Source organism: Rhinoraja longicauda, chromosome 20, assembly GCF_053455715.1.
Source record: "Rhinoraja longicauda isolate Sanriku21f chromosome 20, sRhiLon1.1, whole genome shotgun sequence".
NCBI lineage: Eukaryota > Metazoa > Chordata > Chondrichthyes > Rajiformes > Arhynchobatidae > Rhinoraja > Rhinoraja longicauda.
In genome coordinates this window covers 37,832,690-37,976,868 of record NC_135972.1, presented here as the reverse complement: position 1 = coordinate 37,976,868, position 144,179 = coordinate 37,832,690, and the positions used below count along the sequence as shown (strand labels likewise).

Genomic DNA, 144,179 nt, shown 5'->3' with positions numbered 1-144,179 from the left:
CACCATTCACCCCGACCTTCCCCCTTTCGATGCAAGGCGGTGAGTCCTCAGCATTTGCCTTGCCTTTGTACCCCTCACACACACCTCGAGGCGTTGAGCTCTTTGTCCATCGTGGCGTTGAGCTCTTTGTCTATTGATTCCTCCTCCAGGCCTTTTTCTCTGGCAAGGAGTCCTCGACTCCCAGTGATGACCCCTTCTCCCGTCTCCAACATTCCTCCTCCTCACGGACTACTGACCTTTTCACTGGACCTTTTTATTTCCAACTGCCACTATGGCATCAACCGTCTTGACCTTCACTCCCCTTACCTCTCCAATCTCACCCCTTCTGAACCCACAGCCCTCCACTCACTCAGCAACTATCCTGTTTATTGCAGGAGGGCAGCACAGTGGTGTAGCGGTAGAGTTGCTGCCTTACAGCGAATGCAGCGCCGGGGACTCAGGTTCGATCCTGGCTATGGGCGTCGTCTGTACGGAGTTTGTACGTTCTCCCCGTGACCCGCGTGGGTTTTCTCCGAGATCTTCGGTTTCCTCCCACACTCCAAAGACAATAGACAATAGGTGCAGGAGTAGGCCATTCAGCCCTTCAAGCCAGCACCGCCATTCAATGCGATCATGGCTGATCACTCTCAATCAGTACCCCGTTCCTGCCTTCTCCCCATACCCCCTCACTCCGCTATCCTTAAGAGCTCTATCCAGCTCTCTCTTGAAAGCATCCAACGAACTGGCCTCCACTGCCTTCTGAGGCAGAGAATTCCACACCTTCACCACTCTCTGACTGAAAAAGTTCTTCCTCATCTCCGTTCTAAATGGCCTACCCCTTATTCTTAAACTGTGGCCCCTTGTTCTGGACTCCCCCAACATTGGGAACATGTTTCCTGCCTCTAATGTGTCCAATCCCCTAATTATCTTATATGTTTCAATAAGATCCCCCCTCATCCTTCTAAATTCCAGTGTATACAAGCCTAATTGCTCCAGCCTTTCCACATACGACAGTCCCGCCATTCCGGGAATTAACCTAGTGAACCTACGCTGCACGCCCTCAGACGTACAGGTATGTAGGTTAATTGACTGGGTAAATGTAAAAATTGTCCCTAGTGGGTGTAGGATAGTGTTAATGTGCGGGGATCGCTGGGCGGCGCGGACTCGTTGGGCCGAAGGGCCTGTTTCCGCGCTGTATATCTAAATCTAAATCTAACATTGTTACTGGCAAGGATGGGGTCCAGCAGACTGACTGAAAGGTTTCAGTTCAAGAACTGGGCGTTCAAAGCTTCCTGGTGGGGGATGGAGGTGTAAAGCGAGTGGACGTCGATGGTAAAAACAAAGGACGTCGATGGTAAATAAAATACTCGTGCTGAGGCCAAGCACCAGATCTCGGACACCTCCTCATACCTACCCTTGACCATAGACTAACATCAGGCCATCATCACCCAGACCATTACCAATCTCATCACCTCTGGTGATCTCTCCGTCACAGCCTACAACCTTATGGTTCCCCCAACTCTACAGTGCCAGCTTCGAACTTCTTCCCAAAATCCCTCTCTCCTTCCACCTACATTAATTCCTCAGGCTTCACAATTTGCACCTCTTCTCTCCTTATCTCACACCTTTTGTCTTTTCATCTCTGGCCTTTGTCCAATCATCTGCCTGTCAAAAAAACCCTCACCTTATCCACTTAACACACACACTAGTTCCCCCACCAGCACTATCAGCCTGAAGAAGGGTCCTGACCCGAAATGTCACCTATCCATGTTTTCCAATTATGCTGCCCGACTCGCTGTAGTATTGCAGGAATGCAAGAGACTGCAGGGAGAGACACTAAAAACTGCAGTTGCTGGAATCTTGAGAAAAACATAAAGTGCTAGAGGAAGTCTGTGGGTCAGGCAGCATCTGGATAGGAAATGTACAGGCCCTTCTCTCAGTCTGAAGAAGGATCCAGATCTAAAAAATCACCTATCCATTCAGTCCCCAAAAGGCTGCCTGACCTGTCAGGCAGCAGAGAGTGGTGGACTCCGCCAAGTCCATCATGGGCACAATCCTTCCCTCTATCAAAAGCATCTACATAAGGCACTGCCCCATGAAAGTGGCATCTATCATCAAGGATGTTTGAGATATGCCAAACTTCATTGGTCTTCTGAGGGAATTGGAGTTGTTGTTGTGCTTTCTTGGCTGTAGCATCAATGTGATTCATCCAGTAGACTCTGTTGGTGATATTTCTGCTGAAGAACTTGAAGCTCTTCACCATCTATATTTTGGCAGCATTGATGCTGAGTGCACCACCTTGCTTCCTGAAGTCAACAACTAGCTCCTTCGTCTTGTTGACATTGAGGAGTTGTTGTCTTGAAACCATGTTACTAACTTCTCTATCTCCTTCCTGTACTCCATCTCATTATTGCTCATGATCTGGCCTACTATAGTGGTGTTATCTGCAAACTTGTAAATGGAGATCAGTAAGAATTTGGCCACACTATTATCAGCATATGGGGAATATAACAAGAAGCGGAGAACGAATCCTTGGAGGGCTCTTGCATTGACAACTATCATTGAGGATATATTTATGGTCTTATTTCACTGATTTTGGTCTATTGGTCAGGAAGTTGTGAATCCAGTGACAAAGTGGGTACTAACTCCAAGGTCCAGGAGTTTGGAGATGCGTTTGGTTGGGATTATGGTCTTTAACAAGTCTGTTGTAGGTGTCCTTGTTATCTAAATGTTCCAGTGATTAGTGTAGGGTCAGGGAAATAGCATCAGCCATGTAGTATAAGAAAATAACTGCAGATGCTGGTACAAATCGATTTATTCACAAAATGCTGGAGTAACTCAGCAGGTCAGGCAGCATCTCGGGAGAGAAGGAATGGGTGACGTTTCGGGTCGAGACCCTTCTTCAGACCCTTCAACAGCCATGGACATGTTGCAATGACCAGCAAACTGCAGTGGATCAACGGTGTCTGGACTAAGTTTCAAGATACAAAGCAGGTAATTTAAAACAAAGGTAGGTGGAGATGTCTTCTTACGGAGTCGGTGAATCTCTGGAATTCTCTGCCCCAGAGGGTTATGGAGGATGAATTATTACAAGTATTTAAACATGATGATTACTAGGATGCTTCGACCGTCGGCTGCGGGGGTTTTGATCGCCCCGACTACAGATGGGTTGACTGCCCCGACCGTGGGACGACAAAGAGGAAGGAGATTGAACTTTATTGCCCTCCATCACAGTGAGGAATGTGGAATCCACTGTGGTGGATGTTTATGTTAACTTTTATGTGGTTGTGTGTCTTGTTGCCTTTCACTTAGTATGGGTGTATGGTAACTCAAATTTCACTGTACCTTAATTGGTACATGTGACAATAAACTGACCTTGAAACTATTAACATGCATAATGTCAAAGAACCCAAGAATAGGCCACCTGGTCCACACAAAATCCCTTACTTGCCTAAGACAGAGGTCTGGTTCTTTATCTGTATAGGCTGCTGATTTCTGTTGTGGAGAACCAGGCAATATTGTTGCTTGACATTTTAAGATTCCTGTTGATCATTTTTTCATGAAATTGCTGTCTCCGGATTCAAGAACTGGCATTCTTGGCTCTTCCCTGTGTTCCTCCCAGTTTTCTGGAGCTGTGATACTTCACTCTCAGATTCCTGCAGCCGGTGAAAAATGTTATTAAACACTGCACTGGAAGTCCATATAATTAATGGATATTCTCTCTACATTATTTTAATCACCTCTTCAAAAATGTTTCTTGTTATCTGAAGTATAGCCTAACCTTAAGAGTGATATCCCTGATCTATTGATATTTCCACTGTCTAGTTCCTGTTTGGTTATTCATAATCATTCAGCTCACCTATATTGATCATTAAGTACCTATCCATAGCATTCCCATTTACTAAAACTTTAAATTCCTTGGAGTCAATATCACCAACAATATCCTGGACTACTCATATTGAAGCAACAACCAAGAAACCACACCAACGCCTTTACTTCCTTAGAAGCTTAGAAAGTTCGGCATGTCCCTTACAAGTCTCATCAACTTCCGCAGATGCATCATGGAAAGCATTTTATCAGGATGCATCACAGCTTGGTTTGGGAACAGCTCCATCCAAGAATGCACGAAATTGCAGCGAATTGTGGACGCAGCCCAGACCATCACATAAATGTCATGTAATACATTGTAAATACACTGCACACTGTATGGCTTGATTGTAATAGGTAATAGTGTATTGTTTTTCTGCTGACAGGATAGCACACAACAAAAGCTTTTCACTGTACCTCGGTCAGTTCATGTGCTGTCCAGATGCTACTTCCATGTTGTCTGGTCATCATCAGCATTACTTGCGATGGGTTGTTTTGCATAATCTGGCATCCCAAATCAAACAGGACCTCCCTTACTTCAAATGTGAATAGACAATCACATTGAAGCGACAGCTGAGAAGGCACTCCAATGCCACTACTTCCTCACAAGACTGAAGAAATTTCACATGTCCAATGACTCTTACAAACTTCTTCACATGCATTATAGAAAGCATACTGTTACAGAAACGTAGAAAGTTGGGTTGCATGACAGCATGGTTTGGGACCAGCTGTGTCCAAGTGTGCAAGAAATTGCAAAGAGTAGTAGATGCAGCCCAGTCCCTCACACAGACCCGTGGTTATGAATATTGATGTCTCTAACTTTAAGTATCCCTGGCATTCCCTCTCTCTCTCTATTCCTCCCCCATCCAAATCGCACTAGCTTCTTGTTTTCACCCAACAAACAGTGGCCTGTTTCCTTTATCGTCATTTCTTTTTTGCATATCTTTCATTCATTGTTCTTCGTCTCTAGTCTACATCATCGTCTATCTCTCTCATTTCCCTCATCCCTAACCAGTCTGAAGAAAGGTCTCGACCTGAAACATCACCCATTCTTCTCTCCAGTGACAGAAACAAAAAGCTGGAGTAACTCGGCAGGTCAGGCAGCATCTCTGGAGAGAAGGAATGGGTGACATTTCGGGTGGAGACCCTTCTTCAGAGCTTGTCCCTCTCTAGTCAATCCTTCTACTCCCCACTCCCATTGTCAAAAGGTACACAAGCTTGAAGTAAGCACCATCAGATTCAGGACACAGTTCTTCCCCACTATGATCATTTAATGATTGACCACAATATTTTTCCCTGCCTGGGTTGGGGAGACTAAATCTAGAGGACATAGATTTAGGGGTAATGTAAGAAAATAACTGCAGATGCTGGTACAAATCGAAGGTATTTATTCACAAAATGCTGGAGTAACTCAGCAGGTCAGGCAGCATCTCAGGAGAGAAGGAATGGGTGACGTTTCGGGTCGAGACCCTTCTTCAGACTGATTTAGGGGTAACCTTTCCACGTGCAGGATGGTGGGTGTGTGGGACGAGTTGCCAGAGGAAGTGGCAGAGGTGGGTACAATTACAGTATTTAAAAACATTTATGGAGATCCATGGGGTAGGAAAGGTGCAGAGGGCCTGGGACTGGTGGACTCTCCCTCTCGATATTCGCTTCCAAATGAAGTCGAATGGACAGATATACATGGCAATCAATATAATTAAAGTAGTCTTCATTCGAAAGAAGATTAAAGAAGGTCCAGCACGTCCCCTACCCGGCTATGTTGTGCAGAGCGGCCGCCTGAGGCGCTGGGCGACTCCCTCCGTTGTGGGCCGGGGCGGGGCCTGGAGCATGGGGTGTGTGGGGGGGGGGCTGGGGGAGTGGCCGGTATGGGGGCGGGGCCTGGAGCAGGGCCTGGAGCACGGGGGCAGGGCAGGGGGCAGGGCCGAGGGCGGGATGGGGGCGGGGCCTTGAACAAGTCCTGGAGCACGGGGCCGGGGCCTGGTGCGGAGGAAGGGGCTGGGGGCGGGGCCGGGGACGCGAGGGGGGCGGAGCCTGGTGCTGGGGGCGGGGCCTGGTGCGGGGGAGCTGGGGCGGGTGCGGACCGGGGCCTGGTGCCGGGGGCGGGGCTTGGTGCGGGGGGCGGGGCCGGAGCGGAGCGCGCGCTCGGCCGTTGGCTGCTTGGGGCCGCGCGCCGCCAGTGAGCGGGAACGGCCGCCGCTCGCGCCGCCATGACGTCGGCTCTCGAGAACTACATCAACCGTATCCTTGGCGGCACTGGGACCCTCGGGCACCCCTGCACCATGAGGGACCGGCACCACCGGGACAGGGACAGGGACAGGGACATGGACCGGCACCGTCGGGCAACGGCCGGAGGCAGGGACCGGGCTTAGGGCCGAGGCCGAGGGGGCAGGGCAGGGGCCAGCGTGGGTACCGGCAGCGCTGGTGGTTGAGAGCAGGAACCGGCGGCGAGGGCATCGGCACCGACCGGCGGCAGTGGGGACGGGAGCATCGGCCGGGGCAGGGCAGCGATCGGGGGCGGCTGGGGCCCGATCACCGGCACCGGTGGGGACTGTCGTCCGGGGAAGGGACCAGCGGGACCCGGCAAGGCCTGGCACCGAGGGCCTTGGCTTGTACCAGCGGGGACTCCGAGTGCTTGGACAGCGACCGGGGCCGAGGGTCCGGCGGCGGCGGCCTGGCACACACGCCGGGTCGGGGTCACGGTGAGGGGCTGGGGGTCAGTGTCCGGCACCCTGGGGTCACGGTGAGGGGCTGGGGGTCAGTGTCCGGCACCCTGGGGTCAAGGTGAGGTGTGGGGGTCAGTGACCTCTACCCTGGGGTCACGGTGAGGTGCTGGGGGTCAGTAACCTGCATCCTGGGGTCACGGTGAGGGGCTGGGGGTCAGTGTCCGGCACCCTGGGGTCACGGTGAGGGGCTGGGGGTCAGTGACCTGCATCCTGGGGTCACGGTGAGGGGCTGGGGGTCAGTGTCCGGCACCCTGGGGTCACGGTGAGGGGCTGGGGGTCAGTGACGTGCACCCTGGGGTCATGGTGAGGGGCTGGGGGTCAGTGTCTGGCACCCTGGGGTCACGGTGAGGGGCTGGGGGTCAGTAACCTGCATCCTGGGGTCAAGGTGAGTGAGTTGTCTGTCACATGGACGGTGAGGTACAGGTAAATGAAAATATTGCTTATAGCAGCAGTATCACATGCATGTGGATTCAGACAAACAGATACAAACATAAGATAAACACAAAAAGCTGGAGTAATATAAATTAGTGTGGGGAACTGGAGAGGAAATTGCAGGAACACTGGCTGAAATTTACAAATTGTCATTAAGTACAGGAGAGGCTGGAAGACTGGAGGGTGGCAAGTATTGTGCCTTTATTCAAGAAGGGCTGCATGGAAAAGGCTGGGAACTGTAGGCCAGTGATCAGTAGTTGGAAAGTTACTAGAGAGTATTCTGAGGGGTAGGATATACATGCATTTTGACGGACAAGGGCTGATTAGTGATAGTCAGCGTGGTTTATGTGAGGGGCCGTGTCTCATGAACCAGATTGAGTTTTTGGAGATGTAGGCCTGTAACTAGCGATGTGCCTCATGGTTGGGTGCTGGGCCCGTTACTGTTTGCCATCTATATCAGCGATTTGGATGAGAATGTACATGGCATGATTAGCAAATTTGCAGATGATACAAAAGTAGGTGGTATTGCAGATAGTGAAGATGGTTGTCAAAAATTGCAGCATGATCTTAATCAGTTGGCCAGGTGGACTGAGGAATTGTTGATTGAATTTAATACAGAGAAATGTGAGGTATTGCATTTTGGAAAGTCAAACCGACACAGTAAATGGTAGGACTCTGGAGTCTTGTACAGCAGATGGATCTATGCATGCAGGTACATAATTCCATGAAGGTGGTGTCACTCGTAGATAAGGTGGTCAAAAAAACTTTTGACACAATGGGCTTCATCAGTCAGAGTGATTGAGAATGATCAGCCATGATCACATTGAATGGCGGTGCTGGCTCGAAGGGCTGAATGGCCTACTCCTGCGCCTATTGTCTATTGAGTATAGAAGTTTTTGAGGCCATGTTGCAGTTATATAAGATGTTGGTGAGGCTGCATTTAGAGTATTGTGTTCAGTTCTATTGTATTGTGTGCATTTAGAGTATTGTGTTCACCATGTTATCAAGGAAAGATGTCAAGTTGGAAAGGGTGCAGAGAAGATTTACGAGGATGTTGCCAGGACTCGAGGGTCTAAGCTATAGTGAGGGTTTGAGCAGGCTGATTCTCTATTCCTTGGAGTGCAGGAAAATGAGTGATGATCTTATAGAGGTGTATAAGATCATGAGAGGAATAGATTGGGTAGATGCACAGAGTCTTGCCCAGAGTGGAGGAATTGAGAACCAGAGAACATAGGTTTAAGGTGAGGGGGGGAAAGATATAAGGGCCATTCTTTGTCACGTGTGTGACCAAAAATGTGAAAAATTGTGGAATACATCTCTTCTAATTCTGAAAACATTGCAGGTATTTTGTTTTGTACTGTATATATGACTTGTATGTGTCGAAGTTTATCAAGTGAATTTTTTATATGTTATGCTGACAATGTTTGTTTAGGGTCAGAGGTCAAATATGACTGGTCACGTGTGTGGAAAGAGTGCAGAGAAGATTTACAAGGATGTGGCTAGGATTGAGGGCCTGAGCTATAAGAGCGGTTGGGCAAGCTTGAAAATTATTCCTTGGAGCACAGGAGGCTAAGAGGTAATTTTACAGAGGTGTATAAAATCATGAGAGGAATAAATCGGGTAGATGCACAGAGTCTCTTGCCCAGAGTGGGGGAATTGAGAACCAAACCTAGGTTTAAGGTGAAGGGGGAGAGATATAATAGGAACCTGAAGGACAACCTTTTCACTCAGAGGGTGATGGGTGTATGGAATGAGCTGTCAGAAGAGATCGTTGAGGCAGGTACAACAACATTTAAAGGACACTTGGACAGGTACATGGATAGGAAAGGTTCAGAGGGATATGGGCCAAATGCAAGCAAATGGGACTAGCTTAGATATGGGGGCATCTTGGTCGGCATGAACGGATTGGGCTGAAGGCTGTTTTTCCATGCTGGATGATTCCTTTATTCTATGTGTTGTCTTGTCAATGTAGGATTAGGGTAAAGGTTGTGCAGGTCAGTTGAAGAGCAGGGTAGCTGTAGCCGTTCTGAGGAGCAGGGGTCAGGCTCCTGCATCCTGTGGAGCTTCTCACATTTCCCCCCTCCCCTCTGTTCCATTGAGCATCTGGGGTCAGACCATGCCTCATAGTGGAGGGCTGAGAGTTTGAGAATGGATCACATTCAGTTCCCTGTAGTGGTCCAAAATATATTTGAGTTTGTGAGGGGGATAGAAATGAATGACAGTGGTGTTTGGAGAGATGCATGTTAACAAGATCAATTATGACTTTATGTAACTGCGTTGTTAAAGGCATGGGAATACTTTGCATGTGAAGACAAAGATTTTGAATTGTGTATTAAAGAGAACTGTTGAATGCCAATTAGATGGGGGCAGTTGCTGATAGGGTTGGTTGTGAATGCAGTTGAGTGGTGAATATTGAGATTTTGTTCGAGGTTAGGAGTATGTTTCTCACCTTCTTGATGGCTAACGTATAAATCTGACAATTGAAGTATGTTGACAATTGAATGTTGATTGAACAGAAGAGACAAATCGATTTATCTTAACCAGAGTCTTCAGGTACAGTTGCAGTGGTCACAGCAGATGGAAGAATGATTGTGGTAAGTCAATTCTCAAATTGGAAATCTTATTAATGAATTAGAAAATTATATTCCGGATATGAGAGAATTCAAATTTGGAGAGAACACAAACGATTCCCCTCCCTTTTATGTAGAATTTGTTAGTTGGTAAAAATGCCAATTTTAATCACGGCTTATAAACTGTTTAAATAAAGTCATATACAGTTGTGATTGCGCTGCCATCCAGTAATATAACGCATGTATTTTTGATGGCTTTGTGTCATAAAAGCTACCTCTGGAATTTTGTCATTCGAATAAAGAAATTTAAAAGGAAATGCAACATTTTAGGGATGAGGGGTTTAATAAGCAAAAGAAGGAATATTAACTACCACTGGTCAGTAACCCAGAAACTCAAAAAATAACATGACATTGTCCCAGTAACTGTTCTAGAAATAGAACTCAATTATAAATGAAAAGTTTAAGGATAATTAAACAAAGGAAAAAAAAGTGGTTATGGGTGAAAGGGAATCGAGTAGCTGTTTCAGAGTGGTGTGCAAGAAAATTATGTGAATGTGGAAGAAGCCTTGTTGCTGTCGGGTAGATAAACCCTGATTTGAACCAACACGTTCATACCTCTCAGCAATACAGTTTCCCCAGTCTTGCAAATAAAAACATATTTTGCTTTAATAGGTTGCATGGTGCAGACTGATTAAAAATCAGATATAATTGCCTGAATTTTTCCCCCCCTTCAGTAGATTTGTTGCAGAACATCTTGCAAGTTGTAGATGTAAATTGATTTGCCATTGAACTACATGTGATTGATATTGTATAGTTAATTTCCCTGAAATTGATCATTAAATATTTTAGTATGTAACTTAATGAAAAGGATTTTGTAGCTGCCGAAACCACAAGCTGCTCCTGCACCACTGCCTCCACCTGTTCCCTCCCTTCTGTGATGGCACCTAATTGTCTATCTGCCTCACTACTCACTACAGTTATTTGATGGTTGCTTCTGGCAACACAGTGGCCTAATATTCCATTCCTCTTCATGTGCATGGTTTTTAGGTCTCTGCAGTATGGTCACTGTCATCCCCAGTATCTATCGTGATGCATCAATGTTAGGATTGTTTTCAAAATCGCTGGTGAACAAAATATAAAGCTAAACCAACCAGTAGTATTTTGGGTTGAACACATCCATGTATAAATGTTTGAACTGCTTTTATTTGTTTCACTTTAATGGTAGGGTACGTTAAAGGGGTTTGATCAAACCATCAACCTAATCCTAGATGAAAGTCACGAGCGGGTTTTCAGTTCACAGCAAGGTGTGGAACAAGTAGTACTTGGCTTGTACATAGTGCGAGGAGACAATGTGTAAGTATTTGGAGATTTGTTCATTTTTCCACCAATAAGAACACAAATTAGGAACTGAAAGAGGCCACTGGCCCTACAAGGCTGCCCCACCACGCTGTTTGATCATCCACATTGGTTTCAGCTCCTCTTCTGTGCCCGTTTCGCGTCACCCTTAATTCCCAAAAAATGATCTGCCTCCACCGTAAATCTAATGATCTACCCTCCACAACATAACAGAGCTTTATTTGTCATTCGGTACCGAGGTACCGAACGAAACTACATAGCAGTCATACAAAAAAAGAACACAAGACACATAACCCCAACACAAACGTCCATCACAGTGACTCCAAACACCCCCTCACTGTGATGGAGGCAACAAAACTTCCACTCTCTTCCCCACGCCCACGGACAGACAGCTCGTCCCCGACCGACCCGCACAGTCCCCGCAAGGGGATGGAAGTCCCCGCGGCCGAATCGCACCGGGTGCTGAAACGTCTCGCGGCCGAGCCGGGCGATGAAAGGCCCCGCGATCAAGCCTTGCGCAGCTAAGTCCCGTGGCCGAGCCGCACCGGGCGATGTTAAGTCCCGCGGCCGAGCCGCACCACCGATGAAAAGTCCCGCGGCCGAGCTGCACCGGGCGATGTAAAGTCCCGCGGCCGAGCCGCACCAGGCGATGTTAGGCCCCGCAGCTGAGCTGCACCGGGCACTGTTAAGTCCAGCGGCCGAGCCGCACCAGCGATGTAAAGTCCCGCGGCCGAGCCGCACCGGGCACTGTTAAGTCCAGCGGCCAAGCCGCACCGGGCGATGTAAAGTCCAGCGGCCAAGCCGCACCGGGCGATGTAAAGTCCAGCGGCCAAGCCACACCGGGCGATGTAAGGTCCAGCGGCCGAGCCGCACCGGGCGATGTTAGGCCCCGCAGCCGAGCAGCACCCCGCGCCGTGAGGAAGAGAAAAGTTTCCCCCACACCACCACCCCCCACACATACACAACCAAACAAAATACAAAAACCACCCCAACACCGACACACAACAACAACAAAAAAAGGAAAAAAGACGAACAGACCGCTAGCGAGCCGCAGCCGTTAGGCGCCGCCACTTCCGTTCCTTGTGGGGTAGACAGATCTAGAGATTCATCACCCACTGTGGCAAGAAATTTCTACACATCGCTATTTTAAATTACTGCTCCTTTGTAATTATGTAATTACATTTCCTATGTAGATGTCCTGATAGGCTCATTTCTGACTTTATATTATTCATATTTTTGTATATTAAATTAACTATATGATATTTAACAATATATTTGGTGCTTTATTCTTTTGCTAAAAATTAATTTGGACTGCGAGAGAAAATCAACTATTAATTACTAAAGTGCAATGGCCGTTGTACATTTTTTTTCTTTTGGTATGGTACTAACTGCTGATCAGCAATCAAAGTACAAAATAATTTGTCATCCAAGAAGGCCACAGGTCCTTGGTTCCACCATGTTTGTGCCAGCCATCAAGTACCTAAATCTACCAATCCTATTTTCCAGTACTTGATTTGTCACCATCTGTGTCCTGGTGTTCCTGCCCAAGGAGTGAAGAAAAAAACGTTTACCAGATTTTAACCAGCTTTTGAGTGGAAAAAATTATTTCTCAGAACCCCTCCAAATCCTACTCCTTACCTATTAGCATATTCCCCCTGTTTATTGACATCTTTGCTGTTTATGTTTATGGACATCTTTGCTGACAGCTCTGCTGAAGGAAAGGTTTCTTACTTCATAAGTGATCGGAGCAGAATTAGGCCATTCGGCCCATCAAGTCTACTCCGCCATTCAATCATAGGTATCACAAAATGCTGAAGTAACTCAGCGGGTCAGGCAGCATCTCTGGAGAGAAGAAATGGGTGATGTTTCGGGTTGAGACCTTTCTTCAGACTCTCGAAGAGAGGAGGAGAACTTCAAAGTAGACATAACTTGAGGAGAAATCGCAGTGGAGCGGCAAGTTATGTACGAAAATAACTGCAGATGCTGGAACAAATTGAAGGTATCACAAAATGCTTGAGTAACTCAGCGTGTCAAGCAGCATCTCTGGAGAGAAGGATTGGGTGATTTTTCGGGTCGATACCCAGTATCTGCCATTCAATCATGGTTGATCTATCTTTCCCTCTCAACCTCATTCTCTTGCCTTCTCCCTATAACCCCTGACACCTGTACTAATCAAGAATCTATCAAAAAAGCCTCATCCTAATTATTCATATGTAAAGTGAAGAGTACTGGCTAGTCACTGGCATCCAACCAGAAGAAGCCTCCTTTATTGCTTTGCTTTGTCTTTGGCATCCAGTCAACCTACTATCCATATTAGTATCTTCCCTCTGATACCATGTGCTCTCGTCTTCTTTTGCAGCCTCACGTGTAGCACCTTATCATAGACCTTCTGAAAATCCAGCGAAACAACATCTGCTGACTCCTTTGTCTATCCTGCTATTTACTTCGTCAAAGAATTCCAACAGGTTTGTCAGCCAAGATCTCCCTTTCACAAAACCATGCTGACTTCAACCACTTCCTATTTTATCATGAGCTTCTAAGGAGTCCGAAACCTCATCCTTTATAATGGACTCTAAAATCTTACCAACTACTGAAGTCGGGCTAACCGCCTATAATTTCCCCTCTTCTGCTTTGCTCCCTTCTTGAACAGTGGAGTAATATTTGCAATTTCCCAATTGTCTGGAACCACTCCTGACTAGTGATTATTGAAAGATCACTCCACAATCTCAAAAGCCACCTTTTTCAGAACCCTGGGGTGCAGACCATCTGGTCCATGTGACTTATTCACCTTCAGACCTTTCAGCTTCCCAAGCACCTTCTCCAGGGTACTCCTTCATCAACCCCTGACTCTTGAATTTCATGCGTATGGCTGGTATCTTCCACTGTGAAGATTGATACAAAACACCTTTTCAATTCCTCTGCCATTTCTATATTCCCCATTATCACTTCTCCAGCATCATTTTCCAGCGATCCAATGTCCACCCTTGCCTCTTTCTTACTTGTATATATATATATATATATATCTGAAGAAACTTTTGCTATCTTTTATATTATTGGCTAGCTTACTTTCATATTTCATCTTTTATGCCTTTTAAACTGACTTTTTAGTTACCTTCTGTTTTTTTAAAAGCTTCCCAATTCTCTAGTTTCCCATTAATCTTTGCAATGTTATCTGCCTTCTCTTTCAGTTTAATGCTGTCTTTGACTTCCCTGGTCAGCCACGGTCACCTCATTCTCGCCTTAGAATCTTTTCTCCTCTTTGGAATGAAAAGATGCATCTTTTGAATTATTCCCAGAAATTCCTGCGTTGCTGTTCCACCATAATTTCTGCTGGGGCCCCTTTCTAATCAACTCTAGCTGGCTCCTCCCTCATGCCTCTGTAGTCACCTTTGCTGAGCTGTAGTATCGACACATCCAATTTCTCCCTCTCAAATTGCAGGTTGAATTTTATCAGATTATGGTCACTACCTCCTAATGGTTCCTTTACCTTAAGCTCCCTAATCAAATCTGCTTCATTACACAACACCAAATCCAGAATTGCCTTTTCCCTTGTTGGCTCCACTACAAGCTGCTCTGAGAAACTATCTTGGAGGCACTCTACAAATTCCTGCTCTTGGGGTCCAGTACCAGCCTGATTTTCCCAATCAATCTGCATTTTGAGATCATGCCTGACCACCGTAGCATTATCTTTCTTGCATGTCAATTGTATATCCTGATGTAATTTGCCCCCTATATTCTGGCTACTGTTTGGGGCCAGTAAATAACTTCCACCAGGGTCCTTTTACTCTTCCAGTTTCTTTGTTCTACCCACAAGGCTTCTTACTTCTGATCCTATATCACCCCCTGCACTGATTTCGCTACTGGTCATAGGGTACCATCACCCTCTGCCTTTTATCTCCAAGCCAATCTGGATCCAAATTGTCCTGAATACAATGTGCCAAAATGCATGGAATTACGCGGACTCTTATCTTTTGGACCAGTCTCTCACATGGGAACTTGTCAAAGGCTGCACCAAAATCCATGCTGATCATTTCAAGTACATTGCCCACATTGACACAGCTAGTGTCTAGGAATGAATTTCTGAAAAATTCAATCAAATTGGTCAAACAGCATCTGGTGATGAATCAGAGTATCGACCGATTGATCAAATGTTGCCAGCACAACAACCTGGCTCTCAATATCAGTAAGACCAATGAACTGATTGTGGACTTTGGAAGAGGAAGGATGAGGACCCACAATCCTGTTTATATCAACAGGATGATGGTAGAGAGAGTCAAAAACTTCAAATATCTGGGCGTGCATATTTCTGAAGATCTTTCCTGGACCCAGCACACTGTTGCAATTATAAATAAAGCACATCAATGCCTCTACTTCCGGAGAAGATTAAGGAGATTTGATATGTCAAAGAGGATTCTCTTGAACTTCTACAGGTGTACAGTAGAGAGCATATTGACTGGTTGCATCACGGCCTGGTTCAGCAACTTGAATGTCCAGGACCGGGAAAGACAGCAAAAAGTTGTGACCACTGCCCAGTCCATCACCGGTTCTAACCTCCCCACCATCGAAGGGATTTAGCAGGGTTGCTGCCTCAAAAAGACAGCCAGTATCACCAGAGACCCACACCATCTTGGCCACACACGCATTTCACCACTGCCATTGGGAAGAAGGTACAGGAGCCTGAAAACTGTAATGTCTAGGTTCAGGAACAGCTTCTTCCCTACAGCTTCAGGCTATTAAACACTACTCTGAACTACAATAGATTATTATTATTATTATTGCACAACTATTGTTTGTTTTTTGAGTATGTGTATATATGTGTGTGTGTACTTGTGAGTATGTGTATATATACACTGAACTTTTTTTTCTTGTTTATCATATTGTTTACAGTGTACTATGTTTACATATTCTGTTGTGCTACAGCAAGTAAGAATTTCATTGTTCTATCTGGGACAAATGACAATAAAACATTATTGACTCTTGACCCTTAACAAAACAACTGTCTATCCTTAATTAATCTTGTCTGACATTTGTTTGTCAATAATTTCCCTACTATTAATGCCAGACTTTAGGGTCTATGATTACTTGCTTTATCACCGCTATCCTCCTTGAATAAAGGTAACACCTTTGATGCAATCCTGTCATGTGGCATGTCTTCTGTGGAAAGAGAAGATTTGAAGTTTCTACTGGAATTCCAGTAATCTCCTTTCCCTCCCATAGTACCTCATCAGGATCTGGTAATTTATCCACCTTTAAACCTATCATATGCTTTAAGAAAAAAAATCCAGGTCTCAAAGTCCCTTGACATCAGGATTCTTTGGACTTGTTGGCCTTGCATTTATTGTAATGGGAGTGTGTTGGCCCTGCTCTCTCACTAATCCATTTTTGTAATGATCCCCATTGGTTGCATGTAGACTTGCCTGTATGTAGTTGCTCCCAGTCTACTTTTGTCTGCCCCTGAATTATATTGAAGTCAACGTTCCCTCAGTTAATGTCTATGCTTGTCCTTCTCCATAACCAAGTTGAAATTTACAGAATTATGGTCAGTATCTTAAATGGCTTTCCACTGACCCCCTTTAATTGCCCAACTACATCGCAAAGACTAGATCCAGTCCTGCATTTGTCCATGTACTGGCTCAAAATCTGGGAATAAAGTTAGAAATTCCTTTTAAACAATTATTATTGTGTATTGGGTGCAGCAAAGCAATGTTTGAAGCTTTAACTTGGAGTTTATCTGCTCCAAATAATTGATAGATAAGCAACTACTCTAAATTGTTTGGAAAGTGTTTTTTTATTCCTTCCCCCTCCAATAATAGTTCCAGGTTTAACTTGGATGAATTGAATTAAAATTTACCTTGTGTCTCTCGTTTAAAAATTAAGATTATAACTACTTGTATCTTGTACATCTTTATTGCAGGGCAGTGATTGGTGAAATAGATGAAGAAACAGATTCTGCTTTGGATCTGGGAAATATCAGAGCTGAACCTTTAAATTCTGTGGTCCATTGAAAGATGTGAGAACTTTGTGAGTGCATAGATAGCTGTGAGGACAACTGGAACTGATGCTTTCACAATTGTGCACCATCCTCGAGGATATTTGTAGTTCTGAAGGAAGAAAAGCTATTTCATACCTGAACATTTTTATGTCTTTGTAGTTTGAATATTTACATAAATATTTCTTATGTATTGAGTTCTTGCTGACCAATTGAAAATAAACTTACTGAAATTTTAACTTGAATGCATCACTGATCAATTATAGTTTTTTATTTTACATTGTCTTAATCTATTTGAATTATAGTTCAATTAAAACTTAATTAACTAATGTTTACAAAGTGACAAATGTTGACAAACACACCTAGTTCCCAAATTTATAAATACATCAAGAAAATGTAATTCTTTGCATAACCTATTACGTTAATACTCTGCCCCGTCCCAGTACACACTTTCACACGTCACCCTGCTCATCTCCCATCCCCAAGTCCCATTAATCTTCCCTCATTCAACTCCTCCCTGTTCCCTTCCATTCATGTCAACTCCTCTGGCTTTACATTTCACATATTTTCTTTCCTTATCATTCTTTTGTTTTTTCACCTCTAACCTTTGTCACTTACTTCACCCATCTGCCAATGATCCCCTCCCCTCCCTCATCTGTAGTCCACCTATTTATTACCTGTCGTGCTTTACCCCATCCACACTCTCTTTTAAAACTTTCTACGCTGTACTCCATCAGTCTGAATAAGGGCCCTGATCTGAAACGTCATCTTGTGGCGAGTCCAGAAGCGGGTGAGTGTTGAAGATGGAGTTTATTTGCATAGGCAAAAACCCCGTAACAAACGCAATACTCACAACTATAGACAACCAATGAATGCGTCCTCACTGGACGGAGTTTAACACTAGACTGACTCTCCCGCTCTCTCACACCTTGTGACCTCGCCAGCCAATCCGAGGGTTCGAACTCTCCCGGCCAATCCCTATGTCCCTACATGACCCCCCCAGAACCCTCGGTACCGTACCTCACGGGCGCCCGGACCGCCCGACCTGAACGCGTATGGAGAGGGGAGGCCGGTACCGCCAGCGACGAAGGAGGCGGGGAGCCTGCAAGTGTAGGCGATGGGGGCGCGGCTGGAGGGGGCAGAGGAAACAGCCGTGGGCAGCGGATGCCCGAGCGGTGGGAGAAGAGGCGCAGCTGGGGAAACAGGTGGGTCGGCCAGAGGTCGGCCCCGGCGAGGAGGTTGAGCCACCAGCACGGGACGATCCTGGTCCAAGTAGGCTGGTTTCAGCCTGGAGACAGACGAGCTCCTGACGGGTGCCCACTTGTAAAGTGAAGGTGACCGTCCCCCTTTTCAGCACCTGGAACGGGCCCTGGTAGACCGGCTGCAGAGGGGGGCGGTGGGAATCCCGCCGGAGGAAAACAAACTTGCAGTCCTGCAAGTCCGCCGGTACGTGCACTGCGGTACTCCCGTGGCAGGAGGCTGGGACTGGGGCCAGGGAACCTACCCGCGCCCGAAGAGAAGCCAAAACTGACGGGACGGACGACGGCAGGGGGGAAGATAAGGGAAGAATGTCACCCGGCACCCGCAGGGGCGAGCCGTAGACGAGTTCCGCTGAGGAAGTACCCAGATCAGACTTAGGGGCCGTGCGAATGGCGAGGAGGACCCAAGGCAGCTGGTCGGCCCAGTCAGGGCCGGTCAGGCGGGCACAGAGGGACGCCTTCAGCTGTCGGTGGAAGCGCTCTACCATCCCGTTAGCTTGGGGATGATAGGCGGTGGTCTGCTGCAAGCGGGACCCATACAGCTGCGTAAGCGCGACCCACAGGGACGAGGTGAACTGGGCGCCTCGGTCGGTAGTGATGATGGCCGGGATGCCGAAACGGGCAACCCAATGTAATGCCAGGGTCCGTGCACAGGAGGCCGCCGAGGTGTCCGACAACAGAAAAGCCTCCGGCCAACAAGTAAAACGGTCGACCACTGTCAGGAGATGAGTGTAGCCCCTAGAGCAGGGCAATGGACCAACCAAATCCACGTGAATGTGGAAAAAACAGACGGGCGGAACCACGACATTCTGGTACGGGGGCTGGACGTGGCGGTGGACCTTGGAGGTCTGGCACGGGACACAGGCGCAGGCCCAGGCGGCCACCTGCTTCCGCAGGCAGTGCCAGACAAATCGGGCCGAGGTCGCCCGAATGGATGGGTGTGCCAGGCCGTGAATGGCCTCAAAAACCTTACGCCGTAGGGTGGTCGGCACAACCGGGCGGGGGCGGGGAAGGGAAACATCACACCAAAGTGTGGTACTTGTGGGGCTGCATGCCACCTGGGCCAACCGTAACCCTGAGGCGGTGGGGGCGTACGCTGAGGCAATGTCTTCCAGGCGCTGAGCCTCCGCTAGCTCCCGAAAATCCACCTCAGCCCCCACCGCAGCAACAGAGGAAATGGCCGGGCAGGACAGGGCGTCAGCAACGGCGTTAAGCCTACCTGCGATGTGGCGAACATCCGTGGTGAACTCTGAAATGAGGGTGAGGTGCCGTTGCTGGCATGGATCCGAGACCTTAGAAAAAGCAAACGTGAGGGGCTTGTGATCCGTATAGGCGAGGGCCAGCTTGACCGCGTCAAAGGCCGCCTCGGCAGTCGTGGTCCAAACCAACTCAACGGGATTACCCGCGAGGCATTGAAAAAGGGGGCGCATGATCCGAGCTGCCGCAGGCACGAACCGGTGATAAAAATTCAGGACCACGGCCTGATCCTCCACCCGTCCAAATGCCAGTTCGGCCTGTCCTCGGTGGATTTCCTGGGTCACCGGGTCACACCGGCCGGTGCCACTCCATTGCCCGCCAAGGTGGATGCCGTCCGCTCTTTTCCCCGCCCTACCACCATCAAGGGCTTGCAGGAATTCGTGGGCATGGTGAATTTTTATCACCGTTTCGTGCCTGCGGCAGCTCGGATCATGCGCCCCCTTTTCCAATGCCTCGCGGGTAATCCCGCTGAGTTGGTTTGGACCACGGCTGCCGAGGCGGCCTTTGACGCGGTCAAGCTGGCCCTCGCCAACGCCACCATGCTCGTGCACTCCCGCTCCTCGGCCCCCACGGCCCTGACGGTGGATGCCTCAGCCGTGGCGGTGGGTGGGGTCTTAGAGCAACAGGTCGTTGGTCACTGGCAGCCTCTGGCATTTTTCAGCCGGCAGCTTACTTGGCCTGAGCTGAACTACAGTGCTTTCGACAGGGAGCTCCTGGCCCTCTATTTAGCTGTCCGTCATTTTCGCTATTTTTTGGGGGGCTGAGTTTTTGTTGCCTATACGGATCACAAGCCCCTCACGTTTGCTTTTTCTAAGGTCTCGGATCCATGGTCGGCCCGCCAGCAACGGCACCTCACCCTCATTTCAGAGTTCACCACAGATGTTCGTCACATCGCGAGTAGGCTTAACGCCGTTGCTGACGTCCTGTCCTGCCCGGCCATTTCCTCTGTTGCTGCGGTGGGGGCTGAGGTGGATTTTCGGGAGCTAGCGGAGGTTCAGTGCCTGGAAGACATTGCCTCAGCGTACGCCCCCACCGCCTCAGGGTTGCGGTTGGCCCAGGTGGTATACCTGTACGAACCACAGGTGCGGCTGATGGGCCCAGAACGGGGGCAGGTGAACGTCGACTGCTTTGGGCTGCCCACTGTTCACTTCTTCCTGAGACATCTTCTTGTGATCGTCGATCACGTCGGGGTCACCAATGTGGCGAGTCCAGAAGCGGGTGAGTGTTGAAGACGGAGTTTATTTGCATGGGCAAAAACCCCGTAACAAACGCAATACGCACAACTATAGACAACCAACGAATGCGTCCTCACCGGATAGAGTTTAACACTAGACTGACTCTCTTTCCCGCTCTCTCACACCTTGTGACCTCGCCAGCCAATCCGAGGGTTCGAACTCTCCCGGCCAATCCCTATGTCCCTACAATCTGTCCATTCCCTCCACGGGTGCTGCCTGATCTATGGAGTGCTCAAAATCCCAGCATTTGCAGTCTCCACCTTTGTGTTTTGTACTGTTCGAGCAATCATTTTGGAAAATGAGATGTGCCACCATATCCTGACTGTACTCGAAATACTCATCCACCAATGGTTAAATTGTTGCTTAATTAGAAATTGTTGGAAACATTCAGCATGTCAGGAGGCATCTGTGGGAAGAGAAAGTTAAAGTTTCAGGTTGGATATTTTCAATTTCTTCCTGATTGAGATATTAGAGGTTAGGCATTGGTCAAACAATTTTTGTTGGGACACAAGTCTAAGGCATGTGCAATAGCCTTGCAGCCTCTAGCACAGTGATATAATCTAACAGATGGCAGTGCCTAGAGGGATATTGCTGTAAGGTCTTTGCTCATATATGGTGCTGTTTTCATCTGTGACTCAAGGGCCCACCTTTTTGAATGCTGAGAATGGAAGTGATGTTATAATGATAGAGTGGCAATCAGTATCCACTGAAGGGAACACTTGAAAGAAGTGCTTAACCAGGATTCTGTCCTTGGCATAAGTGACCTTGTCTTCACCCACAGCAAGCTCTCCATTCCAGCCTCTCTGTCACCCTGCCCAACAAGAAGAGAAAGGAAGAGGCCTTGAGCATTGCTTATGTTTTAAAGCTTTGTAGAGTGAAACTGCAGCCACCAATTCACAACTTCATCTTCAATATCCGGGAAGAGAAAAACATGCCAGGGGACCTTGGTGACCAACTTGAAAAAAGGAGACAAATCTGACTGCAAATGAAATGACGACTACCTTTGCTGTAGCCGTAGCAGCGAAAGTAATTACCAGGATCCTCTGTAGTCACTCCTTCCTTAACAATGCTTGTTAAATACATTGCTCTGTAAGGCAGCAACTCTACCGCTGCGCCACTAAGCCGCCCAAGTTGTTCTCTCCTCAGAGGCCAATGAAATACAGAGGTCAGTGTGCAAGGGAAAATAAGTTGAAATACAGGAAAAAGTGGCATTTGAACTGATCCTGTTGCCGAGGTCAAAAGAAAATTTGTGATTGCATTGGAAAGTTTGAATTTGTGAGAAACAAAACATGAATTTGTTTAGTACAATGAGTACAATTGATTTATGATCAGTCAGGAACCAATAATATCAATCATTGACATTGATTTATCGACTATTCAGGAAAGAATAATAAGAGAAACCGTCTTCAATTCTGATCGTATCATATGGCGTTTACTTTGTGAATTCACTAAAACCCACTTAATGAATGCAGAAAGACGAGTTCAAATCATTAACAAAGATTTTTTTTTGTTAGAATACAAAACTCTTAATATTGTTTCAACATTGTGGCATTAGTAGATGGTTAGTAGTGGAGAATTGGAGGTAGTTGCTGCGTTGGGCACTAACGCAACTCATTGTTAGCATTCCTGGAATATGGAAATAGTCGGGGGGGGGAGGGGGGAGGAGAAATACCTAAGCCATAAAATTAGTATGGATGGACTAACAAAGGAGAGAAGGAAGACGCGTTGTTGGTGAGTGCCTGATAAATCTTCATACAGTAACCCTTACAGAGAGGAATAATTACTTCTAAAATGGGTATATCCACTCCAGCCAGCTACATCTTGTAGGCACCAGAAGTTTAGTACAATGAGTTTTCCATAGGATCCATGTACAAGAACTGTTGATCTTAATTGAACTAGTTTAATTTCACAAGTTTAATTTTGTAGATTTTTCTTTCCATGAAAATATATTGCATAAGGCCCAGAAAAAAGCAACAATTTATAGATCATCTTTTAGAATAGTAAGCATAACATCTAAATAGCAAAATGTCATATGAACATCTATGGAAAATCCTAATTAAAATTCTATCTCCAGTTGATGATAGTTATTTTACTTGGGTGAATGGAAGCTGCATTTTAAACACCCAAATTTATAAGGAGTTGAGGTTAAAAATAACAGCCTTGTCTGGTTTGTTTATTATAGTATTATTGCTTGGTAGTGCATGCTCATGAAATTTAACCATGCATAAAAGGAATTTCTTGCATCCGAAAGTATACATCAATATTTATTATTGAAACTTGTGGAATGCAATGTATTTGTGCTACATGTACCAAAACAAGTACAGTCTTGGCACTCTTTCACAAGTAAACCAGCATACAATACTGTGTAACAAACGAATGGACATCACACCAGGTACGATTTTTATATAGTATTATTTACAGTAATTTCAGAATATGAATACAATGCATTTTGACTAAATGTTCCTACCTGGTTAATTTTCATCCTTATTCAGATAGTTAAATAATAGTTTTTGGTGTTTATTTCAAGTAAGATTTTACTGAATTGTGTGTAAAAAAAATTCTCTGTACTTAAGTACGTGACATTATTGAGCTTGTTTGAACTAAACTGTCAGCATTGTCTAAGTAATTTATAAAAATAGATCCTGTATAGTAACTTTACATAAATACTCCTGAGCAAAAATAATTGCAGAAATATAAACTTCCAAGTTTTGCGATCAATTAACATGGATTGTAACAACAAACTTTATTTGGATAAATACACATTATTCCGATGTGAAAAGATGTGATAAATACAACTGTTCTGTGGCGAAAGTTCATATTATTTTTAATGTACAATACAATTCAAATCATGTAATTTTTCTTCAGAACCTCCAGGTATTGTTCTGTGGCTGTAGCTACAGGATCCTGAACTTGGTTAGTGCTTGCCAAGGAGCAAGCAGCAGATCCCAGAGGTGAGATACGAGAACATGCACTGTCCAAATCGGCATTGGCTAGAACACAAATTATAGTAATTAGTTTAACTGAACCTGCTCTTGAAAGTGTCCCTCCAGTAATTCTAGCGTCAACTACCCTTACTCATCCAATATTCTCAAAGCAACTTTATAACAGTTTTTAATCTAATTGTTTGGATGATTGCTGTACTTTTGTAAATTCCCCCTTCTTACATTTCAGCATCTCTGGTGTTTTCCAAGCTCGTTTACATTCACTCTGACAGAATTCTAAAGTTCTGTTACTGTACTATCTCTTCAGAAGATCCTGCCTATGGATCCTAGCACACTTTCAGACAGTAAAAGGCTAACTTCATCCATTTTTCCTTATTTGTCTGACATATTTGAAACTACATAGGCACTTATAGGCACTCCCCGACTTACGTAATAGGCAAGTTAGGTAAACCCACACTTATGTACACAATTCACAATAGGTGGTAGCCTGAATGACCTGTGTTACTGCAATAGGAGGATGGCGAGGGCTTCCTGCACACTTCATAAATATAAAAGCGTTGCCCGGGCTTGAGACTTTTCAAGTTTTGGTCACTGTCGGCACGAAACTGGCAAGACGAGTGAGAACGAGGGAGGCAGTGGAGAACAACAACTGGCTGAGTCCCTGACATCTTCTACAAGGTGCACGAGTGAGCCCTTCTTCACCAGCTGCCGCACCCGTCGGTTGACATGGCTGTTGATGCGGCTCACGTGGTTGGTAGTCCCTGACCGACGGAGCTTTCTTCACTGTGGGGCTCCTTCACCTTTCACCAGCTGCTGTTTCTTCCTGTGGCCTTCGCTTTGTCTATTCTGTCACTCCCCCTTCCACCACCGCCTCCTCCCCTTCTCCTCCCTGCAGTCGCTGCCATAATCCAAGGTGGAAGATGTTGGCAACTCTGAGGGAAAAGGAGGAGGAGGGAGAAGATAAAGTGATGGCTGACAGGACGTTGTGGCAGCTGGTGAGGGTGAGGGAGCCCCACTGTGACCAAGCGCATCCTGTCGGTGGCGGACTAAAGAAAGAGCTGCCGGCCATGAGCTACAACTTGAGCCGCAACAACGGCCATGACAGTGCAGCAGCTGGTGAAGATGGGCTCGCTGGTACAGACCAGTCGTATTGGCGCCTAGTTTTAAGGTGAAATTACACAAATTGCTGGAGTAACTCAGCAGACTGAATCAGTCTAAAGAAGGCTCACGACCTGAAACGTCCCCATACCATGTTCTCCAGAGATGATGCATGACCCGCTGAGTTACTTCAGCATTTTGTGTATTAATGAGCATCGGCAGTTCTGTTTTTACCTAGTTTTAAGGTGAGTCCATCTTGCGTAAAATCTGATTTACATAAGGGTTTACGGAATCTAATCCTTATGTAAATCAGGGATTGTCTGTAATTTGAAGATAGACACAAAAAGCTGGAGTAACTCAGCGGGTCAGCCGGCATCTCTGGAGAAAAGGAATAGGTGATGTTTTGGGTCAAAACCCTTCTTCAGACCTTCTTCAAACATCACCTATTGCTTTTTGTCTTTGGTTTTAACCAGTATCTGCAGTTCTTTCCTACACTGGGCACGGTGGCGCAGCGGTAGAGTTGGTGCCTTACAGCGAATGCAGCGCCAGAGACCCGGGTTCGATCCCGACTATGGGTGCTGTCTGTACGGAGTTTGTACATTTTCCCTGTGACCTGCGTGAGTTTTCCCCGAGATTTTCTGTTTCCTCCCACACTCCAAAGACATACAGGTTTGTAGGTTAATTGGCTTGGTAAAATTTAAAAATTGTCCCTCATGGGTGTAGGATAGTGTTAATATGCGGGGATCGCAGGTCGGCGCGGACCCGGTGAGCCGAAGGGCCTGTTTCCCTAAACTAAACTAAAAATCGTTGTCTGTAATTTGACTGCACAGGCAATCAGTGAAAATCTATGCTCATCAGAATGGGTAAACACAGGGTTAAGAAAGGCAAATGATGCAGATAATTTTCAAACACAACTTTTAAACAGCTATCTAACCATTGTTAGCGAAGAATGCAGCCAAAATTACACATGTGTACTGGTCCACAACCGATTATCCGGCAACTGGTGGTCTGACACCTCCTCTAATCCAGACAAAATTACGAGCGCACTTGAAATCCCCTACCCTGTAAGTCCCCCCATAAATGTGGTGCCTAGGCTGGGTGAGGCGTCTGATCTTGACGTCATTGGGACTTCCATGGTCCGTAGGTAGGACAAATTTGCCCCCTGCGGCCGGGGCTCTGGAAGTCCGGCCCGGCTGGATCCGGCAGATCTGTTCCCATAGCCAATGGGGGCCGGTATCACGGCCTCTGGTCGGCCTAGGTGGACCATTCTGGTACCATTCAACTCCTCTTGGAGGCAGTGACCTCCATAGTTCTGGCAAATGGATAATCTTGGAACCAAGGGTCCCGGAAAATCAGTGGTGGAGTAGTATTTGTATTCATGATTCACGAATCACACTAATGTATAATATCACAATTGCATAATGTAATAATGCAACAAAAAGCAATTTACGGAAATTATATTTCAATATAGTTACGAGTACGGGTTATACTAATTCAAATACTCTCATTCAATAAACAGAGGTTTCAATTATCAGCAGGCAATTTAAAACTAATCTAGTAATTATTATTAAAAACATTTCTACCTCCCGTCATTTTACCTTGAGCAAGTTCTTTAGTAATACTTTTTTGCAATTCATCCTGCATCTGAAATGATAAGCAGAATAATGTAATTATCGATGCTTTGACAAAAATGAAGTAATGAATTAGAAAGTAACTAAAAATGCACCTGAAACAACAATAGGTTTAGGTTTATTATTGTCAGGTGTACCAAAGTTCAATGAAAAGCTTTGTTTTGGATGCTATCCAAACAGATCAGATATACCATTCATAGATATAATCAATTCAAACTCAAGTACCATAGATAGAGCAAAGGAGACGATACAGAGGGCAGAATATAGTTCTCACTACAGTAGCACATTGTTGTGCATTAGTTCCACAGAAAAAGTCAGTCCACAATGGGATATAGGTGAATCAGACAGGACCTGAACTTATGGAAGGACTGTTCAGAATCCTGACAACAAGGGGGTTGAGGCTATTCCCAAGTCTAGTGGTGTGTGCTTTCAAGCTTCTGTACCTTCTGCCAGACAGGAGCAGGGAGAAGGAATGATCGTGGTGGAACACGTATTTCAGCAGGCTTTACACAGGTTCAATGGTGGGAAGTCTGGTCTCTGTGATGGACTGGGCTGCATCTAAAACTCTGCAATTACTTGTGATCTTGGGCAGCACTGTTCCAAAACCAACCCAACATTATGTGTTCTATGGTGCATCTGCGGAAGTTTGTAAGATTCACTGGCGATGTGCCGAATTTCATCAGTCTCTTCAGGCAGTAGATATGCCTTCTTGGCTGTCCCAATCAACGTGGTTGGTCCACGACAGATCATTGGTAATATTAACGCCAGGGAACTCACAGCTCTTAACCATTTTCACTTCCGGAGGTTTAAAAGGAATGAAGTAAAAGCAATAATATACCATTTCTCTTAGAAGAGAAGTTGGACTATTTAAAAGGTAAGTTTGTTCATGAAGAACCCTCGTACTATTTTGGCACATTAAAAGTGGCTGTGTTTAGCTAATTTCCCCTTGCCTTCAAACTTAAGAATTTACACAAAAATACAAAAACAAAAATCAGTGAAAATCATTTCATTCATTCATTTGAAAAAGATATGCGATATGACAGATGAAATGACAAACTTTATTGCAATACACCAAAAATCAAAATTTGAGTTGGTTTTGGGCTTGTTTTGGGCTGCAGGGTAGGGAAATCGGGATCCAGAGGAAATAGATTTAAGGTGAGGGGGGAAAGATTTAATAGAACTTGATGGGCAATCTTTCTTTTTACACAAATGGTGGTGGGTGTACAAAATGAGCTGCCAGAGAAGGTAGTTGAGGCACGTACTTTCAAATGTTTAAAAGACATTTGAGCAGGTACATGGATAGGATAGTTTTAGAAGGATATGGGCCAAACGCAGGCAGGTGGACGAGTGTAGATGGGGCATGTTGGTCGGCATAGGTAAGTTGGGCTGAAGGGCCTATTTCCACACTGTTTGATGCCATGATGCTTTTCTGAGATATTGCATTTAAATCTATTTGTTTTAATGTAGAGATGTGTTGAAATCACAGGAATTTAGTGAAGTTTAGAGAGTTCTGTGATAAAGAATGGAAACAGGCCCTTCATCCACTGGGTTCACGACCACCATCGATCACCCATCCACAATCATTCTATGTTATTCCACTTTTGCATCCACTCCCAACACATTAGGGCAGTTTTACAGAGGCCAATTAACCTACAAACCTGCATGTCTTTGGGATATGGGAAGAAACCCATACAATCACAGGGGGAACGTGCAAACTCCATCCATACAGCACCCGAGGTCGGGATTGAACCCGGTTTTCTCGCACTGTGAGGCAGCGGCTCTATCAGCTGCACCATTGTGCCACCCTTTAGTTAAAAGGGTCATGCAAGAATCTCTGATCTAATTATGGAGTTGTAATGACTGCAAAACAGCGATTGCCATCATTAGATAGTAAAACTGATCGATTGCAAAAGCTGCTGACAATTGTTCAGTCCTCTCTACAGCCTCCAATGCTTTGCTGTGACCTTTACCACACAATCTAGGGAAATCAACATATTTGCTAAGAATTTAGAGGGATCCCAGTCTTACTATACAGCACTTTATTGCGATAACTAAAGTATAAATCAAAATTAATTTAGTTTCCTTCCCGATGTGAGAATTCTTATAATATGATTAGCTTTTCAGCAGCAGGCTTTCTCCTGAATATTATTCTGAAAATCTGTGGCATTTAAATAAATAATGTAATCACTTTTATATTGTCAATTTTCAAATATTATAGCAAAGATCACAGAAAAAATATTGAATGTATAACATTACAGAGAAAAATGTGCTTACAGTTACAGCTATAATTTTTCCCATTAATTGCCAAAATGTAGAAACTGATGCAAGAAACATTGAAGCTCATCAGGATAGCACATTCAGGACAGAATCAATGCAAGAACAAATTAAATATGCTTTGGTAACTACTGACCTTAATGAGGTACGACTCTACTCTTTTGCTGGGGGGCATTCCATCCTCTGCTGCATTTAAGTTGCTTCCTAGATTTCTGTTGGTAGGTCCCAGGTCTCTGTCATTACCCAATATACTTTCCAGGTGACTCTGATTCAGAGCATGGATTGTGGTTAAACTTTTATTTTGAATGCTATCAGTAATGAAGGATTTTGAACGAATGCGCTCTTTGAGCAATTTAGCATTGGTTTCTGCTAACCTCTCATTTGATCTGTTGAAGGAAGTTAAAAAAAAGTGACTAAAACATTAATATAAATTTCAAACAAACTAGGTAACTTAAAGGCTCCCTGCATAATTTGGATCTGACATAAATAAAGTTATTAATAACTGATTTATCGGTGACTAACATCAGTGAATTTCAGTTTTAATGTCGACAGACACAAGTTGGTATTTCTAATCAGCTAGGAAATGATGAACATGGATGGATGGTGGTATACCTTTCATTGTGGTTTTGAGAGGTACTTAAAGATAAATAACGGAACCTGTTACCGTTTGGAATTGAATCCACCTGGATTTTTTAATGTCAGTTTTAATGAATTTCAAACTTTAGTTCTGATCTTTCTAAAATTCTACCAGAAATATTAAATTACAACCATTCCAGACTACTAAATTGACCTTTGTGGATCAAGAACCAGAGGACATAGGTTTAAGGCAATAGAGGAACTATTTAATGGGAACCTTAGCAGCAATGTTTTCAGTGAGGGCGGTGGGTATATTGAATGAACTACCAGAGGAGTTAGTTAAGGCAGGTACTACAAAAATAGTTAAAGATACTTGAACAGGGACATGGATAGGAAAGGTTTACAGGAATATGGGCAAAAACCAAGCAAATGGGACCAGCTACATGGGGCATGCTGTTCGGCATGAACAAATTAGGACAAGGAGCCTTTTTCTGTGTTGTATGGCTCTATGACTATTTTTTACCAAAGAATGCAAAATATAAATATATAATGAACAGCATAAAAAATGATTCAGCAGCTGAATCCTCTGGGTGGTCATTCTGTGCAGGTATTTGAAGATTATGCTTAATATATACTTTCCAATAAAGTTGCATAACCCAAGACAAACTAAATTAGCAGCCTTGGTGATCAAGCTCTGAATAAAGAGCACTATTTTTAAATCCCTTCATTTGCTCTCATGCCTGAAATTGAAAGTTATTAACTCGTACTAAGATGGAAACTTAGGTGTCGCCAGTCGTTAAGTACTTAATCCAAACATCTATTCCTCCTGTATATGATTACTGATAGGGATGAAACCAGTTCCATCATTCAGATATCTACATCAGAATGAAAATAACCCATGCTGCTTTATCCCTTAATAACCAATTTGTTCAAAGTAGCTCACTATCACATCATATCGTGCATTTGCCTGGTTGAACCATCAAGGAGATATAGGGACAACTAATTTACCAAAAAATTACCTATCAAGGTTAGCTGCAATGGATTTACGTCGTTTTAATTCTTCCGAATACAATTCCTTATATCTTTCAATTTCATTCTGTGTAGATTCTTTCAGATTCAGGCTTTCTTGTTGTGAAGCTCCAAGCTTATTTAGTTCCATTTGTAGGTCTTTGATTTTCTGCTCCAATTCATTTCTAGATTCAAGTTCATTTGATGCTTTCAAATGATCCAAAGTTTCTTTGGAAGCGTGATGAGTCTTAACATAAAAGAGTGATAATTAAATATTGCACAGTTCTTGGAAATAACTGATCATATAGCACTGGGAAGTTATTTGCATCATATTTAGGTAGCTGTAGTAACTGTAGATGTAGAACTGTAGATACAAAAAGCTGGACTAACTCAGCAGATCAGACAGAATCTCTGGAGAAAAGGAATAGGTGACGTTTCGGGTCGAGACCCTTCTTCAGACACTGTACACACTTTTGACTTGCTCTCCTTTCATTATTTAATGATTTGTTTCATACAAAAGGCTTGCTCTTAAATAGAACATGTCTTTAGTAGTCCAAACCTTAATAGTCTTTAAGCTTACAATGAATAGCTCTCAAACATAGAAATTATTATTTCTTCCTGGTCCTTTGTTGCATGGATTGCAGACTGTCAATTTCAATTTTCTCCAAAGAGCAGAAATAAGCAATGCTGTCATTATTGTTAAAACATACTAAGATGAAAACCAGGTACTTACTGCATTGATTCCAATGTTAAATGTAGTATAATTTTAAAAATCACATTAGTTTAAGCCACGTGAATTGAAAGTCATCTTTTCCACAATATGGTTCATTCGAGAAAAGCAAGATCAATTTGATAAATTGAACTGCAACGGAGGAGACCTTTGCAGGTGGGTGACATGATATGTTTGACATTTCATGGACTCAAACGCAAAACAATTATTTTTACCCAAACCTACATGCTGTTCACTTTAATAAAATAAAGAACTAACAACCTGGAATTTGATGCGAAGAGTGAAAGATCTTGCATGTCCAAGTTTTTCAATGAGGTTTAAAAGAAAAAGTAAAAGTAAAGCAAAATATCATTTAAAAGATATCTCTAATATTAAATGTCAAAGGAATTCCATGCCTGAAAAAAATATCTTTGGGTTCTAAAGAAGTTGGTTGGTACAAATTAAGACTTATTATGTTCAATACATTTTAATAATGAACCAGACATAGCTTTTCATGAAAATAGTTCCAATTTGGAAAATATTTAGGGAAGATTTGTAAAAGTGACAAAAGCTTCACACTGAAAGCATTAAAAAATGCTGCATAACCATATAGAGTTGTTGAGTGATCCAGTGTGGAAACAGGCCCTTCGGTCCAACATGCCCACACTGGCCACCATGTCCCACCTGTCCGCATTTGGTCCATATCCCTCCAAACCTGTCCTATCCATGTACCTGTGTAACTGTTTCTTAAACGTTGGGATAGTCCCTGGCTCAACGACCTCCTCTGGCAGCTTGTTCCATACACCCACCATCCTTTGTGTGAAAAAGTGACCCCTCAGATTCCTATTAAATCTTTTCCTCTTCACCTTAAACCTATGTCCTCTGGTCCTCGATTCATCTACTCTGGGCAAGAGACTCTGTGCATCTACCTGATCAATTCCTCTCATGATTTTAGACACCTCTATAAGATCACCCCTCATCCTTCTGCGCTCCAAAGAATAGAGTCCCAACCTACTCAACCACTCCCTATAACTCAGACCCTCTAATCTTGGCAACATCCTCGTAAATCTTCTATGTACCTTTTCCAGCTGGACAACATCTTTCCTATAACATGGTGCTCAGAACTGAACACAATACTCCAAATGCGGCCTCATCAATATCTTAAACAACTGCAACACGACCTCCCAACATCTTTACTCAATATTCTGACTGATGAAGGCCATTGTGCCAAACCTTGTTCTTTATGCTTGGGTAAATCTTTATAATTTCTTCTTACAATATCAGATTAACATCCGATATTAGACACCTTGTTCATTTTCCAGAAATTAGTTGTGTTCAAAATTAAATGTTATGCTTTCTTACTTGAAAGAATGCATTTACTTCTTCCAGTTTCTGCTTGATTTCATTACGAGCTTGTTCCTCTGTTTTCCTCTTGTAGTTTTCCAAGCGACTGTAGTCTTTCCTTCTTGTTTCAATCTGATTTTTCAAACACAATACTTCCTCCTCTAGTTGCTGTTTCCTTTTCTCCAATTGATCATAATTTCTTTGAAGAACTCGCATTGCTATGACCTGTTCAGAAAGTTCTTGATTGGTTGATTCCAATCGCTTGCACTTTATAGATTCTACTTCCAATTGGTTGGACAATTCTTGAATCTAAGACAGATAAAGAAATTAGAACATAAAGTCAAAAACAAATTTAGTATATTTCACAAACCTGATGAATTTACATTTCCTATTATCTGGACATAAATTACATTCTATTGCTTCTTTGTATTACATTGATTAGAAATGTAAGCTGATGATTTTCAGGGGACAAAGAGCTATCTTAGAGAGCGGAGCCTAAATTTCTTGACATTCTCAACCATAAGGATAGTTATAATTCAGAGATCCAAAGTTCTGCAAGAATATCGACATGATGGCAGAATGGAAAAAAAGGCAGATAGGACAGAATTTCAGAGAGCACAATTCAATTTTAAAAGAGTGCTGGTAATAATTACCATAATTTGAATGGGGGAGAAGATACTTTGGATGAACAGAAAGAGATCGGGTTTCAGTTCATAAAACATTAATAAAAAATGAAAACCCTTGAAGTTATTGGAACACTGGGTATTATGGCAAGAGACTTAAAATGTAAAAGTTGATATAGTGCTGATGCCACAGCTTGAATACTTTTTAGCTCCAAATTATAGTAATCATATGAAAGCAGAAGATAAATTGTAGTTTACAATAACCAGGTTATGACCTTGCATGAAAAACTCCTAAACTAAACAGCATGGTTTGCTTCATGAAAACACAGAACATTGAAATGTGATTTTATGGTGTTATTTAAATTTAAATAAGAGGTAGGTGGAAAAAGGTTTCACTGATTGTGGGAACAAAACACAAGAACACGAGCAGAAAAATATTATATAAAAGGTTGAGAGATTAATGCCTGAAAGAATAACAAGATGGATTTTTGGGAGGAATGGGAATAACTGAGGGAGGGATTAGAACTGCTGCTCCTGTGGAGGATTAACAGCGCGTATCAAATTAGTTGTATATAATTGGTTCAATACATAGCTGCTTTGATTTTAATTCAAAAGGAGTCATATTTATTCACAACTTAATGTGGCAAGTAACTGCTTCCTCTTGGTCCAGAATTCATGATCGGAAGTGTAGGCAATTACGGATGCAATAAATGCTTCTCCTCTCAATGACGAAAATTGAATAAGCGAAACAATGGTTGTGAAACTGCACTGTGACTCAAAAGTACAGTGATTTGTAGTAGTAACATGATACATTTACTGCATCGTAAGCAAGCATCAGGCATGCAAATCAACCTCACCTTGCTCTTCTGTTCAGTAATAGTGGCCCCTGTTTCAGAAACCCCTTGATCCAGTTCTTGAATACTGTTGAACTGGGCAACAAACTGTCCAGTTTCATTTTCTTTCAACTTCTTTTTGATTGTCTTCAACAGTGTTCTCATTCTGTGTAATAAATACGATAAGGCATTGAAATCTGACTGAAATTGCAGGCCTAGACTGATTTTACATTTTGTACACATTTTCTTCACAACTCTCCACGATTTCTGTTTTGTTAGCTGCAAAAATAATGTAGACAGTCTTCAAAGTAGAAATAATGTGTGTCAAGAAGGAGGAATTAATTAGGAATTAATTAGGAATGCATTTTCAAATTGGGGCACAAAAATAGATGTAAAGGACAGTCACAAAGAGGTATAACAGGAAGTAATTAGAGAAGGCAAGGTAGCATTGGGGAAAGCTGTTCAGCAGATACCTTTTCCAAAAATGACTTTCAAATGAAAGGTTAATATACGGTGCATTCAGAAAGTATTCAGACCCCTTCATTTTTTCCACATTTTGTTACGTTACAGCCTCATTTTAAAATGGATTAAATTCATTTTTTGTAATCATCAATCTACATACAATACATACAATACCTCATAATAAAAAAGTGAAAACAGGTGTTTAGAAATTTTTGCAAAGTAATTAAAAATAAATAACTGAAATATCACATTTACATAAGTATTCAGACCCTTTACTCAGTACTTTGTTGAGGCACCTTTGGCAGTGTTTACAGCCTCAAGTCTTCTTGGGTATGACGCTACAAGCTTGGTACACTTGTATTTGGGTAATTTCTCCCATTCTTCTCTGCAGATCCTCTCAAGCTTTGTCAGGTTGGATGGGGAGCGTCGATGCACAGCTATTTTCAGGTCCTTCCAGGTTCGATCGGGTTCAAGTCCGGGCTCTGGCTGGGCCACTCAAGGACATTCACAGACTTGACTCCTGCGTTGTCTTGGCTGTGAGCTTAGGGTCATTGTCCTGTTGGAAGATGAACCTCTGCCCCAGTCTGAGGTCCAGAACGCTCTGGAGCAGGTTTTCATGAAGGATCTCTCTGTACTTTGCTCCGTTCATCTTTCCCTCAATCCTGACTAGTCTCCCAGTTCCTGCCGCTGAAAAACATCCCCACAGCATGATGCTGCCACCACCATGCTTCACCGTAGGTATGATATTGGCCAGGTGATGAGCGGTGCCGCTTGGCATTCAGGCCAAAGAGTTCAATCTTGGTTTCATCAGACCAGAGAATCTTGTTTCTCATGGTCTGAGAGTCCTTTAGGTGCCTTTTGGCAAACTCTAAGCGGGCTGTAATGTTCCTTTTACTGAGGAGTGGCTTCCGTCTGCCCACTCTACCATAAAGGCCTGATTGGTGGAGTGCTGCAGATATAGTTGTCCTTCTGGAAGGTTCTCCCATCTTCACAGAGGAACTCTGGAGCTCTGTCAGAGTGACCATCGGGTTCTTGGTCACCACCCTGACCAAGGCCCTTCTCCCCCGATTGCTCAGTTTGGCCGGGCGGCCAGCTCTATGAAGAGTCCTGGTGGTTCCAAAATTCTTCCATTTAAGAATGACGGAGGCCACTGTGCTCTTTGGGACCTGCAATGCTGCAGAAATTGTTTTATACCCTTCCCCAGATCTGTGTCTCGACACAATCCTGTCTCGGAGGTCTACGGACAATGCCTTCATCTTCATGGCTTGGTTTTTGCTCTGACATGCACTGTCAACTGTGGGACCTTATATAGACAGGTGTGTGCCTTTCCAAATCATGTCCAATCAATTTAATTTACCACTGGTGGACTCCAATCAAGTTGTAGAAACATCTCAAGGTTAATCAATGGAAACAAGATGAACCTAAGCTCAATTTTGAGTGTCATAGCAAAGAGTCTGAATAATTATGTAAATGTGATATTTCAGTTATTTCTTTTTAATTATTTTGCAAAAATTTATAAACACCTGTTTTCACTTCTTCATTTTGGGCATTGCGTGTAGATTGATGACAAAAAAAAGAATGTAATCCATTTTAAAATAAGGCTGTAACGTAACAAAATGTGGAAAAAGTGAAGGGGTCTGAATACATTCTGAATGCACTCTAGGTTGCCAGGTTTAGCATGGATAACTCCCTTAAATGATCTGGCCTGGTTGAACTTCTGGTGCAAAACAATAAATGTTGCCATGATTAGTTTGAGGCTTATTGATCCATAATTGTTCCACTTCACTGTAAATAATATTGTGATGTGATCCAATATCTAGGCGCTTACGTTGTCCCTTCAGAACAGTGTATCACTTATACCTGATTGTTTCTACCCAAATGTCTTCCATTGCTCTTGTGCTATTTTGCTCAGCAAACCATCTTTGTTTAATTAATTAATTGCTAATTAAACTGTTTAACTAAATTAAATTGTGGTCATTGTTACCTGGATGTTAGCTAGATGGTCTTACAGTGTAGCATCTCCACTTCCCCTACTACATTTCTTATAACCAATCCCAACACTGATCGCTCCTCATTGAACTGGAACATTGGAGACTTAACATTGATTGAGAATGTTCTCTTGCAGAAGAATAGGAAATGATTTTGCATTGAAAAAAAAAATCCTTATTTTTGGGAAGCTTTAAGCAGTTGGTAATGTGGAAAGTAGGCATTCACATTGGAAATTAAGCTGAAGGACTTGAGTAGAGTTATGCAAAACAAATATTTGATTATTACGAGAAAGCATGGAAGTATGTTACAGAGACTAGTATACTGGAATTACATGCTATGCACAAATCTATTAATATGGTCGAGAGATATGGTACAAATTTTAATAACCTACCGGGATAATTCCTTTTGGAGTTCATTGTTTCTTTTCATTTCATGAGCCAGTCTAGTTTCAACTGACTGCTTAATCTCTACAAGCTTCTTTACTTTTTTCTTTTCACTGTCAACCTTTTTTTAAAGGAAAGTATTTTTTAAGATCAAAAAATTATACAAAGATGCACAGTCAATTAAGTAATAAAGATAAGTATGTGAAAGCCAAACACTGTAAATAAACTTGCACCCTATTGTTTTGGTCACAAATACTTATATGATTTATTGGGAATGTTTAACTTTTCAATTGGTTTTATTGCACAATAGTACCTGTGGTCAAGCCAAAAACTATTATGTTTGATATTAACCTGGAAATTAATGGATAAGGTTACTAAAGGTAATCTTAAACCCATTTAAAATTTGAGTTTTCCGTTTACTCCAGGACATGTGCTGGGGCAGTTAGAGATAGATTTATTCGGGTTGGCTTTGTTGATGTCCCTGGCTATGATAGGAAACGGGTCAAGGTATGCCGACTGGTGTTTGTGATTGCAGCGTGCAGCAACTCCAGTGCTAGATGAACGTTTGCCTGGGGTGGGATGTAGATCATGGTCATGAGGATGCAGGTGAATTCCCTTGGGAGGTACAAGGGGCGGCACTTTATTGCCAGGTGTTCCAGAGAGCAAGAGTTGCAAAGACTGCTACATCTGAGCGCCATGAAGAGTTTACATGAGGCAATGTTTACCGTGAGGCGCTCCATAGCTTCAGCCACAATTTTAAAATAATATCTTGACTTTTTAATGTATGGATTCCTTCAATCTTTCTACACATTTGTTAATGTGGATTGTTGTGCAAAATGTGTTCTCTAGATTGAATTTTTAGCATTTAAATAACCAAAATTAGTTTACAATCAAAACTGAATGATTACATGTGTAATTTTTATTGTAAATCTAAAATAAAATAGTGCTTAATCTTTCACTAATTCCCTCGTTCTTTCCGTTATTTCCCATTTTCTTTCCCTTATTTTGAACTCTCTGTACAAGATTTAGCATTAACACATCTAACTTATGCTCAGAAGTTAGGTGGGTAGGTTTTGATTTGAATGCTTGGACAGCAGCATATTGTTGCAAATGATATTGAAATCTGCAATTAGTATTTTTCAAACATTGACCTGGTTGGTTGTACATTATTGGTATTTCAACCATAACCATTTACTCCATTCACCAAAGCACACAGGAGCTGCAATATGTACAAGATGCACTACAGCATTGAAAGTTCATTTGACAGCACCTTCCAGACCTGCGATATCTACTGCTAACCAGGTCAGCAGCAGCAGTGACAGATTACTCTCCAAGATGCATGTTGTTCTGACTAAGAAATTCAGCACGATCTCTTCATCACCACTGGATCAAAATCAAATTCTCCATCCAACCATGGTGAGAAATTTATTTCACCATTACAGAGGCTCAAGACATTAGCATATCAACACATTCTGAAGGACAATTAAGATCGGCAGTAAATGCTGGCCATCCCACCAATGTCCTCATTCCATAAGTAATTAAAAAAGATAGGAATTATACCACAAAAATACGTAAAAACATACAACTATATGGATCATTTTGTTTTTACTACCTGGTCTGCTAGGTCATTCTTTTCTTTATCCAACTGAAAAACACGAAGTCCAAGCTTAGATCGAGATTTCAGTTCTTCTTCCCATAGCTGATGTGAATCTTTAGCATTTTGTGACAATGTCACTTGCTTTTGTAGCTAAACAAAAAGATAAAATTGGTTTAATAACCAAAATAAAATGTTATCCCTATATAGCTTTATCTTCAGTTCATTACATGTAATTGATTTCCTGCATTTACGTGGTCACTAATGCAATATGATATTGTGAAACCATTTGTACTATAAAATCTAAATATTTCATTAGACATTTTCTGTTAGTTGAAATTATTTTTATCGTGCACTAATTAAGGCACAACTGTACAATGCAAGATTTAACAAATGTTTCTGTTAACAAAATAGGTTTGATTGTTTTTTTTCAATAAAGTGAAAATAATGTGTACGGCTGCTTTTTTTTGGAATAGGAGCACCATGTTAATTCTGCTAAGTTATGGAAATATCAAACCTCTTGACTGAGTTGATCCTCCAAGTTAATCTTTACCCCTTGCAAACTTGTTATTAAGTCTTCTAGACGAACACGTACCTATGGGAATAACATCACATCAATTTTCTGCATGATAATAATCCCTGTGGGAGTAAAAACCACCCCTACATGATAAAAGGGTTCAAAGTAAGTTCTCAGTATCATCCAATTAATCATCTAAATTAATTAACGTATCAAGCTGATTGAATGACAACACAATTTGGAATTTTTGAATCAAAGATGAATATGATTATTGCAAATGAAGGTGTAATTATTCATCTTAAGTAGAAATGTACTATAGGTTTAAACCAGAGGAGGAAGTGATTTGGTCCAGCACATCTGGATCGAAGATTTGTTTGAGGATTCCAAAACCATCACAACTTTCTTTGTCTTATGATCTTCTTGAATTATCTTTGATTTATAGGATCAATTGTAAGTGAAATTTTGATCCGTAAATCATTTAATAAATAGTTAAGCAACCTTCAAAGCAGTATTTAGAACATTGTAAGCACGGTAATATACAGAAGCAAGTCCATATTCTTATAAAACCACTAATATTTGAAGCACAAAACAAAAATATAGATTTGATTTAGTTCTGTGATGCTGAAAAATGAAAATACCACATGAATACTTTCATTCACATGACATTGATGTGTCCCAAACATTATGGAACCCTGAAATGGGGGGACTATATATAAACACTGCTGTAATTTCTACATGGTGAAACCAAAATGTGTAAAAATGGCCTTTATTAAAATCTGACAATGTGCACTTCAACCATTTTTTCTATTACAAATCTCAAATTGTGGATTAGAGGCAAATAAATAAATGATGGGTCTTTGTCCCAAACATTATGGAGGGCACTGTATAAACCTGTACATCTTTGGAGTGTGGGAGGAAACCGGAGCCCCCAGAGAAAACCCACGCCGATCATGGGGAGAACGTCCAAACTTCATACAGACAGCACCCGTAGTCAGTCCCTGGCACTTTAAGGCAGCAACTTTACCGCTACGTCACCATGCCGCCTTGATGTTGACTTAATAAACAATTTCCTTGATCATTGCTTAAACCACTGTACTCTTCAATTTACATGAGTTTTAGCAGGGCAAACCTTCAATTCTGTTTCCGAAATGAAACAATTTGATAGAAGTCCCTTTTTCCAAAAATGTGCTTGGCTTTTCTTCAAAGGACAGCAGATTCAATACATTCACTAATCATTGTAAACAGTGCAACATTACCATCTACTGAGGATAAAACAGTACTGCAAGAATGGGCAATTATTTGGCAAGGCTGAAGAGAGGGTATCTTAAATTTAACAAGATGTTGGGATAGTGTGGGGTTGACATTTTATAGACTTGACTATCTAGTATCTATTGTTACTATTGTTGATTGCCAACACAGCAATGGATAGTAGATGGAATGATGGATAGTAGATAGTAGATGGAATTACAAGCTGCACCTCTAACAGCCAAGCTGAGACCGGCCTTTGAGGTTTAAATGAAATTGGAATTATGAGATCAACAATCCTAAAACAGCAAATATTTTTCATGAAGTACACAGTCATTTGATTTACATATCCAATGATAACAATATCATTATGAAAAAAGGCATATTTTAACAATGAGAAGTGTGGGAATCTGCAGTTTTCAGGAATAATAAAAAGCTGCCAAGCGAAATATGAGATGCTGTTCCTTCGCTAGTCTGTCTGAACCAACCTGATCTGGTTGCTAAACACTTTAATTCTCCTTCCAATGCGCACACTGACCTTTCTGTCCTAGGTCTCCTCCATTAGAGGAAGAACATTTCATATTTCGCTTGGGCAGCTTCCAGCCCAGTGGTATGAATATTGATTTCTCTCACTTCAAGTAACCCCAGCATTCCCTCTCTCTCTCTATCCCTCCCCCACCCAAGTTGCACCAACTTCTTGTTTTCACCCAACAAAGAGCTAACAATGGCCTGATTCATTTATCATCATTACTTTTTTGCATATCTTTCATTAATTGTTCATTATTTCTCCATATATTACATGCTGTGTGGAAGTATGGGGAAACACCTACAAAACGAGCACTAATTCAATCTTTAGATTGCAAGAGCTAGAAGAATTGTCAATAAGGCTGGTTATAATGACCCAACGAACCCATCATTTATGAAATCATATGCCTTAAAATTTATGGACCTAGTAGACTTTAAAACTCTCCAAATAATGTTTAGCGCAAAAAAAAGAACACTTCCTGACTGTATCCAAGGTATGTTTTCAGTGAGGAAGAGCAGGTATCCACTCAGGGGTAATTATATATTTGAAAAAATGAGGGTAAGAACAAATGTGAAAAATAGATGTGTGACTGTTAAAGGGGTCAATTTATGGAATAGTTGCAACAATGAATTAAAAGAGTGTAGTAATATGTGTAAATTCAAGAAAATGTTCAAAAATATTATATTTGAAAGATACAAAATATGTGATCAGCACTGAGAAATGACTGACATGACAGAAATGATGGTTCTTGACTATATTGTGTTTCTTTCTATGTTTTGTTTATCTGCTTCTGACTTATGATGTTGTGTTTTTTAAAATTATATTTTGTTAAGTATTAAGGGTAGGCATAATAAGCTTTGGCTTCTGCCTACACTTTTTTTTTCGGTCAGAAAATATCATATGTGATTATATTGTTTTATTTTTGATACAATCATTTTGCACTATTTAACCTTCACAACTGTATGGTCAACCTGTTGTATTGACCGGAAAAATAAATAAATAAATAAAATAAAATAATAATAATATCATCATCTATATCTCTCGTTTCCCCTGTCCCGTGATTTTCAGTCTGAAGGGTGTCGACCCAAAACGTCACGCATTCCTTCTCTCCAGAAATGCTGCCTGTCCCGCTGAGTTACTCCAGGGTTTTGTGTCTATCTTCAGAACAAGGATTGAATTTGCCTGGTCCTTATCTTTCACCTCACCAGCCTCAACATCCAACACATCTCTCTCCGACATTTCCGCCACCTTTAATGTGATCCCACCCCCACTCCCCACTCCTTTCTGCGGAAACCACTCCCTCCGAAACTCCTTGATTAAATCTTCTCTTCCAATCTGAACCACTATCTCCCCGAGTTATTTCCCCTGAAACCACGGGAGATGTTACCTTCGCCCTACACCTCCATCCCTCACATCTATTCAGGGATCCCAGCAGCCCTTCCAGGTGAGACAGAGGTTCTGATCAGACTCCTCTAACCTCATTGGCTTCCTTTACATCAGTGAAACCAAGCATAGACTAAATGACCGTTTTCCTGGACACTTGCACCTGGTCTGCCAGTTGCTAACCCTTTTAACTTCCCTACCCATACCGATGTCTGTCCTGAGCCCCCACGATTTCCAGTGAGGCCACATGTAAACTGGAGGAACAGCATCATGTTTTGCTTGGGTAACTCACACCTCAATGGTATGAATATTGAATTCTCCAATTTTAGGTAACAACCCATCCCCACCCATTCCCTTCCCACCCCCTCTCATCCCTGTGCCCCATTCAGACGCACACCTATTTCTCCCACTGTCCCACCCCCTTTCCCCTTGCACCTATATCCCTTTGGCTGGCTTCACATTTTACTTCACTCCTTAATCTTACAACTTTTTGTCTTTTCACCTCTGGCTCCACTCATCTGCCAAACAAACCCCCCTTCACCTGTATCCACCTATCACTTGCCAGCCTTTGTCTTGTTTCCACCTCTTTTCCAGCATTCACCCCCCCCCACTACAAATAGCCTGAAGAACATTTCCTCTCGAAACATCACCTATCCATGTCCTCCAGAGATGCAGCCTGACCTGCTGAGTTACTCCAGAACCTTGTCTTTCTCTATAAACCAGCATCTGCAGTTCCTCGTGTCTACCTAATATTTAAATCAGTGGTGCTCCTCTAGGACCTGCCTGAGGACTAATCTCAAACATCAAATTCTTCAGCCATTCACTAATTTCTCAGTATTCTTCTTATGATTTCTAACTTCATGGTTCTTTTGCTTATGAAGGGTCAACACATGGCTAAAAGATATCTTATAATAGATAGGTGGGTGCTCATGACATTTAAACTCATACAGAAAGGATATATAAACAGCCCACAAAATTCAGCTTTCTATAACATGAACTCTTCAGAAACAGATTGAAATTAGTACTTAAGAAAGTTTAAATATTTTCATATCCAATAACTCTAATTATCAAAATACTTCCATTGCAACATTAATGCAACAGAGCAGTTCAAATAACCCACAAGAATCAGCAAACATGTACTTGCAGAAAATCATTCTGAGAAAAGACATCCAATATGTACATTTATACTTACTGACTCGGTCTCATGAAGTTCCTTCTCCATCAACTCAAATTTATTTGTCTGCTGTTTTGCAACAGCATCTAATTTTGCATTCTCTATCTCTAACCTGAAACAGTAAGAAGGAATGATATAAACTCACTTTTTGATCAGTTCTTAATTTTTTTCAGGATAATGACATTCAATCCAGAGAGAACTAATGAACTGGATACAGTTATGCTTCTATTGTGACATTAATGCAACAAAATATTTCAAACAATTCACGAGCCAACTCATGGAGTTTAATTCAGACAAGTGTGAGATGTTGCATTTTGCGATGTTATATCAGAGTGGGACCTTCCAGGTGAATGGTAGAGCCCTGGGGAGTGTTATAGAGCAGAGGGACTTAGGAATACAAGTACATAGTTCCCTGAAAGTAGTGTCACAGGCAGATAAGGTGGTGAAGAAGGCTTTTGGCACAATGTCCTTCATCAGTCACAGAATTGAATACAGAAGTTGGGAGTTACTCCAGTTTTTTGTGTCTATCTTTGGTTTAAACCAGCATATGCAATTCCTTCTTACACAGAAGTTAGGATGTTATGTTATAGTCGGCCTCAGGGGACCACACTTAGAATATTGTGTTCAGTGTTGGTTACCCTGTCATAGGAAAGATGCCATTAAGCTGAAGGTTTAAACAGAGCTAGTGAGCATAGGGTTAAGGTGACAGGAGATTAGAAACTTTACGGGCAACTTTTTCACAGAGGGTGGTGAATATATGGAACGAGCTGCATGAAGGAGTTACAATAACATTTCAACAACATTTGGGCAAGTACACGGATAAGAAAAGTTCAGAGGGATATGGGCCAAATGGGACTAACTTAGATGGAGTATCTTGGCTGGCATAGAATTGTGCTGAAGGTCCTGTTTCTGTGATATCAGACTCTATGACTCAAATTGATATATATTCATTCACCACGTTAAAAGATGCATAAATTTTAAAGTTCATGTTTTCTTTAAGAAAATGAATTTTGCTGAATATTATTGTTAATTTTGGGGTCTAATTAAAAAAAATTATTTACTATAAATTGGCCCATCAATAAATGATAACATCCCCAGATTAAAACAACGTAAATTTCTACAACTTGTGCCTATACGCAAGTGTTTGAAGAGACATTTTCATAATGGCACTTCAAAGGTAATTTTTGAAACATTTTAATTTACCAGGAAATCAATCCACCTGTGTTCACTGGGCACTGATTACAAATACTTATTTTGCGATACAAAACATTCACTGACTACACTTATTATATATATCAAGGAATAAAAATTATTGCAAAGTATATCTTTTAAAATGATGCTTTAAAGTGGTGCCCTAATTTGTGCTGGTGCGTGGGAGGTTTCAATGATTCACCGATGATTTTGCAACAGGTCACATTCTCAAAATGACTGCAAACTTGAACCAGAGGACCCATTGTGCACAAAATGAAATCTCTTGGACAAGCACTGTTTATCAGATTGAACAGTGTAGTCATATGCAGATCTTTACTTATATTTTTCCACTCATTTTATTGACAAAGTTCCAATAGTTAATAACTACCTTTGAATAGGTCACAAAACTACCTTTCATTATTTGTTTTACTAATTTTAATTACAAAGTTCTAATTGCTATTAACTACCGTTGAATATGTTCTTCGAGTTGCTTTGTAGCCTCCGTCCTTTGCGAAGAGGCTAAAACAGCTTCTTGAATTTTCCACGAATTTGCAATCAGATTGCGTTCTTTATCATCCAGAGCATTCTCCAATTGGTGGATATTCCTCTCTAACTGCATGTTTTTGTCTTGAGTCTCCTGTAACTGTGAGGCAGAGAATTATTATTTAATGAAATAATCCAAAATAAGTTTTTTTTTAACAAAGAAAAAAATGTTCAAAATATGTATTTAAGTGAAAGCCATTACACAACCAGACAGGTAGCGAAGACCTACTGGATTTCCCACAGAAAATGCTGCAACCATGTTTTGTACCACATTTTTGGATTACCTATCAATTGCGGAGGCAAGTCCAGTATCTGGGTTAACTGTTAAAAGCACAATACGAAACATTGTCTTGATATGACTTTACAAGTGGCATTGTTACAGGAAAACATTCTTTTATTGTTAAATTTAATCTTTCATCAGAGGCAAAGCATCCTTTATACTTCCTCATATTATTAACTCATCAGCAATTGTCAATTTAAAAAGATCACCAAAATGCATCATTACCAAAAGATTGAACGTATAATTTCAGAGGAATGCGTAACACTATGGTCTAACATTGAATTTATTGGATGTTTATATCTCTGCAGAAAAGATGAACAAGTTGAAAAAGGATGGCATTTCTCTAAATAGGCTTTGAATTTAAGATTATCAAGAAATCACATGGGGAATTGAAAAACAACAACCTTATTTATCATACAGATTAACTGAAGGAAATATAGGAAGAGGTAAAGTTCGACAGAGGTAAAATTAGGTGTGGAAGGATGCGAGAAACCTTGTGTTACGCAAATACAATAAATGGCACGGCCTAATTCAACATAACATATTTAATGGTATTCAGTGTAATGATAAGAATGAGTTACAAATGATCCCACATTGTCACAAGTTAGGTATTTTCATTTTTACTGTTTTGATGAGCAACTCAGTCCCTCCATTGCAGAAATAATATTTTACATTTAATTTATATCACAGATTCATAAGCTCCATATTTACCTTAACTTTCAATTTCTCCAACTGCTTCTGTAAATGTGATTTTTCATCCTCCATTTCATTGCGGGAGCGTGTGATTACCTCCAAAGAGGCCTCTGACATTGAAAGTTTTTTCAGTGAATCAGCAAGGTCCTGTTGAAGCTGCCTCAATGTAGCCTAAAAGAGAACGTTACCAAAGATATTATAATTATATTTCACCATTAATAATGGGAACTGTTTCAAAATGCTTCACAGAGATTTAATCAGATAAAAGCAGAAACGATATTTTTAGAAGATATTAGGAGAGCTGTTCAAAAGTTTAGTTGAAGTCCGAGTGTTATGGATGGTTTTAAACGGGAATGAAGTGGAGATTAGAGGCTTTGGGAGAAAATGTAGGGAGGAAAGTGGTCGTACTCTCACGACTGAGTATAAAACTATATGTTTAAGTATAGTTTTGACACTGACAACCAGCACTGCCTCCATCCCAAAATGGTAATTTTTATGGGTGAAACAAATCACATTGCACGTTTCGAAGAACGACACACATTTTCTCCATGGCCACACTGAAGATTATTTGCCGAATTTCAGAAAAATAAATATTATATGCTATTAGTGTACAATATTAATAGGTACTTTGTTTACATCCTTTAGCAGTAAAATGTTTTGGGAGACGAAGGAAGCCCTATGTAATTTCTTACTTTCCATTTCTAGTTTATGAATTACCACATCACCTGATATTAAAATTAGAACAGTTAAAATAAAACAGTGGAACAAAAGTTAAAACATATATGGAGAGAGAAACTCATCAAGATTCTCATTGCAATTCAATTTCCCTATTTGCTATTTTCTTTTCCTCCCATCATTACAGCAGGATCTTGTTCAGTTGGGCAGGTGGGCTGAGGAACAGCTAATGTGAGGTGTTGCATTTTGGGAAGTCAAACCAGGGCAGGACATTCATAGTGAATGGTAGTGAATGGTAGGACCCTGCAGATGTTGTAAAGCAGAAGGATCTAGGAGTGCAGTTACATAGTTCCTTGAAAGTGGCGTCACAGGTAGACACAGTGGTCAAGAAAGCTTTCGGTACATTGGCTTTCATCAGTTAAGGTATTGAGTGTAGAAGTTGGGATGTTATGTATAGTTGTACAAGACGTCGGTGAGCCCGCATTAGCAATATTTTGTTCAGTTTTGGTCAGTCTGCTAATAGGAAAGATGTTGTTAATCTCCAAAGAGTACAGAGAAGATTCACAAGGATGTTGCCGGGACAAGGGCCTGAGCTATAGGGAGAGATTGGGCAGGCTAGGACTTTATTCCTTGGAGCGCAGGGGGATGAGGGGTGATCATATAATGGTGGGTGATTCCATTGTCTGAGGTGCGGACAGGAGATTCTGTGGCGGAGGGCGAGGCTCGAGGATGGTATGTTGCCTCCCTGGTGTCAGGGTTCAAAATGTCTCAGACCGACTTCAGAACATCCTCAAGAGGGAGGGTGAGCAGTCGGAAGTGGTTGTGCATGTGGGCAAAAACGACGTCGGGAAAAAGAGGGAGGTTCTACAACGTGAGTATAGAGAGTTAGGAAGAAGGCTGAAAACCAGGACTTCTAGGGTGGTTATCTCTGGATTGCTTCCAGTACCTTGTGCTGGTGAGGGCAGGAACAGGGAGATTGGGGACCTGAATGTGTGGCTGAGGGTGTGATCTGCAGGGAGCAGGGATTTAGATTTATAGATAACTGGGATCTCATCTGGGTTAGGGATGACCTGTACAAAAGGGACGGCTTACACCTTAACTGGAAGGGGACCAACATACTGGCAGGCAGGTTTGCTAGTGCTGCACGGGTGGGTTTAAACTAAATAGCGGTGGGGGGGTGGAAAGGAGTTGACAAATTGGGAGTATAAGATGGAATTAAAGGGGAAGAGAGTACAGGAAAAGTTACGAAGGACACCCGAATTAATGGGACGGAAAGTTCAAGAAGGGATAAGAGAGTAAGGTCAGGTGAAATAGGAACCGGTGTGAGAGGGGAGGTGAATACCGAATTAAAAGTGTTATATATGAATGCGAGAAGTTTAAGAAATAAAGTCGATGAGCTTGAGGCTCCGTTAGAAATTGGTAAGTATGATGTTGTGGGAATTCCAGAGACATGGCTGCAAGAGGATCGGAGCTGGGAACTGAATATTCAGGGGTATATGTCCTATCGAAAAGACAGACAGGTGGGCAGAGGGGGTGGGGTGGCTCTGTTGGTAAGGAATGAAATTCAGTCCCTTGCAAGGGGTGACACAGAATCAGATGTCGAGTCATTGTGGATAGAACTGAGAAATTCTAGGGTAAAAAGACCCTAATGGGAGTTATCTACAGGCCCCCAAACAGTAGCCTGGAGATAGGGTGCAGGTTGCATCAGGAGTTAAAATTAGCATTTAACAAAGTTAATGCTACGGCAGTTATGGGAGATTTTAACGTGCAGGTAGACTGGGAAAATCAGATTGGTACTGGACCCCAAGAAAGGGAGATTGTAGAGTGCCTCTGAGATGGATTCTTAGAGCAGCTTGTACTAGAGCCTACCAGGAAGAAGGCAATTCTGGAATTAGTGTTGTGTAATGAAACGGATTTGATAAGGGAACTCAAGGTGACTTAAAAAGGCAATACCGGGAGAAAAGATGAAGTATGAAGGTAAGCTAGCCAAGAATATAAAGGAGGATAGTAAAAGCTTTTTTAGGTATGTGAAGAGAAAAAAAATAGTTAAGCCAAATGTGGGACCCTTGAAGACAGAAGCAGGTGAATTTATTATGGGGAACAAGGAAAGGGCAGACGAGTTGGACAGGTACTTTAGTTCTGCCTTCACTAAGGAAGACACAAACAATCTCCCAGATGTACTAGGGGACCGAGGACCTAGGGTGACGGAGCAACTGAAGGAAATTCACATTAGGCAGGAAATGGTGTTGGGTAGACTGATGTGACTGAAGGCTGATAAATCCCCAGGGCCTGATGGTCTGCATCCCAGGGTACTCAAGGAGGTGGCTCTAGAAATCGTGGAAGCATTGGTGATCATTTACCAATGTTCTATAGATTCTGGATCAGTTCCTGTGGATTGAAGGGTAGCTAATGATATCCCACTTTTCAAGAAAGGAGGGAGAGAGAAAGCAGGGAATTATAGACCAGTTAGCCGGACATCAGTGGTGGGGAAGATGCTGGAATCGATTATCAAAGATGTAATTGCGGAACATTTGGATAGCAGTAACAGGATCAGTCCAAATCAGCATGGATTTACGAAGGGGAAATCATGCTTGACAAATCTTCTGGAATTTTTTTGAGGATGTAACAAGTAAAATGGACAAGGGAGAGCCAGTGGATGTAGTGTACCTAGACTTTCAGAAAGCCTTTGATAAGGTCCCACACAGATTAGTGGGCAAAATTAGAGCACATGGTATTGGGGGTAGGGTACTGACATGGATAGAAAATTGGTTGGCAGACAGGAAACAAAGCGTAGGGATTAACGGGTCCCTTTCAGATTGGCAGGCGGTGACTAGTGGGGTACCGCAAGGCTCGGCGCTGGGACCGCAGCTATTTACAATATACATTAATGATTTAGATGAAGGAATTAAAAGTAACATCAGCAAATTTGCAGATAAAACAAAGTTGGGTGGCAGTGTGAACTGTGAAGAGGATGCTATGAGGATGCAGACAGACTTGGACAGGTTAGGTGAGTGGGCAGATGCAGTATAATGTGGATAAATGTGAGATTATCCACTTTGGAGGCAAGAACGGGAAGGCAGATTATTATCTGAATGGTGTCAGGTTAGGAAAAGGGGAAGTACAACGAGACCTGGGTGTCCTAGTACATCAGTCACTGAAAGTAAGCATACAGGTACAACAGGCAGTGAAGAAAGCTATTGGCATGTTGGCCTTCATAAAGGGAGGAGTTGAGTACAGGAGCAAAGGGGTCCTTCCTTATACAGGGCCCTGGTGAGACCACACCTGGAGTATTGTTTGCAGTTTTGGTCTCCTAATTTGAGGAAGGATATTCTTGCTATTGAGGTAGTGCAGCGTAGGTTCACGAGGTTAATTCCCGGGATGCCGGGATTGTCATATGATGAAAGACTGGGCTTTCTTTCACTAGAATTTAGAAGGACAAGAGGGGATCTTATAGAAACATATAAAATTATTAAGGGATTGGACAAGCAAGATGCAGTAAACATATTCCCGGTGTTGGGGGAGTCCAGAACCAGGGGCCACAGTTTAAGAATAAGGGGTAGGCCATTTAAAACAGATGAGGAAAAATCTTTTCACACAGAGAGTTGTGAATTTGTGGAATTCTCTGCCTCAGAAGGCAGTGGAGGCCGATTCACTGGATGCATTCAAACGAGAGTTAGATAGAGCTCTTAGGGCTAACAGAATCAAGGGATATGGGCAGAAGACAGGATTGTGGATGATCAGCCATGATTACATTGAATGGCAGTGCTGGCTCGAAGGGCCGAATGGCCTACTCCTGCACCTACTGTCTATGTATCTATGTATGTATAGGATCATGAGGGGAATAGATAGGGTGAGTGAATTAAGAACCAGATTCACTCTGATGAGTGTCACAGGTTTATGAGAGGGGAACGTTTTCATAGAAACCTGAGGGGCAGCTTTTTCACACATGGAACAAGCTGCCAGAGAAGGTATTTGGGGCAGGTACGATAACAACATTTAAAAGATATTTGGACAGGTACATGGATAGAATAGGTTTAGAAGGATATGGGCCATATATAGGCAGCTGGAATTAGTGTGGATGGGGCATATTGGTTGGCATGGGCAAGTTGGGCCAAAGGGCCTGTTTCCATGCTGGATGACTCTCTACCATTTGATCTACATGAAAGCATAGTGTTCCAAACAAAGACAACGACTGTTTTAAAATAGTACATTATCCCTTATTCTATCAAAAATTTACCATGGAAAACTTTTATTTTCAATTTACCCAGAAGGGGTAAACAGTGAAAATATGAATTACAGAAACAAAATTTAATCACGCATTGAAATATTAAACACATTACCTCTCTTCCAATTTTTTCATTTTCAAACTTGCACATTTGTTCTCTTTGTTCAATGTTCATTCTCAACAACTCCTCATTTCTTTTTTCCATCAAACTTATTCGGTGCTCACTATCTCCTCGAAGTGTAGTAAACATGTCATTGAATCTGTCCTGAACATCAGCGACTGCCTTTTCCTTCATGATACCTTTATTTTGTGCATCTTCAAGCTGTTGACGTAACAGTGTAATATCGCTATGGGCTTGGGCCAATCTCTCCTGCAAAGATACCTTACAAATCTCATATTTGCTTATCTGTTCTTTTTGCACTTTATTCACTTGTTCTTGATCAGTTAAATGAATCTGAAATTGCTTCAAGTCTCTCTGAGCACTTTCTAGCAAAAGGTTTTTCTCAGCAAAAGAAAGTGTTGCACAATGAAGTTGTTTGTCCAGATCATTGGCCTTTTCCTCTTCTTTACTTAATCTCTTTGACATGTTGCTATTGCTTTCATGAAGATTAGAAATTTCATTGTTCATTTTCTCATCTGAACGGATCCGTTCATCACGTTCCCTTTGCAGAATTCGTTCGAGTTCCGATTTAGCCTCCTGAATACATTCTAATTCTTGAATTGTTTCCATTAAACGTGAATGAAAAGCTTCCTTCTCATTCTCCAGATAATCTTTATTTTGTTTCTCAAGTTCAAGTTTGGAAGTTAACATTGAAACTTCAGTTTTAATGGAATTCAGTTGACCATTATACTGCAAAGCATTTTGAGTTAGAGTATCTTCATTACATTTTAAGTCTTTTTTTGCATCGTCCAGCTTTGCTTTTAACGTCTCAATCTGCTCCAGATACTTTTCCTGTACTTCTTGATTCCGTTCACGCACACAATGCAAGTCAAATGTGAGCTTAGTAACTTCTTCCTGTAGTGCACAATTGTGTTGCATTCCAGCTTTTTCGTGATAATTATTATCACATTGTGCACGAGGCTTCAAAACAAAGATTTGCACAATCAAAAGAATGGTGTGGAAACAATAAAATATGGAATCTTCTTTGACACAGGGCAATAACAAGGCAATATATCCACAGATTGATTATTTAATTACGTGATCTGTGCATTTGCATGTGTATGAATGCACAAAATCATAAGTTAATGCTCCAAATATTATATTAATGGCTATAAATTCAGTCTTCGAAATCTGTTGTAATTGGTTTGTAACTGCTTAATAAAGTTTAATGCACTATATGCTTACAATTTTAAGACAATGCAGAAAGCAACATTACTGGTATTGGTTTATTTTTGGCACATGTAGTTAGTGATAAACCTCTGTTGGTGTGCTATCTAATCAAATCATACTATACATTAATGCAATCAAGCCATACACAAATACTACAGGCAGTACATTGAGAAAATTACCAGAGTGCAGAATATATTGTTACAGCTTTAAAGTTAGAGCTACACAAAAAGTGCAGTTAAAAACAACGTGTAGGAGCCACAATAAGATAAATTGAACTACCCCCTTAGCTCTAATTCCCAGCCTTTTCCCTGCAGCCTTTCTTAAATTGAGGCACAACACGAGTCACCCTCCAGAATTGTGGCAGCTCACGTGACTATCGATGATACAAAAATCTCTATCAAGAGTCGTGCGATTTCTTCCCTAGCTTCCCACAACCTCCAAGCCATACACAAATACTACAGGCAGTACATTTGATCTGGTCTCAGGGATTAATCTACCTCAATGTTCATAAGTTACAGGAGCAGGATTAGGCCATTTGGTACATCAAGTCTACTCCGCCATTCAATCATGGCTGATCTATCTTTCCCTCTCAACCCCATTCTCCTGCCTTCTCCCCATAACCCCTGACACCCGTACTAATCAAGAACTTATCAATTACAAATATCCATTGATTTGGCCTCCACACTCTTCTGTGGCAATGAATTAGACAGATTTACCATGTTCTGTCTAAAGAAATTCATCTTTATCTCCTTTCTAAAGGTACGTCCTTTTATTCTGAGGCTATGGCCTCTGGTCTTGAGACTATCCCACTTGTGGAAACATCCTCTCCACATCCATTCTATCCAGGCGTTTCACGATTTGGTAAGTTTCAATGAGGTCACCCCTCATCCTTCTAAACTCCAGCGAATACAGACCCAGTGCCGTCAAATGTGTTTTAAGACCTCCAGCATCTCTCTTCTGCAACATAGGGTCTATTCAAGACTACTTCATTACTAACTTCCCTGGGTTCCTCAGTCTCCATATTTTTCTCCGCAGTAAACACATGAGAAATATTAATTTACCACCTACCCATCTCTTGTGGCTTCAGACATAGACAACCCTGTTGTTCCAAGGGGCCCTATTCTCTCCCTACTTACTCTTTTGTCCTTAATATACATGTAGAATTTCCTTAGATTTTCCTTTACCTCAGCTGCCAAAGCTTTCTCACACTTCCTTTTTTTGCCCTCCTGATTTCCCTTAAGTGTACTCCTATACCCCTATGTTCCTCATAGGATACACTTGATCCTATGCCTGAAGTATGCCTCCTCCTTTTTCTTGACCAGAACCTCAATATCTCATCATCCAGTGCTCCCTACACCTGCCGGCCTTGCCCTTCATTCTAACAGGTGCTGAAATTTCCTTTTTTTAATATGTAAAAGCCTTCAACGTACCAGACATCCCTTTACCTGCAAGCAATGTCCCCACAATTAACATCTGAAAATTCCTGTCTAATACCATCCAAACAGGCCTTACCCAATAATTTAGGACTTAAACTTTTGAACGAATAGTTTCCATAACTACTCTAAAGTAATAGAACTACTTGGGCAGCTGATAGAGCTGTTGCCTCACAACGCCAGAGACCCAGATTCGATCCTGACCTCGGGTGCAGTCTGTGCAGAATTTGCATGTTCTCCCTGTGACTGCGTGCGTTTCCTCCAGGTGCTCCAGTTTCCGCCTACATCCCGAAGATGCGCGAGTTGTAGGTTTATTGGCCCCTGTGAAATTGATCGTAGTGTGTAGGGAGTCGATGAGAAAGAGGAATAACATAGAACTAATGTGCATGAGTAATCAATGGTTAGCGTGGACTCGGTGGGCTGAAGGGTCTGTTTCCATGCTGTATTTACTTGCACTTTCCTACTCTTACAAGCACCGGGGACTGGAAGTAATCGAGAGATCATTTCCCTTGAGGTCCTTCTTTTTAATCTTCTGCTTACTCTGCAGGACCTCATTCATTTTAAGAGATCAAAGATGCAGCAGAGATACAACATGGAAACAGGCTCTTTGGCCCACAGAATGCTCGCCAACCATCAATCACCTGTTCACAGTAGTTCTATGTCCTCTCATTTTCTCAACCACTCCCTACACATTAATGAGATTTTCACACAGGCCAATTAACCTACAAGCTGACATGTCTTTGTGAAGTGAGGGGAAACCACTGCAGCTGAAGGAAACCCACACAGTCACAGGAAGAACATGCAAACTCCACACAGACAGCACCTGAGGTCAGGATCAATTCTGGGTCTTTGATGGTGTGAAGCAGCATCCCTACCTGCTGGACACAAAGTGCTGGAGAAACTCAGCAGGACAGGCAATATCCATGGAGAACAATGATAGGTGACGTTTCAGGTTGAGACCCTTCTTCAGACTTGATCCGAAACATCATTTCGAGATGCTGCCTAACCCACTGAGTTACTCTAGCACTTTGTGCCTTTTTGTGTATTAACCAGCATTTCCAATCTCGTTTCTACTGCTCTACCACCCGTGCCCTTTTCTACCCATGTCGTTGGTAACAATATGTACAACCTCTGGGTGCTCACTCTCCCTCTTGATAATTTTCTGCAACTGCTCGGCAACATGCTTGACCCTGACACACAGGAGGCAACATTCCATCCTGTTTCCTCATTTGTGGCCACGGAATCGTCTGCCTGTCCCTCTGTCAAGTCTCCTATCACAATTGCTCACACTTTCCATCCTTCACCAGTCAGCTGCTATGCCACAGGCAAGGCTACTGCTGCTCTCCTCTGAAAGGCTATCTCCCCCCCACCAAAAAAAATTCCAAAATGGTAGTTGATAGTGAGAATATCCATAGGGGAATCCTGCACCCTCTTCCTACTCTCTCTGCCTTTGTGAGAAAAGAGTGCAGATGGTCACCCAACCTGCTTGCCATCTACATTTTAGATATGACCACCTCATTGAAACTCCTATCCATGATACCCTCAACATCATGGATGTTTATGAGTGCATCCAACTAAAGCTCCAGCAGTCAATCAGTTGCTGCAGCAGGACACATTTCCCACAGGTGTAGTCACCAGGAACATTGGAGGTTTTCCTGATTTCCTACATCCTGCAGGAGGAGCATATGATTACCCTAACTGCCATCCTGACTAAAATAAGTCTAAAGGGGAAGATTAGAAAGACCTTACCTTATGTTACCTTTCCACTGCTCCGCCACCTTGCCGAAGACTCTGGAGACAAGGTTTCAGCATTTGACATTCAAAACACAGCACTAGGAACTCAAATACAGCAACCCTCACAATGCCATTCATTCATTGCTTACAGATTTTCACTTGATGCAGATTTATGTTCATAAAACTATATTGTTCAGCAAAATAAATGATCTTTCTTCAAGGTTTAACTGACACCATGTTTTGTGCTTGCTGTTTACATACCTCTGTCTTTTTTACAGCCATACTATCTTCCACTTCTATCTCTTGCTTTCCTTGCAGGCTGTTGTTCAGGATTTCTTCTTGTAATACTTGCTCCTTGTTGAATTGTCTCTGCAACTCTTTTTGTTGTTCATTCAGCTAAGGATGTTTAATAAAGTGACATTTTATTAAAACAACAGACTACCTCAGACTTAGAAATCTGTACAAGATCCAGCAATTTTTGCCTACAAGTGGCTGGGAACAAATCTTGGTACTTTCAACATTGCTGACACCTTTGGATTGCTCGTTCAGTAGCACAAATTCAATGCTAAACTTTCTGACAAGAAATTCTTTAAATATCAGTGGGATTATTTATTTTTTACATCAAAGGACATTTAAAAATTAAAATGATATGGAAAGTGGGAAAGAAGGGCATGGAGCTAAAAGACAGCAAAGTATTCAAGACTGTTAAAGAGAGTGTTAGGATATTAGTTGGAGTAATTTTTTTTCATTGTGAATAGAAAATGGGGGTGTGAAGATCCTTTTGGAAGGTGAAACTGTCCTGAAGCATAGTTTCCATGAACAGTAGTTTAGGGATTAGAAGCAGATCGAGGAACATTGCAGTGCCAGTGAGAAGATTGTCTAGGCACTAAGGTTTCATTTTATGCAAATGAAAGTCTCTTGTTTCAATGGAAAGAAATGTAACAAATTTAACAATTATTAATATATATATCTATTAATTCTGGTAACCTGTTGCAGATTGGTGATCAATGTTTCCCTTTCTATCTCCAGGGTTCTTATCGTCAGTTCTAATTCGTGCTTTGCCTTCATTTCCTCATAAAACTGGGATTCCTTTTTCTCAAGTTGATTACGGCTCTTCATACACAACATTTCTGCAGTTTTCCGTTTCTTTTGTTCTTGTTTTGTACTGAACCTTTATTTTTTAAAAAACACCAGATCACAAGATAAAATGCCATGATGTAGAATAGTCATGTAATTTGTGACTCATGCAAACACCATCACAAATTTTGGGTATATTATTAATATAAATATTAGCAAGTGCATTTTAAAGATATACATTTTCTTGAGTCTTCTGCATCAAATACTACTATGCTTTCACATAGCTCTCATTTGCAAGCACAATGTAATTCCACAAAACAATATTTTACGGTATAAAGATTGCATCTATCTAAAAATAAACTGGTTGCTGTTATTAAATAGAAGAAATATGTAAGTTCACTAATAGCTCAAAAAACCCATGCCTTATCACTTGGAAAAAGTGAGTACAAGTTTATGGAAACAGTTGAGAATATCAAATTCTTTTCATGCATCAATATTAGGGATGTGCTGATTGAAGAGCAGGTTCCTATCCTTGATTTTATGTAGCACTGATGAGATTAAGCTATTAAACAGACCTAAAGATATTGTGTCAAAGAAAGACTACAAGAAAAAATAACATTATATTGGAAGAGTTTTATAAAGCCAAATGTTAAAAAAAAAGCCAAAAGTGTGGAACAGATATTGGGCTTGGTGAAACCACAGGGATAAAAGGATTGCCAGATGAAATTTGGATTTAGTCTCTCTGGATTTTAGAAGAATAAGTGACGATCCAATAAAAGCACAATGTTTTGTCAGATGCTATGTGCATCATTCTGATGGAGGGGGAAATCTAGAAGTAATTTGAGAGGCATGGGTGAAGAGAAGAATTTGAAAGCAAGAAAGAGGATTTTAAAATCAAATTATTGTCAGGCAGAAATCATGTAGGTCAGTTGGCACATCAGTTGGTGATGAATGGAACTGGTTTAAATTACAGTACGTACAGGCAGGAGAGTTTTGGATGAGCACGTTTATACAGGTAGACCTGGAAAGCATTGGAATAGCAAATACTGAGGGTAACAAGGACTTCAGGAGCAGGTGAACTGAAGCAGAAAGTCATATGCTGCTACATTGACACAAATAGGTACTTTGGTAATGGAAAACATGTGTGCTTGTCGAACACCTCAATTCAAAAACTAACTCTTGCACATTTCAGAGAGTTGGCAAAGACGGTAAAGGTAGCCAAAGAATGTAGTTTGTGGTGGGAACGGAAAAAAACAATGTCAGACTTGCATAACGGTCCTTTACACAGTTCCATTTGCACAATACCAAGCCACATATTTGGAGGATTGATTCTTCTATATTTTGTACTGAAGCCATTGATGAAGAGTTTTGGGAAATATGAACACTAAATACAGATACATCAAAAATAGAAAAATATATTAAATATAAGTAGAGGAAGTGACAACATACTTGAGGCGATTAAGGTCAATATCCTTCTCCACTATTTGACACTCTAGTTTGGATTTCATTTCTCTGGTCCCCTTCAATGTTTGGTGAAGCTCTTTCCGCTCATTCTCTAGATATTTCACTTTCTCTGATAGCAAGGTATAACGCCTCTTTTCTCGTTCAACTGCTCTTTCATCTTCCTGAACCTTATTTTGGATTTTCAGTAAACTTACTGAGTCTGTTATTGGACAAATTTCATATTGAAAAAATAAATCCATTTTGTTCATTAAAAGATATAACTAACAAATTAGCAATACATTACACTAATTGTAGATGGGTGGTCACCAGGAAATGGAGTGGGCAGAAGGTGCAGGATTCTTTTGTAGCCATTTCACACAAAAACAAGTATACCCTTTTACAAACTGTAGTGGGGGAGATGACCGTGCAGAGGAGAGCAGTAGTCAGGTCTGTGGTACCAGGCCTGGCTCTGATGCACAGTGGCATGGGGTGAAGTCAGACAAGGAGAGCTAATGGGACTCTCACTAGTTAGGGAGACATACTGGAGATTCTGTGGCAGCAAATGGGACTCAAGAATGATGTGTTGCCTCCCTGGTGTCAAGGTCCAGAATGTCACGGAACAGTTGCAGAACATTCAGATCAGCAAGGTCCTCAATTAATATTTCTCTGTTTTTACCATGAGGAGCAATGAAGACGAGGGAAAGAAAAAAACAAAGTGCTGGGGTAACCCGGCATGTCAGGCAGCATCTCCGAAGGATATAGATAGATGACTTTTAGAGGAGGGATTCTTCTTCGGACTGATTGAAGTAAGGGGGAGAAAGCCAGTAAAGAGGTGGGAACAAGACAGAACCTGTTCAGTGATAGGTGGATACAGGTGAGGGCAGTTTTTGATTAGCAGGTGTGGATAGAGATGACAAAAAGTCAAAAGGGTTCAAGATATGGAAAGTAAAGGAATGAAACATGAATGTGAAGCCAGAGGAAGGTATATACATAGACAGGGATTGGGGGGATGGTGAGGGGTGACCTGTCCATGTCTCCCAGAGAAGCTGCCTAACTCACTGAGTTACTGAAATACACTTGTTTTTTTCGTTAACCAGCATCTGCAGTTCCTTGTGTCTCTCAATGTCCATACGGTTGGTTGTAAGCTACCCAAGGAGAATACAAGGTGCTATTCCTCCAGTGTGCGTGTGGCTTCACTCTGCCAATGGACGAGGACAAGGACAGAAAGGCTGGTATGGGAATGGGAGTTAAAATGGTTTGTAACCAAGTGATCCTGCAGGGCTTGGTGGACTGAGCACAAGTGTTTGGTAAAATGGTCTCACTGATGTAAAGCAGGCCACTTCAGGGGCATCAAACTCAGCAGATGAGATTAGATAAGGTGCATGTAAATATAAAGAGGAGGGAACTAGGAAAAGTTAATGGAAAAGTTTTGAGGACAGTATGTATTATAGTCAAGGAGGTGCTGTACATCCTAAGACATATGAAGGTGAATAAATTTCCTAGGCCTGATCAGATATACTCATGTATATAAGCTAGAAAGGTTGTTGCAGGAATCCTGGCTGCGATACACGAATCATTGTTACATGTGGGTGAGATATCGGAAGACTGGAGGATGGCTAATGTTCCGCCTCTAGTTGAAAAGGGCTGCAAGAGAGCTCACATCCTTGGCAGGAACATTCCTGGAGAGGATTCTGAGGGATAAGATAATTAGGGGTTAATTTGGGTAAATTCAGCATAGTTTTATGTGTGTGAGATCGTGTCTCACTAATTTGACTGAGTTTTTCAAATAAGTAGCCAAGAAGATTGATGAGGAGAGGGCAGTAGACATAGTCCAAATAGAGACTATGATATGATTTCAGCAAAACCTTTCATATGGTTCCTCTGGTAGGTTAGGTTGGATGGGAACCAGCGAGAGCTAGCTAACTTGATACAGAATTGGCTTCATGGTTGGAAAGAGAGGATGTAGACGAAGATTGTTTATCACACTAGAGGCTTATGATGTGAAGTATCTCAGGGATCAGTGCTGTGCCCATTGCTGTTTGTCATCTATATCAACTTATGGTTGAGAATGTACAAGGCATGAATAGTAAGTTTGCATATGCCACTAAGGTAGGCTGCATATTGTAGACTGTGAAGATGATTATCAGAATTACAGCAGGATCTCGATTGACGGGGCAAGTGAACCAAGGATTGTTTTAGGGAGTTTAATTGAGATAAGTTTGAGTTGTTGCATTTTGGAAGTCATAGCAGAGCAGGACCTTCACAATGAACAGCAATGCTCTAGGGAGTATTGGAGAGCAGACATATCCAGGAGTACAACTACATAGTTCCCTGAAAGTTGTGTTGCATGTAGATGGGAAGGTGAAGGAGGATTCTGGCATGCTGGCCCTCATCAGTCAGTAAATCAAGTATAGAAATTAGGACATTATATTACAGTTATACAAAACATTGGTGAGGTTGCACGGCCTAATATGTTCCGTTTTAGCTACCCTGATCTTGGAAAGATGCCATTAAACTGGAAAGAGTGCGAAGATGATTTATGAGGATGTTGCAAGGACTCAAAAGCCTGGGCGATAGGGAGAAGTTGGGCAGGCTGTATTTTATTCCTTAGAGCACAGGAGGCTGAGGGGTGTCTTATAGAGTATATAAATCATGAGTAGAAGGGTAGGGGAATTAAGAACCCAAGGACATAGGTTTAAGGTGAAAGGGAAAAGATTTAATAGAAATCATAGAAGCAAATTTTTCCCACATAGGATGGTTGTTATATGGATTGAGCTGCCAGAGGAAGTAGTTAAGGCAGGTACAAAAACATAATTTAAGAGAGATTTGGACTGGTACATGGATAGGAAAGATTTAGTGGGATATGAGCCAAATAGAGGCAAATGAGACTAACAACTGGGGCATCTTGGTCAGCATGGATGAGTTGGGTCAAAGGGCCTGTTACTGTGCTGTATGACTATTGGTTTCACATTATAGTCTATAGAATTAAAATGGGACTGTTTCATTACATAAACAGAATTTACAATACTCTTTATCATCTTCATTCCTTTTCCATGTTATTTGAATATTTCAGTGATAAAAAATGAAAATTTTCTTCCAGTCTTATTGTAAAGGCCTAATGAACACAGGAATGAAAGCATAATACACAATACTGAACCAATGCAGAGTAATGCAGCACCTGAACAGGCCCCTTGGTCTAACTCATCCAGGCTAACAAAGATGCCCCATCATATTTAGTTCCATTTGTTTGCATTTGGCCCATATCCCTCCAAATCATTCCTATCCATGCACCTGCCCAAATGTTTTTTAAACGTTGTTGTTGGGCCTGCCTTAACAATTTCCTTTGGCAGCTTATTCCATATACCTACCATGTTCTATGTGAAAAGGATGCTCCTCAGGTTCCTATTAAATCTTTCATTTCTCAACTTAAACCTAAGACCTCTGGTTCTTCATTCCCCCACCGTAGGAAAAAACACTGTGCATTCAACCCTATCTATTCCCCTCAGGATTTTATACACCTCTATAAGATCACCACTTAGCCTTCTGCACCCCATGGAATAAAGTCATAGCATACTCAATCTCTCCCTATATCTCGGCCCTCGAGTCCCAGCAACATCCTTGTAAATCTTTTTTGCCCCCTTTTCAACATCTGGCCAATTGAAAGCAGAACAGGAAATAAGAGGCAAACGATTCTGGATTTACTTTCCATACCTACTGTCTCTGAATCTAGTTGTGCAATTAACTGTGCGGTATTCCTGTGCCCAGGATCAGAAGATTCTGAGCCACCTGTCGCTGTAGCAGAAGACTCTGTGAGGTCATTCAAGTCATCAGAAATATTTACTGGTTTCATGAGCTTAACGACAGAAGGAAAACCAAAAAAAAGACATTGTCAGCCAAACAAAAGACATTGTCAGCATTAACAAATAAAACTGCGTAACATCTGGAAAAGTACTGAAAATACATATGACAATGAGAAGTTACTTCACATAAACTGTTGGTACTAAGAAATAGTAAGGTGATTCTTTCACTCAGTAATTAAATGACAGAAGATGATGGCCAAGCAAGACTGGACAAGTGGATGATGCGTTAAATAAACATATTATTATTTATAACATGGTCTTATTAGTAACTCAATTTAATAGCAAATTGTTTACAACTAAAATTATAGTTCTGATGAAAGATCACCAACCCACCAAAAAATCATTTCAAATTCAAGATCAAGGTTCATTAATCAATGCATTCGCATTCTAATAATAGAAGATCTCTGCAGCAAACAAACCAAAATAGAAAAGCCAGAGAAGAAAGTAACATTTCAGTCAGATCATATTCAATAATGGTATAATTCTAGCTGTTAAATATGACAGCTTGGTTTTGGACATCACAGCCAACTGGTTGTGTGTTTGTGCTCCACCCATATTTTGAAGCAAGGTGGGTATTTTTGTACAGAACCAAGATGCTATCTATCGCATATGCGTTTAAACTAGGACTTTAAATGATAGTTCAGGCGTGCACAACATGCTTTTGGCAATCCTTGAAGAGATGTATTCTTGCCCTAAGAAGTCATAACCTAAAAATACTAGACCTCAAAACCCCAATGTGGCCACCTGGAGGCTGTTCTGTCTCTAAAGGAGCCAGGGAAAGGTTGAGTGCATTTTTCTGCAGATTATTGGTTGAAGATCCAGCCATCTAAATTAATCTATCATGCAGTGAATAACTAATATATTTAGAATTGTTAAATAGTGATTCGTTGACAAGTACTTCTACACATTTGAAAGACAAAATTCTAGTTTTATCTCACCCCATCTCTAAGCTCCTCCCAACCTATAAGCCTCAAAGAAGAAGGGTCTCACATTCCTTCTCTCCAGAGATGCTGCCTGACCCGCTGAGTTACTCCAGCATTTTGTGTCTACCTTCGATTTAAACCAGCAAGAAGCCAAATCACTGGATGGATTTAAGAGAGAGTTAGATAGAGCTCTAGGGACTAGTGGAGTCAAGGGATATGGGGAGAAGGCAGGCACGGGTTATTGATTGTGGACGATCAGCCATGATCACAATGAATGGCGGTGCTGGATCGAAGGGCTGAATGGTCTCCTCCTGCACTTATTTTCTATGTTTCTATGTTTCTGTCTACAGTTTCTTTTTCCTACCATGTATCTCAAAGGTAGTCTCTTGTGCACTCCCTCACTTCATTGCCCATTTGCAATGACCCCCAGCTATTTAAGCTTGAAGTCTTGCGATGCCATTATGACCAACCACAAAAGATAAAGCTACAATAATTAAGTGCCTTGTAGACCATTAACATGTCTGCCAGCATAAATTGAAAGAGGACATTTCAGCTACCAATCTTTTCACATAGTAGCCATTTAAGCGAGCAAGTTATCGTTGAGGATCTACAGGATTTAAAAAAATTCCATTGCTGAGGATCTTAACACTATTTAAAGCTATGCTGAGCATTCATTCTTCATTTGCTGCTGAAATTTTGAAGTGGAACTTTGAGATATAAAGGACTATTTCCAGTCTATCAATGTTTTTTCCAAGGACTTCATCTAGAAAAGAATGATATGAGATTTTGACTTGCACGTGCAACCAAATAAGAGAAAGCTTAGTCATGGGCATCTGGCTTGACAGTGCACTTCGGTTTGGAGGGAAGGTGGCAGGAGAACATGAGGCTATCTGTCCTTCTCATTTCTTCTTCTATTGGAAAACCGATAGAATATCCCCATGAAAGTGATCCCTTTCATATTTCCAAGTTCTAGCCATATTGCCTCATTTTTAATCCTTCCAGATATCCCAACTAAATATTGCTCTAATGATCACCCTGTTTTTGTACCCCTTTCTTGTATGCCTGAAACTTCTATACCGTGAACCATTCAACTGCCAGCCCAGCCCCTCCCTTAACCATGTTTTCCATGCAGCAGTAGAATCCTTTGCATTTATCCATGGTTTCAGTTCATCAATTTTATCTGTGAGGCTCCATCTTTATCTGCTCTGCTTTCAATATATGACTCTGACTTCCCACCTGGTACACTATCATTCTGGGTCCAATCCCTTGTCTCACTAGTTAAATCCTCATGAGCAGCACTCATGATGTATATCAATTTCTCAAGCCCATTGTAAGTTTGATACTTGAACAATCTGCTATGTACAGTATAAATACACAAGAATTAGCTGTCACAAACAATTAGTGCCATGTTTCTGCAATTTTAAGTATATTGTTTGATTTTAAAAATTACCGTTTTACTTGGAGATACCTTTACATTGACAGCTCTGAAAAAGAAATTGAAAAGCAATAAGGAAATGGAATATTTGTAGGTAACAATATCAATAGAAAATCTTTTGCAAAATAACATTTCAAGTCATATTATTCAGAAATGAGTCCACTATGTCAAGGTGGCGGCAATTTCAACCAAAACAGTAGGTTCAAATCTCTCTCTCCAGAAACTTCAATCAACCACTGCAACAGATCCACAGGCGGCTCCCTTTCCATGACCCTAAATTCATTTGTGTAACACCTTGGGCTGGTATGGTGTACTCTTATTTATAGACTCTAGTTCCGCCATCATCACCATAATCCCATCCAAACTCATCTCCAAATTCAGAGATATAGGATTCAGCTCCCCCCTTTGCCACTGGAACCTCGACTTCCTGAACCACGGACCTCAATCAGTGAGGGTAGGTAACAACACCTCTTCCGCAATCACTCTCAACACCAGTCTCCCGCAAGGATGCTTTCTTAGTATCCTACTATACATTTATTCACAACTGTATGGCCAAATTAGGCTCTAATTCCATCTCCAAGTTAGCAGACGACACCACTTTGATGGGTCAAATCACGAACAATGACGAGACTGAGTACAGGAAGAAGGAGGAGAGCTTAGTGACATGGTGCCAGGACAATAACTTCTCCCTCAATGTAGACAAAGGAGTTAGTTATTGACTTCAGGAAGCATGGTAGCCTACATGCCCCAATCAGCATCAATTACATGTTATTCCCTTTATCAGGTATCTTGTACACTGTGGATGGCCCGATTGTAATCATGTATACTCGCTGCTGACTGGTTAGCACACAACACATGCTTTTCAATGTACCTCAGTACACTTGACAATAAACTAAACTGGTGCGGATGCAGTAGTGGTTGAGAATCTCAAGTTCCCTAATATTACCAATGAACTGCTGTGGACCAACCACATTGATACAACAGTCAAGAAGGCACACCACTTCCTGAGGAGACAGAGGAAATTCAGCATCCTCCACGTACTCTTACAAACTCCAACTACAGATGCACCATAGAAAGCATATTGTTGGGTTGCGTTACAGCTTGGTTTGGGAAGAGCTCTGCCCAAGACCGCAAGAAGTTGCGGAGTTGTAGTTGTAGCCTAGTTCATCACTTCCCTCCATTTACTCCATCGGGACTTCACGCTGCCTCGGTAAAGTAGCCAACATAATCAAAGACTTGTCTCACCCCGCTCGTTCCTTCTTCTCCCTGCTCCCATCTGGCAGAAGGTATAGAAGACTTGGGAACTGCTATTTCCCTTCCATTATTGAGCTTCTGAACGGTCCTGCTACAAGCTAGGGAGCTATTTGATTCACCTCTATCCCATTGAGGACATTGGACTTTACCTAGGGAACTGATGCACTACAATGCTGAGAACTATACTCCACACTCTGTATCTTCCCCTTTGCTCTGTCTATTGGATTTGAGTTTGAACTGATTGTATGTATGCATGGTATATCTGATCTGTTTGGATGGCATGCAAAACAATGCTTTTCAATGTACATGTGACAATAATAGAATTCCACAGATTCACAACATTCTGGGTGAAAAAGTTTTTCCTCATCTCAGTCCTAAATGGCCTTACCCTGTATTCTTACACTGTGACCCCTGGTTCTGGTGTCCCCCAAGATCGGGAACATTTTTCCTTCTTAAATGCCAATCAAGCAAACATTTGTATTTTGTGAGACTTGAAATTTGCATCCTCTGCACAGATTTAATTAATGACACTGAAGTAATACACAGCTGGATAAATGATTCTCTTACAGATCTCTAGTTCCATCAACCCCACAAACAGTACAAATATTATAATACATTGTTATAATAGCAATGACAATCTGTGTTAGAGACATGGCTTAAAGCCGTAATTAAAATCTTATTTCAATAATTCAGCATACAACGAAAATGTCAATATTTTTGATCAGAAAGAGCAGAGAAGGCAGAAAGTCTGGAACATCATGCAGAAAAGAAATGTTCAAAGGAGCAAGTGGAACTAGCATGATTGGCATTAGAAACAAACACCCATTTTAGAAAGAGAATGAAGTGTTAAAATTTAAATTGTTCTTGCTTCATTTATATATTAAAAGATTAGTCAGTTTCTAATCATTAATTATTTGCTTAAAAAAAAATCAGACTAATTCAAAATGTTATTTAGCAGATCAGTAAATATCAATGAGCAATAAGCAAACTTATCGCCTTAAATGTCTGCCTTTTATGGGTAAAATAACTATCGATCACAAGTTGCTTCCTATACTAAGCCACTACACTCATTGCTGATACACATACGAACCACGGACTCACCTTTTGTGTACCTCAATGTTCACTGTTAAGAGACCCAACCCTAACTAGTAAGGTATGCCATTTGTGATAAATTACCATCACAAATGGATTTTGTGAAGGTAATGTGTCACAAATGAATTTAAAAGAAAACTCTCATTTCTGGAAAAGCTATCGCTTTTTATCCTTAGTTCTTCAAATATTAAACATGCATCCTTACACTGAAATGTCTGTTGCTATTTTCACCCATCCCTATCATTAACTTCTTACAATTCTTTCCCCTACCATGCACAATACCATTTTCTGAAATATCTTTCTTTACCCCATCAGAGGAGGCATTTATTTCAGTCTTTGACTCGCTCCCTGGAAATATCCTCCCAGCTGCGCTATCCTCCCTTTCCTACTATGGCACATCTCATTGCTTATTCTTCCTAATATCACCTTCAATTTCTCTTACGCTTCAGAGCACCTTGCATTTTGCTGCTTTAAGGATACAATGAACTTCAAACAAATGCTTTTTCTTGCATTTAAGCTCAGAATTGTGCTTAACAACTTCTAAATTCTTCCATGTTAGTCATAGTCATAGTGATACAGTGTGGAAACAGGCCCTTTGGCCCAACTGGCCCACACCGGCCAACAATGTTCCAGCTACACTAGTCCCACTTGCCTGCGCTTGACCCATATCCCTCCAAACCTGACCTATCCATGTACCTGTCTGTATCTTAAACGATGGGATAGTCCCAGCCTCAAATACCTCCTCTGGCAGCTTGTTCCATACACCACCTTTTGTTCAAAGTTACCCCTTGGATTCCTATTAAATCTTTTCCCCTTCATCTTGAACCCTTGTCCTCTGGTTCTCGATTCCCCTACTCTGGGCAAGAGACTCTGTGCATCTACCCGATCTATTCCTCTCATGATTTTGTACACCTCTATAAGATCACCCCTCATCCTCCTGCGCTCCATGGAATAGAGACCCAGCCTCCTTAACCTCTCCCTACAGCTCACACCCTCTAATCTTGGCAACATCCTCGTAAATCTTTTCTAAACCATTTCAAGCTTGACAATATCTTGAACATGGTGCCCAGAACTGAACACAATATTCTAAATGCGGTCTCACCAATGTCTTATACAACTGCAACATGACCTCCCAACTTCTATACTCAATACTCTGAATGATGGTCAAAGTGCCAAAAGCCTTTTTGACCACCTTATCCACCTGCGACTCGACCTTCAAGGAACCATGCACCTTTACTCCTAGATCCCTCTGCTCTACACTACCCAGAGGCCTACCATTTACTATGTAGGTCCTGCCTTTGTTTGACGTCCCAAAATACAACACCCCACACTTCTCTGTATTAAATTCCATCAACCATTCCTCCGCCCACCTGGCCAATTGATCCAGATCCTGCTGGAATCGTTCACAACCATCTTCACTGTCTGCAAAACCACTCACTTTTGTATCATCAGCAAACTTATTCTTGAGAGTCATCCTTTGATGTGCAGCTAGCTAAAATGATACAGCACAAGGTCCTTGAGACGATTGAATTGTATGTCGTTTATATTAAATATTAGTGATTTTAAGAACGTATTGTGATTGATGATTTTAATGCTATGTATGCTAATAAGGAATTAAAGAATGAGCAAGATTTCAATTTGGTCAAAATCTGTATAAAAGTTGTCAGTTCCAAGTAGAATTGTAGAACAGTACGGTAACTGGGACTGTGCTGCTGTCCTTGTGCATAAGTAGATAAAGTGTGTCTGGAAAATGAATGCAAATTGTCAGAGTCCACTTGATCGACAATGACAGTGGGAAGAATTTTCTTCAAAGCATGATACCCAGGAACAAAATAATCTATCTTGATTTTTAAAATATAATTAGAATTTGATAGCTGGCAAAATAGAATGACTAATTTTATGTCCTGCAGGAGCAGGAAGCAATCTTATAAGGATTCCCCTGGAAAAATAATTGGGTGTGTTAAACGATCTGTGTGGAATAAGACCCAAAGATGTTATCTTGATCAAAGGGGGGAAAAAACACAAAAACCTTCTTTTCCTTTCAATTATTTACAATTTATCTAATTAAAGATAAAATCCTAGTCTGCGTTAACATCTACATTTGAAATGCCGAAGTGTCATACGAAACAGAAACAGACACTTTGGCCCAACTTGTCCATGTTTACCTGAGCTGGTCTCATTTGTCTGCATTTGTCCCATATATCAATAAACCACACATTTGTCCAAATATGTTTTTAACATTGTAATTGTATCTGTTCCTGCAGCTTCCTTCAGTGTGAAGAAGCTGTTCCTCAAGAGAGAGTTAGATTTTGCTCTTAGGGCTAAGGGAATGAAGGGATTTAGGGAAAAAGCTCCGCGGAACGGGGTACTGATTTTGGATGATCAGCCATGATCATATTGAAGGTCTGAAGGGCTGAATGGCCTACTCCTGCATCTATTTTCTATGTTTCTATGTTTAAAACACTTTCCTCTCTCACCTAAAACCTATGCCCTCTAATGTTAGGATATTTTACCCTGAAAAAAGTGCCCATTCACTTTATTTATGTCCCTCTTGATTTTATACAACTTCACAAGGTCATCCCTAAATTTCCTGTGCTCCAGGGCAAATAAAAATCCCACTATGTCGTCTCTCTTTGTGATCCAAGCCCTCCAGGAACAGCAACATCCATGTGAATCTTTTCTGCACCCTTTTCAGGTAAATGACAGCCCTCCTTTAGCTGAGTGACTAGAACCACATCCAGCATCCATGGCGTGGTCTCACCAGCGACTTGTACAGTCATAACATAATGTCCCAACTCCTGTTCTCAATGCCCTGATCAATGAAGGCAAGCGTGTCAAAGGCCTTGTTCACCAGCCTGTCTATCTGGTCCCCACTTTCAGGGATGTTTTTACCTGTATCCCTCCATCTCTCTGTTTTACAATACATCTTTCATTGACCCTCTTGTTCCTTTCTCTCCTCCGTTCTTGACTGACTGGTGGCACTAACGTCTATGGTGATGAAGTGCTTTGAGAGGTCGGTTATGATGCATAGCATCTCTTACCTCAGCAAGAACCTGGAACCACTACAATCTGTTTACTGCCACAATAGATCAACAGGGGATGCAATCTCACTGGCTCTCCACTGTACTACTTGGACAATAAAATACACAAATGTCAGGCTTTTGTTAGTAGACTACTACGTGGCGTTCAACACCATCATCCCCTCAAAACTTGCTACCGAGCTCAGGGAAGTGGATATCTGCACATTCTTTTGCAACTGGATCCTCTACTTCCTCATCAACAAAACACAAATGATATGAATAGGCAACAACACATCCTCCTTGATAACCATTAGCACAGGGGCACCTCAAGGCTGTGTGCACAGCCACTCTTGACACAATTTCAATTCCATCTTTAAATTTGTTGATGACACCGCCATTGTTGGACGAGTTACAGATAATGAGTCAGACTATTGGAGGAAGATCGATCTTCTGATTAAATGGTGCCAGAACAACTCTCAATGTTATTATGTCTTTTTTCACTTCGTACCCTTCTTGGGTTGCTGCGCTCTGTGTGGTGAGGGAGGTCCCTCTGGGTTCTCAGTGACCGGGCACTGATATCAATAAAAACCCTTACTCGGTTATGGTGGACAATCAGCAATAATGTACACCAGTTCGTCCACCCCCATGGTCCGTTATAACGAGGGTTTACTGTATACCATTAACTACTGCACCAATCTCACGCTGAATGAAATGTTTCTGGACAAAATATTTCTAGATCCATTCTTCTGCAAAATATTTAATTTTATTAAACCGATTAAACGATTGTGAAATGTCTTATAACATTCCCATTTTTACTGATATGTCATTATACACGAGTTTGTAATATGTGCACACAAAGGTGTTTTTGCCATTATTCTTTTTTGTACAAGAATTTTCATAAATGTAAACATCGATGAAGTCTATTAATTCAAATTCTATGTTTATACTGATATAAAAAGCATGTCATTCTCTTTGATAAAATGTGCCAAAACAGAAATGTCATCATTGAAATGGCCAATTATGAGCATCAATGTTTAAAATATAAACAATTAGGTACCTCTCTTCATCTTGGGACATCTCACTTGCTGTACTGTCATCAAAGGCAGATAAGGCATTCATTGCAGACATCTGTTGTAGTCTGACCAGTCTCTCAATGTTTTTCAATTCAATGCTTTTCAACTTCTGATCAGCTTGCTTTGGCTGATTACGTTGATGACTTTCATAATTCTCCTCATTTGAGCCCAAATTAATCCTTTAAATGAAAATGTTTTAACTCACATGTATATTTAAGTGGATGTGCCAAATGCTGTTCTTGGACAAATATAGGACAGTTCAGGAAGCATAAGTTTTCAATTTAATGTTTCTATATATTGAAAATAGTTTGATGAAGCCCCAACATCGTGATTTCTGTAGCTAAGTGTAATATATGTATGAACAATGGTCATTATTTTGAAACATTGCATTTGTGTAACAATATTATAATTGCAATTTGGTCCAAAATAAAAATGTATGTGATAAATAACTTTATTTATTAAGTAGTTTATTAAATGGATTGTCCCCATTTAGAGTATAACATTTCCAACTACTGTCCAATTAACAATTGACCTCTGCTAATCAGGAAAATTACAAAAAAGTTTTATTTATTATGAACATGGAATATTTTAGTTCTCTTAAATAGTCAAATATAATTTGCATCAAGACCGCAAAGTAAAGGACACAGAATAGATGTTATAATATTACAAGTCAAAATAATAAAATAAAGGTTGGAAACCTGGCTCAAGCTACAACGTGTGGTCTGTGGTAAAGGAGCTGAGAGCAACCATCAGAACACTTGAAAGGTTGGATGAGTGAACTTTGGTAATGGCCGAATATCTCTGTTGTTGTCCATATTCGTGGGATGCACAGATAAATGCTTTGGCAGCAGAATCTTGAATAGAATATTCCACCCCCCCCCCACCCACACACACATTTAATTCCTGCAGGATATATTGTTGTGATGCAGAAAGGAGAAGGTGAGGTAGACAACCAAATAAAAGCAGAGAAAACAAAGAAAGAAATAAAGGATATTAACAGGATCCATATCTCATTAATTAGGAAACTAAAAACTCAGACAAAACAAATTTCACATTCAAATTATTTTCTCATAGATTTGGACATGCAAAATTAGTAAAATGATATTGAGGTTGGGGCACAATTATTGTGAACTTTCCTTGAAGTTTGTATAAAGTATAATTGATCTGAGATATCTTATTGGTGAACAAATTATATCTCCAACAATATTAAGATCATCTTGTTAAGAGCAAATGTATAAAAAGAAACATTTAATTTGTTCTGTGCTGTTCCAGAACTAATTGTTCTTTTTTGTCTTTCTAGATTTCCTTTTTTTCCAAATCTCATTTATAAGCCATATTGTTTTCTACATTAAATGATTTAATCCAATTTATTTAATATTTCTAAAAGCATCCACTGATCATACTTAAAAGTCATAAATGATCACCCTTAGAGTACAAAATCTGATTCTAAACTGGTCATATTTCATAAATCAGGAAATCTTTTAAGATCTTCTTAACTTGTATCTTTAAATAGCTTATTTGTCATGAATTGTATTATAATAATGGTGCAAAAATAATATATATAAAAAAATGCATTTCATATAAAACTATCTTTCTGGTGAATCCATACGAGACAAAATTGTTTACAATAGTAAATACATGGTAGATAAACTATAGGAAATGCAAGAGGGATTTTTCAGGGTATGTTTAAGGCAATACAGTATATTTTCAGTAGTCACACAATTAGCTTTAATATCCATTTTTAAGCTCCAATTTAAAAAAATGTTATATTTAAAAGATCTTGATTTTTTTAACCAAATGACTAAAAATATGCAGCAATTAACTCACCCTTTAAAAAGAGACCCTTTTTTGTCTTTGGTAAGGAAGGTTTCAGCTGGCGTCTCCTTATGCATACTTGTCATTAAATTGGACGGTAACTGTTTGGAACTATCTTCATTCCCCAATTTATTATGTTGATGAATATGGTTTACTTTTGCTACATTCATCTGAAATTATAAAATAAGGTTTAATGATTCATATTCAGAATCATATTCAGTAACCACAAGTCAACATTAAATACACAGCTAAAAACAATGATATTGTAATTGCAATTGTCCTTGAGGCTAAATCCATAAATTTACTGCAATTTGTAATCTGAAAACACTCAACAAAAAGATAATCATTTAAAAATATTTTTCCATTTGTTCAATGTACAATAAACATATTATCTTTTTCCCCATATCACCTCAGGTATTCGTGGATTAAATAATAATTTGAGGTATGCTGAGAATACATCTATGTAGATAAACCAAAGGAAGGCAACAATCTAATTGTGAATACACGAAGGCTGAATGCCTTATGCATTTTGTTATTGATCCTGGAATGAAAGATTGCATAAAACAAAAATAGGAATACATTTTTATTTTATGAAGCAGTAATTTAAATGTTAAATGGATGCATAGTCGTAAACACAAGTAGCAATGTCAAGTGTATAAATAGAATTTGTTGAAATGTATAAAACAGAAAAAAATACACATGCATTATTTGTAAAGAAGTACAAAAAGTAGGTAGGTTTTGAAAAACCATCCAGGATTTTGTTGAGACCACTCCTGATGTAGTACAAACAATTTTGATCTCCTTATTTTAGAAGGAAATGCCTAACTTGGAAGCAATGAGAAGGTTCACTGTATTGATTCCTGGCATGAAAAGATTATTTTACACAAGGGAATATAAAGTAGATTGGGCAGGTCGTGTTGGGTTTATAAGAATACAAAATTAATATATTGAAACATTAAAATGATGATGGTCCTTGACAAGATAATTACTGAGAGGAATTATCTATAAAAAAGTCTATTCCCTACTCTATAAAAAGTCTATCCCCTACTCCCAATTCCTCCGTCTACGGCGCATCTGCGCCCGGGATGAGGTGTTTCACACTAGGGCTTCCGAGATGTCCTCGTTCTTCAGGAAACGGGGCTTCCCCTCCTCCATTATAGATGAGGCTCTCACTAGGGTCTCTTCTACATCCCGCAGCTCCGCTCCCCCCACTCGCAACAAGGACAGAATCCCCCTCGTTCTCACCTTCCACCCCACCAGCCAGCGGATCCAACATATCATCCACCAACATTTCCGTCACCTACAACGGGACCCCACCACTGGCCATATCTTCCCATCCCCTCCCCTCTCTGCGTTCCGCAGAGACCGTTCCCTCCGTAACTCCCTGGTCCACTCGTCCCTTTCTACCCAAACCACCCCAATCCCGGGCACTTTCCCCTGCAACCGCACAAGATGCAACACCTGCCCCTTTACCTCCCCCCTCAACTCCATCCAAGGACCCAACAGTCTTTCCAGGTGAGACAAAGGTTCACCTGCACCTCCTCCAACCTCATCTATTGCATCCGCTGCTCTAGATGTCAACTTATTTACATCGGCGAAACCAAGCGCAGGCTCGGCGATCGCTTCGCTGAACACCTGCGCTCGGTCCGCATTAACAAAACTGATCTCCCGGTGGCCGAGCACTTTAATTCCCCCTCCCATTCCCAGTCTGACCTTTCTGTCATGGGCCTCCTCCGGTGCCATAGTGAGGCCCACCGGAAATTGGAGGAACAGCACCTCATATTTCGCCTGGGCAGTTTGCAGCCCAGTGGTATGAACATCGACTTCTCCAACTTTAGATAGTTCCTCTGTCCCTCCCTTCCCCTCCTCCTTCCCAGATCTCCCTCTATCTTCCTGTCTCCACCTATATCCTTCCTTCGTCCCGCCCCCCTGACATCAGTCTGAAGAAGGGTCTCGACCCGAAACGTCACCCATTCCTTCTCTCCCGAGATGCTGCCTGACCTGCTGAGTTACTCCAGCATTTTGTGAATAAATTACTGAGAGGATGTTGTCCCAGGATATTCAGTCTAGATCTGGAGGCCTTTAGGATAAGAGGGTGCCCAAAGAAGACTGCAACGAGGAAGAATTTCTTCCCTTAAGGGTTGCCAATCTCTCTGGAATTCCCCCCCCCCAGTGAACTGTAGAAACTGTCAATGAGCATATTCAATGCTAAATGAATAGATAATCAATATATAGGGAAATTATGGGTAACGGAAATGTCAGAAAACCAAAGTTGGGGCCATGGTCAGATCAGCAATGTGCCAAATTGCTGCTCTATTTTTTCTGTAAGTTCCTCTTTGTACTAATCAATTATCGAAAAAAAATGAAATGACATGTATCATGCACATTGCACGCTGCAAAATGTTTTCTTTAAATGAATACTGACATATTTTAGTTCTAATCTTAACAGACGAGGAATGCAGGTCATTTTATTGTGATAATACAAAATATATTTAAATATTGGCAACACAATCTTTAAATCTAGCATGATTGACTTTCTGTGGCGATAATGTCTAGAACAAATAAATCAAAATCTTCCACAAGTGGTTGAGTAGCATACTAAATACCAAATGAAATTATGTAGTTTCTACTGTGTTCTACTTATATTTCAGTCCAATGGAAATAATCTTTGATCGATTGAACTATTAAAAAAATGATTACTGAAAAATAAAATATTTTTCCTACCTGAAGGCAATTGGTGCAACAAAACATAAGAAAATATGCATTAAAACTTCAGGTGTCACTTGAAAACCTAGAGTTTAATGCACACTCATTTGTAACGCAGTTGAAATGAGGAAAATTTGTTCAGGCAAAACTTGCAAACACCATGGAGGGTTAATTAGGGAAACTTCTACCTCTTTCTGCAGCTGTAATTTCTTTTTCTCCATAGCCAGGAATACCACTTTCAGCATTCCTACCTCATTCGTAAAGTGTTGTATATCTTCCTCTAATTCTTCATCCAAGTAAGGTTTAGCATCTACCATAGAGGCCAACGGGAGAGTTCTCGGATAGTGTTTCAAATCTGGTGATTCAAAGTGTCTTACATTAAGATGAGGAAAACACTTGGGCATAAAATCTTCATTTCTTGAGGATGGAAACTCGACTAATTCTGCAGGCTGTATCAAAGTTTTACTTAAACAAACAGCTTTTTTGACAGAACATGCTTTGCTTGCAGCAACACAATCCATTTTATGAGAGTCACTATATTCATCAGAAGCTAAATCTGAAAAGTAATCAGCACCATTATTTCCTTCTCCTTTCAGGGTGGATAGTTCCTTTATTTTATTATGATCTTCTTCAACTGTTTCCCGATTTAACTCCTTTTTTGCACTAACTTCCTTAAGTGCACAAATATGCTCCATGCTGTTTTCACCATCATTTTCTGTTGTGTTAGACTCGTATATTTTGAATGTTTGCTGCTCGTCCTTTGGCTCTGTAAAAAAACCTTGTGATTCCTGCTGACCTTTAATCAGATTAAGTCCTCCACAGCCATATTCGGTATTTATTTTTTCTTCTTCCAATTCTTCCTCTAGAACAGTAACTTCTTTATTCTCTGAAGGAGGAATTACAATATCTTCATTAAATTCACTGCAAGAGTAATTTCCGGACCAATCTTCTGAAGTTTCCATAGTGCCTGCACCCTTTTTGTTGTGAATTTCTTCAGGGCTTTCATCCATCTCAGCCGTCAAAATTTCCTGCTGAGATGTCCTTTTGTCCTCTTTTGCCTGGACTTTGACATATTCATCTACGGCCATTCTATTGTTTTCTTCTACCCGCACCACTTTGGCAGTGCCATCACTACTGGTCAATTTAGGCTCCTCATTCAGATCCATTTCTTCTGCTTTCTGGTGTATAAGCAACGTTCCTTCACAAGTTTCATTATCAGATTGGAGGCATTCAGTATACAATTTGCCACTGATACTGGTTGTTCTGAAAATACGTTTATCCTTCCAAAAGCATGTGAAACAGTTGGAGAATGGTTAGGGATCATATAAACAAAAGCTAATTATGCACACATAGAAAAAATACAATTCCTGAATACTTATTTTTTAAAAGATTGTACACTGACTTAGCAATTAGAGAAATAAAATAAAATGATATAATGATTCAGAATGATTATATCTTGAGTCAAAAAGGAGGACCATTTTTGAACAAAATAGGTACAAAGTTATACTTTAATGTTAGTTGAGTGCTGCCCCAACCCTTTTATTTGCTTCTGTGACTTGGACTACCAACGGCAGGCACACCATTGCACTAGAACGATACTGCCAATGCTGAATCTGCAAAATTCTCCAAATCCATTTGGAGGATAGGCAAACCAAAGTTAAGGGTGTCTCCTAGGCCAAAATGTCTTAGTTATAATCAGTCTTCTCCGCTGTATAGATCACTTTGTTTGTATGGCCATCACCAGACTTCTGAAACACAAGCTTGACTCTGAGGTGTCATTAGAGGAGATTACGAAGGGGGTTGAGGAAAAGGTTCAAAGCTTTTTAGAAAAATATAATATTCACACATCAACTCTGAGGAATCCCTGGCCCATGACAAGTCAAAGTGGACAAAGCATTTGGTTGGAATCGAGAAGCTCGAATACGTGATTCAAGCACATAAAGAGGCCTAGTGTACACAGAGGAATGGGCTCACCACCTCACAAACCACTCACTACTCCATCATGTGTGATATTTCCTATCCCATTTGTGAAAGAGGATGTGGTTCTCTCAGTGACCTTACTGGTCATCTCAGAGCCAATAAACTTAGGAGTGGAAGCAAGTCATCCTCAATACCGAGAGACAGCCCAAGGAGGAGGGAGAAATGGCAGAGCAAACTTAAGGCCCACTCCTACTACGCTTGTAAATATACATTTTGCATTTGATTTAAAATGTTAGAAAAATAATTCAAAAAATATTTAATTGTTAAGTATTCAGTGGTTAATTATTTAAGATTGAATGATGTTACTATACAGAAAGCTTCATAATAATTTAAAGATCATTTATTCATTTTGTAATGTAAATTAGGAAAACATTCTTATCATTGTTCCGATTATTTCATTTATCAGGTTAGTTTATTAAAATAACAACTGCATCTGTCAATCATCATAGAACATCTCTGTTTGCTCCCAGTGAGATCCCCATCATCACAGAAGCTGATTTCTCACCAATTTGAGTTACACCGTGCAAGAACAATAGCTGAGAGCAGTAGTAAAACAGGGTACAAGACCAGACAACATCTCAGAGAGAATACTGAAACACCTGCACTCCAGAACCTTAGGCTCCAGCCAAGCTGTTCAACAGTAAGGGACAACATTAATATCTTCCTGACAATGTAGAAAATTGCCCAGGTATATCCCATTCATACAAAGAAGGGCAAATCCAATCCAACTAAATTTTTCCCCAGTCAGTTCACTCTTAATCACAATGATAGAAGGCATTGTCAACAGAGCTACCAAATGGTTCTCATGAGAGCAGAGGATTTGAAGGAAATGAGTAGTGATGTGTTGGACTATATCCAAATGACAGAAGAGGAGGTCTTAATGAATATTAAGGTGGTTAAATTCCTAATGCCGGATTAGTGTCTCTTTGGACACTGCAAAGCCAGGGAATAAATTGCTGGCAGAGACATTTGAGTTACAGAGTCATACATTATGGTGATTGGACTCTTAGCACAAGTGATCCATGTGACCATGAGGCCCCATCCAAGTTAGTCCCACTTGTTTGCATTTGGCCCACATTGCTCTAAATGTTTCCTATCCACATAACTATTGAATGTCTTTTAAATTTTGTTATTCTCTGACTCAACTACTTCTTCTGGCAGCATGATCAATATACACCTCACTCTCTGTGAAAAAGCTGCCCTATTCAAAGCGGTTCCTATTCAAACTTGGCCCTTTCACCTTCAATCTATACCCTTTAATTCTCTCTAGATAGCATCATCTTTAGCCACTGTTGGGGAGTGGGAAGTACTGGAAAACTGGAGGGTAGCTAATGTTTATTTACGAAGGGCTCAAAGACGAGCCAGGGAGCTACAGATAGTTAACCTGAGATCAACGGCGAGAAGTTACTGGAATGGATTTTAAGGGATAGGATCTACGAGCATTTGGATAGGAACAGACTGATGTGGGAAATCGTTTCTTGCAAACGATAGAATTTGCTGAAGACGTCATCAAGAGGATTAATGAGGGCAGGGCGATGGGCGTTGTTTATATGGGCTTTAGCAAGGCCTTTTACAAAGTCCTGCATGGTAGATTAGTCCGGAGCATCAGATCACAAGGGATCCAGCTAGCAACTGGATACAAATTCGGCTTTATGGAAGGAATCAGAGGATGGTACTGGAGAGTTGTTTTTCTGATTGTAGCCCATGACCAGTGGGGTGCTGAGTCCACGATTTGGATGACAATGTTTTTAACGTGGATAGTAAATTTGCAAATGACACCATAATTGGTGGTATTGTGCACAATGAGGAAGGCTATCTAAGTTTAAAAAAGAATCTGGATCAACTAGGGAAGTGGTCCAAGGAATGGCAGATGGAATTTAACTCAGACAAGTGTGAGTTGATGCATTTTAACAAGTCAAACTAACAGTAAATGGTAGAGCCCTGGAGAGTGTTGTAGAGTACAGAAATCCATGGGTACAGGTACAGAGTTTATTGACAACACCAATAGACACCATAGACAGTAGCAACTCCATAGGCATGTTGAAGAAGGTGTTTGGCACGCTTGCCTTTATCGGTAAGATGATTGAGTATGGAAGTTGGGACATCATGTTACAGCTGAACAAGATGTTGGTGAGACCATTTTTCAACTATTGTGTGTAGTTCTAATCACTCTGCGATAGGAAGAATGTCATTAAGTTGGACAGGGTGCAGAAAAGATTCACCAGAATGTTACCAAGTCATAAATGATAAGGAGAAGCTGAATAGTTCTTTTCCCAAGGAGTGAACGAGGGTGACCTTACAGACAAAATCATGAGAGCCATAGATAAGGTAAATGGTCGCAATCATTTTCCCAGGGTAGATAAGCCCAGAACAAGAGGGCATAGATTTAAAGTGAGAGGGGATAGGTTTAAAAGAGACCCAAGGGATAATATCTTCACACAGAAAGTGGTGCATATATAGAACAAGTGCCAGACGAAGCTATGGAGATGGGTACAATGGTGATATTTAAATATTTATATTTAAAACACATTTAGACTGATACATGGATAGGAAAGATATCCATGAATAGAAATATGGGCCCAAGGCAGGCAAATGGGAGTAGGTCCGTTATAAAACCTAATTGGCAAAATGTTAGTGGGCCAAAGGACCTGTTTCTGTTCTGTATGACTCTATGACCTATCGTAAATCAGGAACCTCATGGGATATTTTCCTCTTGCCTGGATGAGCTCAGTGCCAACAACTCTCAAGAAATAAAAGGGCAAACTAGCTTGCTTGATCAATCAGCCCAAACAGTCATTTTATTTACTACTGTTGCGCAATATACCATCTCTAAAACGTATTGCTGTTACTGACACAAGTTAAGGCGACACTTCTTCCCAAACCATGACCACTACTATTCGAAACAAGGACAGCGAGTGCAGAAGAGCACTTGCTCCAAATTGTGCACCATCCTAACTTGAAAACATTTCACTGGTTGGGTTAAATTCTCGAACAATCTGCTTCACAGCATTGCAGAAATGCCTTCATCAGAACGAATGCACAGTTCAAGCTTGTCACCTATTTGGAGGGCTATTATATAAGCAAAATAAATGCTTACCTTTCTGGCAAAGACCAAAACACAAAAATGAATATTAAAAAAGTCTGTAGTATCTTTAATGTCTGCATGCATTTTAAAAATTATTTAATTAAAACAAAATACAGGATCAGATTTGCTTGAATTGATAGTTAATAAACTTACTACCATATATTATTATCTCACCTCATTTTTCCATTCAGAATTATTTTCCTTTTCATTATCCTCAATTGGAAACATCTGCCATTCACAAACTGTAGACATATTGACAAAATATTGCATCACTACAATTTTAAAAACTTTTCTTATGTATACCATAGATTGTAAACATTTGTGATTAAATGGTCAGAATCTAGGGGACAAAGTTTCATTTTTATGGAACGTACATTGTCAAGCATCATACATCTGGCATTTCAGTCTTCATTGTCACTTATATTGGTTAATATCTATTTAGCTGACTTAGCAGCATGAACAATAAGCCTATCAATTAGTTTATCAACAGCTTTTCAATAGCCTATCAATAAGTCTATCAACAGCTTTGTATTTTATGAAGCAGCACAGGACCAATATTCAAGTGCAAGTTATAAAGTAAGATAGGCTTTCCCTTTTTGAAAAAAGGGAGAGCATGTGGCTATTGCTTTTTCTTTTTACCTTGCTGGCTGGGAATATGAGGATTCTTATATTCTGCAGATAATCGTTTCCCCAGAGGCAAGCAGAATTTCTAATAAGTTTCTGATTTAAAAGAATGTCTTAAAATCATATGGTATTAAGGTAAGGTGATTGTAAGGTGTAAGGTATAATCAAAATATTTGGCCTGTGAATACTTAGGATTAGGTGTTAAATGTTTGTTCCTATTGTCCTTGTAACCATCATGAGTTAATTTATTAAAAATGAATAAAATAATCGCCAGTACTGTCAATCCACTAACATTTGAAAGATAATTATGCTGTTGTAGATGAATCCTCATCGGTGTCTCCTCTCTCCTGCTGTTCTGCTCTCGCTCCCCCTCCCACCAGAACAAGGACAGAGTTCCCCTGATCCTCACCTTTCATCCCACCAGCCTCCACATCCACCTATCAATTGCCAGGCTTTGTTTTCCCCCCACTCCCACCACAATCAGTCTGGAGAGTCCTGACCTGAAACATGGCCTATCCATTCTCTCCACAGATGCTGCGCGATCTGCAAGCACTTTGTGTTTTGCTCATTATTATACTAACATTCTTTTTAGAATTATTTTAAATGATAGTTAATTAAAACTGTCAACACATGACCTAAATTTTAATTATGTTAAGAGAACTATAGTTCGGTTACTTTAATCAGTTCTAAAAATTCATAGTACAGCGTTGTTACTGCTTTGAGTGACAATGCAGTGCTTGTTATAAGCTATATAATTATTTAATAAAATAGACAGATTTGGAATCTATTCAATTTTCCTCACAGATTTGAAATAACAAAGTTTTGTGACCTGGAGATATTATGAATAAATATATGTCCTTCCCAGCTTATGAACATCTGATTTATATACAACTTGTACATAGGAATAAGTGCTTGGAGATCGGGAGGGAAGGATTTTCCAGCTACTGTATAGCTGCAGGCATCATTGCCTTTTGGGAATTTGGATTACTGCTACATTTCTGACTTGCGAATTGATCAGGTTACCAACAGTTCGGAGGACTTAATCTTGGGAAATGAGGCCGGACAGGTGGCTGAAGTGTCAGTAGCAGAGCACTTTGGTGACAGTGATCACAATTCAGTGATATTTAAGGTGGTAATGGAAAAGGATAAAGAGGGACCAGAGGGAAAATGTCTAAATTGGGGCAAGGCCGATTTTAATCTGATAAGGCAGAAGTTGGCCCTGGTGGACTGGGATCAGCTTCTCGTGGGGAGGACCACATTAGAACAGTGGGAGTCATTCAAAGGAATAATTGAAAAAGTACAGAGGAAGCATGTTCCCCTAAAGTTTAAGGGTGGGACAAACAAGTCCAAAGATCCTTGGATGTCGAACGATATAGTAGGATTGATTAGAAAAAAAAGGGGGGCTTTTGGAAGGCATAAAGAACTTAAGGCACAGGCATCATTAGAGGAATACAGAAGGTGTAGGGCGGTTCTTAAAAAAGAAATTAGGAGAGCAAAAAGGGGCCATGAGATAGCACTATAGGAAGGATGTCGACAAAATGGAGAGGGTACAGAGGAGATTTACTAGAATGTTGCCTGGGTTTCAGCACTTAGGCTACAGAGAGAGGTTGAACAGGTTGGGTCTTTATTCTTTGGAGCGTAGAAGGTTGAGGGGGGACTTGATAGAGGTTTTTAAAATTTTGAGAGGGACGGACAGAGTTGACGTGGGTAGGCTTTTCCCTTTGAGAGTGGGGAAGATTCCAACAAGGGGACATAGCTTCAGAATTGAGGGACAAAGGTTTAGGGGTAACATGAGGGGGAACTTCTTTACTCAGAGGGTTGTGGCTGTATGGAATGGGCTTCCGGTGGAAGTGGTGGAGGCTGGCTCGATTTTATTATTTAAGAGTAAATTGGATAGGTATATGGATAAGAGGGGATTAGAGGGTTATGGTCTGAGTGCAGGTAGATGAGACTAGGTCAGGGAGAATGGTCGGCGTGGACTGGTAGGGCTGGACAGGCCTGTTTCCATGCTGTAGTTGTTATATGTTATATGTTACTAGCGGGCAAAATAAAAGAAAATCCCAAAGTGTTCTATAGGTATATCAAGGGTAAGAGGATAACGAGGGAAAGAGTGAGGCCCATCAGGGACCATAGTGGAAAGCTGTGTGTGGAGCCAGAGGATGTAGGAGATGTTTTAAATGATTTTTTTGCATCTGTTTTTACGAGGGAGGAGGGCGATGCGGACTTAGAAATGGAGCAGGAGGGTTGTGATGTTCTTGAGCATATTGCTATTGACAGGGAGGTGGTGCTGGAGGCTCTGGCAGGCTTAAAAGTGGATGTCTCCGGGCCCTGACGAGATGCATCCCAGGATGCTGAGAGAAGCAAGGGAGGAGATTGCGGGGGCTCTGGCACAAATTTTCAGAGCCTCTCTTGCAACAGGGGATGTACCGGAGGACTGGAGGATAGCTAATGTGGTGCCATTATTTAAAAAGGGCAGTAGGGATAAACCTGGGAACTACAGGCCGGTGAGTCTGACATCGGTGGTGGGGAAGCTGCTAGAAAAGATTCTGAGGGACAGAATCAGTCTTCACTTGGAGGATTGAGGGTTAATTAAGGATAGTCAACATGGCTTTGTTAATGGAAGGTCGTGTCTGACTAACTTGATTGAATTTTTTGAAGGGGTGACCAAGGAGGTAGATGGGGGTAGTGCAGTGGATGTGGTATACATGGATTTCAGTAAGGCTTTTGACAAGGTCCCACACAGGAGACTAGTCAAGAAGGTAAGAGCCCATGGGATCCAGGGCACCTTGGCAAAATGGATAAAAAACTGGCTTAGTGACAGAAGGCAGAGGGTGTTGGTAGAAGGTTGTTTCTGTGACTGGAGGCCAGTGTCCAGTGGGGTGCCACAGGGATCGGTGTTGGGTCCCTTACTGTTTGTAATCTACATTAATGATCTGGATGTCAACGTACAGGGCATGATCAGCAAGTTTGCAGATGACACAAAGTTAGGGGGGGGTGGTGAATAGCGAGGAAGGGATCTGCAAGCTGCAGGAAGATATAGATGAGATGGTCAGATGGGCGGAGCAGTGGCAGATGGAATTTAATCCTGAAAAGTGCAAGGTGATGCACTTTGGCAGGAATAACTTGGAGAGGGAGTACACCATGAATGGAAGGACCCTAGGGAAGACAGGGGTACAGAGGGACCTTGGAGTACAGGTACACAAGTCCTTGAAGGCAGCAGGACAGGTGGACAGGGTGGTCAAAAAGGCATATGGGTTACTGGCCTTCATTAGCCGAGGCATCGAATATAAAAGTAGGGGGGTAATGATGGAATTGTACAGAACACTGGTGAGGCCACAGCTGGAGTATTGTGTACAGTTCTGGTCACCACATTATAGAAAGGATGTGATAGCTTTGGAGAGGGTGCAGAGGAGATTCACCAGGATGCTGCCAGGGATGAAGGGCCTCGGCTATGAGGAGAGACTGAGCAGACTGGGGTTGTTTTCCCTGGAGCAGAGAAGGCTGAGGGGGGACATGATCGAGGTGTACAAGATCATGGGGGGCATAGATAAGGTAGATGGCGGGGAACTTCTTCCACTGGTGGAAGGTTCAACAACGAGGGGACATAGATACAGGGTAAGGGGAGGGAGGTTTCGGGGGGATGTGAGAAAGAACTTTTTCACCCAGAGGGTGGTTGGAGTCTGGAACTCACTGCCTGGGGTGGTGGTGGAGGCGGGAACACTCACAACGTTTAAGAGGCATTTGGATGGGCACTTGAAATGCTACAACATTCAGGGCTACGGTCCAAATGCGGGAAAATGGGATTAAAATTAGACTGTGTTTGGTAACGGGCGGCACGGACACGATGGGCCGAAGGGCCTCTTTCTGTGCTGTAGGACTCTATGACTCTATGACTGAAATCCTGTTGTAACCTGGAGACGACTTGTACAAGTTTACATTTGAGAATAAATATAGTCTATAGTTTATTATTAAAAGACAAGCCGTGGATTATACATACCATTTCCGTTTTTCGTTTTGGCATTTATGTCACTTCTATGCTGAAGCTCAGATGCAACCTGATTTTGTGTTGACAAATATGAAGACAACTTAGTTTTCAATGAGTCAGCTGAGCCTTCAGACTCCGGTGGTCTCAAGTCACAAACAATCGCTTCCGATGATGTTTTTGGTTTGTTTATTGGGGAGTCAATATTGGACAATTTTTCATTTGGTGTTTGGAGAGCCATTTTGCCAACTTTCCTCATTTGCTTATCACAAGGCATAGAATTAAACTTAGTTGGTGATATGTTTTTATCAGAAGCACTTTCAGAGTCCCAGTTTGAGTCATCTATGTAACAAAAATCAACATGTTGTCAAAATACAAGCACCAAAATATATTCAGCCAAAACATAGAAATTTATGTCCTATATGAGGAAATAATGTAGAAATAAATTGCTGTTCAATAAAAGGCTTGCTTTTTAAAAAAATGGTATTTGCTTTTATTGGGAAGTTATTTGGTAAAGCTGGTCCACACTAGACACAAACCTCTCTAAACCATCTTGCACTATGGATCACTTCTTGCACTACCATTGACTTATTTCTAAATGTGCTGTTACAGTACATTAATGTCTTTTTGATTTTCAGCATCTTTGCATAATTTATGTTGTGTTTGTTGTTTCCAGGCTACATGACTGTGATGCTGCAACAGGCAAGCTTTGCACTGGACCTCTACCTTATTGTACTTGACAATAAACTCCACTTTATTTGGTCACTGAAAGTTAATGAAAATGAATAATGTTATTGATATGATGCCACTCAGAATTAATCGTTTTCACATTCAGATTTATTTGACTACCTACAATTTGTGGGTCCTTTGGATTACATTCCAATTGTTTCTTAATCCTTTTGAGAACGTAATGAATATTTGAGGCAGGAGCAAGCCTTCAAAAACTATAATTTGCAACAAGAAAAATATCTGAATGGAATTGTCGTAAACTAGCATCTGAAGTTCCCTGTGTCTGACGTAGGTGTCCTTGTCATGTAGAAGCTCCAGCGATTAGAGTAAGGCCAGAGAGATGTTGCTACGGATCAAGGATGTCAGGTAGGTTGGAGTTACAGAGTGCCGTGACCAGCCTCTCGAAGCCTTTCATGATGGTGCATGTCAAGGCTACTGGATGATAGGCATTCAGGCACGCCACTTGGCTTTTCTTTCGGAAATAAAAGGGATTTCGTAAGGATGGTCTTGTTTAAAATATTGCTGTTTGTGCAAGTCAAATATAAGTATACTCTCAGCTGGAGTACTGTGTGCAGTTTTGGTCTCCAAATTTGAGGAAGGATATTCTTGCTATTGAGGGCGTGCAGCGTCGGTTTACTAGGTTAATTCCCGGGAATGGCGGGACTGTCATATGTTGAAAGACTGGAGCGACTAGGCTTGTATACACTGGAATTTAGAAGGATGAGAGGGGATCTTATCGAAACGTATAAGATTATTAAGGGGTTGGACACGTTAGAGGCAGGAAACATGTTCCCAATGTTGGGGGAGTCCAGAACCAGGGGCCACAGTGTAAGAATAAGGGGTAGGCATTTAGAACAGAGATGAGGAAAAACTTTTTCAGTCAGAGAGTTGTGAATCTGTGGAATTCTCTGCCTCAGAGGGCAGTGGAGGCCAATTCTCTGAATACATTCAAGAGAGAGCTAGATAGAGTTCTTAAGGATAGCGGAGTCAGGGGGTATGGGGAGAAAGCAGGAACGGGGTACTGAGTGAGAATGATCAGCCATGATCACATTGAATGGCGGTGCTGGCTTGAAGGGCCGAATGGCCTACTCCTGCACCTATTGTCTATTGTCTAACCAGCATTCATGGAGAATAGGTGCATAAATATGGCAGTTACATGAGAATGGGTCATTAAGAGCACATTACTCTACATTACACGCTACTGTTTCATGCATAAACCTTTAAATAAATTGTCTAAGTATCTGCCATCTCCAAATCCTTCTACATAACAAATATCAAATTGCAGTGTAAAACATTAAAGATAAACAGCATTACGATAGAGCAAAAATAAATCAGTCGAATGTGCCTTTAACTTTTCAGAGGATGTTGCTGCTATTCAGCCTACGACGCCACTATCCTAACACCGTAACCTTTGTTTTAACTTACCTCTTTATAACAGATTTTGGTTATAGTGGGCAGACCTACCGACAGCTGCCCCTGCCACCCCTGGCTCACACCGTCTCCCCGTTGCTTGAATTAAGCCAATTCAACATCACCTTTACTCTGGCACCATTTAGGAGGCATTCCGTTGGGGCCTCTTGCCCTGTTTAATTAGGTTTCTAATCATCTTTCATTTATTGAATTCTCTCCATCAACTGAATTATGCTTTTCCCACTGCAGCTTCCTGCTCAAAGGTGCCATTGAAGGATCCATCTGTCTGTCTGACATTATTATCCTCTTAAGTAGCAATTTCATATCCTTGTTGAATAATATCAGTTTCTGCAGGTTCTTTTTCTCTATTTCTCTTGGGTTCCTCGTATTGTGTGCACCATCTGTCACACCAATAGTTTTCTAATCCTGTACCCCTTAATGAGGTGTGAGTGATCTTTACAGCAAACTATTTTATGATTTCCTGGTTACTGAGGCCTATTAATGAGGTGTGAGTGATCTTTACAGCAAACTATTACATGATTTCTTGGTCACTGAGGCCGGTTAATCTGTTAAAAATATTAAGATGATGCTTCTACTGGTGAATGTTAGGAGAACACTTACATCACTCCTCACCAAACATTCAAAGTTACCATTATTTTAAGTGGAATGACATGAAAAATGTTGGCATGATACTACTTGATGTTATCAATTCCTCTTGACATTTGCCATTGGTACCCTTTCATAATGTTAGTTGGAATGGTTTAAACAATGAGACAAGTGTGTGGCACCCAGAATTGCAGTGCAGCAGGTGTGGAAACAAAATTAAAACCTTGAAAACTGCAAGTCCAATTGGCCAGCTGGCACAGCAGGCAGCGATGGGGGGAAGTATTCGAGGGCAGGTAGGCTTAACTGCATTTATTTTAGTGCAAGGAGCTTCACCGGTAAGATGGTTGAGCTGAGAGCATGGATCAGCACAAGGGCTTATGATACTGCTGCATTCATGGAAGGCAAGGTTGAGGAAAGAGCAGAACTAGGTAGCTCAGTATTCCCGGCTATAGAAGTTTCAGGTGTGACAGATTGGAGTACAAAAGGAAAGGGAATGCAGCACTACTGATCAGGGAAAGTATTACAACTGTACTTGGGGAGGATATCCTGGAATGATAATGAACTTGGGGAGGATATCCTGGAATGATAATGAACTTGGGGAGGATATCCTGGCAATGAGGCTATACAGGTAGAACGAGCAGTCAGAGTAGCTACTCTAAACTTGACTATTCTCATGCATTTCCAGCCAGCCATTATATACTCTATAAACTAGAAATCATCCAAAACAATACAGTATTAAAAAGGTTCCCTACTTCTGAATGTCACCATCTTATTAAAGTTCACGTCAAAATTCTTACACTTGTTTTCAAACTCTCTTCATCCGACTTTTCCTTCCCCATCTCATTAGCCAAATAACACAACTGCTATTATGCCTATTTGTTCTGATCATCAGCCTGATCTAACAAGAGTTCTGTTAGGCTATGGTGAGGGAGGCGGGAGGGAGGGAATGCAGAGGTTACTTGATGCTAGGTAAACTACCCAAGCAAAATATGAGGTGCTATTTCTCCAATTTGCGTGTGGCCTCACTGACAGTGGAGGAGGCCCAGGACTAAAAGGTCAGTGTGGGAATGAGAAGGGAAATGTATGGAAACCGGGAGATTGCCAAATACCAGGCCAGATAATATGGATGGACAATGACTGTGGGCAACCAGTCAGACTTGGCCCCATGGTACTCTTCTAGTTCAAGCCTTTTAATCCCTACCAAATTTAATCATCAGGTGCCATAAAAGTATCCCAATATCCATCTCCTTTCTATTTTTGTGTAGGAAAGAACTGCAGATGCTGGTTTAAATCGAAGGAGAACACAAAATGCTGGAGTAATTCAGCGGGACAGGCAGCATCTCTGGAGAGAAGGAATGGGTGGCGTTTTGGGTCGAGACCCTCCTTCAGAAGAGTCTGGTCTCGACCAGAAATGTCACCCATTCCTTCACTCCAGAGATGGTGCCTGTCCCACTGAGTTACTCCAGCATTTTGTGTCAACTTTCCTTTCTATCTTTTTTCCTCAAAATACCCCATAAACGATAGCTTTTTGAACAAACCACTGGTCATTTGTCCTCCCATCTCCTTTGGTGAATCAGCATCTGTGTTTAATGATGATCATGTAGTCATTTTACTTGAAAAGCTGTAAAGTAATAACGGCTTTTGCTGAGTGGCACAAAACAACGCAGGAATCATTGGCACATATTTGAACTGACAGGATGTGAGTGGTAAAGATCTGTGTTGAAGTCTTCCCACATTTTCTTACTATATGGAAGGTCGTTATTTTGGTCTCCCATGTCTATATTTTACCCACAGATCAATCTCTTCCTGCTAATCTTCTTTGTAGCTTAATTACACTTTCCTATTAATTCCCCCAAGATTCTGCATCAGGAACAATTCAGTGGTCTATTAACCTACAAATCAGATCTCTTATTCAATTTCATTACCCTTCTGTCTCCACCAAAGAACCTGAAGATTATTTGCTTCTTCCCGATACAGAGATCCAATCAGTTCCCAACCACAACTATATGTAGGAAGGAACTGCAGATGCTGGTTTATACCAAAGATAGACACAAAGTACTGGAGCAACTAAGTGGGTCAGGCAGCATCTCAGGAGAAAAGTAACAGGTGACGTTTTGGGTCGGAACCCTTCTTTGGCATTTGGCGATCTCTCGGTTGCCAAACACTTCCCTTCTCATTCCCACACTGACCTTTCTGTTCTGGGCCTCCACTGTCAGAGTGAGGCCACATGCAAATTGGAGAAATAGCACCTCATATTTTGCTTGGGCAGTTTACTCAGCATCAAGACCTCCAGGGTGGTTATCTCTGGTTTGCTTCCAGTTTCTCGTGTTGGTGAGGGCAGGAACAGGGAGATACGGGACCTGAATGTGTGGCTGAGGAGCTGGTGCAGGGGGCAGGGATTTAGATTCTTAGACCACTGGGATCTGTTTTGGAGTAAGGATGGATTGTACAAAAGGGACGGGTTGCACCTCAACAGGCAGGGGACCAGCAAACTGGCAGGCAGATTTGCCACTGCTACACGGGTGGTCTTAAACTAAATAGTGGGGGGGGGGGGGGGGGGTTCAAATGTGATAGACAAGGATGGAGTTAAAGGGAAAGAGAGTATAGGAATAATTAAGAAACACCCCAGAATTAACGGGACAGAAAGCTCACGAAGCAATAGGAGAAAATGGCCAAATGTAATAGGAATCGATGTGGAAGCTGAGATGAGCAACGGTACTATACATGAATGCGCTTAGTATAAGAAGTAAAGTGGATGAGCTTGAGGCTCAGTTAGAGATTGGTAGGTATGACATTGTGGGGATTACAGAGACGTGGCTGCAGGAGGATCAGGACTGGGAACTGAATATTCAGGGTTATATATCCTATAGAAAGGACAGGCAGGTGGGCAGTGGAGGTGGGTTAGCTCAGTTGGTGAGGGATGGAATTCAGTCCCTTGCGAGGGGTGACATTGGGACTGACGATGTAGAGTCACTGTTGATAGAGTTGAGGAATTGTAAAGGTAAGAAGACACAAATGGGAGTTATCTACAGACCCCCAAACAGTAGCCTGGATATAGGGCGTGAGTTGCAGCAGGAGTTAAAATTGGCATGTAACAAAGGTAATGCCACTGTAGTTATGGGGGATTTCAATCTGCAGGTAGACTGGGAAAATCAGGTTAGTTCTGGACCCCAAGAAAGGGTTTGTAGATGGATTCGGAGATGGATTCTTAGAGCAGCTTGTACTGGAGCCTACCAGAGAGAAGGCAATTCTGGATTTAGTGTTGTCCAATGAACCAGATTTAATAAGGGAACTCAAGGTAAAGGAACCGCTTGGAGGTAGTGACCATAACATGATTAGTTTTAATCTGCAATTTGAGAGGGAGAAGGTTAAACCAGGAATGTCAGTGTTGCTGTTGAACAAAGGGGACTATGAAGGCATGAGAGAGGAGCTGGCCAAGGTCGAATGGAAAGGGATCCTAGCAGGAATGACGGTGGAACAGCAATGGCAGGAATTTCTGGGCATAATCCAGAAGATGCAGGATCATTTCATTCCAAAGAGGAAGAAAGATTCTAAGGGGAATAAGAGGCAACCGTGGCTGACAAGGGAAGTTAAAGATGGAATAAAACTAAAAGAAAAGATGTATAAGATAGCAAAGAGTAGCAGGAAGCCAAAGGATTGGGCAATTTTCAAAGGACAACAGAATACAGCAAAAAGGGCAATATGGGCTGAATAGATGAGGTACGAAGCAAAGCTGGCCAGGAATATAAAGAAGGACAGTAATAGCTTCTTTAGGTATATTAAGAGAAAAAGATCAGTAAAGACAAATGTGGGTCCCTTGAAGGCAGACACGGGTGAAATTATTATGGGTAACAAGGAAATGGCGGTAGAGTTGAACAGCTACTTCGGATCTGTCTTAACTAAGAAAGACACAAACAATCTCCCAGATGTACTAGTGGACAGAGGATCAAGGGAGACAGCGGAATTGAAAGAAATTTGCATTAGGCGAGAAATGGTATTGGGTAGACTGATGGGACTGAAAGCTGATAAATCCACCTCGGAGCTCCCACGTGGTCTCTACGTCAAATAGTAAATTTTTGCTTGCACAGTGGCACTTACGTTTACGACTTGCGTAACACCGACATGTGCAAGGGTCCATGGGACGTAACCCTTACATAAGTCGGGGAACATCCATAGAGTAAATATATTCAAAAATGAATTTACGTTGTGATTTACTTTACAACTTGTTGCAGATATATTGAGTGATATAGACAATAGACAATAGGTGCAGGAGTAGGCCATTCAGCCCTTCGAGCCAGCACCGCCATTCAATGCAATCATGGCTGATCACTCTCAATCAGTACCCCGTTCCTGCCTTCTCCCCATACCCCCTCACTCCGCTATCCTTAAGAGCTCTATCCAGCTCTCTCTTGAAAGCATCCAACAAACTGGCCTCCACTGCCTTCTGAGGCAGAGAATTCCACACCTTCACCACTCTCTGACTGAAAAAGTTCTTCCTCATCTCCGTTCTAAATGGCCTACCCCTTATTCTTAAACTGTGGCCCCTTGTTCTGGACTCCCCCAACATTGGGAACATGTTATCTGCCTCTAATGTGTCCAATCCCCTAATTATCTTATATGTTTCAATAAGATCCCCCCTCATCCTTCTAAATTCCAGTGTATACAAGCCCAATCGCTCCAGCCTTTCAACATACGACAATCCCGACATTCCGGGAATTAACCTAGTGAACCTACGCTGCACGCCCTCCATAGCAAGAATATCCTTCCTCAAATTTGGAGACCAAAACTGCACACAGTACTCCAGGTGCGGTCTCACCAGGGCCCGGTACAACTGTAGAAGGACCTCTTTGCTCCTATACTCAACTCCTCTTGTTACGAAGGCCAACATTCCATTGGCTTTCTTCACTGCCTGCTGTACCTGCATGCTTCCTTTCATTGACTGATGCACTAGGACACCAGATCTCGTTGAACTCCCCCTCCTCCTAACTTGACACCATTCAGATAATAATCTGCCTTTCTATTCTTACTTCCAAAGTGAATAACCTCACACTTATCTACATTAAACTGCATCTGCCATGTATCCGCCCACTCACACAACCTGTCCAAGTCACCCTGCAGCCTTATTGCATCTTCCTCACAATTCACACTACCCCCCAACTTAGTATCATCTGCAAATTTGCTAATGGTACTTTTAATCCCTTCGTCTAAGTCATTAATGTATATCGTAAATAGCTGGGGTCCCAGCACCGAACCTTGCGGTACCCCACTGGTCACTGCCTGCCATTCCGAAAGGGACCCATTTATCCCCACTCTTTGCTTTCTGTCTGTCAACCAATTTTCTATCCATGTCAGTACCCTACCCCCAATACCGTGTGCCCTAATTTTGCCCACTAATCTCCTATGTGGGACCTTGTCGAAGGCTTTCTGAAAGTCGAGGTACACCACATCCACTGACTCTCCCTTGTCAATTTTCCTAGTTACATCCAATTTATGGAATTTATTTGTGTCTTACACAATAAAGCAAAAAATAAACCAAATTTGAAAATCACCTTCATCTTGGTTCTTCCTAATGTTCGTATGGCTCAGGACACCAGCTGAAACTAATGAACCAATTGATTTCTTCCATGAGATATCCGAGACAGACTAAAATAAAAAAAAACACTGTAAAATATAAATAATTCCATTTCAACTTATCATGGCACCACAGTGATATATTGCCATAGTTGTTTGCAAGTTCATATCCACAATCCTTTCAAACTATGGTCATTAAGCAAGGCAAGAGAGGAGATTGCGGGAGACTTGACAAAGACCTTTGCCTCTTCTCTAGCCACCGGCGAGGTGCCAGAGAACAGGAGAGTCGCTAATGTTGTTCCATTATTTAAGAGAAGAAAAGAGAATCCAAGGAATTATAAACCGGTGAGCCTCGTGTCAGTGGTAAGGAAGCTATTGGAGAGGATTCTTCAGAATAGAATTTACTCCATTTGGAAGAGAATGGGTTAATTAAGGACAGCCAGCTTGGTTTCTGCTCAGTCCGCCTAAACCTACCTGATCTCCTGGTTGCTCAGCACTTTAACTCCCCCTCACATTCCCAATCTGACATTTCTGACCTGGGCCTCCTCCATTGTCAAAGTGAGGCCTAGTGCAAATTGGAGGAGCAGCACCTCATATTTTGCTTTGGTAGCTTACACCCCAGCGGTATGAACATTGACTTCTCTTACTTCAAGTAGCCCTTGCTTTCCATCTCTCTCTATCCCATCCCCCTTCCCAGTTCTCCCACCAGTCTTACTGTCTCCGACAACACTTTATCTCTGTACCACCCATTCCTCTGACATCAGTCTGAAGAAGGGTCTCGAACCGAAACATCACCCATTCCTTCTCTCCAGAGATGCTGCCTGTCCCGCTGAGTTACTCCAGCATTTTGTGTCTACCTTCGATGTAAACCAGCATCTGCAGTTCTTTCCTACACATGGTTTTGTACATGGCAGGTCATGTCTCACTAACCCGATCGAGATTTTTGAGATGACAAAGGTGATCAATGAGGGTATGGCGGTGGATGTTGTCTGCATGGATTTTAGTAAGGCATTTGATAAATTCTCCCAAGATAGACTGATCAAGAAAATTTAAATGCATGGAATTAATGGTGATTTGGTTATATGGATTCAGCACTGGCATATTGATAAAAGACAGAGGGTTGTGGTAGAAAGACAATATCCAGGCTGGAGATCTATGGCCAGGGATTCCACAGGGATCTGTGCTGGGACCTCTCCTGTTTGTGATATATATAAATGACTTGGATGAAAGCGTAGATGGACTGGTTAGTAAGTTCGCAGAGGACACCAAATTTCTGGGGTCGCAGACTGTGAGGAAGGCTGTCAAAGTCTCCAATGGGATAAAGATAGGGCTACAGAAATGGGCAGAGAAAAGGACGGTGCAAGTTTAATGCAAGCAATTATGAGGTATTGCACTTTAGAAGATCAAATGTAAGGGGAAAATTTATAATTAATGGCATGACCCTTAACTGCACTGATGTACAGAGGGATCTTGGGGTCTAGATTCATAACTCCCTGAAAGTGGCAACACAGGTAGATAGAGTTGTAAAGAAGGCATATAATGTGCTTGCTTCTATAGGTCAATGCATTGAGCATAAGAGTCAGGAGATCATGATGCAGCTTTGTAAGATTTTGGTTAGGCCGTATTTGGAGTATTGCATGCAGTTCTGGTCACCCCATTACAGGAAGGACATGAAGGCTTTGTAAAGGGCGCAGAGGAGGTTTACCAGAATGTTGGTTGGATTTGGGTGTACTAGCTACAGGGACAGGGTGGACAGACTGGGATTGTTTTCTCTGGAACTTCAAGTTTGCAGGGAGACTTGATCGATCTATATAAAATTATGAGAGGCATAAATAGGGACAATGAGAACCTTTTTCCAGGATAGAAAATTCAAATATTAGGGGTGAGGAGCAATGCTTAAAGGAGACGTGGGGGCCAAGTTTTTTTTACGCAGAGAGTGGTGAGTGCCTGGGATGTTTTGCCGGTGGTGGTTGTTGAAGCAGATAGTATTGTGGCATTTAAGGGACTTTTGGTTAGGCATTTGGATATGCAGGGAATGGTGGGATATGGATTATGTGCAGCCAATAGACAATAGACAATAGGTGCAGGAGTAGGCCATTCAGCCCTTCGAGCCAGCACCGCCATTCAATGCGATCATGGCTGATCACTCAATCAGTACCCCGTTCCTGCCTTCTCCCCATACCCCCTCACTCCGCTATCCTCAAGAGCTCTATCCAGCTCTCTCTTGAAAGCATCCAACGAACTGGCCTCCACTGCCTTCTGAGGCAGAGAATTCCACACCTTCACCACCCTCTGACTGAAAAAGTTCTTCCTCATCTCCGTTCTAAATGGCCTACCCCTTATTCTCAAACTGTGGCCCCTTGTTCTGGACTCCCCTAACATTGGGAACATGTTATCTGCCTCTAATGTGTCCAATCCCCTAATTATCTTATATGTTTCAATAAGATCCCCCCTCATCCTTCTAAATTCCAGTGTATACAAGCCCAATCGCTCCAGCCTTTCAACATACGACAGTCCCGCCATTCCGGGAATTAACCTAGTGAACCTACGCTGCACGCCCTCCATAGCAAGAATATCCTTCCTCAAATTTGGAGACCAAAACTGCACACAGTACTCCAGGTGCGGTCTCACCAGGGCCCGGTACAACTGTAGAAGGACCTCTTTGCTCCTATACTCAAATCCTCTTGTTACGAAGGCCAACATTCCATTGGCTTTCTTCACTGCCTGCTGTACCTGCATGCTTCCTTTCATTGACTGATGCACTAGGACACCCAGATCTCGTTGAACTCCCCCTCCTCCTAACTTGACACCATTCAGATAATAATCTGCCTTTCTATTCTTACTTCCAAAGTGAATAACCTCACACTTATCTACATTAAACTGCATCTGCCATGTATCCGCCCACTCACACAACCTGTCCAAGTCACCCTGCAGCCTTATTGCATCTTCCTCACAATTCACACTACCCCCCAACTTAGTATCATCTGCAAATTTGCTAATGGTACTTTTAATCCCTTCGTCTAAGTCATTAATGTATATCGTAAATAGCTGGGGTCCCAGCACCGAACCTTGCGGTACCCCACTGGTCACTGCCTGCCATTCCGAAAGGGACCCATTTATCCCCACTCTTTGCTTTCTGTCTGTCAACCAATTTTCTATCCATGTCAGTACCCTACCCCCAATACCATGTGCCCTAATTTTGCCCACTAATCTCCTATGTGGGACCTTGTCGAAGGCTTTCTGAAAGTCGAGGTACACCACATCCACTGACTCTCCCTTGTCAATTTTCCTAGTTACATCCTCAAAAAATTCCAGTAGATTTGTCAAGCATGATTTCCCCTTCGTAAATCCATGCTGACTCGGAATGATCCCGTTACTGCAATTTCGTCTTTTATAATTGACTCCAGCATCTTCCCCACCACTGATGTCAGACTAACTGGTCTATAATTCCCCGTTTTCTCTCTCCCTCCTTTCTTAAAAAGTGGGATAACATTTGCTATCCTCCAATCCACAGGAACTGATCCTGAATCTATAGAACATTGAAAAATGATCTCCAATGCTTCCACTATTTCTAGAGCCACCTCCTTAAGTACTCTGGGATGCAGACCATCAGGCCCTGGGGATTTATCAGCCTTCAGTCCCATCAGTCTACCCAAAACCATTTCCTGCCTAATGTGGATTTCCTTCAGTTCCTCCATCACCCTAGGTTCTCCGGCCCCTAGAACATTTGGGAGATTGTGTGTATCTTCCTCAGTGAAGACAGATCCAAAGTAACGGTTTAACTCGTCTGCCATTTCTTTGTTCCCCATAATAAATTCCCCTGCTTCTGTCTTCAAGGGACCCACATTTGCCTTGACTATTTTTTTCCTCTTCACGTACCTAAAAAAACTTTTGCTATCCTCCTTTATATTATTGGCTAGTTTACCCTCGTACCTCATCTTTTCTCCCCGTATTGCCTTTTTAGTTAACTTTTGTTGCTCTTTAAAAGAGTCCCAATCCTCTGTCTTCCCACTCTTCTTTGCTATGTTATACTTCCTCTCCTTAATTTTTATGCTGTCCCTGACTTCCCTCGTCAGCCACAGGTGTCTCTTACTCCCCTTAGAGTCTTTCCACCTCTTTGGAATAAATTGATCCTGCAACCTCTGCATTATTCCCAGGAATACCTGCCATTGCTGTTCTACCGTCTTCCCTGCTAGGGCCTCCTTCCAATCAATTTTGGCCAGCTCCCGCCTCATGCCTCTGTAATCCCCTTTGCTATACTGTAATACCGACACTTCCGATTTTCCCTTCTGCCTTTCCATTTGCAGAGTAAAACTTATCATGTTGTGATCACTGCCTCCTAATGGCTCTTTTACCTCTAGTCCCCTTATCAGATCAGGATCATTACACAACACTAAATCCAGAATTGCCTTCTCCCTGGTAGGCTCCAGTACAAGCTGTTCTAAGAATCCATCTCGATTTGGCCTTAGACACAAAATGCAGGAGTAATTCAGCGGGACAGGCAGCATCTCTGGAGAGAATGGGTGACGTTTCGGTTTGAGACCCTTCCTCAGAACTGAACTGAACTGAAGAAAAGTCTCGACCCGAAACATCACCCAAAAGAAAAACTTTTTCAGTCAGAGAGTTGTAAATCTGTGGAATTCTCTGCCTCAGAAGGCAGTGGAGGCCAATTCTCTGAATGCTTTCAAGAGAGAGCCAGATAGAGCGCTTAAGGATAGCGGAGTCAGGGGGTATGGGGAGAAGGCAGGGACAGGGTACTGATTGAGAATGATCAGCCATGATCACATTGAATGGTGGTGCTGGCATGAAGGGCCGAATGGCCTACTCCTGCACCTATTGTCTATTCCTGCTCTCCAGAGATGCCGCCTGTCCCGCTGAGTTACTCCAGCATTTTGTGTCTATCTTCGATTTAAACCAACATCTGCAGTTCTTTCCTACACAGTAAGATTTGGTCTTGTTCGGCAGACATTGTGGGCCGTTCTTGTGCTATGCTGTTCTATGTTCTATAACGCCATTAGCTTTGCAAATTGTCAAAGCTGGATTTGCAATGTTTTATTTTGATGAATAGAAACATTAAAAGCACAGTTAGTTTTTTTAATTAAAAAAGTTAATCTAACTATCTTTCCTTTCTTTCATGCAATCCTCCTTTGAATGAATAGACTAGCATCTAAGCGCAGATTCCTCGGCATAAAGAGGATCTCAGTAACTTGCTGCACTGGCACTAGACTTCAGAGGAAATCCAATAGAAGAGTGAAGCTTGGAAATCACTAGTAGAGCTTCCACAGTAAGATCACAACTAGCATGCTTGTGCACGAGATGCAAATCAACTCACCAGCATTTTGCAAGCATCAACCTCTGCAAGGAGAGTGGGTTAGGGGTGGGGGACGAGGAGGAAAGACAGTGAATTCTGTACCAAACGTCCAGTGGGATAACAAAAATAATCAATTTGTTTTACCTCGATAACTTTTTAAAATCACCATTGAGTAATTTAGCTCAATCCCTTCAAATGTGTTAATCTTTCTTCAATTTGAGTAACAGATTTCATTTTTACTTAGGCTCTGGAACCTGCAACTTTTAATTCTGTCACTTAAGCCCTTTGTGGGCAAGGCTTTTCTCCCCTCTTGCTGCCTCTCACCAAATTTTGTCTCTCCCTGAGTGGTGGATCAGGTTGACATGCTGACTGGTTTACTACAGTTTTTTGATTCTGTTGTTTTTATTCTATCTATGTGATCCTCTAATGTCCTCCTTGTGAGTCATTTCTTGAGCATTTGATGCAGGTCTCATGTTGCCTGTGTGGAGTTTGTGCAATCTCCCTGTGACCATGTGGGTTTCCTCCGTGTACTACAGTTTCTCCCTGTATCCCAACGTTGTGCAGGATGGTAGGTTACTTGACCACTGTAAATTGATCATAGTGTTTGGGTGAGTGGTAGGATCTGAGGGGAGCGGAGCTGCTGGGAATGTGGGGAGAATAAAATGGGATCAGCATATTTGGGTGTTTGACAGCTGGCATGGATTTGGTGTGCCAAATAGCCCAAATAGCTGCGGCTCACCGGCAGTCTCTCTGTCTTTTTTTTGTTTTTTGTCTATTGTCATCGTTTAATGTACGTTTTGTTCTATTTTTAACTCTGTTTATGTGTGTGTGGTGGGGGGGTGGGGGAAACATTTTTTTTCTAAACTCCTCCTCAACGGAGATGCGACCTTTACCGTGTCGTATCTCTGTTCGCGCTACGGCCTAACATCGTGGAGTCGGCGGCCTCCAGCTGGGATCGACCTTAAAGACTCCGGTCGCAGGGCCTGGACTTACCATCTCGGAGGCTTCGGCCGTGGGCCCTGCAGACCGCAACATCGGGAGCTCGCAGGTCCCTGGCTGGCGACCGGCTTTCAGGAGCTCCAGCCGTAGCAGCTTCGACCGCCCCGGAGCGCGAGGTACGATAGACCCGCTCGCAGGCCCCTCATCGCTCTGCGTGGCCTGGCCGCGGCACTTTCCATCGCCCGGTGGGGGCTCAGGACCTTCATCGGCCTGCTCGGCTCGGCTCGGCCCTCGGACTTTCCATCGCCCGGTGGGGGCTTCAAAAGTTGGGAGCCTCGATCGCCTCGTGGCGTCACGGGAGAAGAATGAGGAGGAGATAATGACTTTTCTTTGCCTTCCATCACAGTGAGGGTGTGCCTGGAGCAATCACTGTGATGGCTGTTTGTGTTAAAATTGTATTTGTGTGTCCTGTGCTTTTTGTTGTCTACTGCCGGACCCTGACGTGAGGGGACGCTGGCGCTGTTTGTTCGCCGCTTCTCCGTCAGGATAGTTTGTCTGTTTGTTTTTATGTTATGACTGTTTTTGTAAAGCGCTTTGAGCACCTGGTAAAGCGCTATATAAAATAAATGCTTATTATTATTATTATTATTATTATTATTATTATTATTATTATTATTATTTTTGCATTTAATGATTCTCTGACACCTATTTAAAATTATGATAACACCATAATATTACAAAATATTCATTTTAGATAAGCTAAAATGAGATACTTTCCATTAAATAAATGCACAAGAAAAGGTTTACTAAGCATACCTCTGAATCCTTGGGAGATTCTGTATTTTCTTCAGCTTCTGCCTCCTCCAACCCCAGTTCCAAAAGTAGGTCTACATAAAAGGGAAATTAAAAAATATTCTATAGAATGATGTTACAGAATTAGTTGAAAAATGTTAGCTACCCCAAAAATGATTTTTTTGTTCCATAAACCATTTATTTTTTCCATCAAGTTTCAACAAGTAACTATTGAAGAACTATTTCTTTAAAGTTTCTGGAAATGTGATTGCTTCCTGGTTAATAGCAGTTTATTCAGCAGTGGATTTGCTTATTCAGTAAAACTTTTGAAAAAACAGATATGTTAAATTTACGTGATCTGCAATTTCTTATGAAGCATTGTAGGGTCGCTACCCTGGACTTAGAGTTAAAATGATATTCAAATTAATTGATTGAAATGATTGCAAGATACAGCATGGAAACAGGCCGCTTGGCTCAGAGTTCATGCCAACCATTCACACTAGTTCTCGGTTAACCACATTCACATCTGCTCCCTACACGCTAGGGACAATTTACAGATGTCAGTTCACCAGCAAACACTCCTGTCTTTGGGATTTGGGAGGAAATGAGTGCACCTGATGGAAATGCACGCAGTCACAGGAGGATGTGCGAACTCCACACAAACAGCACCCGAGGTCAGGATCAAATCTGGGTCTCCAGCGCTGTGAGGCCAGCTGTGCCACTGTGCCGCTTATAGGGGTTTTAAAAACCTTTGGCCTAAAATCTCCTGAAAAAATGAAGCCCACACATTTCATTGACCATCCTGTGGTAGAGTAATTTCAACATTTCCTAAGAATCCACTACACCATCACAAATACTTGTAACAATCAATAAAATAAACCAAATATTTATTCTGAGGCAGGCAATGGAGATAATACGCCATTTCGTTGATGTTATGCCATCTTCTTTCCAGGAGCCCCTCTTAATGCAAGAACAATTATAGAACATAAAACATAGAACAGTTTGGATGAAGGGGAGCCAGTGGATGTAGTGTATCTAGACTTTCAGAAAGCCTTTGATAAGGTCCCGCACGGGAGATTGGTGACTAAAATTAGAGCACATGGTATTGGGGGGTAGGGTGTTGACATGGATAGAAAATTGGTTGGCACATAGGAAGCAAAGAGTAGAAGTAAACGGTTCCTTTTCAGAATGGCAGGCAGTGGCGAGTGGAGTGCCGCAAGGCTCGGTGTTGGGGCCGCAACTGTTTACCATATATATTAATGATTTGGAAGAGGGAATTAGAAGCAACACTAGCAAGTTTGCGGATGACACAAAGTTGGATGGCAGTGTAAACTGTGAAGAGGATGTTAGGAAGTTGCAGGGTGGCCTGGACAGGTTGAGTGAGTGGGCAGATGCATGGCAGATGCAGTATAATACAGATAAATGTGAGGTTATCCTCTTTGGCGGCAAAAACAAGGAGGCAGATTATTATCTCAATGGTGTTAGTTAGGTAAGGAGGAGGTGCAGCGAGACCTGGGTGTCCTTGTACACCAGTCACTGAAAGTTGGTGTGCAGGTACAGCAGGCAGTGAAGAAAGCTAATGGAATGTTGGCCTTCATAACAAGAGGATTTCAGTATAAGAGTAAAGAGGTTCTTCTGCAGTTGTATAGGACCCTGGTAAGACCACATCTGGAGTATTGTGTACAGTTTTGGTCTCCTAATTTGAGGAAGGACATCCTTGTAATTGAGGCAGTGCAGCGTAGGTTCACGAGATTGATCCCTGGGATGGCGGGACTGTCATATGAGGAAAGATTGAAAAGACTAGGCTTGTATTCATTGGAATTTAGAAGGATGCGAGGGAATCTTATAGAAACATATACAATTATAAAAGGACTGGACAAGCTAGATGCAGGAAAAATGTTCCCATTGTTGGGCGAGTCCAGAACCACTGGCCACAGTCTTAGAATAAAGGGGAGACCATTTAAAACTGAGGTGAGAAAAAACTTTTCCACCCAGAGAGTTGTGAATTTTTGGAATTCTCTGCCACAGAGGGCAGTGGAAGCCAAATCACTGGATGGATTTTAAAAAAGAGTTAGATAGAGCTCTCGGGGCTCAAGGGATATGGGGAGAAGGCAGACACGGGTTATTGATTAGGGACGATCAGCCATGTTCACAATGAATGGCGGTGCTGGCTCGAAGGGCCGAATGGCCTCCTCCTGCACCTATTTTCTATGTTTCTAGTTAGCACAGGATCAGGCCCTTTGATCCATGACATCTGAGCAAGCACAATGACAAATTAAACCAACCCCATCTGCCTCCACATAATCCAATATTATTTATGCTTATTGTGCAAGCATGTTTCAAAGCAATGCCATTTTGGAAGTTATTGAATGTTTAATAATAGTTTACGTTATGAAGATGCATTAAATGGGGGAAAAAACATCGCAACATGTAAAGATTATTAAAGCATGGCAAATTTACCAAAGGGGGACAGAAATTTGTTATGCTGAAGCTTTTTTGAGACAGGCGTCTAACTGATTCTGAATTGATATAATTTCAGGTAATTTGCTTGTCCTTTACAATGGGAAGCAGATGTATGTTGGAGAATGGGAAGACCAGATTAAGCAATCAAGGAGGCAAAGGAGCGATGTAACAATAGGGGCATAATTACATCAGAAATCTTGGATATTTTGCATCAAAATGTTGTGTCATGTATTTTTATTGTGTTTTCAAGAAACAAAACGGCAAAGTATTAATTGAAACAAAAGTAGCAAAACGTACATTTTCTAATAAAAAAATAAGATACTTAAATAAATGATTTTTCTCAGAAGCTTGAATAGATGTTCAAATTCTATGACAAACTTTCTATTTTAGATCCACCAAAAAAAATTCAATAGCATTTATACCGTTGGTTCATTTGAATTAAATGCCCAATGTTGACATGCAATGTACTGATAGTGGGGAATTTAGCTGTAGTAATATCATTAGATGTTAGGTGTGCGTGGACTGTGATGGAGAATACCATTGCCTAGAATAAGAGCCCACACTTCATATCTTGAATGAGCTGCTAGAGGAAGCTATAGAAATGGATACAATGATCTTGCGGATAGGAAGAGTTCAGAGAGCTATAGATCAAATGCAGGTAAAGGACTAGCCCAGTATGCCAGCGTAGTAGGCGTGCACAAGGTAGGTCGAAGGGCCTGTTTCCCTGCTGTGCAGCTCTATGACTCTGAGAGGAATATAACTTGCCAATTACAAGATCAAGTCATGATCCAAGGCTACCTACATATGGGCAATTCATAAGAACACTACATTCTGATATGAGCTGACATCAGACTTTTGCAAGATTGAAAAGCTTTCGATGAAACAGCTAAATAAAGTACACAAAAAATTCACATACACCATTATACTAAATTATCTAACACCACAGAAATGATATTCAATGCTTTGATAGTCTTCATGTGGTTTCATAAAAAGGCATTTGAGTAAGCTGCTTACTTGACATATGTGAGTTAAAAACTGTTAATGCAAAGTAATTTTTCTGATGAGTCCAGGGATTAAAACCATAATTTCACTGAAGCATAACACTATTTGTTAGGTCGTTGCAGAAGATTATCATCGAATATATGTCATATTTTGACAGGAATATATGCATCATGATGAAACAAATGCAAGCTTTGACAGTGAAAATGCAGCAACCATGGAATATAAACACATTGGAAATAGAAACACCGGTCACACAACGGTGTATTTTAAGGCAGTGAAACACAAAGAAAAAATAGTCTGGAATATGAATTCAATATTTCAGATTTAAATTATAGATGGAAAAGAACAGCGTTGTTTTAGACAAAATTTCAATAAAAAATAATGATTTTAAAAGAATAATGCTTAGCGTTTGTACTCTTGGATTACTTATTAATGGATCTTGCCATTAATAACTCATTACACTGTCTTAGAAGTTTAATGTGCTGATGAATGTCCTCATTACGTCCTTCCAACTCATCCTATCAGCCATTCTACACACCACCACCCCATTCCCTCCCCACCCACCCTCCCTCTCTCCTTTGGAAAACTAACCTGCATCTCTCCCTTTTCTACTTTCAGCAAAGGGTTAACAAACACGAAACATCAACTATTTCTCTTTCCACAGATACTGCCTGATTTGCTGAGTTTTTAAACATTTTTGATTTTGTTTGATTTCTAGCGTCTGCAATTATTTTTATTTTCATTTATATGTTCAGTCTTTAGTTTCAGCTTCACTGTCAGAATTTAGTAGCTTATAAAACGAGTGCGCATCTGAACCCTAAACTTCTGAGGAAATGATTATCATGTTGAGATTTCCACCTCACCTCCCACAAGGACTACCTCGCATCCAGCTTGATGTGCCTGGGTTAAGCAAGGAAGCTGATTAGTCGATGGCAGGTAAAGAATCAGAGCATTTAATTTCCACCCACCTGTTTCTAGGTGTCAAGATTCTCCATGTTTTGTGTGAGAGTTGGAGTCAAATTCATGAATTAATATGCAGAGAAATTATGTGCCCTGCTCAACACATTAATCTTATACATGCTGGAACAATTTGCATAGCTCCTTCTGTTAAACCATTTCAAATGCAGCTAATGAGCCAATTTCCTGCATGACCATGACAGATACATTCAGACAAGGGTTGATTTCCATTGACAAAGCAATTAATCTCATTACAATGTTGCTAAGTATCGGAAAGCAAATAAATTTAGTCTTGGAAGTGGAAAATTAATGACCGACACAAGGCTTTAACATAAAATTATAACTGCAACTTATATTTATCTAGCCTCTTTACTGTAGTGAAATATCACAAACCCCTTGTGTCCAGTTGACACGTACTTTTTGGCAACTTTTAAACTTACACCTAACAGTTTGCACTTATCCATTTCCAGCCAGAATATTAACATGGGCTATCAGCTATTTTGCACCTTCTAATCTAAAATCGGTAATGCATCATAACTGTCCACATAATGTGCAAATGACTATACAACTTTTCCACCATTAAGGTTCTATTAGCAGAATAAAAGACAAAAAATGGGAGAATTAGTACCCAATAAAAACAAAGCTATATATTTGATAACGATTTTTTCAAACAGTATTTGAAAAAATCTTGAATCATGACTACCTCTTCTGTTTTTTCTGGGCAAAGTCTTTTGCACTTGAATCGTATCTGGAGAAGGTTCAGTTAAAACAGGATCAATTGCTTCAATTCTTGAAATGCTGGAATGCTTTTTTAAAGATTGGGCCTCCTGTTCATCCAAGGACATGCCCTGTGCAAGAAGTCAAATTTAAAAAAGATATATTTTTGATATTATTTTATAATACTAAATACCATTATTTCACTCAGAATATAATTAATTTTACAATCAAGTTAAATGAGAACAAATAGATCAGATACCAGAAAAACACATTTGTTTTACAGTTGGTTCTTCAAAATATTGTTATCATTTGATTTCAATAGGTCAATAAATATTTTTTGAGTTCCTGATTAAACCAGATTACTGCAGCTTTACAAATAAACTGGAAGTGATTTAAAATATACATGACCCCTAATGTTAGATCACTCGAACACCACAACAAAACCTCAAACCCAATCATAGAAAAGCTACAATAAATTAAATTGCACAAGGTTTTTTAAATACTTTTAGTGGACTAAAACAACATAATATACTTCTATATATTAAGATACAATTTAGCATAAGTAAACTACTATCAGAGGAAAACAAATAGCTCAATCACTGCTTCGGCACAAGAATTCAAACCATAAAAAGTTCAATTTCCAATCATAATTCTGTTGGTCAAAACCCATAATATTAGATTAAGATTTATGGAATGGTCATCATTTCAATGGTGATAACTCAATTCAACTAATTTCTTTTCTCAATAACATAGTTGTGAATTATTGGACTATTTTGTAAATTCAGTATTCCCACAAGTGGTTTGTGATATTAGATTAAAAAAATAGCCTTGAGATCTCCCCATGACCTGCGTTGGGTTTTCTCCGCGATTTTCGGTTTCCTCCCACACTCCAAAGACAGACAGGTATGGAGGTAAATTGGCTTGGTGTATGTGTAAATTGTCCCTAGTGTGTGAAGGATGATGTTAATGTGCAGGGATTGGTGCTCGGCGCAGACTTGGTGGGCCGAAGGGCCTGTTTCCGCGCTGTATCTCTAAACTAAACTAATCTCTTGGAAATAGTTTTGAGGTTTCTTGCCATTTAGAAGAGAGTTAGCTTTAGAAATCAACAGGTTGCTTGGAAATTTGTCAGAAGTTAAAGTCTCTTTTGTTCCTCTATTGTATATCATTATTGATGATTTATCTGTATCAAAAATAATCACTTTCTATTCCAATCAGTTCTATAGCATTGACATCCTAGTGTCAAACAGCATTTTTTCTGCTCGTGAGATTTATGTCTTTTTGTCTTTGTGTAGGAAAATAACTGCAGATGCTGGTACAAATCGAAGGTATCACAAAATGCTGGAGTAACTCAGTGGGTCAAGGAATGGGTGACAAAGAAGGGTCTCGACACAAAAGTGGATCACATCACTCCAGTTCTGAAGTCTTTACACTGGCTTCCAGTCTGTCAAAGAATTGATTTCAAAATACTACTGTTGGTTTATAAAGCACTGAATGGTTTTGGGCCAAAATACATTTCTGATCTTCTGCTGCATTAGAAACCATCCAGACCTCCCAGGTATCACAAAATGCTACAGTAACGCAGCGGGTCAGGTAGCATCTCTGGAGAGAAGGAATGGGTAACGTTTCGGGTCGAGACCCTTCTTCAGACTGATGTCAGGGGGGGCGGGACAAAGAAAGAGAAAGGATATAGGTGGAGACAGGAAGACAGTGGGAGAACTGGGAAGAGGGAGGGGAAGAGAGGGACAGAGGAACTATCTAAAGTTAGAGAAGTCAATGTTCATACCGCTGGGCCGTAAGCTGCCCAAGTGAAATACGAGGTGCTGTTCCACCAATTTCCGGTGGGCCTCACTATGACACTGGAGGAGGCCCATGACAGAAAGGTCAGACTGGGAGTGGGAGGGGGAGTTGAAATGCTCAGCCTCCGGGAGATCAAGTTGGTTAAGGCAGATTGAGTGAAGGTGTTGAGCAAAACGATTGCCGAGCCTACGTTTGGTCTCGCCGATGTAGAGAAGTTAACATCTGGATACAATAGATGAGGTTGGAGCAGGTGAACCTCTGCCTCACCTGGAAAGACTGTTTGGATCCTTGGATGGAGTCGAAGGGGGATGTAAAGGGACAGGTGTTGCATCTCCTGCGGTTGCAGGGGAAAGTGCCTGGGGAGGGGGTGGTTTGGGTGGGAAGGGACGAGTGGACCAGGGAGTTACGGAGGGAATGGTCTCTGCGGAAAGCAGAAAGGGGAGGAGATGGGAAGATGTGGCCAGTAGTGGGATCCCGTTGGAGGTGACGGAAATGTTGGAGGATAATTTGTTGGATACGTTGGCTGATGGGGGACAAGGGGGATTCTGTCCTTGTTACGAATGGGGGGAGGGGGGGTGGGGGGGGAGCAAGAGCGGAGCTGCGGGATATAGAAGATCCCTAGTGAGAGCCTCATCTGTAATGGAGGAGGGGAAGCCCCGTTTCCTAAAGAATGAAGATTACCCATTCCTTCTCTCCAGGGATGCTGCCTGACTCGCTGAGTTACTCCAGCATTTTGTGATACCTTCGATTTGTACCAGCATCTGCAGTTATTTTCCTATCCAGACCTCTCAGGTCATCTGGGACAGGTCTGCTTTCTAACCCGAGTCAGAACTAAACATGGAGAAGCAGCTTTTCGTTTTTTTGCCCCACATATATGGAACAAACTCCCAGAAAACTTTAGGTCTGCTGCAATTCTAAGTTCTTTTAAATCTAGGCTGACGACTTTTCTGTTTGATGCTGCCTTTTATTAAATCAAATAATTATTCATTTCTTACACTCCACTACAACTTTTATTCTTGTATTTTAGACCTGTCTTATTCTATTTGAGCTTATTTTTATTTTCTATTCTCTTTAATGACTGTTTTAATTGCTCGTTAATGTTTTATGTAAAGCACTTTGAATTTCCTTGTTGCTGAAATGTGCTATATAAATAAACTTGCCTTGCCTTAGATCAAGAGACCCTATCTTAAATTAATTCCAATTGAGTGAATTCCTCAGTATATATTTTTTTGAGATCCTTAAGACCTTTGCTTCAAAGATTCATCATCAAATTTCCAAGCCACTGTACTATCTTCCTCCCAATTGCCTTCTTCATTGACATCTTTCATATGCATTGACATTGCTGTCATGCTCATAATCTAAAACACATTTCCACTTTGCTCCAATTTCTCTGTATTGTAGCTAGCAGCTGATAATTACTTTATGTTTAAGATGGGATTTTTTTTGTTTAACAGTCAATTCCCCATCTTCATTGCAATATATGATATAAAAATATTGCTTTAAGAAAATCCAGAAATAATGATTACCTCCTTCTTGTCTTTCAATGGGGTAGAGTTAGCCTGTTTTTCAAAAGGAAAACTGAATGAACGACTAACAGATTTTGGGGAATCACGTAAAGAAGTCCTGGCCTGATGTGGTGAAGTTGGCCAGCCATTCTTGTTTATTTCTTCTTCATCTTGACAATCATTTTCTAAATCTTCTACCATAATTGTAGCTGAATCAGCTGGTTGCAAAATACTTGTGCACTGTGCTTTGTCATCAACCGTCTTTTCATTCACTAAAAAAGAAAATTATTTTGTTTAAAAGCATTGAAACAACGTAACTGCACTCCTAGCAGATCAATATTCAAATTTATTTTCAATTATTTTCTCAGTAACTTACTATTTTCCTTATTTTGCTGTGAAGAATTTATCAACTTGGTCAAATTAAGCTTCTGTGTTGTCTGTGAATAGATCTTATTTTTATTAGTGGGCATAAACAGTTACATTATTCGACTTTTATGAACTATGCACTCATCAACATGATAACATGATACGGACAGAATCAGCTCAATTTTTTGTTAATTCACCTTTCTGCTTCAATTTTTATATAAACATGTTTATGCAATATGTTGCAGTTTACACAAGATTTAAAGTTCAAGAATGACTAATGAACCATTTTGGTGAGATCTTTTATGACTGCTGTTCCATAGCTCCAGTGACCTTGCTCTGATTCTGACCTGGAGTGCTGTTTACATGGAGTTTGCACATACACCTAGGGGTTTTCCCCAATATTCCAGTATCCTCCCTCAAACCAAAGTTGTGCAAGCAGTTTAATTGTCTACTGTAAATTAGGCATGTGGCAGAACAATAAAGGGGATTGATATCATATGAGAGAGGATACATTAGAGGGATATAGGAAGATAAGAGGAATAGAATTATGGGACCTTCAGTTAGGAACCTGCATGGACCCAATGGGCCAAATGATTTGCCTTCTAATAAGCATCCATATTTATATCTTGGCTCTAGCATCCTTAAGATATATCAAAATATTTGCCAAACTACAAACTACTTTTTTAAGTTAAGCTAATGTTATGTAAGTCAATGCACAATTTGGTACTGGTGAAAGGATAAATGCTGACCAGGACACCAAAAGATGATCTGCCTATTTTAAAATAATTATATAGGAGTTTTTAGATCTCGGTTAAAAAAGCTGCAATTGAAAATTTTATTGCTATTGCTATTGCTACATTGCTATTGTGGATGGTTTTAATTGTTACAATGCATATTTTCCTATTCCTTCACTCTGGGTCACCTGTGAGTAATGGCAATGAATTAAAAGATCGTATGTATTGGTGGTATGGAAGCTGCAGTATGACAAAAGTTAATATAGCGTGCAACTATCAACAGTTATACAGCTATAGGTCCTTGAGAGGAATCCTTTGACGCACAGCTAGTGACAACTGTACAGCACAGTAGAGTCATAGTCATAGTGATACAGTGTGGAAACAGGCCTTTTGGCCCAACTGGCCCACACCGGCCAACAATGTTCCAGCTACACTAGTCCCACTTGCCTGCGCTTGACCCATATCCCTCCAAACCTGACCTATCCATGTACCTGTCTGTTTCTTAAACGATGGGAAAGTCCCAGCCTCAACTACCTCCTCTGGCAGCTTGTTCCATACACCCACCACTCTTTGTGTGGAAAAAGTTACCCCTTGGATTCCTATTAAATCTTTCCCCCTTCACCTTGAAGCTTTGTCCTCTGGTCCTCGATTCCCCTACTCTGGGCAAGAGACTCTGTGCATCTACCCGATCTATTCCTCTCATGATTTTGTACACCTCTAAAAGATCACCCCTCATCCTCCTGCGCTCCATGGAATAGAGACCCAGCCTCCTCAACCTCTCCCTGTAGCTCACACCCTCTATTCCTGGCAACATCCTCGTAAATCTTTTCTAAACCCTTTCAAGCTTGACAATATCTTGAACATGGTGCCCAGAACTGAATACAATATTCTAAATGCGGTCTCACCAACGTCTTATACAGCTGCAAAATGACCTCCCAACTTCTATACTCAATACTCTGAATGATGGTCAGTGCCAAAAGCCTTTTTGACCACCTTATACACCTGCGACTCGACCTTCAAGGAACCATGCACCTTTACTCCTAGATCCCTCTGCTCTACACTACCCAGAGGCCTACCATTTACTATGTAGGTCCTGCCTTTGTTTGATGTCCCAAAATGCAACACCCCGCACTGCTCTGTATTAAATTCCATCAACCATTCCTCCGCCCACCTGGCCAATTGATCCAGATCCTGCTGCAATCGTTCACAACCATCTTCACTGTCTGCAAAACCACTCACTTTTGTATCATCAGCAAACTTGTTCTTGAGAGTCATCCTTTGATGTGCAGCTAGCTAAAACGATACAGCACAAGGTCCTTGAGACGATTGAATTGTATGTCATTTATATTAAATATTAGTGATTTTAAGAACGTATTGTGATTGATGATTTTAATGCTATGTATGCTAATAAAGAATTAAAGAATGAGCAAGATTTCAAGTTGGTCAAAATCTGTATAAATGTTGTCAGTTCCAAGTAGAATTGTAGAACAGTACGGTAACTGGGACTGTGCTGCTGTCCTTGTGCACAAGTAGATAAAGTGTGTCTGGAAAATGAATGCAAGTTGTGAGAGTCCACTTGATCGACAATGACAGTGGGAAGAATTTTCTTCAAAGCATGATACCCAGGAACAAAATTATCTATCTTGATTTTTTAAATATACGTAGAATTTGATAGCTGGCAAAATAGAATGACTAATTTTAAGTCCTGCAGGAGCAGGAAGCAATCTTATAAGGATTCCCCTGGAAAAATAATTGGGTGTATTAAACGATCTGTGTGGAATAAGACCCAAAGATGTTATCTTGATCAAAGGGGGGGGAAAAACACAAAAACCTGCTCAAAATTGAGGGATAACAAGAAAAATGTATAATACTGTTACTAGTAATTGTTTGGATTTGTAGAAGTACTGAGCTCAGAAATGTAAACATGGACCTTCATCAACTGTAATTAGGTTCAATTATATATTTATCTTAAGTTTTTGTTCTGAACTGTAACAAGTGTGATGCTTGGTATCTAGTAAATCTTACTAATAATTTATCCCTTAACTTATCTCCTCTCCTCTCTCTGTACCTGATTGAACGTTTTTTTTTCTGTCCAGCTGTTCTCACTCTTGTCCAGATATCTATAAGCGATATATACCATATAATGATAGTGCTACATAAGATATAAAAGTAGTGCATAAATCACATCAGCCCATTAAATTAAATGACTTTACACATGTCCAAAGCAAAACACAAAAAAGCCCCAAAGATATAAATTAAAACAGGAAGTGCTGGAGATACTTTGCAAGTGAGGCAACACCAGCGGAGAAAGAGAGTTATTGTTTCTTCCACCTTGAGATTTCGTAACCTGTCGGGACCCTTCCCTCTTTATTTATTGCAATTTGCCAGCATGTTACTGCCTCATTTTGTTCCACTCCACCTACACACTAACATTTTCCACCTCTGTTTACCAAGACCATCTTAGCATCATCACTAAACATGTTATTAAAGCCACACTACTGTTGTTTGACAAACTGATTTATATCCTGCCGAGGCTGAATGCTAGTCCAATTCCAACAACTTGTACGCTACTTTTGACTATGACCTTTCCAGTGAACAAACATTTTTATAGTTGCAAACCTCCTTCCTTCTGGAGATCTACCCCTCACAACCTTTAACCACATAATATCCAACCACTCATAACCCACTTTACCTCCTCAAGGTCCACAAGCAATACTGCTCTGGTCACATCATCATTTAAACCTTTTCTTATCCCTTAGAACTTATTGTATCTAAACGATTCTATTCTTCTTCTCCTTGACCAGTCTCCTCCCACCCATATCCATGACACCGCTGGCAACCTTCACCACAATTTCCAGTTTAAAGGTCCTAAACAACCTATTTTCAATCTGTCGTTGTTATCTAATCCATCTACATTGCTATTGCACATCAAAATGATCAGAAGGGCATTTGCCACTTTCTAAAGGCCACTGACTTTGCCCAGGCCACATAGACTTTCGAAGAGCTCCCCCTCCCCTTCCCTCCCCCCACTCACCATCAACAACACCATAGTCACATCTGTGGAGTCACTTAAGTTCCTTGGAACCATCATCTCCAGGGACCTTAAATGGGGGGCCACCATCGACTCCACAGTCAAAAAGGCCCAAAAGAGGATGTACTTCCTGCGGCAACTGAGGAAACACAATCTGCCACAGGTAATGATGGTCCAATTCTATACTGCTATCATTGAGTCCATCCTCACCTTCTCCATCATGATCTGGTTTGGCTCAGCCACCAAGCACGACATCCGGAGGCTGCAACGGATCGTTCGCACAGCTGAGAAGGTTGTTGGCTGCAACCTTCCCCCCATTGACGAACTACATTGCAAGGGCCAGGAAGCGAGCAGGCAAGATCATCTCTGACCCCTCTCACCCTGGCCACAAACTCTTCGAAGCACTTCCCTCTGGAAGGCGACTCCGGACTGTCAAAGCAGCCACAGCCAGACATAAAAACAGCTTTTTTCCCCACGAGTGATAGTTCTACTCAATAACCAAAGTCTGTAGTCTCTTTTTTGCTCTGGTTTATTTTCACCCACATGTTTAGACCGTAATGTTGTATCCTTCTTATTTTGATGTGGTTATGCTTTATTCTTAATTGTTAACTGTATGTTCGTGTCGTCATTTGTGAGCGGAGCACCAAGGCACATTCCTTGTATATGCATACTTGGCCAATAAACTTATTCATTCATTCATTCATTCATATCTGATATTTAGGCTCTTGTTACACTTGGTTACACCAGACAGGCCACATAATTTGCATGCCTGCTACCAGACTCCCAAAGCAGACCCCCTATTCCGAGCTCTGTCAAATCACCAAATAGACAATTCTCATCAATAAAGGTTCATGCTTATGTTCAAATCAGTGAAGAAGCATTTGGTACAGAACTTTAAGGCCATGCATTATGAACACTGAGAGCCTGTGAAACCAGAAAAGGAGACCACCTCATGAATCAGCTACCAATCTGCCTTGTCAGCCATCATCTGTAGAAGAGTTTGCTGTTTTCACATTGGCCTTGTTAATTATTTCAGATCCCACAATACTGAAGTCAATCATCCTTGATCACAAGGGATTCGTTAAGCAGAGGACAACTTCCCAGAACAGTAACACAACCAGTATTCATCCATCTGAAAAAGAATCCATCTGAAGTAGGGTCTCGACCTGACACGTCACCCATTCCTTCTCTCCAGAAATGCTGCCTGTCCTGCTGAGGTACCCCAGCTTTTTGTGTCTGTTTTCCTCCATCACTACCTTCCTTTGCTTGGGTGAACTTATTTTCATACTAAACCATTCCTGCTGTTTGACCTTTTATATACTTACAACTTTCAGTGTTTCTTGATCACACTTCAAGCTTATTGCACAGGGAGTAGACAAAGTTAATTGGCAGCATATTAACGGTCTTGTAAATGAGGCTCTCATTTCTAACAATGAATGAATCATTACAGGTTTCCATTAAGTTTGTTGTTTTTCAATCCTCGAACCTGTAGTAATCATATTCAATGGTGAATGATCTTTTTTAATAATTCACCATTTCAATTTCAAAGCAAGAGTGTGCACAATCTGTATTAATTAACCTCTTTACATTTCAGGTTTGCAGGACTCATGGCAAGTGGACTAACAGGCAACATTCTTTAAACTTCAGAAGCATAATTTTCCAAGCTGAATCTGCCATACTACTCTGCCATAATCTGCCATACTACTCAAGTTTATAATTGATCATCTTTGCTCTGTTCATATATTAGACCATGAGACATTGGAACAGATTTAGGCCATTCAGCCCATTGAGTCCACTCTGCCATTCAATTATGGCGGAACTATTTTTTCCTCTCAACCCCATTTTTCCATCTCAATCCCATTCTCTTGCCTTCTCCTCATATGTTTTGACACCCTTACTAATCAAGAATCTATTTATCTCTACTTTAAAAATACCTGATGAATTCCACAGATTCACCACCTTTTTGGCTAAAGAAATTCCTCCCCCTCATCTCTATTCTGAAGGTATGTCAATAGACAATAGGTGCAGGAGTAGGCCATTCAGCCCTTCGAGCCAGCACCGCCATTCAATGCGATCATGGCTGATCACTCTCAATCAGTACCCCGTTCCTGCCTTCTCCCCATACCCCCTCACTCCGCTATCCTTAAGAGCTCTATCCAGCTCTCTCTTGAAAGCATCCAACGAACTGGCCTCCACTGCCTTCTGAGGCAGAGAATTCCACACCTTCACCACCCTCTGACTGAAAAAGTTCTTCCTCATCTCCGTTCTAAATGGCCTACCCCTTATTCTCAAACTGTGGCCCCTTGTTCTGGACTCCCCCAACATTGGGAACATGTTATCTGCCTCTAATGTGTCCAATCCCCTAATTATCTTATATGTCCTTTTATTTGGAGGCTGTGCCCTCTGGTTCTAGACTCCCCGATTACTGAAAACATCCTTTCCATGACCACTCTATCTAAGCCTTTCATTATCTGGCAGGTTCACCCCTCATCCGTCTAAACTTCAGAGAGTACAGACCCAGAGACTACAAACGCTCCTCATACGTTAACCCAATTATCCCCCAAATCATTCTTGTAAACCTCCTTTGGACCCTCTCCAAAGCCAGCACATCCTTTCTCCGATATGGAGTCCAAAACAGTTCACAATATTCCAAATGCGGCCAGACCCAACACCTGATAAAGCCTCAGCAATACTTCCTTACTTTTATATTCTAGTACACTCAAATTGCATTTGTCTTCCTTATTTTGGACTCAATCTGCAAATGAACCTTTTAAGGGCCTGTCCCTCTTAGGCAATTTTTTAGGCGACTGCCGGCGACTGTCAAAGTCGTAGCAGATCGGCAAAATTTTTTTTTACCCGACAACAATGACCACGACAATGCCGAGTCAGGTCGAGATTACACCGTCTTCGGAAACATCGCGAAAATTCCCATGCTGTCAATGCTTCTCCGACGTCCTAATTTTCGCTGAAATCACTGACAAGTACCTGAGAGTTTTGAAATATAACATCTTGCCCGGGTTACTTGAAAGCCAAGCTTCATGGTAACAAGGCATAAACTGGATTGACTTCCAGTTTACTAATAGCAGTATTAAGAAATTTAATTTAAAAAGTGGTTAAATGGATTTTTGTGAAAAGTGTGTGGGCATTCTTTGAAAATGTATGGGAGATGCATATCTGTTTTCTGGGTTGCATATCTTGGTTGGAAGCCCACTTTAAATGTAATGGCTGATGGCCATAAACATCGTGAAAATTCCCACGCTTACCTGACTGTCAAACTGTCGCCTCCAATCTACCCGTCAAATGTCCTGACGGTAAATAAATTGGTTAAACACAAGTATTTTATGGTATCTTGAAATGACTTTACTTATTTTAATATTATGTGCTTCTAAATACATCTAAGACAACCTAGCAAACCTGGAGACAGCATGCGACAGCGCCCCCAATAAGCAACGATACCTGGCGACAAGCCAGCTGTCCCCGAGAAATTTCACAGGTTGATTTCTCAGCGACGCGCTGGGATCCACTACGATTCTTGGAAGACTCCTCACGATCATGCCCTCGACACCCCGGCGAACTGTCGGCGACAGCTTAGTCACCGGCAGTCACCTTAAAATCGCCTAAGTGGGACAGGCCCTTTAGGAATCCTACACCAGCACTCCCAAGTCCCTTTGCATCTCCCATTTCTGAATCCCCTCTCACTTCGAAAGTAGACTATGCTTTTATTCTTTCTACCAAAGTGCATGATTGCACACTTTGCTTTGCTGTATTCCATTTTCCACTTCTTTGCCCGCTCTCCCAAACTGCCCAGGTCCTTCTGCAGCCTACCTGCTTCCTCTTCACTACCTACCCCTCTACCTATCTTCATATTATCACAAACTTGGCCACAAAACCATTAATTCCATCATCCAGAACATTAACATATAACGAGAAAAATTGTGGACCCAACACTGACCCCGTGGAACACTACTCATTGCTGGCAGCCAACCGTAAAAGGCCCTCTTTATTCCCACTCTTTGCCTTCTGCCAGTCAGCTAATCTTCTATCCGTGCTAGCACCTTGCTTCTAATACCATAGCCTCCTATCTTGTTTAACAGCCACATGTATGACACCTTATCAAAGGCTTTCTGAAAATCCAAATAAACAACATCCACTGACTCTGTTTCGTCTATCCAGCTTTGTCTATACCTCCTCGAAAAACCTCAACAGATTTGTCAGGCAAGATCTTCCCTGTTTTGCCTATTTTATCATGTGATTCCAAGTACCCCAAAACCTCATTCTTAATAATGGACTATAAAATGTTACGAACCACGGACGTCAGACTAACTGGCCTATAATTTCATTTCCTTTGCCTTGCCTGTTCTTAAACAGTAGAGTTATATTTGTGATTTTCCAGTCCTCTGGAACCATTCTTGACTCGAGTAATTTTGAAAAGATCACTACCATCGCCTCCACAATCTCAGCAGCTACCTCATTCAGAACCCTGGGGTGTAATCCATCTGGTCCGGGTGATTTATCCACTTTCAGACCTTTCAGCTTCCTAACCACCTTCTCCTCAGTAATAATGACTGGACTCTTAATTTCTCGCATATTGCTGGTGTCTTCCACTTTGAAGCCTGATGTAAAAACATATTTGATATCTTTATTCACCATTATTACTTCTCCAGTGTTATTTTCCAGCATGTAAATGTCCAGTCTAACTTTTCTTTTTCTCTATATATCTGTAAAAATCTTTGGTATCCTGTTATATTATTGACAAGCCTATCTTTACATTTCATCTGTTCTCCCATTATTGCTTTATTAGTTGCCTTCTGTTGGTTTTTTAAAAGCTTCCCAATCCTCTAGCTTCCTACCAGTCTGCCATGTTATACGCCTTCTCTTTTGCTTTTATGCTATCCTTCACTTCCTTTGTCAGCTACAGTGACACATTCTGAATTACTCCCAGAAACTCCTGCCATTGATGCTCCACCATCATTCCATTCCTACTATTGTCCCCTTCCAATCAACTTTAGCCATCTCCTCCCTCATGTCTCTGTAGTTACCTTTACTCAACAGTAATACTGATACATCGAATTTCAGCTTCTACCTCTCAAACTGCAGGTTGAAATCTATCATATTATGATCACTGCCTCCTACGGGTCCCTTCACCTTAAGCTCCCACAATTGTTTTTTTTTAATATTAACTTCACATAACTTCACATAAGCTCAGGTGTTACTGCAGAAGGGTCTCATGAATTTTATTATAGTTACACCACACACACATATATATATATATATATATATGGAATACCTACAAATTAGATGTAGGAGTACGGCACTTGAGTCATCAATTCAGTTCCTCGATTCAATAAGATCATTGTTGATGTAATTACAACCTCACCTCTACATTCTAGTGCCAACCTTCCACTAACCCTTTGCCTCGCAAATATCGATCTGGAGCTTTCTTAACAGTATTCAGAGTCCTCCAACTGCTTTTTGACAAGAAGAGTTCCAGAGACACAGAGAAAACAAAATTACTTCGCGTCCATCTTAAAAGGCAAGCTCTACTTTTAAAAAGGGTGACCCCACTTTCAAAATTCTCCCAAAAAAGAAAATTCTACTCCACATGTATCCTGTCAAGATGCCTGCCCCTCTTTTCTACTGCCCATAATGTCAATGAATTTGAATGTCCTTGTAAAAATGCTTTATTTGTGCCAATTTCTTCTTTTAACTTTAACAACATGGATTCATAGTTTATAACCTAAAATACAGATTCAGATTTTCCTGTTATCAAAACAATGGCAAAAAATGGTCAAGGTGGGATACAAGTAAATAATTCCAATATATAGATGACTATGACAACAAAGTTCCAGCAACACCTCTTTCATGAGAATAGAAATAGCACACAGATCAACAATTGCAGTTACTACATCGCCTTGTCAACAGTCTGTCTCGTCCCTTCCTTTATTGTTTTTTTAGTATGTTTTAGTGTTCTTCAGCTTGTTTTATGTGAAAGGTGGGGAGGGTTGGGGGAAACTTATTTTAATCTCTTACCTTGACGGAGATGCATTTTTTTTCCCATATCGTATCTCCGTCCGCACTGCGGCCTAACATCGTGGAGCTGGCGGCCTCTACTGGAGACCGACTTTGTTAGCTCCAACCACTGGAGCCTGTGGACAACACCGTGGAGCTGGCTATCCCTGTCGGGGATCGTCCTTGGAGCTCCAACTACGGGAGCCTGTGGACTTTAACATTGTGGAGCTCGCAGTCTTTGGTTAGAGACCAACTTCAGGAGCTTCAACCGCAGGAGCTTCGACAAGCCCGACGTGGGAGCTTCGATTACCCCGACGCGGGGGCTTCGATCGGCGGCTGCGGGAGCTTCAATCTCCCTGACTGCGGTTGGTTCGACTGCCCCGACCACGGGAGAATAAAGAGGAAGAAGCTTAGGCTTTATTGCCTTCCATCACAATGAGGACTGTGGGGAATCCACTGTGATGAATGTTTATGTTAATTTTTATGTAGTTGTGTGGCTTGTGCTTTTTTTTAGTATGGCTGTATGGTAATTCGAGTTTCACTGTACTTTAATTGGTACACATGACAATAAACAGGCCTTTGAACCTTTGAATAAAACAATAACAGTGAATATCAGTCATTTAAATTCAAGAATAAGATACATTTAAATCAATGGCAAATTACTACCTTGGGGCTACACTCTAATCCATCTTCTTCATTTGAAGACAACCAGGAATTACCAGAACTCTTTGACTCCCTAAAAGAAAAACATGCAAAGTAAAAAACTCAAATAGATTAAAAAAACTTCAGAGGATTAGTACGAAATAAGTCTACTTAAGAAATGTTTAAAGTGCAACAGCAATAATCCCAACTTACCCACTAAATGACTCTATCTGAGAAACATCATCTATCACTGGAAAACAAAGCAAATGATTTACATGTGGAATTAGATTCATCCAAATTTATCTTCAGCTTCGTCTCCTTTGTTCTTTCAAATATTGCTAGACAGTTCATTGATTGACAGAAAAATAATCAAGCGCAGAATCCATTTTGAATATGACAGTGGATGTTTGTACAAATTAATTTCCTAAATTCATACACTATTTTTGAGGTTCTGGGCCACGTAAAAGGTTCTATTATGAAAATCGACTCTCCAAAGATACAATTTTGAACAAATGATGAAAAGATAGGGATTAAAGATTAGTGTCTCAGCACAATCCCCATTGTCCACGAGAGGTCTTTCACATTTCTAAAAGATGTGCCTGCATTAGTTCCTTAATAGTGGATGCAAAGAGCATGTGTTAATAAGCATAATGTACAAAATCGGGAATCCACAAATATGTGTCTGGTCATATATTGGTGACCTGGTCAAAAAGAAAGTTAGATTGCGAAAGAGGTGGATGAAGTCACTTTCAAACATCGATACTGTTGGATAAATGATATAATCCCTCATTTACTGAAACATAATATACAAATATATAGCATGAAAATAACACAGAAAGATGTTGATGTGACTCCTACAACTTAATCTGTTGGTTTCCAATAATCCCACTGAAGGTAAAAGTGAGATACTGTGGATTAGAGAAATCTGAAACAAAAGCAACAAATAGACAATAGGTGCAGGAGGAGGCCATTCGGCCCTTCAAACCAGCACCGCCATTCAATGTGATCATGGCTGATCATTCTCAATCAGTACCCCGTTCCTGCCTTCACCCCATACCCCCTGACTCCGCTATCCTTAAGAGCTCTATCTAGCTCTCTCTTGAATGCATTCAGAGAATTGGCCTCCACTGCCTTCTGAGGCAGAGAATTCCACAGATTCACAACTCTCTGACTGAAAAAGTTTTTCCTCATCTCAGTTCTAAATGGTCTACCCCTTATTCTTAAACTGTGGGCCCTTATTCTGGACTCCCCCAACATTGGGAACATGTTTCCTGCCTCTAACATGTCCAACCCCTTAATAATCTTATACGTTTCAATAAGATCTCCTCTCATCCTTCTAAATTCCAGTGTATACAAGCCTAGTCGCTCCAGTCTTTCAACATACGACAGTCCCGCCATTCCGGGAATTAACCTAGTAAACCTACGCTGCACGCCCTCGATAGCAAGAATATCCTTCCTCTAATTTGGAGACCAAAACTGCACACAGAACTCCAGGTGCGGTCTCACGAGGGCCCTGTACAACTGCAGAAGGACATATGCAGAATGAAGCAAATATCTGCCAGCAAGCCAGTATTCATGGAGGAATAGAAAAGCATTAGGGCTAACATTTCAGCTAAATGGCTTTTCATCAGAACAATGAAATGTTTACAAGGTTTCTCAATAGATGCTTGTTGAACTGGTGTCAGAGCCATACAGCATGGAAATAGGCCCATCGGCCCGATTTGTACATGCTGACCAAAAAACACAAAATGCTGGAGTAACTCAGCAGGTCAGGCATTGTTTAGATTAATTTAGAGATATAGCATAACAACAAACCGTTCGGTCCACCGAATCCATGCCAATCATTAATCACCTGCACACTAGTTCCATGTTATCCCACTTCTACAATTTACAGAAGCCAATTAACCTGCACGTCTTTGGAATATGGGAAGCAACTGGAGAAAACCCACGCGGTCACAGGGAGAACATACAAACTCTGCAACGACAGCATCGTAGTCAAAACCCGGGTCTCTGGCGCTGTGTGGCAGTGGCACTACGTCTGCTCCACTGTTCAGCCCACGTGTTGGGCATATGGGAATAAAGTTAATAAATTTGTTAAAGGCACATTGTCTTGGATGCATGTGCTTGAATATTTTGATGATATAACAGAAATCTGATGAAAAGTGATGCAAATTTTATGTAAGGCATATGACACATGCTTACATAAAAAAGACTGAAGCTCATGAAATAATAGTCAGTGACAGAATGGATAGGAAATTGTCTGAAGAAAAGCTAAGTAATTTGATGAATGGCTTTTGTTACATATTGGAGTGATGTTCTCAGGTTCTGTGCAAGGAGTACTTTTTTAATACAAAATATTATGAGAAGCATATAGTTGTGCTGGTTGAAGTTACAACATTTACAGATGTTGCAAAACAATGAATTGTGAGAAACAGTGGGGAAGACGGCAATAACAGTAAGTGAGCACCTATAGAAAGGGTGGGCAAATGGCAGATAATATATATGATTATGTTTTGGCATAAAGAATGAGGAGAGGCAACACAGGCACGATTCTGAAGGATATGAAGGATGGACAGATTTGGATTCATAGGCAATGTAAAATTTTCAAAGTGGCATCAACAGGTCCATCCACTATGTCCAAAATCCACTGTAAATGGGTCCGTTAAAACGAGCATTTACTGTACTCACATTCTCCTGCCCTCCTACTCCACTACCTACTGTACTCACATTAGAGATACAACCAGTCTGAATAAAGGTCTCGACAGGAAGCGTCACCTACTCCCTTTCTCCAGGGATGCTGCCAGACCCAATGAGATACTCCAGCTTCTTCTGTCTATCTTTAGAGAAACCACTACCTCGGAGTGATCTTTTCCATTGATTTCAATGAACAGGAACAATTGTAAGGGATTACATTGTTTGTTGGAAAAAAAACATGTAGATGCTGGTCTAAATCGAAGGTAGACACAAAAAGCTGGAGTCTGAAGAAGGGTCTCGACCCGAAACGTCACCCATTCCTTCTCTCCCAAGATGCTGCCTGACCCGTTGAGTTACTCCAGCTTTTTGTGTCTACCTTCCTTTACATTGTTTGTGTTGTTTGGAATCTAATTGCTGGGTTTGTTTAGATGTTGAGCATTTCAGCAGATTTTAAATGAATACATTTCAACTGTTTTATTCATTTGTGTAGCATGATTTTATATCATATCATATCATATATATACAGCCGGAAACAGGCCTTTTCGGCCCTCCAAGTCCGTGCCGCCCAGCGATCCCCGCACATTAACACTATCCTACACCCACTAGGGACAATTTTTACATTTTACCCAGCCAATTAACCTACATACCTGTACGTCTTTGGAGTGTGGGAGGAAACCGAAGATCTCGGAGAAAACCCACGCAGGTCACGGGGAGAACGTACAAACTCCTTACAGTGCAGCACCCGTAGTCAGGATCGAACCTGAGTCTCCGACGCTGCATTCGCTGTAAAGCAGCAACTCTACCGCTGCGCTACCGTTCTCTTCAGAGTTACACTGTGTTTTGACATTCATTCAATTTTAGTGGGCTTAACTACCTGACAACCATTGGTGTGAAGTGTTTGTTAAGGCATATACTTTGCACTATCAGCACCCTTCCGTTCCATCACTTTAATGAACCTGCAAGTGGAAGGTCCTGCCATTGTGAAATGACAGAATCTGGCACTTTGCAGCAGGTTATTAACAGAGGGTGTGTAAAAGTTGTGTAATATTTTTCTTAATAGCACCAAGTGGCACAAACTACAAATTCTGGACCAATGAGCAACATATACTTTTAAGATCTATATTTAATAAAATAAATCAAATGTATGTGTAAGTTTATGTTCACGGGCAGAAGATATATGAAAAAATATCACAAATGTAGAGATATTCTCTTGTTCAATAGGATGGCAAACAGGACACCATTCCCATCTCCATTCCTAAATAGAAGTAAATGTTTAACACAAGTAACAAAAAGCAAAAGAGAGTACAAACTGGCTAAAGCTTTAAATAAAAAATGGCAACTCTGAGCAAACAGGATAAAATATAGATTTTAATGAATGTTTAAAATTAATCGAATGGTCAAAATTTGAAATGTTCTGAAACTATTATATAATCTATGACATACAGTAGTTATCTAACATTTACAGATTAGATTTTTACTGGAGGAATTAATATATTTTTATAATATATGTACATGTTAGAAAATCCTATTTTGTAGTGTGAAAGAGAGAAAATGTAGATGTCACATGGATTATGTTTGTGTACCTTTTGCCAGAAAGTTATGATTCTCAATACTACCTTCGTCAGAATCACTTGCTCTTGACTCCAGTTCAGGAGACTCCTGATATTCTATGTCCATAGGAATGGGCATGAGAAACAGATGAAATAAAATCAGAAACAAAGGAAAAGAAACAAAACAGATAAAACAGCAAACTCTAAACAAACAAAATGACAGGAGAAATTTGCAGACAGGAGAAAACAATCTAAAAGTTTTTTCTAGGCTGTGCGAATATTGAAGTAAGAAATTTGAGTGGCTCCTAGTCAACATATATAACGTAACATATAACAACTACAGCATGGAAACAGGCCTGTCCGGCCCTACCAGTCCACGCCGACCATTCTCCCTGACCTAGTCTCATCTACCTGCACTCAGACCATAACCCTCCAATCCCCTCCTATCCATATACCTATCCAATTTACTCTTAAATAATAAAATCGAGCCAGCCTCCACCACTTCCACCGGAAGCCCATTCCATACAGCCACAACCCTCTGAGTAAAGAAGTTCCCCCTCATGTTACCCCTAAACCTTTGTCCCTCAATTCTGAAGCTATGTCCCCTTGTTGGAATCTTCCCCACTCTCAAAGGGAAAAGCCTACCCACGTCAACTCTGTCCGTCCCTCTCAAAATTTTAAAAACCTCTATCAAGTCCCCCCTCAACCTTCTACGCTCCAAAGAATAAAGACCCAACCTGTTCAACCTCTCTCGGTAGCCTAAGTGCTGAAACCCAGGCAACATTCTAGTAAATCTCCTCTGTACCCTCTCCATTTTGTCGATATCCTTCCTATAATTTGGCGACCAGAACTGCACACCATACTCCAGATTTGGCCTCACCAATGCCCTGTACAATTTCAACATTACATCCCAACTTCTATACTCGATGCTCTGATTTATAAAGGCAAGCATACCAAACGCCTTCTTCACCACCCTATCCACATGAGATTCCACCTTCAGGGAACAATGCACAGTTATTCCCAGATGAGACATACACATATTTTGCACAAACTCTTCTAAAGTATATGGCAAATAGCTGGCATAATGTTGTCGGCAATATGCAGCAATATGTCAAAGAAGCCTGGTAAATGTGGCTGTTGAAGAAGCATCTGCAGAGCTTCCAACCCCATAATACAGAACAAGGACAAGTCTTTCAAACTCAATGTGCTGGCACTAACTAAATTATATGCTTCTGCAAGACTGTCTGACTATACTACTATTATTTGTTTGATCAAGATATTAAATGTACTCTGCAAAGACTATTATTGCAGTTTTCTGCACAAGGAATTCTGTTTACTATTGCCTCGGTAGCAGCTTCAATCACCTCACAGCAATAAAGATAAGGATGCAAAAAAAACAAATAGATATGCATTAAGAATTCAAGATACTGTCATAACTAATGGCAAACGACAACCTTGTTGCTTCTGAAGAAGGAATAAAAGACCATATTATAGCAATAAAATAACAGCTCCTGATAATCTTGACACAGAATATGAGAGCAATTTTCTGAAATAACTCATCTAAAAAATCTAACTTTCGTTAATTTAGAGGACATTCATCTTTCAACAATGCACTGTCCTTCCGATTACTTATTTCCATAGATTCTCATCTCTATATGAAGGCTTCTCCTACCTTTCTTTCGCATACCTCGCATTTAACACACCACAATAAGCAGAAAATATCAAAATTATGCAAAAGTAGTCTTCTCATAAATTAAATTGAAAATGCCACTAAATCTATAGAAGTAAACACGGCACTTTATATTTATGCAACTAAGTACATTTTAATCACAGAATCATAAGGTTCTGATTTTCTCTACATTTCTACTTTCAAACAATAAATAATCCCCATTCTTTAGATGGCCACATTTAAAATCTTAGTACTTGCCCATAAATCTACCCACGGAGTCCCAACTTCTCTAACCATGACCCCACATCAGCCCAACCTAGCCTCACATCCAATCACCAGTTCAGTCTGCTTCCAAAATATCGATTCTGCCAACCGTAACATTTGAATCCCTCATACCAAACTCTGGCTTTAAAACCCCAGCATCCTAAATCACTTCCTAGCCTTAATCTGCAAACTATATCACTTTGATCAAGCTTTTCATAATAAAATAAAAGTTAACAAGTGCAATCCACCAACCCTTGGCAAAAGAATTAGTCAAGTTGACCAAAAGCTTGTTCTTTTGGATTAGATTTGTAAGAGGTAGAGTAGCAAGGATTCGGAAAGGTGAGCTTCGTCCAAGTTTAGTGGTGGATAGAAAAAGAAACTGTACATGCTGGATCACAAAAAAAAGGACACAAAGTGCTGGTGTAACTCAGCAGATCAGGGAGCATCCCTGGAGAACATGGATAGGTGTCCTTTCGGGTCGGGACCCTTCTTTAGGCTGGGTGTGTTGGTGATGGGATGCGAGGCTAGGACCTGCCTGAAACGTTGAGTTACTCCAGCACTTTTTGTTTGAGGATAATATAATGGTTGGCAACAAAAAGGGATGTGGAGGCATGAGATGAGAGAACTGGTATATCTCTCTCTCATTCCCTTACTATCCTCATCTCCTTTGTCTCCTCCTGCCTCTCCTGCTCACCCCCTTGCTCTGACCCACTTTCTACACCCTCACTGCATAATTCATAATTTTCTGATCCACACTATCCCCCTCAACCCCACAATACTCTCCTTCTCCCACACAACTCTAAAAAAGTTTGAGTCGCTGAATGGAAGGATGGTCTCAGAAAAGAAAATCACTGATTGCACTCAAATACTCGGAAACAAAATATTTTCCACAAAGTTCTTTATCCAGTTCTTTCATTAAATCATTCAAGTAAACATCAGCAGCTGCTTTCACACAATTTGATTAACATTCTTTTGTAAAAAAGGTTTTCAAATTGGATTTAAAACTGCCGTGCGCTTATACACTTTGAAATTTACAGAAAACAAAAATATCTCATCACACAGTGCAGAAATGTGTTCAAAACATTTCAATATTATATCTACATTTTCCCTTAAACTTACATTCTTTATCTATGGCTGGTCCTCCAAATCCAAAGTTTACTTTAGCAGCATCATCCGGCGTATTGGGCACCCCATTTATCTTTCTTGGTCCATAACGCGGTGATTGAAGTCTCTTTTTTGTATTATGCTCAATGATTAGATGAGAACAACTGTACAAATCAGAAGAAATATATTGCGCATAAGTTTTGCCCAAAGTGGAAGAAATATTTTTGGACAATTTCCTCCTTTTTTAACATAGTTTTTTAACATTGGTTTTCAAAAAATAAATCAAAAAGGTATAGAGAAACAATTGGAAATGTTCAGCTGCTTCATTCCGAAATCAATGAAACAAATTATGCAGCACAGAAGACAGTCATTTAACCAATCATTCTTCACCAGCTTTTTCTCAAGTAACAAACTATTTCAGTCTGAAGAAGGGTCTCGACCCGAAACATCACCCATTCCTTCTCTCCCGAGATGCTGCCTGACCTGCTGAGTTACTCCAGCATTTTGTGAATAAATCGATTCGTACCAGCATCTGCAGTTATTTTCTTAAACTATTTCCTGTACCCTACCCTGAAACCAATACCCTCCATCAAAATATTTATCCATCCCACACATAAAAATCACTGTTGAATCTATCAATTGTCATGCTTCAACTATCATTCCAGTTAATGTATTCAGATCATAAAACCTCAACTCACTTCTGGTTCTTTAGCTAATTATCTTAAATCTGAGTTCTCTCTTTACCATCCCTTTCCGATGTGGAAACTGTTTCTCCTGATTTAGTCGAATACAGTCAGTATTTTGAATGACTCCTGCAAAAAAATAAATCAGCAGCTGCAACAGGGGCATATTTCATCACAATCCCTAACCTATTGACCTAACATATCACTCAAATATTATTAAACTCAGCGACCAACTTTGGATAAAAAGATGAAGAGCTGAACTATATATTTATCTAAAAAGGATGTTCCAATCTAGAATATATTCAACCACTAGACAACATGCATATTAAGTAATAGAAGGAACATGCTACTGAGCTAATAATTCCTAAAACCAGTTGATCAAAACAAAACCCTACAGATATAGCATATAGACAATGAATGGTAAATGATCGTTAAACAGGAAGAGAAAATGTCATAACATAATCATTCAAAAATGGTAAAGCCCAACGAACAAGTGCAAAGACCATCTTCAGCCAGTCGTGGCAATGTGATCTACTGAACATTCCTTCCGAAGACATCACATTGCAGATGTAGCCAATCAACTTGTTTCACTCATGAAGTGGCTAAACAAATTGAACAGAGGAAAAATATATGGGACCCATATAATATCCATGTGAAGTTGAAGGTTTATGTTCCAAACATTTACTCAGGGGCATCCAATCCAATACAAAAAGGAAAAATCCACTTATCCTGTCATACATCAATCCATACTTAATCATCATCGAAATAATGGAAGATGACGTTGACGGCACTATCTCCAATTACTAACTAATAACCTGCTCCAAGGTACTTAGTGTGACCTTCCATAGGTTCATTTTGCTCCAGACTGCAATGACTTTGGTTCAATAATATTAAGTACTAACATAAACTGAGCATTTAATTTAGTGATCTATCTGCTTTATTATAAAATATATACTTTAATTATACAAGCTATCAAAATATTATTGGTAGCACAATGAAATTAGATTGTAGCATTTCTCACCGTAATATTGCAGCAGGTTTACCATTAGAGTGGAGCTAATCCAGAAGACAAATGAAAAACTATTCAACCAATGCAAGATCTACTCTAGACCAAGAATACCGATTTGAATCACTAAACTGCAGTAAACGGACATTTCATCATTCGGAAACATATAAAATGGGCCTCCGGCATCACATCTGGAAAATAAAAGTACTCTACAAACCTGCCCTAGTATACAATACTGTCCAATGGCAATAACGGTTCATGACGAGACTCTGGAATCCTATAAATATCTTGGAAATCATCTCTCAATGAAGGTAAATATTGGTGATGAAATTCACTATCGTCAAGGATCCTGATCCACCAATCAGCCAATATCCCTGCCCTTTGATATACTTCTGCAACATGTCTGGATAGCAGACATCTTAATGTTAGGGAGAGATACCCCAACACAGTCACAATCTTCCAAATCCACCACCAAATCAACATCAGCTTCCTCTCCCGGACCAACATTCTCAGAACTGAAGCTCTGGGTCTTGACCCAAAATGTTATCCATTCCTTCTCTCCAGAGTTCTGCCTGTCCCGCTGAGTTTCTCTAGCATTTTGTAACTACCCTCTCATAACACTCAATTGGCCCCAAATGGCAGGCCACATCAGTCTGATGCCAATAACTGAAACTCTACTTCAAGTTCTTTCAGCAGGAAGACAAATTTCTCAAAGTCTCCTTGAAAATGAGTAACATCATCATTGGGTGGGAATTCCTGGTTCATGCCACTCAAAGTGCAGAAAGAGCATTTGGCATGGCATTAAGAATCTCAAATCTACTCATTAGGGGTACACAGAAACCCAGAGAATGCCAAATTCATTAGATCAACATGAAGACATTCAAAAAATGAGACCAAGATCCTTACGCATGGTGGCCATTCATAAGAGCATGATCTTCAGCTGTCCATCCTTTATCTTCTTTTAATGATGCATCTATACCATAATGTAAAAGTAACTTAACCAAGTTAATTTGTCCATTGCTCGCAGCGATCATCAGGGCAGTTCTACAAGAGGTAGAATAAAGAAGATTCACAAATTATTGTCCTGTTATAAATTTAGGTTACAGACTATATATAAAATAAAATATGTTCCATTCCTCTTTGGCTGCTATATGCAGCTGACTCTCATTTTGTTCACAGAATCTATACAACTTGAATGAACAATATTGGGCAGCGGTAGTGTTGCTGCCTTACAGCGAATGCAGCGCCGGAGACCCAGGTTTGATCCCGACTACGGGTGCTGTCTGTATGGAGTTTGTACGTTCTCCCTGTGATCTGCGTGCGTTTTCTCCGAGATCTTCGGTTTCCTCCCACATTCCAAAGACGTACAGGTATGTAAGTTAATTGGCTTGGTAAATGTAAAAATTGTCCCTAGTGGGTGTAGGATAATGTTATTGTGCAAGGATCGCTGGTCGGCGCGGACCCGGTGGGCTGAAAGGGCCTGTTTCCGCGCTGTATCTCCAAACTAAACTAAACTAAATATCCTTAAAATGTGATCCACAATTTAAGAAGATTTTTTTCCCCCATTCTGATCCCCTGCCAGCTGGTGCAGTAAATTTTCAGGCATTTTCCCATCGTGCACAAATATTGTCTACTATGAATTGAGTTTATTTAATGCATGTGCTCATACTGATCAATAGGCTTTATGCTGTATCCCTAAGACTTTATTTGGCTTTAAAAAGCATAAGCAAAAAAAATCAACAATAAACAATTCACGATAACAGGATGTGATATCTACCAGTATTGTTCAACAAAAGCAAGCAAATCTAACCCACGTAGCAAAAGACACTAAAAGGGCATCAAACCAACATTTTAGACAGTGAAGTCTGGAGTTACCAGCCAAACTGCAGAATGTTCGGGTAAACGTTTCTGCTTTCTTTGAAGAAATTAAAGTGTAGTCTAATATTGCAGTGAGACCTTACATGCAAGATGCTTGAAAGGTCAGAAAAGGCAATGCTCTGATAGACCTCAGCACTTCTCAAGTTATTGAATCAGTGGTCTATTAAAATATCTTACAATTTACTGACGTGGCGGCGCCTAACGGCAGCGGCTGACTAGCAGTCTGTCCGTCTTTTTTTTGTTGAGTGTCGGTGTTGGGATGATTTTTATATATATTTTTTTGGTTGTGTATGTGTGGGAGGGGGTGGTGGTGTGTGGGGGGTGGGTGGGTGTGGGGAACTTTTCTCTTCCTCACGGCGCGGGGTGCGGCTCGGCTGCGGGGCCTAACATCCCCCGGTGCGGCTCGGCCGCTGGACTTTACATCCCGGTGCGGCTTGGCCGCTGGACTTACATCGCCCGGTGCAGCTCGGCTGCGGGGCTTAACACCGCCCGGTGCAGCTCGGCTGCGGGGCTTAACACCGCCCGGTGCAACTCGACTGCGGGGCTTAACACCGCCCGGTGCAACTCGGCTGCGGGACTTAACATCGCCCGGTGCAGCTCGGCTGCGGGGCTTAACACCGCCCGGTGCAACTCGGCTGCGGGACTTAACACCGCCCGGTGCAGCTCGGCTGCGGGACTTAACACCGCCCGGTGCAACTCGGCTGAGGGACTTAACACCGCCCGGTGCAGCTCGGCTGCGGGGCTTAACACCGCCCGGTGCAGCTCGGCTGCGGGGCTTAACACCGCCCGGTGCAACTCGGCTGCGGGACTTTTCACCGCTGGTGCGGCTCGGCTGCGGGACTTAGCTGCGCAAGGCTTGGTCGCGGGCCTTTCATCGCCCGGTTCGGCCGCGAGACGTTTCAGCGCCCGGTGCGGGGACTGTGCGGGTCGGTCGGGGACGAGCTGTCTGTCCGTGGGCGTGGGGAAGAGAGGGGAAGTTTTGTTGCCTCCATCACAGTGAGGGGTGTTTGGAGTCACTGTGATGGACGTTTGTGTTGGGGTTATGTGTCTTGTGTTCTTTTTTTTTTCTATGACTGCTATGTAGTTTCGTTCGGTACTTCGGTACCGAACGACAAATAAAGCTCTGTTATACCTGTTATACCTGTTATGTCAATGAACATTACTTTCCTTTTAACACTTGGGCTTGTATTCTTCCCTTAATCAGCAATTGAATGCATGTAAATCTGTGAAATTCAATGCTTTTAACTCAAGAGACATTTAGCAGATACAATGCAGAAATAAATATTCCCTTGCTTTGTGATGGTATTTCCAATATTAAAGATTATACTCAGAAAAGCTAGTTGCTCTTGATGATTGGCAATATCCTACAATTAAACACCAAGGACAACCTCACTGAATAAACCAGATTTAATTTTATCAATTGATGAAAAACAAATTCTGGTTGCATTAGTAAATGGCATGAAACACATTTAAAAAATCAAGGCCAATATGGTAGAATAATCAGAATGAATTTAAGTAATGAAATACCAGTAATTTCTCTCAACTGCTTTTGCATGTGGACTCGTGTTAAGGCCCTGTCCCAGTTCGGCGATTACAGGCGACTAGGCTGTTGCCGCACGGTTGCCGGGATGTCGCGGGCATGGTCGTGAGTCGTCTCCAAAGAGTCGTGGCGTTTTTCTGGTCGTCGCTGGATTTTGTGAAGGCATGACATTTTTCGGCGACTGTTGATTTGACGCCAATGAGCGTAGCTTGCCGTCTCCTGACGTGGGCGCTGTCGTAAGTTATCGCCTGGTGAAGTAGATTGTCGCCAGGTGATTAAGGTTGTTGCCGGTGCTGACTTCGGCGAATTCCAAGTGTGGACTTGATCTGATCATCTATCAGTGTAATGTGTCCATAAATGATGTTAGGTTTTGTATGTTTTTGCACTTGTATTCTGTTTAAAGTTTGAAGTTTATTGAAATTTATTGAGGTTTATTACAATATTTTTGTATCCACTGTTGTATGTTCTTATCAACCTTTTTAACAATTTTGGTTGTATATCAATAAAGGAAATTCTTGACATTTTGACGGAAAATTGATGTATGAAGTTATTGTATTTCAGCGTAGTTTCTCATGGCATCACTTTCAAATAGTCATGATGTAGAATGATTGGAAACCCTACCATACACCACCTTTTATAGGGAAAGTGGGTGAAACGTGAATTGTCTTCAGTTGTCTGCAGTCTTCAGGCTCATAGCTTGTCGTAGCTTGTCGCGGGTGGACGTAGGTTGACTTTGGTTGTCGCCTCTGTGTTGGTAGGTTGTCGTAGGTGCGGTCGTAGGTGGACATTCTACTTGCGACGATTGGGTTGCCGGTTTTCGGTAGCTTGCCGTAGCTTGACGTCGACTAGGTGATAGCTGGTGTAGTTTGTCATAGACATTGTTGTGGGGGGGGGGGGTCCAGTCACCGGCAGTCGCCTTAAAAAACGTCTAACTGGGACAGGGCCTTTATTGATAACCAGAAAGATAACCCCTCATTCTCATCTTCCACCCCATCAGCCAGCGTAGCCAACAAATCATCCTCCAACATTTCCGTCACCTACAACGGGACCCCACTACTGGCCACATCTTCCCATCCCCTCCACTTTCTGCGTTCCGCAGAGACCGTTCCCTCCATAACTCCCTGGTCCACTCGTACCTTCCTACCCAAACCACCCCATCCCCAGGCACTTTCCCCAGCAACCGCAGAAGATGCAACACCTGTCCCTTTACTCCCCTCTTAACTCCATCCAAGGACCCAAACAGTCTTTCCAGGTGAGACAGAGGTTCACCTGCACCTCCTCCAACCACATCTATTGTATCTGCTGCTCTAGATGTCAACTTCTTTACATCGGCGAAACCAAATGCAGGCTCGGCAATCGTTTCGCTCAACACCTTCGCTCAGTCCGCCTTAACCAACCTGATCTCCCGGTGGCTGAGCACTTCAACTCCCCCTCCCACTCCCAGTCTGACCTTTCTGTCATGGGCCTCCTCCAGTGCCATAGTGAGGCCCACTGAAAATTGGAGGAACAGCACTTTCGCTTGGGCAGCTTGCAGCCCAGCGGTATGAACATTGACTTCTCCAACTTTAGATAGTTCCTCTATCATATCATATCATATCATATATATACAGCCGGAAACAGGCCTTTTCGGCCCTCCAAGTCCGTGCCGCCCAGCGATCCCCGTACATTATCACTATCCTACACACACTAGGGACAATTTTTACATTTACCCAGCCAATTAACCTACATACCTGTACGTCTCTCTTCCCAGTTCTCCCTCTATCCTCCTGTCGCCTTCTTTTGTCCCACCCCCCCTGACATCAGTCCGAAGAAGGGTCACGACCCGAAATATCACCCATTCCTTCTCCCCTGAGATGCTGCCTGACCTGCTGAGTTACTCCAGCATTTTGAGAAATACCAGAAAGAATAGTATAATCAAAGCAAAAACCAGTGCTGAATAGGTTTTATAGGTAATAAAGGCTATTCTATACCATTCTATTCAATTTCAAAGGTAACAAAGTAAAATTCGCAACAAAAAAAACATGCATTTTTCTCTCAATTTCTTAATGCAGCAACATAAGATTTATAATGTGTAAACTTACCTCCCAGTTCTGTCCGTGGCATTCACATCCGCACCCTTTTTAAGAATATATTCTGCCATTTCTTGGTGTTTAGCAGTAATTGCTAACAGCAATGGAGTACAACCATCCTTTTTGAAATAAACAATTGATAAAAGTCATTTAAATATCACAGAATAATTAACAATTATAGAGGTTAGAAATGTATTACATAATTTTCACATATTACTCGAAACTGCTCTCAACGAATAATTTTGTTGAAAGATCTTTAAATTCAAACTCATTGAGGTCTTGGTGATGGAAATTTACATTCAGTTGCAATCTTATAACTTAGCATAATAGTGATGTGTTACATTTACAAACATTTCTTAAAATTTATTTTTTCAGAGCTATTTATGGTGTTTTGCATTATTTTTCTGAATACGAGGATCAATATGAAAAGGAGGTGCCTTCAGTGAGAAACCTTCCTAATGTCTCCAATTCATGAGGAAAAGGTTTCCTCAACTGTACTGCTGGGTTTTGATACAGTGACAATGAAAGGAATGAAAGGGATATTCATATATGGCTTCAAGGAGGATAAGGGGTCCAAGAACTTTTTGTTCATACAGGCAAAATAATTCTTGGATTTGGGAAGTACTTCCGACACAACCTTAGGACTCGTGGACTTTTTACATCTCCCTCAGAGCTCGCTTTCTCACCATGCCTTGAATTATCAGAAAAGTTGGATCCATTAATGTTTCATTATATAGAGAACACGAGGTAGCAATTTAAGAAGCAATTTTACGACATCTAACATCTCTAAAAACATAAGAAGTGGGATAATCCCAGAATGGAAGGTATTTATTCACAAAATGCTGGAGTAACTCAGCAGGTCAGGCAGCATCTCGGGAGAGAAAGAATGGGTGACGTTTCGGGTCGAGACCCTTCTTCAGCCGAGATGCTGCCTGACCTGCTGAGTTACTCCAGCATTTTGTGAATAAATACCTTCGATTTGTACCAGCATCTGCAGTTATCTTCTTATACTACTTGTAATCCCAGAATGACTGGTTTGGGTGGATGAAAATGTCAGTAAAATTGAAAATAAGGAAAATAATCTGAAAGCCCGCTACTTAGGTTGCAGAAACTGCAACAGGAAAACATCACCATTGTAATATCACAAAATGGGTTAAATAGAAAAACTAAAAAAAGGTGGCGATGATGCATTAACTTTGTGCAATCAGGAATTAAAAATTGGATTGAAACTGAGCACTATCTAAATTTAGATAAATTAACTACTGCTCTGTGAAGCTACCCTGATCTGCCATTAAGCAGAATAAAGTTCAAAGTACATTGGAATAAAAAAGTTTTATTCATTACTTTGTCAAGAGTTATTAATGTAGCTGCATCTGCCCAAAATAAATACGCACTTAAGACATAAGAACTGATTAACATTAATGCAAATGAATGGTAATTCCTTTTAGGCAAAGTGATTGTTCATAGAGTCATAGTGATACAGTGTTGAAACAGGCCCTTCGGCCCAACTCGTCCACACCGGCCAACAATGTCCCAGATACGCTGGTCCCACTTGCCTGCGCTTGGTCCATAACCCTCCAAACCTGTTCTATCCATGTACCTGTCCAACTGTTTCTTAAACGATGGGATAGTCCCAACCTCAACTACCACCTCTGGCAGCTTGTTCCATACACCCACCACCCGTCTGTGTGAAAACGTTACCTCTTGGATTCCAATTAAATCTTTTCCCCTTCACCTTGAACCTATATCCCCTGGTCCTCGATTCCCCTACTCTGGGTAAAAGACTCTGTGCATCTACCCGATCTATTCCACTCATGATTTTGTATACTTCTATAAGATCCCCCTCATCCTCCCACGCTCCATGAAATAGAGATCCAGCCTACTCAACCTCTCCATATAGCACATACCCTCTAGTCCTGGCAACATCCTCGTAAATCTGAACCCTTTCAAGCTTGACAATATCTTTCCTATAACATGGTGCCCAGAATAGAACACAATATTCTAAATGCGGTCTCACCAACATCTTATACAACTGCAACATGACCTCCCTGATCTCCCAACTTCTATACTCAATACTCCGACTGATGAAGGCCAAAGTGCCAAAAGCCTTTTTGACCACCTTATCTACCTCCGACTCGATCTTCAAGGAACCATGCACTTGTACTCCTAGATCCCTGCTCTTCAACACTACCCAGAAGCCTACCATTTACTGTGTAGGTCCTGCCCTTGTTCGACATCCCAAAATGCAACACCTCACACTTCTCTGCATTAAATTCCATCAACCATTCCTCCACCCACCTGGCCAATCAATCCAGATCCTGCTGCAATCGTTCACAACCATCTTCACTATCGGCAATACCACTAACTTTTGTATCATCAGCAAATAACATATAACATATAACAACATATAACAACTACAGCATGGAAACAGGCCTGTCCGGCCCTACCAGTCCACGCCGACCATTCTCCCTGACCTAGTCTCATCTACCTGCACTCAGGCCATAACCCTCCAATCCCCTCCTATCCATATACCTATCCAATTTACTCTTAAATAATAAAATCGAGCCAGCCTCCACCACTTCCACCGGAAGCCCATTCCATACAGCCACAACCCTCTGAGTAAAGAAGTTCCCCCTCATGTTACCCCTAAACCTTTGTCCCTCAATTCTGAAGCTATGTCCCCTTGTTGGAATCTTCCCCACTCTCAAAGGGAAAAGCCTACCCACGTCAACTCTGTCCGTCCCTCTCAAAATTTTAAAAACCTCTATCAAGTCCCCCCTCAACCTTCTACGCTCCAAAGAATAAAGACCCAACCAGTTCAACCTCTCTCTGTAGCCTAAGTGCTGAAACCCAGGCAACATTCTAGTAAATCTCCTCTGTACCCTCTCCATTTTGTCGACATCCTTCCTATAATTTGGCGACCAGAACTGCACACCATACTCCAGATTCGGCCTCACCAATGCCCTGTACAATTTTAACATTACATCCCAACTTCTATACTCGATGCTCTGATTTATAAAGGCAAGCATACCAAACGCCTTCTTCACCACCCTATCCACATGAGATTCCACCTTCAGGGAACAATGCACAGTTATTCCCAGATCCCTCTGTTCCACTGCATTCCTCAATTCCCTACCATTTACCCTGTACGTCCTATTTTGATTTGTCCTACCAAAATGCAGCACCTCACACTTATCAGCATTAAACTCCATCTGCCATCTTTCAGAAATGTGAATTTTATTAAGTGATGAAGACCAGATAATAGTTTAATTGGGAATCAATATAATATGTCAAGACTAAAAACATTTGAGAGATAAAATAATCTACTTTAACAACTTAGTTCAAATAAGACCTGATATCTAGAATGATAAAATAAAGATTTGGAATGCGTGCGACCATTCTGCAATTTATCCATTTTAGTTTTGGAATCAGAGATATTGTGTTTTTGAATAGCACAAATTATTGTTTATCTGATTTTACTGCAAGCAATTCATGATGGTAATTTAATAATTAAATATAATATTAATTTACAGGCAACCATTACAAATTTAACTGAGATTTGGGTTGTCTCATTAAGTTATAACAAGACATCCAATTTATATTTACATATAATTTTAAATCTATTTTAATTTGATTTGATGCCATAATTGCTTTGGATTTGGATGCAACAAAAATATCCCAACTCAAGTGTACTAAACTGTACACGTGCACGTATAAATTGGCGGCATTTTAATCTGCAACGAAACACACACTGTAAGAATAACTGAGGAAACAGTGATAATTCTGTATAATTCAGAAGATATGAAAAGATTACTGTTATTATTACAAAGAAATTAATGCAAGCACCTTATCTTGAGCATTGATGTTTGCCCCATGCTCCAGCAACTGCATGACCAAAGAGATATTAGGGATCATGGCAGCAAGATGCAGGGCAGTTTGTCCATTAATGTCCACCAGGTTGGGATCAGCATCATGGCCCAGTAAGATAACTGCACAATGCTCCTGTTCACACTGTACTGCCTGTTTGATGAGGTAACAAAAAGGTTTATGCAGTATTTTATTCCACAAATAGCTACATTTGAAGCATAACAAAAAGATGGCAATTGTTTTGCCAACATTCTGATATTAGCTATTCAGGATGGGACTAGGAATTCATACTATTGATTGAGATAAGGCTGGAGCAACTCTAGGCAGTGTCCTCAGCCCAACCATCTTCACATGCTTATCATAAAAAGGAACTACAGATGCTGGTTTATACCAAAGATAGATACGGAAAATGCTGAAGTAATTCAGCAAGTCAGGCAGCATCTCTGGAGAAAATGGATAGGTGACATTTCTGGTTGGAACTCTTCTTCAGACTGATTGAGATAGCCCTGATGCAGTCGTTGAGGTAGCAGAGAAAGGGTTGGGAGGTAGGGTCAGTGTATGCTTGAAACAAGGACTGTTCGACGTAACCAACAAAAAGGCCCATGCGCATGCCTACGATAAATATCTTTAACTTTGAAAAAGTGAGAGGAGTTGAAAGAGAAGTTGTTGTTGAGGGTGAGAACAAATTCCGTTAGGTGGAGGAGAGTGTTAATAGAAGGAAATTGGTCGGGTGTCCCTACTGCATCACCGGTGTTCCCGATGTGGAATCCTGTACATCGGCAAAACTCATCGGCCGTTTTGCTGAACTCTTGCACTGGGTCCACCAAGGCCTACTGAATCTCCCAGCTTCTAACTACTTTACCTCTCCTTCCCATTACGGGCCATGTCTTCATTGGTCAAGGAGTTAGAATGTCACATTACAACTGTACATGTCGTTGGTGAGGCCACATTTGGAGTACCAGGTGAGTCTGAAACTAGAGGGCACGGGTTTAAGGTGAAAGGGGAAAGATTTAAGATGGATATGAAGGGTTTGTAGACACATGTGTCAAGCACAGGCAAGTGGGACTTGCTCACTTAGGCAACCCAGTCAGCATGGATAAGTTAGGTTATAGTTCTACGATTCTGATTCAATTTACTACAATCTAGGAAAGATGAAGATATCAGAGAAAGGGTACAAAAAGAGATTCAATAACTAGAATTGGCACCATCGATTAAGGATTTTAGCCATAAAAATTAGATTGCAGAAACTGGGATTGTTCGCCTTGGTCCAAACAGGATGAAAGGAGGTTTACCTGAGGGCTTCAAGATCAAAGTTCCTTACCTTCATTAAAGGAGAGCGATTTTCATTGTCACAAATATTCAGTTTTGATTTATTTTCGACAAGCAAAGTAACTACATCTGCATGTCCACGTGCACATGCAAGGTGCAATGGTGCTCTAGGAGGAAAAGTAATATGGAATGTGCTCAGTTATCACAAGTCAAAAATACACTGACATAGCTGACATGGGGTACATAGCATTTTCAAGACAATAGACTAACAAGAGAGAATCTAACCAACTGCCCATGGCATTCAATAAATCACCAGAGTCTCCAGAATCAACTTTGTTGAGTCACCACTGACTTTTCACTCAACTGGGCCATGCACATTAAATCCATTGCTGCACTAATAGATCAGACTGAGTCCTTAGAAAGTCACCCTCTTTTGACACTTCAAGTTCTTCCCACCATCTACATCGCACAAATCAAAGCATAAAGGAATACTCTCAATTCGCCTTGCTGATTGCAGCAGCAACTCTCAAGTTTAACGCCATCCTGTGCAAGGTAGGCTGCGAGCTTGACATTCCCATCAATAAATCTAAACAGTTATTCCCTCCATCACTGGTGCATGGTCTATAAACTGCAGTAGAATGATCTACCCAGGCTACTCCAATAGCACCCACCCACCATACCTGCAACCTTTTGCATCAAGGGCAAGGCAGCATGTGCATCGGAACACCTCAACTTGCAGGTTCCTCTCCAAGTCACACGGCCATCCTGACTTGGAAACATGCTCCCAATTCTTTGTTCTCCTTGGATCTAAATTGTGTCAACTTGAGTGTGGAGGCCGAGGATTATGCATCATTATCCATTAATATTTTGTTTCTGCCTTCATGAATAAGAGGGAAGATATATGCATTGTCCCTAATAGTGTAAAGTTTTAGAAAAATCAACATACTGAGAAAGAATATATTAAGAAGGGTGACATTTTAAAAAGTGGATTAATCACAAAGCATGGATAAAATCTCTTTCAAGCTTTGGAAAGAGCGGAAACAATGCAGACTTTCACTTTCAATGATCTTTCACGCTGGTGTAGAGAAAGGATTGGAAGGTTGGTGATGTGTACCAAAAAGAGAGAAAAAAAACCCTCCAAGTCAACTAAGGGCCTATTCTCTCGGAAAATAATGTAGGAAAGTAATTGAAAATATTCTAAGTGGTAGTACAAAGCAATATTTAGAGATGCACTGGTTAATCAAGACATGATGTATTTGTTAATGAAAGGTTACAACTGAACATCTCGAGGAAGTAGTAAGGATTGTCAACAAGCACTTGACGAAATGCAATTGATTTTCGTAAACCATCAACATAGCCACACAAAACAAAGTAAAACCTACAGGATCCAAGGTAAAGAGACATGTTTAATTAAAACGGAGTCAGTGGGTGCAGGTAAAGATCGACAGAATTTTGGTGGCTGCAAGAATATATGCAGTAAGGTTTCACAGAGCTCAGTAATAGCCCCTTTGCATTCCGTGGCATCAATAAATTATTTGGATTTAAACATGAGGGTCAAAGTAGGCAGTTGACAATTTTACTAAAACTGGCAGTGTTGTTGCTAGTGAGGAAGGAAATTCTAGACTACATGAAAACATGGCTTAGGTGGGAACAACAATGACAACTGGAATTCAATCAGATGCAAGATTGAATTGGGATACAATTGGGAAGGAACAGAAGAATGTTGATATGCATATAATCCACAAACTTTCGAGAGTAGCCAGACCATTACATATGATGAGTAAGAAGGCATTAAGGATTAAGAAGGGATTTATAAAGATTGTTGGATAAATATAATTTTTGAGGAAGGAGGCATTGCGGTATATGGTTGTGAGGAGGCAGCATATGTGGAGGGAAATAGATTGATGACGTTTCAGACCAGGACCCTTCTTCAGATCTGCTGAGTTCTTCCAGCTGTTTATTTTTTACTCAAGATTCCAACTTCTACAATCTCTTGTGCCCGCAGTAATGAGAATTTGCCATTTCTTCACACTGAACAAAGATAAATAGTGATATTTCCCCTAGGATCAGTGCTGGGATGAATCTCATACAGGTATAAATTGATATTACTCCTTCAATGATGTGAAGAGCAAAATGTGCTCATTTTCAGATGACTCCAAAGATTACAAGTGTGTTACACAGTGTGAAGGATAATAATAATAGACTTCCAGAATACAGAGTACAGGCTGACAGAACAAACAAGTGGTAGATGATTGTTAACAATATAGTGGCAGAGATTTGATGGAAGTATTAGAGACAATGATTGGTCCAGACAAAGAATAAGATATTCCCATTAGCAGGTGTTTCAGAACCAAAGGGCACAAATTTAAAATTGCAGTCAATAGAAGGATGTATAAGCAAGAAATTGTGACCTGTAGCTCATTGCATGTATGGCTAGAGGACATAGAATCACACAAGAATTTCAAAAAGAGAATTGGATCTGCCCTTGAGATTGAATAATTTTCAGAGCTGTATGACAAAGCAGGAGAATGGAACAGACTGATTGTTCTATCAAGACTTCATGATTTTACTGAAAGGCTGCTTCGAATACACAGATTTCTCTGATCTTAGAGTTTCAACTCAACATCTCATTCAGATTTTTCTTGCTCAACAAGTCTCTAAAGAGGGAATTAAACACAGAACATAGTACAGCACAGAATCAGTACCTTTGGCCCACACTATCCGTGCCAAATATTATGTCAAGTGAAACTAATCACTAAAACGTTATCCGTTTCCCCCCATTCCTGCACACCCATGTGCCCAGCTAAAAGCCTCTTTAACTCCACTATTGTATCTGGCTTCATCACATTCCCTGGCAGTATGTCCTTGTCACCCAACACGATGTAAAAATAAAAATGCCCTCCCACATCTCCTTTAAACTTTGCCCCTCTCATCTTCAAGCTATGCCCTCTGGTCCTTGACATTTCTACCCTGAGAAACATAAAATTACATTATCTCAGGTGGTATGAATAAACAACAGAACTACAGTGGACATTTCAAAGTTATTGAATTGTAGTTTCTCAAAATGTAGTAAGGGAAGATAATGTTGATCTCCTGTTCCGAGAATCATCCAGAGAAACACAAAACATTCAGGTTCACAATATTAAAAAATGTCAGACCAATAATCCTCAGCACAGTGGCACAGCGGGTAGAGCTGCTGCCTCAAAGATGCCATTGACCCGTGTTCGATCCTGACTTTGGGTGCTGTGTAGTTTGCACATTCTCTCTGTGATGACATGGGTTTTCTTCAGGTGCTCCAGTTTCCTCCTTCATCCCAAAAATATGTGGGTTTGTCAGGTAGGTGGCCTCTGTAAATTGCCCCTTGTGTAAGGAGTGCATGAGAAGTGTGTAGGGAGGAACTGCAGATGCTGGTTTAAACCGAAGATAGACACAAAAAGCTGGAGTAACTCAGCAGGTCAGACAGCATGTCTGGAGAAAAGGAATAGGTAACGTTTTGGGTCGAGACCCTTCCTCAGACTCTAACATATAGGACTAGTCCGAACAGGCAATAGATGGGTGGCGTGGACTCAGTGGGCCGAAGTGTTAGTTTCTATACTGTATTTCTAAAGCAAACTAAACTAATTTTGCAGTACTCTGGGCAATTTCTGGCCCATTAGCTTCAAGTTAGGGTCTGGTAAGGCTGTTGCAGATCTGACATTGAATTCCAACATTGAATTGAACGCCACCTCCAGTTTAAATCCCATTTAGGAATATTTTGGAGGACCAAGAACCAAGAACTGAAACCGTCAAACCACTAAGAATGTAGACATCGCAACAATAAAACAGCTTGATTGATGTTGTGCTTTCTTACCTGTTTTGTTTATCCAGTTCATTTATATTATTTTTCTTAATGAGCTGCCGGAGTTTGGTCAAATCCCCAATGGAAGCAGCTTTATGCAGCTTTCCCAAATCTTTATCTTTCAATTCATAACCTCCGAGCATTTCACCTGCATTGTCTGAAGTATTCGGAGAAAGTCTTTTCTTTTTCTTTGCAAAACTTAGTATCCTCCTCATTTTGTATGACTAATTAAATTCTGGCCAGGTATGGGTGGAAAATTCACCTACTTTTCCCTATTCAGCTTGATCGGACGGAAGATGATGTTTCCAAACGAAAACCCCAAATCCATAGGATATCAGCAGCAGAATCTGGCTGCCAGGAAGATGCTGACCATTCAATCCCAGCAATTCAGATTAGACGATTGATGTCGTTGATTTTGCTGGTGCAATCACAAATGGTCCATGAGATTATCCCTTTGAACAACGGCATGACTGATTACACAATCAGCTCTTGAATCCATAATACACAGCGACGATAACGTAGAGATTTCTTGGCTTCCCACTAATCCGGGCAGCAACCTAAAAGAATGACAGGCAGTTAGTTGTCAGTCAGTGTATACCTAAACGAGGATGATGGACCGAAGGGAGAGTGGTGTCGCGCTGACACAGAGAGAGGGGTAAAGTTATTCCACCACAACGGCCCCAGGCTTGTTTGCAGGCAGTGTAAACCTCCTTCTCTTCCTTTCCCCCCTCTCTATCCCCCCCCCCCCCCCCACCATATCTCTAAACCCCCTTCCCTCACTCCCTTTGGCTTCTCCCTCCACATCACCTCTCCCTATCCTTCTCTCCCTCCCTATTCCTCACTCCCTCTGGACCCTCCTCCCTCCCTCTGGATGACCCCTCTCTATCTCCTTCCTACCTCCCTCTCTTCTTCCTCCCTCCAGATCCTCCACCATCCCTATGATCTCACGTCACCCATTCCTTCTTTCCAGAGATGCAGCCTGTCCCGTTGAGTTACTCCAGCATTTTGTGTCTGTCTGTCTCCCTCAGTATCCCCCCCCCCCTCCCTCCCTCTTCCCTGTCACCTCCCACGCTCCCTCCACATTGCTTACGTATCTCCTACCAGATCCCCCACACAATTTCTTCCTCCGGATCGCCCTCCCTCCAGATTGCTCCGTATCTCCTCTCTCCTCCCTCTCCCCCGCCATGGCGGTACATTACCTGACACACTGGCTGCTATCCCCAACCGCCGCTCCCCCCGTCCCCACCCACCCCATCGCGAGCCTGCCCCTCCCCCCCCGCCCATCGCGAGCCCTGCCGCCTCCAACCGCCGCCCACCCACCGCGAGCCCCGCCGCCCACCCACCACTCATCCATCGCGAGCCCGCTTGCACCAGCCGTCCCGCGCAGGCGCGCGCGTGCCCATGACGCCACAGCCGGGCGGCTCGGCGCGACTCCAGCCACTGGGTGGCGGCAGAGAGAAGGCGCCGCGGGCCGGGCCGGACCGTCACCTCACTGAGCTGGCGCTGCACTGAGTGAGGAGGTCAGTGGGGAGCTCAGATTCAAACCACGGACTTTGCATCTTGTGTTGTGGTTCAGGGAACAAAAACTGCAGATGCTGGTTTAAATTGAAGGAGAGAACCCGAAACGTCGCCCATTCCTTCTCTCCAGAGATGCTGCCTGTCCCGCTGAGCTGAGGTACTCCAGCATGTTGTGTGTCTACCTTGTAGTCATCG

The 144,179-nt window shown here is 41.4% G+C and overlaps 2 protein-coding genes across 5 annotated transcripts; one reads left to right on the top strand and one right to left on the bottom strand.

The window, feature by feature from the left end:
• The first annotated feature begins 5,961 nt into the window (after positions 1-5,961).
• Positions 5,962-17,164, top strand: lsm8 (LSM8 homolog, U6 small nuclear RNA associated). The gene is made up of 4 exons (XM_078416654.1): positions 5,962-6,087; positions 9,558-9,598; positions 10,800-10,927; positions 16,845-17,164. Exons 1-4 carry the CDS (start codon positions 6,057-6,059, stop codon positions 16,933-16,935), a joined length of 291 nt encoding a protein of 96 aa, XP_078272780.1. The 5' UTR covers positions 5,962-6,056; the 3' UTR covers positions 16,936-17,164.
• A 5,799-nt stretch (positions 17,165-22,963) lies between these two features.
• Positions 22,964-143,843, bottom strand: ankrd26 (ankyrin repeat domain 26). 4 transcript variants are annotated; one of them, XM_078417422.1, is made up of 37 exons: positions 143,810-143,843; positions 142,479-143,023; positions 138,681-138,795; positions 137,339-137,512; positions 133,505-133,611; positions 128,912-129,049; positions 126,332-126,480; positions 119,249-119,285; positions 119,060-119,129; positions 108,630-108,690; positions 108,275-108,525; positions 104,938-105,082; positions 99,837-99,907; positions 92,749-92,842; positions 84,470-84,796; positions 80,023-80,090; positions 74,972-76,063; positions 72,090-72,247; positions 70,247-70,441; positions 63,839-63,872; positions 61,317-61,458; positions 57,612-57,825; positions 56,073-56,256; positions 55,347-55,481; positions 50,704-51,669; positions 45,707-45,859; positions 44,640-44,815; positions 43,000-43,093; positions 38,654-38,731; positions 38,155-38,289; positions 36,551-36,663; positions 33,733-33,874; positions 32,271-32,561; positions 30,211-30,446; positions 28,752-29,001; positions 26,309-26,354; positions 22,964-23,660 (listed from the first exon to the last, which is right to left on the bottom strand). In XM_078417422.1, exons 2-37 carry the CDS (start codon positions 142,679-142,681, stop codon positions 23,512-23,514), a joined length of 6,993 nt encoding a protein of 2,330 aa, XP_078273548.1. In that variant the 5' UTR covers positions 142,682-143,023; positions 143,810-143,843; the 3' UTR covers positions 22,964-23,511. The 4 variants fall into 4 exon arrangements, with proteins under 4 accessions (XP_078273548.1, XP_078273549.1, XP_078273550.1 ...); XM_078417423.1 differs by having other exon boundaries at positions 75,035-76,063; XM_078417424.1 differs by lacking the exon at positions 70,247-70,441.
• Between the last annotated feature and the right edge of the window lie 336 nt (positions 143,844-144,179).

Coding starts and splice junctions, on each gene's coding strand:
- lsm8 (XM_078416654.1), top strand. CDS start 6,057: ATGACGTCGGCTCTCGAGAACTACATCAACC. Junction 6,088..9,557: donor TCTCGAGAACTACATCAACC/GTATCCTTGGCG, acceptor CAGAGTCTTCAG/GTACAGTTGCAGTGGTCACA. Junction 9,599..10,799: donor CAGATGGAAGAATGATTGTG/GTAAGTCAATTC, acceptor CTTTAATGGTAG/GGTACGTTAAAGGGGTTTGA.
- ankrd26 (XM_078417422.1), bottom strand. CDS start 142,681: ATGAGGAGGATACTAAGTTTTGCAAAGAAAAAGAAAAGACTTTCTCCG. Junction 105,083..108,274: donor CATTGAAAGACAAGAAGGAG/GTAATCATTATT, acceptor CTTCTTGCACAG/GGCATGTCCTTGGATGAACA. Junction 51,670..55,346: donor TGGCTGTAAAAAAGACAGAG/GTATGTAAACAG, acceptor TTTGTTTTGAAG/CCTCGTGCACAATGTGATAA.